General features: G+C 36.9%; 4 protein-coding genes across 6 annotated transcripts; 2 read left to right on the forward strand and 2 right to left on the reverse strand.

The window, feature by feature from the left end:
- Positions 1-227: 227 nt before the first annotated feature.
- LOC102809332 (uncharacterized) lies at positions 228-17741 on the reverse strand. Its single transcript, XM_085491634.1, has 5 exons — positions 17500-17741; positions 6685-6791; positions 6024-6199; positions 2214-2355; positions 228-1431 (listed from the first exon to the last, which is right to left on the reverse strand). Exons 1-5 carry the CDS (start codon positions 17559-17561, stop codon positions 872-874), a joined length of 1047 nt encoding a protein of 348 aa, XP_085347760.1. The 5' UTR covers positions 17562-17741; the 3' UTR covers positions 228-871.
- Positions 17742-31119: 13378 nt separating this feature from the next.
- On the forward strand, positions 31120-66872 carry LOC100367460 (uncharacterized). 2 transcript variants are annotated; one of them, XM_085491339.1, is made up of 9 exons: positions 31120-31423; positions 33182-33211; positions 35048-35132; positions 57015-57153; positions 60421-60610; positions 61545-61685; positions 61936-62098; positions 63043-63135; positions 63490-66872. In XM_085491339.1, exons 1-9 carry the CDS (start codon positions 31272-31274, stop codon positions 63610-63612), a joined length of 1116 nt encoding a protein of 371 aa, XP_085347465.1. In that variant the 5' UTR covers positions 31120-31271; the 3' UTR covers positions 63613-66872. The 2 variants fall into 2 exon arrangements, with proteins under 2 accessions (XP_085347465.1, XP_002733778.2); XM_002733732.3 differs by lacking the exon at positions 33182-33211.
- Positions 66873-68151: 1279 nt separating this feature from the next.
- Positions 68152-79036, forward strand: LOC100379053 (major vault protein-like). Of its 2 annotated transcripts, none has more exons than XM_085491340.1 (14): positions 68152-68237; positions 69219-69392; positions 70819-71138; positions 72278-72504; positions 73458-73694; positions 74142-74261; positions 74566-74715; positions 75057-75295; positions 75713-75910; positions 76183-76327; positions 76618-76829; positions 77403-77646; positions 78192-78380; positions 78751-79036. In XM_085491340.1, the coding sequence occupies exons 2-14, from the start codon at positions 69247-69249 to the stop codon at positions 78907-78909; spliced, it is 2586 nt and encodes an 861-aa protein (XP_085347466.1). In that variant the 5' UTR covers positions 68152-68237; positions 69219-69246; the 3' UTR covers positions 78910-79036. The 2 variants fall into 2 exon arrangements, with proteins under 2 accessions (XP_085347466.1, XP_077864491.1); XM_078008365.2 differs by lacking the exon at positions 68152-68237 and adding an exon at positions 68832-69100.
- An 11038-nt stretch (positions 79037-90074) lies between these two features.
- Positions 90075-93202, reverse strand: LOC146733824 (von Willebrand factor-like; the record flags this gene model as incomplete). Its single annotated transcript, XM_085490983.1, has 6 exons — positions 90075-90343; positions 90901-91193; positions 91418-91662; positions 92127-92432; positions 92958-93018; positions 93140-93202. Coding segments are annotated over 6 exons (984 nt in total), but the record flags the coding sequence as incomplete, so codon positions are not given.
- Between the last annotated feature and the right edge of the window lie 16722 nt (positions 93203-109924).

Here is a 109924-nt window from a genome sequence, read left to right on the forward strand (position 1 = left end):
ACAATTTGAAATGAACTTGAAATTGACTTATGACTGTAAACAGTATAAGTGAAATTGTCTTGGTAAAATGTCTAATCATTTACACGTATACAATTTACAATTTTATATCCTTTAAATTCAGTTTAATGAAACCTGTTTGCATCGACTTCGCTTCTATTCGTTTTCTCCCCAATGTGTATTCTCGACATAGCGATGTTCTCCACACAATCACATCAGTTCCCAATTAATTATTTGAAAAATATAGTTTTTATTGCAATTAAATGCTGTTAAAGATGCCGTAACCATTAATACTCCGTATAGTCAAAGATCCAACTAAAGATAGCGTGCACACAGCAACACTGAGGTGTCGTGAGCCCAATATGTTTGAAAAGATGACGTAACAGCGTCAATTATTTGTTTCTGTCTATTAGCAGAAATAAAACCAAGACACACGACCCTGAAATAGTCGCACATAGTGCGAACGCGATCGTGTGGTGTATATTGCCTTTAAACTAAATTATAGATTACAGAAAATGAATTGATATGAATAAATCAAATGTGGTTCAGCCATTTCCTGCCACGTAATTTCATTCATTATATCATAAGTTATTTTTACATTTCTGAATTTCAGACTTGTCTGCGCACGAACCAAAACAAAAAGCTATTTAAATTAACAACATATATACAAGTAAAAGAGTCCAGTTTCACAAGATATGAGGTCATAACATCCACCAGTCGTTCAGTCAGATTTACCGATTCGTTGAGTTTTGAACCTAGGTAAGGTAATGTAAACAACGTAAATGCTCTGGTTGTACATGGGCAGTGGCTGTCACGTGATTGCACAATCATTTGCATAACAACATATTACCTCAGTTATCTGCCATATTACTAATTAACTGAACGCCGTGGTGAGAGGTGTTTGGTCGCTGATCGTGTTGGTCAAATTGTCCGTCTCGTGATCTTGGCGGTACATATTAGCGAACGCCAAAGCCTGTGCCGCTCCGTAAATAACCTCCGGTAATGTGGGCGACACAGGAGAACATGAGAGAATTGAGTCATCCGAAACCGAAGAATCGCTCCAGTCACATTCTCTTTTAATGCTTTGACCCCCGGTTGTTATATTTATTGGGGATTTGGGAGGCACTGAGTCAAAAGAAGCTGCTGTGTTCAAGTCACACTCGGCACTTTCCCATTGTGACGCTATTGTACAACTGGAAGGCACTTCGTTAGATGATTTTAAAGGGTAATTGTGCGATGACATGCGCAGAAACTCTTTCTCTTTTTCAATGTTATGGTTCCATTCCATGTACGGGCGCGTCCAGAGCTGCCTTTGATACATTTTCATGGCTGGAGTCTGCTTAAGCTTCATCTTCAGAGTTGTCACACTGCGTCCTTGTTCTTTGCACATCGACTGGTGGGTATCAAGTTTGGGACGGCGACCAAGTTTGATACCTGCAAAAAAACAAGACATTTTATATACAAAACAATTTATTTATTTTAAGAAAACCAATGAAACAAAAGTATTCCGCTACTCACTTCAAACAGTCGTCATTGTATACGTACACGAGGGCAGTATGAATGAAGTGGGCCTGGAAATCGTATAACATGTTTTATCAACAGATGATAATCGAACAAATTGTAAATTGGGACAACCATGATGATGAATTAATACATAAAAGTACAGAATATAATCATCAGCACTGTGTTTTCACTTCATCGCATCTTAAGACTTATACGGTAAGTATTTGTATGCTAATAATGTCTCATATCAACTACTAACAATGATGTGCATGTTAATTTAAACAAATTAAATTAATTTTGCAATGCGATTGTTGTTTTTCAATCGGGTCACATGATCTCAAATAAAAGAAAAAAAATACAATATGGACAATAACAGTTGATGAACAATAGGAATAAAATAATTATTAGTTGGGTAAAAACTGAGCTACATTCTCGTGAGCCGTCGATCCGAACAACAATAACTGCTCTTTTAACAGTCGCTTCAAGGGGCGTGATAAACGAAGATGACTGAGCTCTGAAACGAAGGTCCTCTTTTAACTGAATGCGCATGCGCATTCGTATACGTTGGTACATCAAATCATTTTTTTACGCACATCGTAAACTCTTGATCAAATTCATCAACACACAACAGCGATGTTGTCATCAACTTTAGCAACGTGGAACTTGAATGCAATCTAGGCCTGGTATGCAAATTAGAAGAATTTTACTCTTACCTTCTGGGGACATTCCTAAGGCCAAGCATCGATAAAAACGGCAATAGCGACATGAATTCCGCGTGTCAGGCGTCATGTTACAATTATTCGTCTTTGAACACATGTAATGAGCTCCCTCTCGGATACTTCTTCTGTAAAAACACTAAAAATAAGAAAAAACATAACCAAATTTTAGGGAAATGAGAGAATTTGAAAGTCAAATACAACTGAGAACAGAATTGCGTGACTGTATCAAACTTGGTCACGAAGACCATTCTTATTTAGTAACAAAAAAAAAAGATTTCATAACGTGAATGCATCATATTCGGTTTGTTGTTAAAAACGGCATGACCGCTGAAACGATCTTTGGGCAAAAATTGTATATTACTGATTCACTCATTCTTGTATTTCTACATTGTTTCCAAGCACTGCCCAGTCTGATAACTTGACATCACGCGGTAACACGATTGACCTATGCGAATAGCCGTTGCAGCGCATAGTATTTTAAAGAAATGTAGCCGGCTTAGAAGTTAACCATTGACTGAGCTGTGTCCGTGGCTTTTAAGATCGCAGTGGAATCAACAAGTCAGAAATCGTAGCAAATTTTATATTTTGTTTTTATATTTATCGAGTTGGCAGCATGTAATGTGTTTGTATTGCGCATCAAAATTCATATTTGAATGCGAAACTTTTGATTTTATATATATATTTGTCAATTATACAACACGATAACGTTTATTTACGTGCGTCTGATATCTTAAATGGCTGGCATGTCGTGAAAGCATTTTGCCAAGATTCTGGGTTGTACTCTTGACGCAACAAAGGCATTATTTCATATTTATAAATGTCAATGGCAGTTGAATCAAACAAACCAATCACCGAGCACAGTGCATAAATACACCATTTGAAATGTTATTCCGATGTTATTCAATCGGCCAATAAAAACCTCTCGTTTCAGTTTGCATTGTGAAATTTATAATTATTTATGAAGATGAGAGAAATGGCTATGTTACTCCGAGATTATCATATTGTTGCTATAGATTCTTTCACACTTTAATTTACTTCGCACCCATGTTATTGCAAGTAACGAGTGGGTGGTGCTCGAACGAGTAAAGCATGAGACATTTTTTTTTCGAATAAGTTTTTTCGCGCAACACGAATCTATTCAATCTGATTGGTCAGCTACCCTGGTTCAAGTGAGGGTGACTTCCGGTATAGGTGCTGCATTGTTTGTCGGATGTGTCAATTACTCTATTGTTGACGTCTAGTGGTCTCTGTAGTTCAGGTAAAGGGCGTGAAATTACTAAGCGTCGCCATAGATATACGATATGGTGGTAAATAGCAGACTCTCGTGATAACTTGTTTAAAACACGAGACTTCAGACACGCGATGTACATACAAGTACACGCTATTCTGTCCTCGGCTGTACTCGAAGATCGCGGATAACGATGTCACGCACAGTTCCTTGTTTAAACTTCGAAATGTTTAATTATGGAAATGTTTTATAAAAGAATGTCAAATTAAGTCAATTTCATTCACCTGAGTATTTTTCGCTAAACTCCAAACATAGGGGTTTTACGACGGTCAAATATATCCGCTTTGTCCAAAAGTAGGCTGAAATGTGTAGGAAAAAGTGCGTCGACATTTATAATATTTGCATATTATAAGTGTTCTGTGCATCTGTTTTCAACAGTTATGCATCACTTCATTCTTGGTTTGTGTCTATTGTTTCTAGTTGTCTCCTTTCTATTTCATATAGCATATATTGATATTGATATTATATTAATAATTAAGTAATGGTAGCGATTATTACGTCACATAAAAGGTTACAGTAATCACGTCTTGATCATGTTTGACAACACGGGATTGTTGATGGTTGGAGAGAACTGATAGTATTAGAATTTTTGGGTGTAATATTGACCATCAACAAAGAAACACAATCTTCCGAGTGTGAATTCCACGGCACCGAGGAAGCATCACCTGTTAAAGTCTGGTAGATTTTAATGCCTGGCGTACTTAAGTGAGTGAGCGAGCGAGCGAGCGGGCGAGTGACAAAAATACCAGTAAGCTTGGAGTTACTGGGGACATGCCAGCAAAATACCAGTACGTGTTACTGGGGACGCAAAGACGAATGACAAATACGTGATTTCTATGTTTCTGCGTTTTGTCATTCGAACAGTAAAGTCTTTTTTTGGATCGTAGTCGTACAAATAAAAGCATTGATCTGAAATAGGTAATTGCCATTGACTATATAGGCTCTGTCGCAAACATGTTGACCTACATTCTAAAGAAGAGGTCGACGATTGTACTGGAGGCACAAGTGTGGCCACTTGTATTTAAGAGGTCATATAAACTAAGCCACCGAACAAACAGTTCTGATGCATTCTGGTCACCAAGAACTACCAATAGTATTCCAATATTATCTGATGAGCACTGTATACATATGTCCACCGTGACTCTCTGTAACAAATATATAACTTATCACTTCGATAACTGTTAGCCACAGTGTTACTGTGAAAATCCATGTGTCTCGCCTGATGCATTTAATTGCAACATAATTTGTTTTCGATTTAATAACTTTTCGATTTAATAATTTCTAAAAATAATCTGGCCTACTAAACTAACTAGGCCACCATATTTATTTAAAGTCTGGAAATGTATTACACAGTGACCGGGTACTAAATATTATTTTAATAGGCCACTACTTGAATCGTAAATCAGAGATTGCATACCTGTATACAACGTGGTTGAGGAGGATACGAGTGTGTGGATGTATAAAAGTCTGATGGCAAAATTTAAGACGACTGTTACCTATATGGCATAGTTTCATTATAATGTAGGTCAATATGGAATATTCGCCATCTGTCGAGACTGCTAGCCAAACCAAAGATATCAGACCGTGATAGCTAAAAATGTTACCGTGTGCTAAACAACAGACAGGTGATTACTATCAACCGTGGGCAGTCGTTAGCGTTACCGACTGGTACGACAGGCCACGGGAAGTAAATCAATAAGTCGTGTTCTCACATAATGTTACGATATGACAATGCACCACACCAACAATGAACTGCGCTAAGATTCTAGTAGTGTATGAGTTGTTTGTTTAAACATTTAAACGGCTCCATTTTCCTGGCCAAAAATATTGCACACTTTTCTGTACTTCCATAATTTCTTCGTTAATTATGAAAGATATGTCCATAATTGTTCATGTTTACCTGTATTTTAATAATATGTAAGTCTATTTTGTCACAAAGCAGCAAAAGTTCGCCGTTCAAACATTGACCTAGGTGAGGCGTACGACCCAGTTAACGAGTACATTATATCGGTCGATATTAAATGTAGTCCATGTAGTGGGTTATTTATCTTTTAACAGTGATACAAAACAATGTACCGGTGGTCGAGCGAGGCAGGCAGATATGGTATGATTAAATGGGACAATCAAAGTATAGAGAAAAATAACACTAAGATACGTATTTGCGTCATCGTGAGTTTTCAGTTTATATGTATTGAGGTAACAAGTTGGCACACACACATACTACAGCACTGTATTATTTACATTCCACTTAAACACGCTGTCCACGACTGAACACAATTGACATATGTAAACTCTGGTGTAGTCTCCATTTGATAACTCTAAGTTTAGTTATTTACTCGAACTGTACGTTTTATTGTATTTGGACCGATACACGAAGATTAGCTCCTGAACTAAAACTTGCCAATTCAAGAACATTTCTCGAAAAAAATATGGTGATCCGTCACTCATGGTTGACGATTTTAAATTGTACATTATACTTATCAGTGGTCTATATTGTGTCAGTGGTTGTTGCCTACCTTACAGCCTTCGCATGTATATACACCAAAGTGAAGTCCTGATGATATGTCTCCACATACTTGGCATGCTATCTTGCTTGTCGGAGAAGTAGGGGTAGAGGACTGTGGTGCTGATGAAGTAATTAAGGACGAGCTGGACAGATCATCAACCTCTTGTTTCACGGACAATCCACAGTCTGCTTTGAAAATGCGTTTCAGCTTATTAATAAACGTTATCGGAAAATTCACTGGTTTCTCAAAATATGTAATCAATTTAAATCATATTATGACTAGTAAGATACTTCAAAAACATGTTATAACATTATCTATGCACCGTTTTAGCACATTATTGCTAAAAATATCATTTATAAACTTCAGTTCATTTTCTAAAATTGACACTGATATTTATGACTAACACACTTTTGAACATGAATGATTCTTCGGGATTATTTATTTTAAAGCCAGGGTTTCTCAATTTCACAAATTGCATCATGGCATATTATTGTTCTTGCTGTTTAAACAAATAATCTGCATATCCAGTAGGGGAAAATGGATCCAATAAGCATACCCCGATCTTTAATTAGTTCATTCGATGTTTATACCAATGTTCCCGAAAATCACCACATTAAATAATGTCTATTCACCGTTTACGCCGAAGGATTAACACAAACAATATACCTACCTTGAACACCAAGATCAGTGTAATTCTGGACTCCATACTTGCGGTGTTTAGTGGCACAGTATCGACTCGATGCAGGCTGACTGTCATCACCCATGTATGTCAACAGTCTGAAACAAACAAAAATATATCTTATGATTATCAAGTAGTACATCACCCAGCACTTAGCAGTTATTGTTTGCGCTTCATATAAAATTTAATCAGAAAAAAACAAATGCGTACCTCTCATCTACGAGTAGCAATACATTTGTCGAGTAATTAACACCTCCGCATAAAACGCCAGATCCGATGTAATAGCTAGCATTCACTCATAAGAATAATAATAAACCGGCACATATGTGAAGTGATTACAAGTTAACGTTACATGCGTTTATCCGTAACGTCACACACATATATATATATATATACACGGCGTGCACAAAACGCAACAACAGGGAGATCTGTTATTGACATCGCTCATGTACGAACAAAGTATTAAAATATGTACATACGAATCAATTGTCAACGGTAACCATGACGACAATCATTCGAACCTCCCCCTATCACGGAGAGGCACTTGATAACGAATTATTTGCTTTTGTTGTTGAATGACGTAGATATGTAAGCCGGTCAGAGTTTACATTAGTTACGATGTTGGGGCACATTATTGGTGGAGATAGGTCTAGGGCAGGGTCGTCTTGGGTGGTTAAAATTCAACATACATGTAATCACTGAATTTATCCGACGTTACTTATCTTATCATTAGTGTCAGAAAATATTTGAGTTTTCATAGCATCATTATTCACACTCACTCCAATTTGTATCTGCATTAATAATCATCGAAATTATTATTATGTATGCCGCACCGTTCTGACATATTTTTGCGATTAAAATAACCCCTAATTTAAACAATAGGTCGTTCAATTCACACTGTACGCCACCGCTCATTCACAATTTCAAGTAGAACAAATTAACGACCTGTCCGTATAAAATGGAATCAACGCCGGTAACTATGACGTGTGCATATGGATCTGCTAAACATTACTCGGGCACATGTACATTCAATGTGCGTCTTTCATCATGACAGCGTTTATTATATCGAGACCATGCAAGATGGTATAAAGGCTCAACATTGATACGTATCGTTTTGAAGCAATAAGTAATCAATTAATAAATGCAAACAACTACCGTTAGCCCACTGAGAATCGAATACTATTTTTACTGGAGAAAGTAATCACGACTGAACAGAATCGTTAATATACGATAATAACAGTTTTTCAATAGATTGTTCGTAAGTCTTGTGCTCTTGTGTATACATGCATTACAGTCTGTACAAAGATACTACATTGCGGCGTTTTTTACGTAATTGCCTAGATTCATGGAACAGATGGATAGGACTCTCAGCTCTCTACCTTCCTGTCATTTTGTACTAGCTTTTAATACAACCCACTTTACTTTCACAAAACGCCTTTCATTTCGCTGTTTCAAGCCAATCAAGAATAGAAAAAAAGAGGTATTGACTCTTCCCTGTATTGCAATGTAAACACGTAATATATTGGTACAAGCAATCGAGAACACATTGCGTTTTCAGGTATAAATGGCGTTCGATATAAATATTGTGTTGGGAATGTTTTATGTCATATCTAGATATGCAATTATTAAGTTTAAATCGTTTTCAAAACCGGGTATCCGTAAACATGAATTGAATGTCTATTTCAAACGAAACGCATACCGTTCTGCATAATTATAACTGAAACAAGCACATGCGTTAGGATTTGAGCTATGTATAGTTTATCCCCATGTATACTTTAGTAGGGAGCTCGCCGGTATAGATGAGAAAGATTGGGAAAACAACCTGAAACCAGCTGCTGCGACGTCACGCATTACTTTTCTACTTTTGAAAAGTAGAATTTTATGAGGGCACAGAAGAAACATTTTACTCTTCTATCCTGTCACTGTCTATTTCATTTCCTTAAATATGTATTGACGTGTATATACAAGAAATGAATGAAGTGAAATTAATCCAACTTAGTTCAGAATGTGAGTATATCAAGAGCTGGTGCATAGCAAATCAATACTACACGGGGAACCAAGAATGTTATATAAAAGTAAAATAGAAAAATAAACTTTGTATTAAATATACATATGTCGTATCCTGGTAAATCTAATAGTTGGAAGCTGATAGTTACATTCGTATGAATCCATACTAACCATAAACAAGTGTACCGTGTAATTCCAATATGAAATATAGATGCAAGCAGCGGTTAATATGAAATGACGTGTATAGTCTCAACAATATTATATCCAGGCATTTCATGTCAGACTTTACATGATACATGTATATCTTAAATTATCAAATGCATAACTTTCGTATCACCACAGTGTCGGAAACGATATTTTCTTTTAGGCAATATAATGGGATTATATATAATTATTTATTGTATAGGATTTTATCTATGTAATATTTGTTGTAATATTTGTATTTTATCCCGTATATGGCGTCGTCGTCGTCACCTCAAAAACATGAGTTGTCAGACAAGATTGAGCAGGTACAAATATATTTGTCTCAAATTACATTCACATTCACATTGCAGCACATCCAATATCCAACTGTAGAATACTGAACATTCCAATGTTATTAACACCAAACGTTTTAAATCAAATCTGTTTTTATGCCTCAAAAAACATTTGTAAAAATAGGTTTCTGTTAAAATCAGTAAATTGCAGAAAATTTTAGACGCATGTCTGTTTCGTGTAATTGTGGTTGAGATATTTTCTTTATACAGTTTTAAACCTGCGTCACTCAGCAATTTTAATGGTATCACCCAATAATTTAAATTTATTTGTGCATGTAAATTGTCATGTAAATTTGTTTTCCATTTTTCATATCTCTAAGAGAGTTTGCTCGTAAATGAATAATAATATAAATTACAAAACTTATTGAATCAACTCAAATTGACAATCGTGTGATATGTGCTCATAATTATTGTGGGAAATGGTCGAATGCGAATGCTGAATAATCCAAAAAAGTTACATACATCCCACTGGCTTCTTTTACGGAATACCAAAGAACTGGGACGAGATGAGGACTCTGTCTACTATAAATTCAAATAATATAGATAATACATGGGTCGTGTGTAAAACAAACTTGGTGCAACTGTCACAACTAATCGAGACAATGTATCGAGTTGTTATTATTTATTTCATGTTTATTCATTACTAATTTGGTAGCTGTACAGTCAGGCTGGACATTGACTGGTTGCCTATAACAACATCAAGCACGGTGTCAAGGTATAAAATGTTGTACTTAAAAGATTGCAGACGTAAGTTCACGTGAGGTGATATCCCATCCCACACTCCCCATAAGTACCAATTTTCTACATTGTCATTGGAGTTGACTTGTTTATGTAGTGGTCAGTACACCAGTCTAGCATAAGCATAAGCAGGTCGTGGAGTTGTAATTTTAACTTATTGGATGCATATATATATATATATTCATATTATTTTTCAAGTATACGAGAAAATCTTAAAGGTTTTGTAGAATAACAGCTATAAAACAGCCATTGTCATACTATATTTATAATAGTATTTGATCTGTGTGTACAAATGAGGTAATTGTGGAAAATACAATCAGTGTGTCACTTAAAAATTAATATTACACTATTTTCAGCACCTATGACGGCAGAACAAATCAATAAGGACGCTTCGTACAGCATTATAAAACCAATTTCAACAAACCAATTTGCAGGTCTTATTCCTTTCTCAAGATGCAGGTATTTGCACAATGAATATAAAAATCAAAATTAAAATACTGCTATAGACTAATCTAATTAATTAATTCACAATAACGTGTACGAATCTACATTTAAATTGTACTACGAATGTATTTGATGGTAACAACGCGAAATAATAAATCAATAATAAACTTCTTATTATGTAGTACCAGCAAACGTACCTATGTACGATTTGCATTTACATAGTATGTCAAGCAAATCGTTTGCTAGCTATCGGCGATGCTGGCCTTCAATGTCAGCTAATGGCTTTCTTGATTCAATGTATACTTTCTGGGTATAAGCCATAGACTATTTTATGGGCAAATCTATGCAGAATCGAAATACATTCTATGGCTGTTTACAAGACACCGGGTGAATCAATGCCGCCATGCCAAGCTGGCAAACAACGTACCCAATACCCGTCACACTTTGATTCAAAGATATCGACAATACGTCATATTATGTTATTTGGTTTATAACAATACCGACATACAATCCATATTAAGACTTATATGGTGGTATGTCTGGATAGTTGGATGGAAGATTACACGGAAGATCTAGACTCACAAGGAGATTTCTTAATTTAAATATTAAGCGGGAAAAATTCTTTGAAACCGTTTTATTTGATAGATTTACAAGTATTTCATTATTTGACTAGCGGATTATAAATATATTCGAATAAAAGGTGTTCTAATCCACATCATATTATATATTATCCAATACGTTCGTTTATTAATTTAGTAATTTAATTTTCTCTCAAATTGATATTTTATTAAAATTGTTTAAATCAGTAAGACAGGACACGAAGTTTTTATCTGTAATTTTTATTTTTTGTACGGTTCTTGTATATTGTGTTTTTGCAATAGATGATATAGTATATATATATAACGTGGTGTGTGCATACTTTAAACTGTCAGAAACGATCATGAAATATATTGTAACAAACTCTAAAAAGCTCAAGGTTTGTCAAATTAACGAGCCCGAAATCTTTGGTCATCTGATACTGTGCCTATATTTGAGACCACTACAGGTAGCCCTTGTACGAAAACGTGAAATCAGACTTCACTAATAAACCCCAAAAGAATTGATTCATTCCATCATGTAATAAATGTCAAATTTGTTGAAGCAAAAGAACCGACTTGGATTCTGCCCACTTTAGAGTTAATTTGTCAGATGGGAAGGGATAGATTTGTTTTTGCTTTATGGGAACCGATCCAATGATTATTATGAGTTATATAATGGTTAGATACTGTAAACACATTAATTAGTCACTGGGTTTAAATTTCGCTATTTTCGCTGAGAAGTAAAATCCTCTAAATCAAATGTACATGAACATGTACAATAACAATACAATTCATTGCTTGTAATCTCTTGAAATTAAAATACAGTGAACATGCTCAAAACACAAAAATAGTGAAATTAAATGCAGTGATAATAAATTGTTTTACAGTAAATCAATGACACCGTAGTTCTGACATTACACTGAATAAAATAGTAGTCACATTGTTGTTAATGAGGATATAGCATTATCTAATCCACTTATACAATAATAGAGTATAACCTTGGCGAAGAGTGCTACAAATTAATAACCTGGTCGATTGGGCGTATACTGAGTCAAACTTAAAACTGCCCAACTCCTCTGGGAGCCTATATAAACCCAACGTGCATCGGGAAAGTGAAAAACACTTTAATTTTGGTTGACTTTTCCGTGAGCCGAAAACAATGGTAACGTTTTCTTTTGCTGTGCGTAATTGCAGAATCAACTATAAAACTAACACTAATAATGCGTCCTCACAATATAAGGGCCGTAAACTCAATCACAAATATACGTTCAATTGATGCTTCTGGCACTGGAAGTTCAGTTCACAATTTACTGGCAAATACAGTGGTTGTTTTCGTCGATCATCGTTGTTTTCATTAAGAAAAAACATAACAGGGTCAATACGAATACACGGCCTACCTGACCCATGCTTTATCTAGTGTACTTGTGTAATAAAAACACGACAAGTAACATTGATTTATACTCGATGTACAATACAATCAGTGCAACACCCGTGTTTTCGGTGTTCTTTTGTATTGACCGCTACCGGGGAACAACAACGCTATTCGTGGTATTTATATGAGGTTAGCGGTCAAATCATGTGGATGACACATGATACACATAATAATATAAATACGCCATCGCTTATTTTTTATAAGCTTCTGTGTATTAAACGTGAATGTTACATCTCTGATGTACCTGATATAGAAATATTGTATATAGGAAGTATTTCATTCCATTCCAATTGTAGAATGGATGGACTGGAATATTCTGTGGGAAAACAGTGTGTGGACATTATAAAGACAACAATTGTGTAATTTAAATTACCTTGTGAAAATGTTAATAAATAAATTGTCGCCTGACATATATGAATATAATATTTGCAAAACAAACATACAATCGAATTCCTCCAGACAGGTTTTCAAATGGATACATCCTAATGGATCCCAATCTATTCTACCACGTTGTTATGCAAATATGTTTTGATATTCACTTAAAATAACAAATATATATATATATATATATAGAGAGAGAGAGAGAGAGAGAGAGAGAGAGAATACAGTCTTCGATAATAAAACAACAACACCGCCTTTTTATACCATGGCTGCCATATAGCGTATATTTAGTCAAGCGAAAACGCGAAAACGCCAATAATTTCTTTCGCCTCTTCCAAAAGTCAACAAAAACCAGCAAGTAATTTATTTTATTTATCCCATTCTCCGCATTATTCTCTTGGGGTATTCAGATCTGAATCCCCTATCATCACGGCGGAATACTTGTCATCTCGACGGAATAGACGGATGTGCGGCGCTTACAGCTTTCTCACGCAGTGTGATTCGCTGTATTAACTGCGGATAAACCTATCACTTCACGGCGGGTTGCGTGTTAAAAGACTTGTCTTGTGTGCTATAAAGTAAATAATTACACTGTCATAACAATGACCCCACACAATGACCTGCAACAGAGAGGTCATTCAACTATTGTTTTTCCGTCACAGGGGAGTGTGGCAGAAGAATGTCTTGGACTTTCAAAGTGTCGCCAATATTGTTCAGTGTTTGGTAACGCGCAGTGTGCTCCTGTCGTATCGCAATTGTAATGATATTTGATATTCACACCTATGTCACAATTACGATTCATTAAAGTTAACAAAACACTCAGTCATGTAGCATGCGTACATAGTATATGGATACTTGAGATGTGACACAACATATAGATTTAAAAAAAAACACTCATATTAGTCTAGTATGATATATGCCTACAAATATCTGACATTACTAATAAGGTATTTAGACTTGTATAAAACTATCTCTAGTATCAAAACCACTCATATTAGTCTAGTATGATATATGCCTACAAATATCTGACATTACTAATAAGGTATTTAGACTTGTATAAAACTATCTCTAGTATCAAAACCACTCATATTAGTCTAGTATGATATATGCCTACTAATATCTGACATTACTAATAAGGTATTTAGACTTGTATAAAACTATCTCTAGTTTCAAAACCACTCATATTAGTCTAGTATGATATATGCCTACTAATATCTGACATTACTAATAAGGTATTTAGACTTGTATAAAACTATCTCTAGTATCAAAACCACTCATATTAGTCTAGTATGATATATGCCTACTAATATCTGACATTACTAATAAGGTATTTAGACTTGTATAAAACTATCTCTAGTATCAAAACCACTCATTTTAGTCTAGTATGATATATGCCTACAAATATCTAACATTACTAATAAGGTATTTAGACTTGTATAAAACTATCTCTAGTATCAAAACCACTCATTTTAGTCTAGTGTGATATATGCCTACTAATATCTGACATTACTAATAAGATATTTAGACTTGTATAAAACTATCTCTAGTATCAAAACCACTCATGTTAGTCTAGTATGATATATGCCTACTAATATCTGACATTACTAATAAGGTATTTAGACTTGTATAAAACTATCTCTAGTTTCAAAACCACTCATGTTAGTCTAGTATGATATATGCCTACTAATATCTAACATTACTAATAAGGTATTTAGACTTGTATAAAACTATCTCTAGTATCAAAACCACTCATATTAGTCTAGTATGATATATGCCTACTAATATCTAACATTACTAATAAGGTATTTAGACTTGTATAAAACTATCTCTAGTATCAAAACCACTCATATTAGTCTAGTATGATATATGCCTACTAATATCTAACATTACTAATAAGGTATTTAGACTTGTATAAAACTATCTCTAGTATCAAAACCACTCATGTTAGTCTAGTATGATATATGCCTACTAATATCTAACATTACTAATAAGGTATTTAGACTTGTATAAAACTATCTCTAGTATCAAAACCACTCATATTAGTCTAGTATGATATATGCCTACTAATATCTAACATTACTAATAAGGTATTTAGACTTGTATAAAACTATCTCTAGTATCAAAACCACTCATGTTAGTCTAGTATGATATATGCCTACTAATATCTAACATTACTAATAAGGTATTTAGACTTGTATAAAACTATCTCTAGTATCAAAACCACTCATATTAGTCTAGTATGATATATGCCTACTAATATCTGACATTACTAATAAGGTATTTAGACTTGTATAAAACTATCTCTAGTATCAAAACCACTCATATTAGTCTAGTATGATATATGCCTACTAATATCTAACATTACTAATAAGGTATTTAGACTTGTATAAAACTATCTCTAGTATCAAAACCACTCATGTTAGTCTAGTATGATATATGCCTACTAATATCTAACATTACTAATAAGGTATTTAGACGTGTATAAAACTATCTCTAGTATCAAAACCACTCATATTAGTCTAGTATGATATATGCTTACTAATATCTGACATTACTAATAAGGTATTTAGACTTGTATAAAACTATCTCTAGTATCAAAACCACTCATGTTAGTCTAGTATGATATATGCCTACTAATATCTCACATTACTAATAAGGTATTTAAACTGGTATAAAACTATCTCTAGTATCAAAACCACTCATATTAGTCTAGTATGATATATGCTTACTAATATCTAACATTACTAATAAGGTATTTAAACTGGTATAAAACTATTTCTAGTATCAAAACCATTCATATTAGTCTAGTATGATATATGCCTACTAATATCTAACATTACTAATAAGGTATTTAGACTTGTATAAAACTATCTCTAGTATCAAAACCACTCATATTAGTCTAGTATGATATATGCCTACTAATATCTAACATTACTAATAAGGTATTTAAACTGGTATAAAACTATCTCTAGTATCAAAACCACTCATATTAGTCTAGTATGATATATGCCTACTAATATCTAACATTACTAATAAGGTATTTAAACTTGTATAAAACTATCTCTCGTATAAAAAATACAGATACGTATTCAATACTTATTCCTGTTTGGTATTTATGTCATAGAACACGTGTATAATTTTACCTAAAAGAACTTTTCTTTGAAAACTCACCCAAAACATGATATGAACACTGTGTTCTACTGAATTTAAAAACATCTTTTTTCCAACTTGAATGCAAATGTGAGCAAGTTGTGATTGCTTTGTTTAAGACATCAAAACAAGGTGCTATTCTCATTTCCATTAATCAAAAAAGGTTCCAAATAAACATGCTGCCCAATTCGACATCACTGAGACTGTACTTCGGAGACATTTTTCAACGACGGAAGTAGTATCACATTTAAGACGGAACTCTTGCAAATAATAAAGCGTACTTTCGGTTTGGTATCGGTGTTTAAGTAGCCCGGTTCCTAAATTGATATTTAAACCAAAATGCTTGATCGTAATTGTCACGTGGTCTCTTATTTGCATGACTCAACCGGGTAAGTGGATAACTACAGGTACTCCCTTATAAACCCAAGCTGCGATATTGATTACCGTAATTGCGTATGGCCATATTACAAGCTTTACCACGACTTTAGACGAATCGCAGGTTTTGGTATCACATGGTATTGTTGTTTGAGTACGTTTTACAATCTGTTGCCTTCCTACCCAATTGTATGGTCACTGAAATCATTCTATAAATATGTATGTAACTAACCACTGCATGGCACATAAGTACTTGATAAGGAACACCGTGAAATCTCAAAAATGTGCATTTATTCGGACCATTTGCGCCAACCTGTTCAATATGGTGACGTAATCGGGCGGAATATCACGACCATCCGATACCTTAAATGGTCTACAATCGAATTTAACAAACTCTGTCATAGAACTCGCTTCTACAAATGACCACATATCTCCTGTGTAATGCTAATTAATTTAGCTTAAAATATAATAACTATATCTTCATATATATTTTTTCTGTAGCATGGATGCTTCCTTATATTGAAGCACAGATAACACGCACTTTTATATTATACCATCAACTAAGCATTGTGTACGATTTATTATAAACTGAAGTGTCTCCTCGTCACAATCCCATGACTGTGACTTAGTACAATGATGTGCTTTCAGCGACGTAGTCGTGCGCTTCGAAGCAGCTCGGAACGGTAACTAAACTCTAAGTAAAACCAAGGGGTTCTTTGTCACTGGTAGGAATTAAAAAAATAAACATTCCCAAAACTTTATTGAGAATTGGCTATATTTTCACTGATACCAATAATGGATCGATAATAATTGTAAAAGGACATTCCAGAGACTAGTTGTCAATGTTTCAGTGTTTTAAGCTTGGTGACGTCAAGATGTAAAATCAAAAATTGACGTTGTATCTAATCATGTGTTATGTTTTACGTGATAACATAATAAGCATGCAAATTAATATAAAAGGAAAAAGGCGTACGCTGTACTCTGAAATATAACATAGGTCTGCTCATTTAATGGAAACATGTAGTTCTACGTACTAATATTGTCTTAAGCCTAGACTACTAGCAAAACGTGGAAGGTACTTCACACTGTCAGTTTTGTTATAAATATAGCCACACACATACCTCTGCCCCCAATAGCGCACAGAACATAGTCTAATCTTACCTACCTGGCAGTGCCTGTGTCTGTGCCACCGACTGAATTCCAATGGGGTTCCATTAAACACAGCATATGTACGAATGTGGTGAGGATGACGGGGACGTTTTGGTCAGGTATACCGTGTTGGTTGACTGTGGACAAATAAAGAAACCTGTGCGTTAGCGCCCGGCGTGTTCAAAACTGCCACCACATCGTGTGTTCTGCCGTCAGCTGCAGTGCGAGCTCTGCGTGAATTAACGACAAAGCCTTCGATGAGACAATAATCTGCCTAGTATATAACTGTCAGAATATCCATAAAACCGGCAACAGATTTATTGTGGCTATTGGCGAGGCAGGCATTGCGGAGACATACCGTGTTTGATCGACAACTGATCAAAGTGCCTCTCATTCATACGGGGGCAAGGTTGACGGCTGCACAGAAGACAAAATCAAAAGATTTGTTTAGTATAAATCCCATTCAAAGGTAATGCATTGATATATGTATAGGTAAGGGTATTGTTGCTATATGGCAACTGGGACCCTTTTCTGCTTACTTTGCTCTGGTCACTCTCGGGTTGTACACGATTGACATTCCTATTACTCCTAGGATTGTTATTGGGCCAACAATCGAAGCAGTGTAAAGAGATGGTCACGCAAACATTCTATACATACTTATTTTAAAACAGTTTCGACTTCGCGAAAATATTCAAACACATCACCGGAGAGTCCAGGAAGATTGCCGCGTGTTTCTATATATGTATATACGTAAATATCTTCTCTTATCTCCCTGTTAACAAGAATTGAAAGAAACGCTTAGAGCCGAAATACAAAGTTTTAACTTGACCAAAGACTGTCGGGTAAGAATTGCCCGAAACCAAGAGTCACTGATACACTCTACTCAATTACAATAATGTTCGTGAATACAGATCAATTTATTAAGTTCAAATGCAAACTGAAACGGTCTCGGCATGAGCGAGAGAGCAAGCCACATACTCACAAATGTAGGGCTACTGCCTGGTACAAATGCACGCAATCGCCATAATCATTTATAACTTTTGTTAATCGACAAAGAAGTGTTTATACATATGATGTGACGTTAGCACTGAGCCTATTCTATGTAAGAAAAGGCAAGTGTAATTTACTACTTATATCTTACGATAGACCTTCACATTCTGTCAATTTGTTAAGTTTAACACAATGATTTTCTGTAGATTTTGGTAAACGCTTTTGAACACGACGATAATTTTACCCATTTTCTGTATTCGGAAAAAAAAATCACGATTATGAAGGCGGATGTTAACCGAAAGAAATGAATTACAACAATATGTCTATACATTTATTATGTTTATAGCGTATGTATGTGACCCCGCCATGCGTACGTACATCACCAACCAGATATGGGGATACCATAAACCACCGATATGATGATGACCACGTAAACGTACAAATTTTCTCTGAGAATATATTCTACTATTTTTCCGCATCACTTCATATTTATGAGCAACTACAACTTTAGGTTATATGTACAAAGACCGTGACGTCAACACAACTATACACTTTCTGAACAGAAGCTGTTCATTTTTAACCGAACAACATGAAAGTTGTTTTCAGTACATTCAATTTATTATAATAATGTAGCTTTAATTACATTCAAACAACTGACTACATCCTTTTTGTTAAGGACTAACGATTTGTTATCACTTAAATCCAATTTATTACAACGCCAGTCAGGTATCAACGAGGTGTCACGTGTGAGTGACGTCTTCAACATTTACTATTTCATTATTTCTATGGTCGCGGTGTATTGACTGTACCCAGAACACAGGTTCAATTGCATCTCTGATTGTTGTCCTTAACAACCGCTGGTTACTCCGCGAAGTATCGGGCACTGGAATAAAATAAACATTATACATTTCGTCTATAATAGGAATTATAGCGAGATCCGATTACTTTTGCTATTAGTTGCCAAATTGCAATAGGGTATTAACATTAGCGATAGCGTCACAGTCTGTGCTCCGCGCGCTTTGTTGTCTTTTCAAACACCTAAATCGCGTAATTTTTATTTCGAAATCACTTATTTTTTATTTCCAAATTTGGCCACTATCTGTTATCAAACGGAACAAGTAGATTTGGACTACTTTGCGAACTATTGTGACACTTGACAATGGTGGTGAAATGGATAAATCATTCCGCGTCCGTTATGAGACAATGTTTTACCCAAATGGCGTATGCTAAATAATGACACACAAACCAATGGTACGTCAAAGACTATAAAATGCAATTAAAACCCTCCTTTCAGTTCTTTCTTCCATATCTTTCTTTTCTTTCTTTCCCTCAACCGACTTATACAAATAATGATAACGATAAAGGGAATCCCATATTTTTGATTGCCTTGGAAACAGAACTGATGAAAAACGAAGGTTCACACGAAATAAAAACAACCGTCAATGGCGCTAAACCTTTTGACTACCATTCAGAAAGATGATCAGATTTCTATAAAGTTCATTACATTATATGTCGAAATCAATAATTATAAGACGTTTTTAAAATACGCCCACTAACACAACATGACATGGAAACCCAGCCAATCAGCTACTATAGTGAACATCTCAAAATATTGTTCGTTCAAGGTGCGTGGACGTCTCCCATGGTTGAGTGGCATTGATGTAGAGCTCAGGCATAGTCACTTGTAACACAAAATGACACTGTTATAAAAGTCGGACATATACCATAATATTACGCACATACAGAATAAATAAATAAATAAATAAATAAATAAATAAATAAATAAATAAATAAATAAATAAATAAATAAATAAATAAATAAATAAATAAATAAATAAATAAATAAATAAATAAATAAATAAATAAATAAATAAATAAATAAATAAATAAATAAATAAATAAATAAATAAATAAATAAATAAATAAATAAATAAATAAATAAATAAATAAATAAATAAACATGATATCTAGCTGTCACTGATAAGCAATCTGAGGCAATGACGAAGCTACGTATCAGTAATGTATCTTGCTCAGTATCGTCAAAGTGACGTTTTGGATTTGGTTTCTTGTACGGATAAATATTACTACGAGTTTAGAACATTTTCTTACGATTAATATCTTTTGGAAATGAGTATCACGTTGCTTTTTGCTGAGTTCTAAGTTTTGCCGCTTCTTACGAAATTTGACTATTCCTTAGTGATACATTCCGGTAAAGAATCATAGATATTATCATCCTCAGAGACGCCCAATCACTTGTAGCTCTAACGTCGTCTCTAACGCAGATACATACTTTCACAGCAACGCTAATCAGCCGAAAGGTGTTCATTTGGAGATGATAGCTAGGTGTTAGTTAGGTGACAGCCAACGAATTCATCGGGCCTGTCAGTTACGCACTGGGCGACTCGAAGGTTGAAAACTAAAAAAATATTTTTAGTGATCAGAAAACCCGAAATTAGTCCAATAAAAACGTTATTTCAAAATATTGTTGTCAAGTGGAAATCACATAAAGAGGGTATTAACAAATTTCCCGCGCATACGACCCCGGACAACCTATGGTTCCGTATATACTAGTACTATCGGTTTTAAACACGTTTTATGTTCGAACGTTTCACCACTAGGGGGCGTTTTGAGAAGAGAGTTTCTCGGGGGCGGAGCTACGTCACAGACGTTCTACGTTGCTAAGACGCGCTGTACCACGTATTTCTATGGCGTTGTGTCGTCACCGGAAGCGCTGTCCCAGCACAACCCTCATCCTGCGTAACAAGGGTCACGCGCCATCCTCCGTGGGGCCGATGGTAGAGAATGCACAAACCTGTGTCATATGACGCCTTACTAGCCGATTTTGGCTAAAATTCCGCTCCGCCGCCTCTTTACAACAGTGTTTTTACGCGGGACTTGATATTGCTTTTTACAATTTGGGTTGCCTTTGGAATCACATATTTTAGTGAAATATTGTTTACAGAGTGAAATATCATTGTCATACATAATTTAATCTTTAAAACAACAGAAACTAACACATAATAACGATAATCAAATTTTTGTTTGAAGTTCGAACGTAGTTGCGTTATTTCCGGTTTCAACTAGTTCGAAAATAGAACGTCCTTGAGCGCAATAAAATCACGCGTAGAACTCCATCCGAACCAGACTCTAGCAGCGTAAACTTATTGCAATTTGCGCAATTTGGGCCCAGTTTGTTCTTACAAGTTTTCTAAGTTTCATTTATCATTATTTAGTAAACAGATCTCTGAAACGATTTAATATATCCGTAAAATACATGGCAATCGACGATTGACTTCGAAACGTTCGAAATTTCGAACAAACTCCCAGCACACCTAGCGCGATATGCGTCAGATCGGTGTAGAAGACGCCGAACTGCAGCGTCAATGATTTCTATGGGCTTTGTGCGCGCTGCTGTGGAACGCCGGTGGAGCCGGTGAAAATTCGAGAAACACAAACTCAACTTTGAAGTAATCCTGAACAACCAAATTCATATATGTTACACACGTAGGGCTAATCTTGTTACACTGTCCAGGGGACTCTCAACAACCTTCGCAAAGTACCGTTTTCTGCGAGTTTTTGGTCTTTGTTTTCACCGCAAGGGTTGCCAAGCGGTAGAAAATGCCCGGATGTCCGCCCCCGAGGATAATCGCTCTCTAGAACGTACCACAACCACCATTTAATAAAATAGTCATTTTAATATTTCATTGCTGCTATATAATGTCAGAATTGAGGTGAAAGTGTATTAATCTACATTATATAACAGGCAACGTACTATTTTATCATCGGACTGATTTTAAAACATGTGTGTATTCAGTTTATGCAATCCTCACTGGTAAAAGACACTGAAAAACTAAGAGTTTTTAAACTACGTGTAACACGACCCTGTAACTCGAATAAATGAATACAAGGACGTGTTTTTATTAATCGATAATTAAAAATACAGCTCTAAAGTGCCGGATATTGAATTTAGTCACAGGGGAGGTCGTTACAGTGCAACAGGTGTACCTACTCATGCCAGTAACACTGCTCTGTTATTGAGAACTGGGGTAGAACTAAACATGTACATCAGATCAGACTCCGTGACATTGCTATTAAGCTGTGAGTCGGCTTTTATTATCGTGTTACGTTTTACTCGATACTGAAAACTTCATTCCGTCTTTAGAACTGTTATTGATTCGGAAGTATTGTAAATTAATTAGTAAATTAATTACGCCTATTAATTCCCCTCTCTGCAACTTGTATGGATGTAATCGTCAGAATGTTCGCCTTGGGAAATGTTATATACACTGTATAATATTTTCAAAATAGTTAGGGTGGAACTAATGGATTGGGAGCTACTGTATTGTATTGTAATTGTTTAAATAACAAGGACACGTGCGAATAAAGAATAAATAAAGAAGAGACACCCTGGTGTGTTGACAGACGTCAAAGAAAGACGGTCACCGACTTAGGTAATATTCTATGCTTATCTTAATAACACACAGTTAGTATAAATAGTTAGTGTAAACTTCAAGCTGTCAAGGTGTTGTTTACATAATGTTCAAAGCCAGATATCTAGATGATGTTTCGAATACCAGACTTAAAATCCTGCTTTTGACTTTTATAGAGTCATATAATGAAACCAGTAAATGAAGGATTCTAACATATTTCTAATGGACTTGAGAAATTGTCAGATATTCATAGGAGAAAGACGGTATTGATTTTTGTTTTGTTGCATACAGTGTATTGTGTGAGACGTTTGGGGATTCGAAATACATTTGATTTCGTTTGATAATATAGCAAAGCTTTCTTTGTTTTATTTTATGAGAAATCTGTTTCTGGTGTTTTATTAACATCTTGAATGGTACTTATTAAACACTGCATCCGAAGTAATACGAATTAGTCCCAAACAACCTAAAAGGCGCAGAAACACTTATACTTTGTCGTGTGTATGATCTCTTCGTCGCACATTAAAAATAAACAACAAAACGTCATTTGCAAATATCGACATACTAGTATACTTAACATAAATTCCATTCCTGCGAATGGTATAGATATGACCTTTTCTCCAATGAAATTTCTACAATTTTTGATCATTTCTTGTACAAAACATCCGGGCCGTAACATCCTCGCAGAAACATCATGGCCGAAACGTCCTACATTCGATGTTTGCATGTGTATATCCCTAGCTGCGTATATAGGTGTTGTTTACTTGTACTTAACTTTGTATATCCCATAATAGTATCCAATGTCTCAGCACAAATGTAAATTTAACATAAATAAATGCGAAAGTATTCTTCAACTTGTTTGTGAATGTTTTTACGGCGTATGGAATCGGGTGTTGTTTATAAAGACGAAATGGTGGTTAGGTAAGGCGAACAGTGGCGACGGCAGAGAAAAAAATGTTGGGTCGTCGCCCCTTCAAAATCAAGCTGAAAACCTCAAAATGCAGATTATAGCGTTTCAGAGAGTCTAGATTCCAAATGCTCCGGACCTCCTAGTAAGGTCGCGCCTTCGGGTCAAGGTTGGTGAGCAGATCTCCCCCCCCCCCCCCCCCCTCATGCAAAATTCCGTACCAACGCCTCTGGCGAATAACAGTGTATGGGTATTCAGCACCTGACTGTGGCAGTTAACACACCCTGACATATCGTACTGATATGATTAAAACTGTTTTTACAACATGTCTATTCTGGTCTCTGTTATCATTAACAAATCATTTTGTACACCATTAGATCACTATGACTCACACTTCCCCCGACATATAACATTGCTTGTTATACTAGTATGTTGATGGAGGGTATCAGTGCAATAAAGATATACATTCTATATGGTGGAATTGTCTTGTAGTAATGACTGATGCTTGGGAGGTGTTTTCGGATAATGGAGCTGACCAATCCCGGTATTCGATATTGAAAACTGTTATTATTATTTGATCACGTACTATGGTATGGCCTTTGGTAGGGATCCGTTATAAATTATAAATACATTACTGGCGGTGCAAAAAATACACAGAAATAAATAAATACATTTGGAGGTTCAGAACCTTTACAAAATACATATCAGTGTGTCTAGTTCTACACATACGTACACTGAAACCCAAGAATAAATAGCGCCCCAGGCATAACAACGTGTTCGTGTCGATAGTTTACAATAGTATAATCAGGGACGTATTAGTAAGTTCATGGTATAATTAATTTGTTTTGAATGGCAGAAAGATAACAATATGCATAGATAAATTTAACTCGCAAACTGAATTATTTAATATGCATTTATCCACTGACACGCTAACAATATTTAGCTATTTAAAAACGACTATAAAACCTAGCTCATTTATGTAATATTAAAAAATAGAAGAAAATACAGCGGTACCAACTGTCAAGATGATACTGCAAAAATAATTCATTTGAGATTAAAGGGGTGGGGTTAACTGGTGATATCTAGGTTATATGGAAAATATAGGCCAACAATTCGTACTAGATAATTCATAAGATTTTTATACATGAGTGAAGATAGTTGGCGAACAAACTGCGATATGTAAATCATGTTAAAAGCTAACCAGAAATTAATCAGAAAGTGTATATTTTGCATTATACTGTATTCCTGTCTAAATGTAAAAATGTTGACATTAAAAAGGTTTATTCAAGTTTGGGATGATCATCCAAATTTCGATAAAAATGATGGTTATATTATATTGAAAAGTGACCATATTGGAACAGTTTTACCATTGTTCATATGCAGATTGAATAACATACATGACGGAAAACAATATACCCCTTACATTGTTTACATGGTATAATATCGTACTTCGATACAAATAAAGTCAGGGAAAGCAATCATAATATTCTAACATTGAAGAGCAAATTACTACAATCGGGAATTCGATAAAATAAAACAGTTTAGTAGTGTTGGTGTCGTACAGATGTTTTTACGCCATGCGTTTTGACAAAAGAAACAAAAAAGTCTTCGTACTTCCAACAGAACTGACATGGTATATACACCACCACCACCAGACCAATTAAACTGAAAAAAGTCCTTTAAAAGGCTTACCTTATATTCATTCACAATAATTTAAACGTAATATAGCCAACATTCTCCATTCAACTGCTTTTCTATGTAGGCAATGATAATAGTATGGGAGTTGAAATAAATATTATCTTGTTTGTTTGTTTTTAAATCGGAAGCACCGTCCACCCTGGCACCATAATTCATATGATATCATTATTGACGAGATAAGTAAGGTATATATAACCAATATAAAATAGGTCACGTGAATATATCGACAAACCAATTAACATGATCCATTCTGTCTGTAAGTATTTAGATGAACTTATCCCCATTTACCAATTTTGTGATTTTTTTTTTAAACAAACTCAGGGATGACGAGAAAAATAATCTATGACAACAGCATAATGTAAAATAATTAAAGACGTATTATGGAGAGAAAAATATTTAATACTCTTATACCATAGACCAAATCGCATTATGATTTATGTTAAGTTTACAGGGCATACCACAGTATTCATCCGATGAAAAATCAAAACATTACTACACATGTGAAGTGAGTGTTATTATACGAACGAATGCATATGCGTATGTCGTTTCCTAGTCGAACGATACTCAGATGTGAGCGATACGAACAACCTTTCAGTTCATGATATATCATAGTCAAATGTATTTATCAGTATGCAGTGTACTAAAATTACATTTTCTCGTCCATGTTGCATATTTTTAGAAGAGTGTGAATATAAATAATCTCAGACACATGCGAAGAAAGTGGGAGAATTTTCGACATTATTATGGTTCATGGATCAGGTTACCGAAAATGATACAAAGTGACATAGCCAAGGTCTAAATTTATTTGGCCAAGCCTATCGTGTAGAGGCCTATAGGTCGAAGACACGGGACCGTGCGATTCGGACGATGACAAAGTGGGGGAAATTATTTTTCATATTCTTCGTGTTGCTAGGTAACATGGGATGATAAAGTCATATATTATTATCGGTATGAAAGTGTTAAAATATTTAATTTAGTGAGTTTCTAAAATGATACGAGTTTTTCATTATATGCAATCGTAAGTTCTTTCCTATAATGGACTGCACATATTTGCAGTAACATGCCCAGTAGTGAAATGCGAGTCGTGCATGGTTGCGGTGCCAAGCTTGCGTGTTTACCTCTCACCAATGGAGAGGTTCAATTAGTATTTGACTATTCAATTAGCAGTATAAATTAATACTCCATCTGCAATATGAATTAGTTGACCTTACATAGAGCATTCTGTGTCCCTGTCCCGATTAAACACCCCTTAACATACTCTAAAAATAATAGTATTGGTGATAAAAAACAATTGTTTTTCACTACGGGTTTTTTTCCTAGGGGTTCTTTTCCTAGGGTTTTTTTTCCTAAGGGTTTTTTTCCGGACCCCCCCCCCCCGTGTGAATGGTCACGGGTGGTAATCGTACAATACGTGTTCTGACGTACACGATCAATCATAAACCTTGTCCGTGTAATCATACCAGGTAACTCAATGCCACCAAGCCGAATAGCAGGATATCAAATGAAACGTCGCGATCTTTCAACCAATGACTATTTCCCAATGATAATTCACGTGATATCTGACGAGATGAGGTGATTCCATGTCTTCATGTTTCTGGTGATATTGTCACTACTATACAATTTCACTGACTCGCACAATTCTCGAAGAGTTATCTTTCTCATAATATAAGTTGAATATACTGTAAAAGAATTAATTATTCACTGGGTTTAAATTTTGTTTATTTCGCTGACTGGAAATGCGCTTAATTAAAACCCAGTGAATATGTAAAATTTAGCATAGAACACATTATCTAAATGATAGAACCGTGAATTTAAAACTCACTTAATATGCCTGAATTGGTAAATCAGTGAAATTTAAACCCAGTGAAATTTAGTCATTTTACAGTAATACTCATGACTGACATACTGTAAAACATGTTGAAAAAGCGACATACAGTGACTATTTTAGCGAATTGTGGTAAAATGACGTAATAGCGAAATGTTGATTTAGCGAATCTCTCTTGTCTTTGTTGATTTCCTGTTTCACAATACTTGTTTGTCACCTACCAAAACAAATGCACAGTTGACACCTCCATAGAAACAGAGAACAACTGTCAAGTGTTATAAGGAAGCGCTCCAGATTATTACGCTTTCTGTGTTGTTTACGAAGTGTGTGTGTGGAGAAAAAGACGTTGTTTGGCTGCCATTTTAAATTTATAATGAAGTCATTAGCGACATCTTAAATTAGCGAATTGGTTCCCTCGCTAAATTCGCTAAAAAGACATGCTCGCGAAAAGACATGTTTTACAGTATATAAACGTATATCACAGTCACTTGGGGGCTTAAAATCAATAAATACTAATTTACAAAAAAAATCATCCGCTATACGTATATTTATATTTTGTCAATTGAAGTCAGGTGAATGCCAGTGATAGTATATTTATCCATAGCACTAGATTGAAGATAATTTATGCTAAAACACCTTGCCATAGAGTAGTGGACAGATTTACGATCGCATACTGTGTAAACTGAGAAACTTTTAATTTGAAATAATGCATCTACATCTGTACCTTGTTCACCAAACAATATCAATGTTTCTTTTCATAATATGCGATGTTTCTTGACTTAGAAAACCAATGTTACTCCATGCTATATACTTGTCAATTTTATGGTAAAGTAATGGAATATATGAATTTTCCGAAATTGAACATTTGTCTGATCCAACTCTTGGTGGCGACATTTTTGATAAAGTAACATGAGGTACTATCAGCTCGGACGTTTGCTACATTCGAAAAAACTATCCAAGTCTGTCCTATCACTTATACAAACCACGTGCAAGACTTGTGTGATCACAGCCAATAATATGCATAGGGATTGGCGATTGCCAATATTTTTTAGTTATTTTTTGTTCGCAGTTAGTAATGCAGTGACTTATTTTATTTAGTATTATCATCCTTTTTAACATTGACATTGAATATTGAATGATATGCAGACATGTCGAGAATCAGCCGTCTCACAAAACTCCCATGATGCATGTCGAGAATCAGCCGTCTCACAAAACTCCCATGATGCATGAGTAACAATTTAAAGAATCGAGGCCTTCTAAGTAAATTCGGAGTCTATGCAAGGCTTCTTACAAGATTGTGCCTGATTGGCTATCCAATCCTAAGACCTAAGAGTTGGACCAATCAGAAAGCAGCTTGTTTTATGACAGGTTTTTCGACATATCAAATTCGGCCGTGTGTATGTCCTTCGACTGTTGTCTCAGGTATTTAGAAATTACTTAATTGTGAAAGGATTAATTATTCACTGGGTTTTAATTTTGCTTATTTCGCTGACTGGAAAATGCGCTAAATTAAAACCCAGTGAATATGTAAAAATTAGCATAGAACACATTATCTAAATGATAAAACCGTGAATTTAAAACCTAATGAATATGCTTGAAATGCTAAATCAGCGAAATTTAAACAAAGTCAAAATTAAACGTTTTGCAGTAATTGTAATATACTTTAGTGTATAAGCATGGAAGGTACTAACGGGGTAGTATCTTCCATGGTATAAGTAAGCAAACCAGATAATATACTCATGTATACGGTATTGGAAGAACTGAGTTTAACGTAAAATAATCATGCTACTCGTATTATATTACATTTGGCTTTCGAGAGCTGTAAACTAGGTATCAGGCGTTCAGTCCGAAAGTTAATGATATGGAAAATAATAAAACATAAATCACAATAAATGAATTAGTAGAAATCGGATGCACTTACCTATCTCTACTGTTCCTACAGTTAGACAGCTTGCCACCAGAAACAGTAAAAAATCTAAGCAAATCTTCAAAACAATATTCCCAGTAAAATTAATGGAAAATCTAACAATATAACCATCAATAAATAAAAAACTAACCCGTTGCTTGAAAACAGGAGAAGTAAAAAGATGATTTTAACATAGGGCTCCATGGAAAAGATGTGAGTCCCCTACCCCAAACGCCCTCTACAGTTTAATTTTCTATCCCACGATCCTTTGCAAAATCCAATATGGAGTTAACACATTTCTTCCCTATAGAGGGGCTGTGATTCTAGACTATGGACAATGTAAAGGAATTGATTACAAGGGTCATTTGATCTTATTGAATCCTCAAATTAGAATGTGTGTTCGTATTCCTTGGTGATTCCTTTAAGAAAAAAGGCGTGCCAAAGAGACTCAAATCGTCATAATGAAATGTTTAGGCAGTTAGATTTTATACATGGAATTTCTCTTCGAAGAACATTTTTTGTAAAATAAGGGCAGGATGGTAGCTGAAGCCAGCTGCTTCATAGGCAAAGTCGGAAAGCGTGGCCAATTTGCAATTTGTTTGTTTATCGATTGTATTCAAAAGACTTATACCAGCTTTTGCTTTAGGTGATTAATGAAACAGGGGAAATTTCACCTTGTGCATTCCCTAGAACCTGGCGGAAACAATCCCACAGGTGTAGTACGTGGCATCATACCCTATATATTTCATTGACACGTATTCACATATGCAGCCCCCTCATACTGCCGTGCAGTTCACGGTTACTATGATAACCATGAAATAGGGCAATCCTATTCGTTGTACACATAGTAGCACCCGTTGTAACTTTAAAGAAATCATGCATAGATGAGAGCATATTATTTAATGGCTGGCCTAAAGAAGTAACCGGTCATGGCCCATATAAATTACTGGCCGATTTCCTGTCACCCGAGTTTTTCATTGGTAAGTGTCCGACTTTAATACGGTGGCCGACTTCTCTTGCGTTCCATGCGAGAATACAGTGCGCCATCATACGAGAGAATGTGCAACTTTCTATGCGGTAATTTTTCCAGCTCGGAGTAATACTAAAGTAATGAATGGGATTCAAGACGAATCCTAGGGTTGGTCAAATCCGATTAAAATTGGAGAAAAGCGGAAGGAACCTAAACAGACAGGAATATTTCTATAAATATTGTTTTATCAATGTCACGGTCTTTTATAAAATTTGTTTTCAAAAATAGTTTACATAATATTTGGCCTAATTCTATGTAGTTTCGTAGCACACAAAAGACAACGCTATGCACTGTTGACCAATAATGATATATTGTAAACTACTTTATTTTAGCTGAAATTAATTTTCGCTTTTTGGTCGTTTTGTATGGAATTTATTTTCACTGATTTTTGACGAGCCGAAAATAAAATATAGGAAAAAAAAAGTATATTCGCTGGATTTTATTTTCACTGAATCATCCATTCAACGAAAATAACGAAAATTAATTCCAAGCGAAAATAAAGTATTTTACAGTACTTCAAATACTACGAAGCCAATTCATGTTTGCAATTATGTGCACGACCAACTCTACCAGTTAAATCGAAAAAAAATCACTACTGTTTATAACCATTTGCCATTCACGAACTGGTGAAGAACCGTTGCCCGAAAGTCCGGTTGTTTTAAATAATTACCAAAGCCTATAATTTCCAACTAACACATAACTTTTATAATTTAGCTTCCAGTTATGCTACGATTTTCATATGTCAATCAAGTTATTCCGTTCAACGCCATAATGCGCGACCTTAGTGACCCCGTGACCCCAAAATAAACGATATGCGCACGCGCAGATAAAATATTTTCACTGGAAACGTGAACCGGTTGTCTCTTGGTTGTACGTCGTTGTTTTCAAACAACCACCGATAGTTAATACATGGGTAGTCAGTACCTGGGTTTCTTTGTGTGCATATTTTGTATATGAAGACTCTTGTACACCAGTCATCGTGTTTTAAATAGAGAATCGTGTGAAATGTTCGCATTACAAAGAGCAAGCGTCAGTTCTCTGACTGGCTCGTTCAGTTCGGACTTGACGAAGTCAGCTCGAGGATCTAACGCTGGCGATGCCTTCTTCCGTAAACTCGAACCGTCTGTGGATGGCAACTTGAAAATTGCCCATATAATGTAAGTATGTACAATAACAGAGCAAATGGTATAGTTATGTGCATAGTATACGCGGAAGTTTATCAGTGTGACCGTATGTGAGTACCAGCAGTAGCTACCGCGCTGTTCATTGATTGTTGGCGGGTCGTCTGCCAGTGCCACCGTCCGCTCCGCTGATCAACCGGAACAGTTTATGGTTACATTCAATGACGGCAACAACTAAACCGTCATTTAATATCGCAATTTGTGCGGATTTTCTATTTATTATCATTGGAATGTGCCACTTAGGAGTCAGTATATGCTGTATTAAATAACTTACTTTTCATATTTTGACGACCCTTTTGTGGTAACGATGGTAACAACATGTACGCTCTGACTAAGTTCAAAAATGTGTTTTTTCATTGAACATTGGCAGTAAGTAGTTTGGGAATGAAAGATGTGTTTTTGCTATGAACTCATCCATGAAAAGTCATTAGTTATTTTTTAAAAATACAATGGTTTGTTCCATGCTATGTAATGAAAATTACTGGAGTGTCCAGTTCAATAATTCAGTGTTTTTATTCCAACATTCCTTCCAAATAACGTACGTGATTAGTATTTACTGCAAAAAACACCAGTTTGTAAACTGTTGATCTACTGTTAATAGTTTAATTTTCACTGCTAGTAATTTTTGCAATTTGACGATTTTAAAGCGCTACAATCATCATGCTAGTGTATTATACGTTAAAAAATTCTAAATAAACAAATTACTTTACGTTTATTTATTCATTGTATGGAACTCACACCAAACACAGCTTGGACTGACTATGGAATGGAATGGAATTTGCAAGGTCAGAATGACTAATGACATTTTAGCTGTTACAGAATTTCGTGATATTCCCGACTTGTGGAAATCTCACAAAAGAAGTTTTAAAGCTATTTGATTAAAGGGCGGTGGTCGTTGGAAGGTATTGAAGAAGTCACCGGTGGTAATTAGTGCAAGTCGCGGCAAGGTCGAAACCCAAACTTGTGATTTCCATTGGAAGAGTGTATTATTAGATTGTGGGAAAATCAATGTTTATAAACACAAAAGTCGCACATGTGGCGTGACGACCACGGCCATTTAATAGTTGCTTATTTATACTATGTCTTTAAAATTTCATTATTCATATAAAAATTGTATTTATGATGAAATTGTCACAATTTAAATAAAATAGATCTACCGTATCTAGAGGCATTTGTAATCTATATGGATTGAGATGTCAGTAAAAGCCACCCATAGTAACCAGGTGATTTCATCGGTTAATAGCTTCTAAAAACGGAAACTAATGAGTGTATGTCACATGTCACATTTTTAAAATACATATTGCACAAGTCTGGAGATCAGAAGTAATTTATCATTATTTTCAAGAGGATTTGAATTTGGGGGATGAAAAATCAGAAATGTTCTGTACCCCACTAAGCTAAATAGATACTTATGTTGAACATGTAAACTATCGTAGTGCGTTTCATTTGATCTAATTTTTTAATATTTTATTTTCGCTGCAAACAGCATTTTGGTACATTTATAAAATAATTCTTTAGTGCTTGTTATACATATTTAATACATCAGTAGTAATCCATCCAGTTAAATGGTCTGAAAACATTATGAAAATAGATGTTCTCCTTTATCTATTGAATGCCACTGAGCTATTATTATATTATAATACACACATTCCTCTCTAGTGCCTAACTTGGTTGCTATAACGGCAAGGATAATAATGTTTCATGTTTTATTTTTTAAATCTAACTCTTCAACAGTAAATGCCACCCTGCTAAACAGGATCCCAGGTACAATACGATGCATACTACAGTGTATATGCATCCTGATGTAATATCATATTTTATAATGTTATTATAAGAGTGGAATTTAACTACATCTTATAGTACAGTGGTGAATATGTGCACAAAAGAATGCCTGGATCAGAGAATTGTTTAAAATTATTATCACATGATCATATTCAGCATGAAGTTTTTTTTAAATGCATGCCACACTGGTTTGAAGATTAAGTGAACAGGTTTCTCCTCCTAATCCTGTACCAAACCTTTAACATGTATGGTGATGTAATGGCATAATTTGACTTATTTTGTTATCTGTTAATGTTGTATGTTCCCATAAGTTAGCCACCTGTTGGGATTAACAAAATAAACATGAACCAAATGAAAACAGGTCTCAAAGTTATATAGTTGGCAACATTTTGTTTGTACTATTTGTCATGTCAAGTAATTTGCATAATATAAATGTAAGAGTTTATGTTATTCACAAAATATTTGTTGGTCAATAGCTGAAAATTATTAAACATTTTTATAGATTTTTTTGGGATTGACTTTTCAGCATCCTAGGGTGTCACCAAGTCAATAACTCAGATGGACCATAATACAAAATAAATATATATATACAAATATACTTCCTAGGTTAGTTGTGATTAGCATGTACCCAAAACAAAATTTGAGCAGCAATGTATAACAGGATGAACACAATAATAACTTAAGCTGATAGACAGCGAAATATGACAGGTTTTGATTATTATAACTCACAAACACCTTATGATAACTTTCAAATTTGATATTTGGCCCAATTAAATTTTGCCAACAATACAACTTTAGAATGTATACCTCAGATGTGTGGTTTTTGTTCCTTCCATTTCCAAACTTGTGATTTATTCCAGGGTTTACTGTGTTGTTTATTGCTGTGAGTGATGTGTGCATTTTGTATGATTTAGTGGTTGCTATAAAATATATATAATATACATATGATTGATTATAACATATTTCAAGGTCTGAGACCTCTATTATAGACCTAGTAATGATAACCAATGAAAACAATTTGATTGGTTCATTGAATATACGGTATGTATCAATTATGTAACATTGGTTCATGCAAGGAGAATTAGGGGTCTTGGGAGCTGTCTTATACCAGCAATGTAAACATTTGCTGTGTCTTCACTAGACACAGATAAGTAGCTTGATTCAAATCAAATTGCACATGCTGCTAACATCTAATTTTGGTATCTAAATATAACAATGTTTACTTCACTATCAACTTTATCATGTGGAGGTTTCTGGATAAGAGATATGCTATATGGAATATATGGAATGCCCATAATGGTAGATTGAATTGAAAACTGCCAAGTATATTTTAGTTAAATTGCCAAATGAAAATGAGAATTTTCCTGAAATCAGACATACCATCTGGCCTTGCAGGCCCAAATGTAAAAACAATGCAACAGATTAGGTTAACCTAAAATAGTGCAGGACAGAAACTATTATGAATTGCATTAAATTGGACTGAATTAGTCAACTGAGATATGATTGATTTTTCCCAAAACACAGTCGTTGTCAATTAACTGAAGAGCTAGTGATTATTGGTAATTCTCAGAAAAGCAGACCTAAGATCTTAGGTCTTGTAGTCATATCATGTTGTAGTCATATCGCAAACCTCTGAAAACATATAGATTCTACACTTTGCTTAAACATTGTGTATTATAATATATAATTTATATAAATATCTGTGTAAACCAAACAATGCTGGTGATCTGTTTAGACATACAGATATCTCATTAAATAATAACATTTATGTACATGTCTTTCTAAACAATTGATTTGTTGTTATATTTGTAACTACAGAGAAACTAGTGGTGATGTAATGTGTTGTAGATACAGTGAAGATAGTTCCTTACTTGCAGTAGGACTAGCAAATGGTGCTATTAAGGTAAATACAAATAAACAACAATATTCTAGTTAGCCCGTGATAAGGGTCTGGACCAGATCTTAAAAATGGGTCACCTTTATATTCTATGTCACCTTCTATGTTTAATAACCTATTGCATTACACTATATATTATTAATTATATTATACCAGAGTATCACTGCCATCAATGCATCATTGTGATTGGTTGGGAGACTTTTTTAATTTATGCAAGCCATGGTTAAATAGAGCATAATGCACAGTTATGGTGTTCCAAATAAGGCCCCAGAGTATGAATACAAGTTCAATTCGTAAACAAATAATGAGAAGGGCATTTAAATATTAGGGAAATTTTGGGGTAATATTGATAGCATGAAGATATTATATATATATTTTAATTTGGCAGTGGTTAAATAAAAAAATTGCACAACCTACAATTTTTGCATGCTATTCTTTGCGACATGTCTGCGTTGTCTGCAACATAGACATGGCCGAGTATCAGGTTTGGGAGCTGTCAGAGTAAGATTATCTTGCAGAAACCGGAGAATTCGTCCAGACAGAGAGAAAGAAACGCTTTGCCAATTTTAATGAAATTTACCTTGACGATTTCGAAACACAGGCTAAAATGTATGCAGCATTTCAAAATGAATTTGTCCAAATTGCGAAATGCGTTGTTTCAGGGACCCCGTGTAAAGGTAACACCTACTGACATAGTCTGGTATTCGTGAAAATAAATTGGGATCTATGATGAAAGAGATTTCGATAGCAGCAAATTTGTTGACAATTCATACACATCGATGTTAGGGAAACTGTGTGCACTGTGTTAGATTCGGCAGGAGTTGAAACCAGACACATTATGTATTTCACGGCACATAAAAACGAAGCTAGTGTTCGGTCTTACACCAACAAACTCACAAATAATCATAGTCAAGGAATGTCCAGTATGCTGTCTCGCAGTTTTTGGTATAAAAACAAATCTTCAGATAGAGAAGTGACCGTAACAATCGAGGCAGGTGTTTCCGACAACGTCATTCGTACCAAAGAAAACACCGGCATAGTAGCGTGTGGATCAACTCTCGCAGAATCTGGCACCGCTTCTATTTCTAATACCCATAACTGCACCTTTAGTGGACCAATTAATGTCAGCATAACAAACAGAAATTAGAAAATTCAACAACGATAATAAGCCCACAGCACATATTTTCAAAAATGGCGCACAGTGCGCTCTGCTGGTAATTTCTGCTGATGATAATTTATTCACAGCTATTCATATGTAAATTTAGCATTGAGCTTGTACAGTTTATTCAATTTCTAATTATTTGCTAGTTTCTTGCGTTGTAGAAATAAACTTCCTTTGATTGTGATGATATCTAAACTTGCTGTTCTGTGCGTTTTTGTGTACGGAGCGCGAGTGTGCGATAAAAGATTAAATACTGGTTCCAGAACCCATTTCATATGATCACCGTGTCGACCAGCCGATGCTCATCACACGTCGTTCGAAAACTACTCTTTCTTATTTTGTAAAAAGGCCGAGAGTGTCGAAAATGCTACAGAAATGAAGTTGGTATAATATAATAGCATTATAAACCACCACCAGAGTCGGGTATACCACTCAATATTGCACAATTCACTCCATATATGCACTCACGGCATGTCATGAATTGTGCAATATCTCGTGGTATACCCGCCTCCGGCGGTGGGTTATTGCTCAAGTGCACGATTTGTGGTGATTTGAAAATGTCTGCATTTAAAAACAAAACAAATTAACTCAAAACTTAGTCGACTTAGTCGAGGGGAGCTTATCATATGAGTGATTGTCCATCGGCTTTTTACTTTTTCGACTTCTTCTTGAAAACTACAAGCCTGAATGCTTTGATACTTGGTGTATATGTTGGGCTGACCTCTCTTAGATTTGTTCATTTCATGATGATATCTTGTCATTTCTGGTGAAAAGGTGAACAGGCCTTAATTTTGACCTCTTCATATTACACATGCCTCATTCTATATATATATCATAACATGAAGCTTTCTTATTGACCTGAACATTTGCATAAAATTTGATTTAAGTAAAGGGTAGATCATGGTAACTTTACTGAACTCCCTTTCTCTCCTTATCATTAAATGTATTTTTGCCTTTATGTGAAAGTGGATCCTTGGTGGATCTTACTCAAAAAGACATTAAGAGTTAAGTTAAGAATAAAAAGTGTAGTTTATGGCTAACTCTGCTTGGGTTTTTTTCTCAACCCCCACTTGTGTTGCATGTAGGTGGAGAGATGTTTTAAATAAGATGCCCTGAATTATCACTTGCCAGTAAACTGTTGTAAAATTGTTTAGCTAGTTTATATAATGTAACATGTATTGAATAGTAACATGTATCTTGATTGCATATCAGATTTCACCTATTTTATTAACTTTCGACTTTGGACAGCACATTTTTTTTTGCAATATTTTTCCTATTTTTTTTCTGTAATTTTGGGGGATAATTTTGGTTCAAGTTATTTTTTGTGAAAGATGAAAAAGGTTGACGTTGAAAGAGTTCAAAAGTGTGGTTTAAAAGATGTAGCTTATGCCTAACCTTTATACTACATGTCTGAATCATACCATAACAAGATTTATAATATGAATAAACCTGAAAAATCTTTTATTGGGAGTGTCCTTACAATGTAGGTTAGTTTTGAATTAAACAGTTTATTAACTCACACGAGGATATTCCATTTATTTACGGGTGCTATAAAAATGTATCTGAATGCACCGAAATAAAAAAAACAATATTAAGTTGTATGTTGCTTATTATTAACTGTCAAGTTAAAATCAATTTCTGCTGACAATGTTTAATTAAGGGAACTGATCATTACCACCAAGCCGGTTTCCTGTGAGTCTCCTGCGGCATGCGTTTCTTTACCGTACCGGCCGTTGCTTTACCGTACCGGCCGTTGCTTTACCGTACCGGCCGCTGCTTTACCGTACCGGCCGCTGCTTTACCGTACCCGAAGGTCATTAGCCGTACCGGCAAGGCCGTTACCGTACTGGCAGGAGGCAATTCACACTTCTGACAAGTTAATTTATGCATTGATTTTCCGGTTTACCGGTAAAATGCCGACCTGTTTAAATTTCAGTTTTATGCACAGGATCGCCTGAGAAAGCAAAACTGTAGAATTAATTTGAGTAGAATTTGTTTAGTTTGTAGTTATAGTCTGTTTATAAATCATTTTGTTCATGTTTGCTATGCAGTAGCTTTCGAGGTCAAATACACCACCAGGTCAATTTGTTGCGTCTTTTTATTTGTCAGAGATTAAACTTTACCATTATTATTGCATAATATTTACATTCAAGTTGCGCGTGATAATGCTACACATGATTTTTTTGAGACCATGGAGCTCCCAGTACGTCCATGTGAACTGTTGGATACGACTACAGACGGAACTGCGTCTTTATTTTATACGATATTTTTATTTTTTTTAAATTGGGATCAGTGCTCCCAAATCAACTGAGCCGACAAAGTGGGTTACAGAAATAACAGTTCCATGAAAGTGGCTATATTTGTGTATGATGAATCCTGAGTCGGTAGTTTTGGCATGTAACCTAATGGTTTTGGTTATTGTTAAAAATGCACAGTGCAGACGTAATTTTGTTTTCATTTTTTCACTTTATCTGGCGCCAGTGCACGTGTGCTTGGATGTTTTTTTATTCAGTGATTGGGCTAAATATTTGACGACGTTGCCAACGAATTCAACATACGAAAATAGCATGTGTGTGTGCGTTTGCGTGAATGATAGATGCAGACGAGATTTCTCGTCGCAACGCGTTTTATTAGTTTATTTCCAACGCGAGTGGTCGGCGCCTTTGATTGCGTTTAGTTTGTTCTTTCATTCGCAAATTAAATCTATCGCTGGCACCGTTTATTTTGTTATGTCTCGCAACTGAATGTCCAAGCTGACTTTGTATTGGCTGTAATTATATTTTTTTTGTAAAACAAAAAAAAGTCCCGACCTTTCCAGTCTAAATCGTATTCTGCCCCAAACCAAACAGCCCTTTTCAGGGCCAATCACATGTTCCAAAAAGAGATATACCGGCACACTTGCACACTCTGTTTTGTTATAATAAAGTTACATTGGGGATTGTTGGAGGAGGTGTGTAAATATCGGGTAAATATGTTTGGACAATTCCATAAGCAAACTCACAAAATGAGGTCGAAAAGCAATAGAAAAATGTTGACCTAGAGCAAGGTCAAATTCCGTTTTACGCACTTGAATTTTATCTGGACTACGTGCACGCGTTGCGCGTGTTATTGTCAACAAAGTATCAAAACAGATTTTCGAACGCCCAAGCCCGAATTTAAATACATGTGAGCTCGGCCAAGCGAGTCACGCTGACACATTATGCAAGTATCATCGAATTCATGCGACAGGTTGAGACGTTTTATTCAACGTCGTGGGTAAGCTACGATGTAGGACTGTCGTTTTATAGCGTTACAGGCGATCATGAATATGTGAATAACACACATATATTGAAAAAAAAACATGAAATTTCAGAAAGACTTTTTTATTTAATTTATTTATTTGTATTTCGACGGTTGTCCGACTTTCTTTCCACTGTGTGAGCTACTGACAAATATAAACAAATAATTAACCCATCGAGTCCTCTAGTCGACTGGGACGTAACACTCTGTTGTACAAGTTATGTCCTTTTCAAATTATTCACTTTCAATGGGTGGGTGAAAAAAAAATTCTTATTGTTTGCAAAATGCCCAATTAATTCATGCATGACTCACGGTTACCGGCAGGGCGCCGATCAGTTACCGGGGCTTTGTTTACCATGCATTCATTAATCGAAGGTGATAAATAGTCGGTATTGGTCCTATCAGTACGGTAATTGTCCGGCCGGTACGGTAACGCAACGGTCGGTACGGTAAAGCAACGGTCGGTACGGTAAAGCAACGACCGGTACGGTAAAGCAACGACCGGTACGGTAAAGCAACGACCGGTACGGTAAACCGAGTCAAACTCACAGGAAACCGGCTGGGTGGTAATGATCAGTTCCCTAAGCAATGATCCCTAATCACAGATTGTGTCTGAAAGTTGTAAATGTTACATTCATATGAAGCTGGTAGGCTTTTTGTTTTGAGTTATTACCAAATATAATGTACGAGATATTTAGAATCGAAAAAACAGTTGGTTTTGTGAAATTTGTTTTTCCTTTCTTCAAATAGTACTGCTGGACTATTATTATTAAACTTTCAACACAATGATAATTTGTTCATGGGTCAATGAAACCAGAATCAATTGGGTATTAGTATGTTATTTTTTATTGGGTTTTGTATAATAGTTGGCGTAGCATTATCATATATGTATAAACAGGAAGTCCATGGTGTGGGTCAAGATGTGGCCTGGTTGGGGTAAGAAAGCAACATAGATGCCGTTAAAGTGGGGGAGTCGTCACCTGCACATGCGTCAGATGGCCATAGCGTCACTGCGTGACCATGAGCCTTTGCGTTTTTTAGCGTGTGTTGTTATCATCGTTTAGGACTCTATTCCTGTGTGTGCGAAGGTGATGACCCTCCCGCTTTAATGTTGTGATCATTTTGAGTTTTGACAACAAATGCTAAAATATTGTGTCAAGGTGGATTATTATTAGGTGTTGTGTTTTTACAAAACATAACACTTGTTTCTTGTCTTGCGTACAATTACAAGAATTTTCAGTCGAAAGAGCGGCGTTGAGTATTGTTGGAGAAGGTAAGGTGTGAAGCATAATGTGTGAAGCAATGTTCTTTACAGTGGGTGCAAAATATTAACATACACCCATGGAAATAAAATAAAAAATCAATGAAATTTACAATTAATTTTGCTTGTTAATAATATTCATTCTCAGTTTTACGTTCATGCTAGGTTTCTTTCGAACGTTACAACAATGTTTTTATACCTACAAAGGCAATGGAATAGTCCAAATACGCAGTCACCGTGACTATACATCAAATGCATACTGTGTCTGGTGTATTTATAATCTGTTAATCAAGTTCTTGGGGAAAGTGTCTGGATTTGTTGCGAAGCCCCTGAGTACCCGTCTACCAGGGGGTTGGGTGTATGCAACTTTCTTTGCGTTTGCTATAAAAATCAGCTATGCCTGCAGCTCAATTTTCATTTTCCAACTTCGCTGTTCATTTTATCCTTTTATCAAATTCGGCTCCAAATTTCTAGATTTCTATCCTCAGCATTGAATGAATGTACATACATGTACTAATATATGACGTTCAAACTATAATAAGTATACTGAATGACAAATTGAATATTGGCTATGACAACTTTGAACCTGGACCTAGTTTCTCGCTTAATTTGTTCTATCGACATCTCCAATAAATTCCCACTGGAAACCAGTTTTACTGCTAGGGTAATGGATTTTTTTTATAGTAATAACACAAAAGAGTCAATATTACACACAGACTTGTCTTGCATGGCATCTGTGTGCTCTCAGAATGTGCACGCAGATCAACACACACACATCAGTGTTATGGCTTCTACGTGCCCTTACAACTAACCCGCAGACACGTTTTTTGAGGTAACCTTTCATATCTCAATATTCAGTTCATATATGGTTTTTCTGTAATGGTTGTATTTTGTACGCAGTTCAAAATTGTTAATTATTCATTTGCATACTTTTCATTTGCATAACTTTGTTTGTTTGTTTAATTTCTCCACTGCGCATGATTCTTGTAGCCAATTCGCTTCGTTCTGTTTACATGCACTGTTTACATCGCACGCTGTTCGTGCCCAGTCATTTCTGTTCGGGTTATTTTCAATTTACTTTCTCGCTATGCCAAGAAGTAAGCGGCGCTCAAGATGCTCTGGCTGCAAGCTCGATGTGGAAGCTCACACCTGGGGCAAGCACGGAAAATTCTGCACCGGTCCACCGCCGGAGGAAGAGAATTGCCATTCACCGAACAGCTCAACTGCCGTCCCTAAGTCGTCTCCTTCCACCTCGAAGCACCGACGTCACTCGCCCACAGTCTCACACATGGAACCACATGGATATTTTGACGAGTTTTCAGACGGGGATGAAGACGACCAAGCCGAGTTAGCTATTTTGCAGCGCCGGAAACAATCCTTGTTGGCGAGAATCGCAAAGCAAAAATTACAGGCGGAAATCTCCCAGCTAGAAATGGAATTCAAAAGTTGTTCCTTGAACGCACATCCACCAACCATAGGCCTATCATCCACGCGCCAACAGGGCACATCGTCTTCTGATCACCAAATCTCTGACATTTCACTAGCGGAACTTCGCAAAATGACGAATCTCCGATCGCAGGTTGATCACGATTCGTCACCATACTTCGACGCCATTGTAGTGAACAAAGGACACGAGGCTGAGAACAAAGGATCAGCCCGTCAGTACATTATTCGCGACAGTCTCGTTAATCCCCCCGGGCGTCACGCCGGGAAAAAGTTGCCTGGTTTGAAATCTCCAGAACAGTTTGTTCCATCATTCTTTTCTTCACATGAACTGAAATACAACGACTTATCACTTGAACAATTTCTACAGGGCTACACGCTCTTACTGCAGGACCCATCCATGCCCAAAGCAGAACAAAAGGGCCGGTTACGTCTCCTGCACGATTTGTTTGTTAAACTACCATTGTACAAATGGCCCATTGTCCGGAGCTATCACGCGGCAGTGGCTCGTTTAATCGATGATAACAGACGTACATGGGACAGCGATTACTCAGACGTGAAAGATCTGTTTTTCGATTTCTCAGCCGACAAGTTGAAATCAGTCACCCAGAAACGGACGACAAACAACGGCAACAGAAATACCTCCAACCCGGACGATTCGCCCGTATTAGTGTGCACAGCTTTCAACGAGAAAGGTTCTTGCTCATTTGATCCATGCAAATTTAAACACATTTGCAATCATTGCTATGTCACCCGCAATCGTTTTAATAATCACAGCGAAAAGGACTGCAAACAGAAGTCAGGCACGTCCATGTCACCTCTGCACCGCGACAAACCAATCTCCTCGTGACTCCATGCGCAGCCCTCAAACATCACGTCAACGACCTGTGACCTCCCCGTTAGATCAACGTCTATACACGTATCTCTGGACGATAGTGTTACCTCGCTCGATTCGGTTAGCAACAACATCACCGGGTCTGACCCAACACTTTCAGTCATCACAAGTGTGTCAGGGGGCTCCACACCTACGCCACCAGCAGCTACATCACCATTGTCACTTACGCACATGGCATTACCCAAGCTCAGCACCAGTCTTCATCGATAATAACAAGTTCAAATCCCTCGGTCTCGCCGGTCAGTCAACAACCACACTGACATCAAGCATGATCAAAGCGCCAACATCGCAGGCGGTCCTCAGCGACATCAACTTCGACCCCACACCTCATCACAACACAAGCAGGTCGAGGGCTACACACTCATCATTGACATCATCATCAACTACAACAACAACAACAACTTCTCCATCATCAGCTGATCATTCGTCACCGTCGCCCAGAAACTCTGTGCCGCCAGATCACATTATTTCTAACATTGATGGCAGTATTGCACAACATTACATTGATTTACATCGCAGAATCTCTGCTTCAGGCCTTTATAACTTTCAACGTTGTCTCATCCCGGTCTCTTCCGGTCTGAACATTCAGTCTTGGCGCCATCTTCTACGCAATTACAACGATGACATCTGCGACTTCTTAAAATTTGGTTGGCCCATCAACTACTCGCGCGACTTTCTTCCTACTTCGCACGCAACGAATCACACCTCGGCTTTACATTTTGCTGAGCACGCGGACAGTTTTCTGGAATCAGAGCTATCATCTGTTGGACCGTTCGACACTCCGCCATTGTCACACCCGCTCATTACCTCACCATTAACGACCGTGGCTAAGAAGGGCTCATCTTCCCGTTGCGTGGTCGTGGACTTAAGTTTTCCAGAAGGCTACTCGGTCAACAACGGCATCCCAGGGGACTGTTGCATCGGGGATGATTACAAGCTCAGATATCCTACAGTTGACTCCATGTTAGATCGCATCCGTACACTTGGTTCCGGTTGCATCCTTTACAAACGAGACCTCAGCAGGGCATACCGTCAACTTCGCGTGGATCCGAGAGACTACCACCTTCTCGGCTATTCTTGGAAAGGGAAATACTACTTTGACGTTTCACCACCTTTCGGGTTACGCACAGCTACCTTAATGTGTGAACGGTCAACCAACGCAGTGCGTCACATCCTACGCAACCAAGGGCACGAGGTGATCAATTATATCGACGATTTCGGCGGAGCCCGCTCACTCCACTCAGCTTTTGCTTCTGGTTCATCGCGCAACATTACAACTCAATGGCGTGCATTTTTCCTCTTCTGCCGTTACTTTTGCATCCAGCCAGTTCCGGCCACAACACGAATGATTATTCGCTACACACAGTTCTTCGCCCACTCGTTTTCAAGCACGGCATCTATCCGCAACTACCTCAACAGTGTTCGGCTGCTGCATCTTTTCGTCACCGAGACCCCACCTTCACTCGACTCATTCGAACTGCGCCTTGTCCTCCGGGGAATACAGCGTATAACAGCGCACCAGCCTCGCCGCAAGTTGTCTATCACACCGGATATCCTTCTTCGAATTCATCGTCTCTTGGACTTTACACGCCCGCTGCACGCTACGCTGTGGTCCGCTTTCCTCATCACATTTTTTTTCGTTCCTGCGTAAGTCCAACCTGGTGCCCCCTTCAGATACAGCTTATGACGCCCGCATTCATCTCTCGCGGGGCAGCGTCGGATACAACACCACAGGTTTGATCATTCGTATCACATGGTCCAAAACCATACAGTTCGGCGAACGGGTTCTGCACATTCCCATCCTGGCTATCCCTGGCTCCGCCCTCTGCCCAGTATCAGCCTACAAGCAGATGGTGGACATGTTGCCAGCACCTTCAGAAGCTTCCCTGTTCCTCGCGCCGTCATCTACCAGCAGACTGCATCCTTTGACCTACCAGTCTCTTGTTCGACATCTGCGATCATTGCTCAGCTCCACAGGGCTGGACCCAAACAGCTACTCCGGTCACAGCTTTCGTCGCGGCGGTGCCTCCTTCGCATTTCAGTCGGGTGCCAACCCTGAAGCAATTAAAGCGCAAGGCGACTGGCGCTCACAAGCTTACCTGCTCTACATGGAATCTTCATTCGGTCGTCGCCTCAGGACGGCATCATGCATTCGCGCTGCTATCAAGTCTGGCCAAGTCGATCTGACACTTTGAACATTTGCTTTTGGCGGCTTTCATTTTTGGCCTTTTAATGCTGTATTTCACTGTATGCCAGAAATGTAATTTTAGATTCAACAGAATTAAACTAACTTTTTATTTTCTTTTGCCGCCAATTCGCTTGAGTCGGGTTCGTTCTTTGCCAGTGAATAATTGTTGTGTTTTGTACGCAGTTCAAAATTGTTAATTATTCATTTGCATACTTTTCATTTGCATAACTTCGTTTGTTTGTTTAATTTCTCCATTGCGCATGATTCTTGTAGCCAATTCGCTTCGTTCTGTTTACATGCACTGTTTACATCGCACGCTGTTCGTGCCCAGTCATTTCTGTTCGAGTTATTTTCACCCACCCACCCACCCATTTTTTTTTTCTATCATTTTGTATTAGTATCACGCTTTGTTTTGTTTCGTTCTTGTTTTTGAGTGCTTTTTATCGTTTTGTCACAGTTCTGTTTTTGCCTTTTAATGCTGTATTTCACTGTATGCCAGAAATGTAATTTTAGATTCAACAGAATTAAACTAACTTTTTATTTTCTTTTGCCGCCAATTTGCTTGAGTCGGGTTTGTTCTTTGCCAGTGAATAATTCTTATGACGCCCGCATTCATCTCTCGCGGGGCAGCGTCGGATGCAACACCACAGGTTTGATCATTCGTATTGATGATCATTCATCCGAACAGAAATGACTGGGCACGAACAGCGTGCGATGTAAACAGTGCATGTAAACAGAACGAAGCGAATTGGCTACAAGAATCATGCGCAGTGGAGAAATTAAACAAACAAACGAAGTTATGCAAATGAAAAGTATGCAAATGAATAATTAACAATTTTGAACTGCGTACAAAATACAACAATTATTCACTGGCAAAGAACGAACCCGACTCAAGCGAATTGGCGGCAAAATAAAATAAAAAGTTAGTTCAATTCTGTTCAGTTGAATCTAAAATTACATTTCTGGCATACAGTGAAATACAGCATTAAAAGGCCAAAAATGAAAGCCGCCAAAAGCAAATGTTCAAAGTGTCAGATCGAATGCATACGAATTCATACCATCAAGTATTTCACATAATAGTCCAAAGGCAACTTTAAGCTCCTACCCCAAAAATAAAGGATTCAACTGACAGTATTTTGTGTTGTTGATTTTGTTCTTGTAAATCATAGACTTGATCAATAGGCCTTCTTCCTTCTCCCCACTGAAGCATGATGGTGAGTGGCTTGTTTAAAGGTGGTTCGATTATCATGATCATGATCATGTTTGTGTCAATCATTTCAAGTCGTTGCGAAAATATATAAATTATGGTACTTGTCATTGTCACAGGAATGTGATACATCTGGTAACATAGGACATTGTTTACATAACACTTGTGTTAATCAAACATTGTACAGGGGAAACAAGAATAATTCTCTGTTGTTTAGCTCTCCTAGTCAGTGAATCAATCTGCCTTATGCATCACTACATGAATCATTTTCAAGAGACAAAATTACGCTTGCGCATGGCGTCCCTTATGACTGTAAAAATATTATGTTAGAATTACCCAGAATGCTTTCTGATCTGTACAAGATCTAGTGACAAATTACTTGCTTTCACACTGGCATTTTGGACTTTTTGTAAATAAGTAAATCTGTAAACTGCAAAAGTCTAGAAATTGACCATCTAATTGTTTAGCAGATTTTATTTATTTCAACCAATCACGAAATTTGTATGGTTTTCACCTCATATTTTTCTTCTTGGACCAATGGTTTGACTGATTTACCTGTAGGCCTTAATTAATGAAAACAAAAACATTGAACTGATGGTACTTGTGTTAGAGACACTGAGGGAATCAAAACCTCACTACCATGACATGCCAACGAAAACAATCTTTCCACAATTGAATGTTAGAATACAGTTGCTAGTACTAGTCCGACATTGTGCAGTGGTCTTCACACAGTTTGCTATCAATTGCACACATTGAACATACATAATAACATAATTGGTAAACCATCACTTATTAATCTCAATAACTTATAAACATATATTTTAAATCCTACATAGCTTGTAAAACTTCATTGTTATTACAGAGATTGTAAATTACCAATTTCATTGTGGGAGGAGATAGACTTGGCCAAAGGTTGAATTCAAGCCCACGACTTCAACCAAAGTAGATAGAGCCTCTAACATCTGACTTATGCAAATTGCATTTAATCAAGTTGCATGTATTCCTTTAATATTACCTCATAGGTATTGAAATACCAGATTCTGCCGTAAATTTCGCCCATCCGATTTCATGGCTGGTGGGCGCTTATTTGGGGTTCAAAATTTCATAAAATGATCATCATTTTTTGGGGACTTCTATTTTCATTAGAAAATCCAACTACGCAGAATTTCAACGCCTTCACTTGGGCCACCCAAGACGAAAGATAGTATTGCAGAAACTAATCTAAAATTTGATACATTTTTTGTCTTGAAGAATTAAAAAGTAGACCGCCTGAAATTTCATTACAATGTCACCCACCCAGTGTCATTTTTCAAATACATTTTTTTTTAATTTTATTGGTAACAAAAGTACATTCTATACGAAGTTTCAAATAAAAATGAACACAACTGCATTGCGTAGTAGCAAATGATCACAGTTGCGCAATTCGGTCATGCTACAATTGTTGATCATTACTCAGTAGTGATTATAAAACGCACAAAAAATAAATTCGTTGAATTGTTATAAAAAGCAAATAAAATGCAACTTAATAAAACAATAAATAATGCAATAAAACTTAATGGACTATTTTAGGCGTCAAGAACGATTGAAATGTCCGGAAAATTACGCCAAAATATTAAAAAAACAACTTTAAAAACTGCCGAAAAATTACCCTGGGCGATTTCTGGGTCCCATTTTATTTTTTTAAAAACCCGAACTGCCGCTTAATGGCCCAGGACGAATTTACGGCAGAATTCGGTATTCATGGAACCTTTTTGTGTTTCTGTAATGAGAGTGTCGTAGTAAGACCAGCTGTTTAGCACATATATTCCCTGGTTCTATATGGATTGTATGCTTTCTGTGCCTTGTTATAGTTTAAAGGATTACCCAGTATATCTAGAAAATAGGAGTACACTCCAAAGTGTGCAATTACCTATACATATAGTTTGAATACATCTATGTCATGAAATTCCAGGTAGATCAAAGATCATAGCAAGTGCTTAGTATCCGATATCAGTGGCACAGTTAACAGTGTTACTTCCTAGTAACACTAAACTTAGGCTACTATTTCTTAATGTTGAAACAACTAAGCAATCCTGACCTTTAACCTTTGTATCTAGAAGTCTAGAATCTGTTGTGGATGACTGAAATAAAGCCCTCCATTTTGATCAATAGGTATTAAAATTTGAATAATTTAGTAATGAAAAGTAGAGCTTGTTAATAGCAACTTTTTTGGTAGTCCAGACACATTATACTTCACATCATATTTTAGATATATTGAATCAAATGTATTTAAAGTTTGATTTATTGTTACTATTGTATTTGTAACAATGACGTTCTTGTGACTTTTTGTCCTAAACATACCTTATTGATATTTTTACTTCTACAAATATATGTTGCATTGTTATACATATGAAAATTGGTGCTTACAAGTCTTAGTAGGGGATTTGGATTATAACACGATCTAAATCCAACGTTAAGCCTATAAACGTTCCATTGTTTTTAGTGCCAAGCCCCTTTGTTAAGTACAACAACAAATATTTCATTGGTGTTTGTGAGCTCTTGTGTGATTGGTCAATGCATGGACAGCTCTTCCACTTCCGTGTTTTACTCCCTATCAATTTGGGCCCTGTTTAACCATAGACAGTATAGTAGTATAGTAACACCAATGTCAAACGCCGTATGCCCAACGTAAGCTGGGCTGGAATATTATGATGAGCAAGTAAACAATGACGTCATATTAACTTCAATGCGATGTCACTACTTTCGTATCGAACTACAAGTATCTTTCCGCAATACGCATCTTCCGAACACACAATAGTTATCAGATATTCTCGTGAACGTGGTTCACTAGTAAAAAATATGACTTTTAAAATATATGTTCCTGTTTAATTGAATAAAATTAAAAGTTAGTTTCAGACGGCAGTAATGTTTCCGTACATGTTATATTCAGTCTGTACCCCGTTTTCGACAAAATATTTGAATATTTTTGTTTTCATGGTGCATGAATCTTATTATGTTATTATTCACCGACTATGCTCGTTTTTTATTTTTCTCTGCCACGCATTTTTTTTTCAAACAGACTTTGAATCCGTATGTTCTCTCGTCTGTCACCATCTTGACTATAGCTCACACTCTTTCAACCGGAATTCATGTCTAAGGTTGTACCCCGTTTTCGACAAAATACTCGAATATTTTAGTTTTCATGATGCATGAATCTTCTTATTATGTTATTTTCCACCGACTGTGCTCGTTTTTTGTTGTTCTCTATCTTGCACTTATTTTGAAATTAACTTTCAATCCGTCCGTTTTCATGTCTGTCGTCATCTTGACTACTTATTCACACTCTTTCAAACGGAATGCATGTCTAAGTTTGTACCCTGTATTCGACAAAATACATGAATATTATTGTTTTCATGATGCATGAATCGTCAAATTTTGTTATTTTCACTGACTACACTTGTTTTTTGTTATTGTCTGTCTCGCATTTTTTTAATAGACTTTCATTCCGTTTTCACGTCTGTCGCACGTCCACCTACGTTATACCCTGTTTTTATTAATAATTTCAACAAAATAACTCGAATACTTGTGAATAAATGAGGCACGATTGTCTTTATTATTTTATTTTCACTATTTTCGGTTTTTTTGCTAGCGTTTCAAAGGGTTTCTTTTACGTGTCGATCAAGAAAACGCAAATCTTCGCTATTTTCGATTTTGATGTCCGTGCTCTGAATCACACACACAGAGTTGTTAACATGAATTGCTGTGTCTACTGTGTTTGGATCTTCTTCACTATCATTTCCACCGTCATCAAAATCCGAAAAAAAAAACATCGAGCAAATCATCTACACACGGGAACTCGTGATCAGCAACGGCCATTTAGAATACCCATGGAATACCGTAGGCGACTCTCATCAACGAAATTACGCATTTCGCGAGAGTTCACCACTCTCGTCGCCTAAAAAACAGACAGTTTTCAAGACGGCACTTTCTTCATAGTAAACAGATGTACCCGTAAACCAATTTTGACAGGAAACAGAAGCATGGTTTAGGAGCTAATTTTTCTTAAATCACTTTGCACCAAAAATACACATTTTTGTGCTTATTTCAAACTACAGTGTCCATAAAAAAAAAATACTTAAAAAAATTTAAAATTCATACAATAAGCTTTCCAAAAATACAGCCAAAACAAGGTCAGCTTGGACGTTCAGTTGCGAGACATAACACAAAAAAAAAACGCAGGCAGTGATACATTTCGAAAATAAAAATACAAAATAAACGCAATCAGAGGCGCCGACCACGCGCGTTGGAAATAAATAGAACGCGTTGTGACACAGTCTTACCGGCGTCTTTCACTCACGCAATATAATTATGATGTTTCCCAACGCACTTATATTTAATACATTGACGAAAAACACCACAAGAAAAATGTAAATCAGGCTTGTAATTACTAGTAACTCAACTCGAACGCAATATTCATCACTGTAAAAGTGGTTAAATTCGAACCAGCCAGCTCATGACCGGAGACTTCCGGTCGTCTTCGTTGATAACTCGCCAATTCAACACAATCGTGGTGGTAAACTGTTTAGCTGATTTTTTCAAAAGATGGATATTCAATTCTTATTCATCCCAACTTATTCTAAAATTTGAGACATTGTTAAAATAGAATAGAATCGCTGGAGTTGCTTGTCTTTCCTACTATATTGTCTATGGTTTAACTCCGGGGTTACATCCAAACGCCATCCTCTTGACTGGAGATCTGTGTTGAAAAATAAACCTTTGTTGTTGCGGTGTACGCAAGAAGATGAACTACTTATGTTTTTAACATCACTTCACCTATTAACAATTCACCCCTAGACGTGATAATTTCATTTCAATAGTAAAAATCCGTTCTCAAAAATCCAAATAATCACAACCTCACCGAAATTCATTTTCTATTCTTACCCACAAGCCACACCCAGACCATTCATCAAAACGAGTGGTCTGGGGTATACTAGTACTCTGACCCATGCCGAGGACTTCCTGTTTGTAATGCTATATGATAAATCAGATTAACTATCACGTGAAACCAAAGACAATTGTCTTTGGTGAAACCAAATGAAAATCATTCTAAAATAACATACTTATAGCCAATTGATTCTGGAAAGAAATGACATTTGCAATAATAATCGACGAGCAGGTCCGGGTAGTAACATTCGGTTGACGAAATAGACGATACAACAGTACTGATTGGACCTACATGAATGCTACTCTATTTCACATAACCAAATGTTGTTTTTTGCTGTCGTACATTATCTTCGGTAATAACTCCGAAAGTGAAGTCTTATATCTTCAGCAGAACGTAGCCGTTAAAACTTGCAAAACGAGTCTGTTTCGATCGATCATCGCTTAAGCAGCATACAATTTATTTATTTGTTGACTCATTTAAAAAATACGAACGGTGTCAATATTTTGAACTGTCATTTTGTCTGTCTCTGCTACAGAATGACATAGATCTTAGCCGATCGTATTTTTACAAAGGACCTGAATGTACAGCACTAATTTCACCCAACCTCCTGCTCGTTTCTGCTTTTCGATCATTATTTTTACTCGCTTTTGCAACCTTATGTTGAATAATTTCCGCTTAATTTTTCGAGCGCGCGAACCCAGAAATATCGCCCGTCTGCACGCTCGCATTTTAAATACATGGCTGTGGAATCAATATGTTCCTGGTGTCTCTGCTCTCTGCCCCAAGGAGTTAGCATTGCCTGTATCACGTAATTGTCTCGATAATCATGTTGTTGAAACGATATAGCAGCCCTGGATTCAAACGGAACACAGTCCCGCTGTACGTTCGCGAACGAAACAAAGTATGATGGTTTGGAAGTGTCGTTCGAAATTCAATAATGGTTAATACTCATTGAATCTTCAAACTTTAGCACTAAAACAACCATTTCGACAACTCATGTCCCAGTGTTCAGTGTCTGAACAAGCGGTCAGTGTTTTTAATAAGCTAGTGGGGAAAAAAAGGGATAAAAACATGGTCGTTTTTCCGGTCGGAAATTAAGTGATATGTTATAAAATGTTATAAAAGCGAAATATTGGGCGAAATGAGTATTGATGCCCATTTATAGCTTGACATGCGTCACCAAATGGGGACATGGTTAGAGTTGGTAGTACCATGGAACTATAAACCCCAGGAAGAACAACCATTTCGTTTCCTTTGAACTATGATAGTTGCCGCGATGTTGAATGTTTATTTTGACTGTTTATTTCGTCGCATTAAAAAATAAGCCGATTTACGCAAATGAACGTTTATCTCCGACTATCGGTCATTTTCGGAGTCAATCGGACGACTCCGGGAGATCACGTAACCGAGTTGTTTCTGTTATAGAATAAAAAAACAATGGCGCCAAGACAAAACACTGATAAATGAGCGACATTCAACGGGAAAAAAAACACATTGCCACTTCTGGCGATCGAAGGGAAACACGGAATAAGTCGGGATATCTCGACAACAAACAGCATACCAAACCCCATGTTTCGCAAACTTTCGCAACCTTATTTTTTCGAGGGTTGAAAAAAACGAGAAGTAATCTAAAAACGACATTAAAAATTATGAAAACTCGCTAAAACTCGACCCGTTGCATGATTTCCGGTACAATGAAGGTCACCCTGCAGACCGACTTGTTTGCGCATGCGTAGTGAACGAAATATTTTACTACGCAGATATGAAATTTTTTTTTCAAGTTTTCCGTTTCCAGCAAAGCGGTTGATACGGGCGTATCGGCGGCAACTAACATGGAGTATGACTAATGTTGTGGAAACAAAAGCGAAAGCACTGTAAGATAAACTAAGACAAAGGTTTTTTTAATCCTCTTAGTTTCGTTGTTCTTCCTGGGGTTTATAGTTCCATGGTAGTACCATGGAAGGTACTAATCCATGGTAGTACCAGTACTAGTATACGCGGGGAGGGAGTCCAGAGAGGGAACAGCCAGCATCCCTTTTACGGGAAAACGTGAAATCTCGACGGATTTGTTTCGTTCTCACATGTAATATTAGGTTTTGCGGGCTTCTGAGTTCAAAAATGATGACTAAATCAGCTAAAAAGCAAGCGTTTAGAAACATACCTATGCAGAAGTTGGTTTGCCAGTACTTAATCCATTTTTAACACTTAGGCTACTCTATTGACATTGGTTGTTTATTTCATGGATTTGGCACTTGAGGTAGCTGATAAGCCGTGTCGAAAACGTGCACAAAACGACCATTCTGTGCACGTTTTCGACACGGATTAAAATCCAGTTGTAAGCACAAATTTTCATATGTATGTTTTTTTATTTTGCCAGTCAAATAACAAAAACATCTCTGATTGAGTGTAAAGCATCACAAACAAACATCCCAAATTACCTCATATCAAATATTAGTACCTCAAAGGGTATGATTTTTGCACTCAGATGTCACAGTAGAATCAAGGGTAACAAAAGTACACATACCCCGGTACAAGTCTCCTTAAAAACCAACAATAAAAAAAGTGTCGCTCGGCGTTTGTTGAATCCAGATGAATAAATACATAAATTTGTATATAACAATTGCATTATAAAATAACAAGTTATGATGTTTATCTCCGAATTATTGTTTTAAAATGTGGAATACTGACAATTATTAAGGTCAGGTAAATATTACCATGGCAACAGGTGGGTGGGGTGACCTATGATCCTAAACTCAATTTTATTGATGGTTTCTCTGACATGTATTGGCATCATTTGTTTGTACTTAAGATTTGACTTAAAGTAGTTACATGCATAGATGCATATCAAAGCTGATTGTCATTTTGTTTTGTATTCCAATTTTAGATGACCGACTTGTTAAAATTCCTTTTACAGATACCTATTATTTTTTTTGCTGTTCATAAGATTGAATTAACATGAACAACCTTGTTTTTATTTTAAAGTATAAACTTATGAACTAATTAGTTTGTTTAGAAATAAATATGTGCCTTATTCACAGCTAATTAAATTTTTACAAAATGTCCAAAGTGAATTATATGCATCATTACAGTGGTTTGCTGAAATGCATATTAATTAGCATACTAATTTTATTATGTTGTCTTTGTATTTCAACATCAGTTTGTTCCAATCGATTGAAAATTGGTACATGTACATGCACACTTGCTTCTACCGGTAATTTGTAATAAATTTGCAAATATAAATACCTAATCTGCATACTTTTTGTGAATTGCTTGAATGAATTTGTTGAGCCCAATGTCTAATAGTAATTTCATTATGTGCATATACATGCACTTGGACATGTGTAGCTAATTTATTTATTCATACAGCTAATTTATGGATTTTATTATAATCTCATCAATGATTTGTCAAACTAGTTATGCCAGTCATTTGGGAATCAACAGTAAACAAATCCAAATGTGTTGAACTCTCATTCCTTATTCGTTGAATTAAGTTTTCTTGGTTTGATATTATGCACTGGGTTTTATGAATTTTGTGAAAATAAAATTATGTTTAGTTCATTATGGTTGAATGATTTTGCAGAAATTACACAGGAGCACTTTCATGAATCTTTATTTCTATGCGAGGATATTACCAAGCGTTTGAATGTCTTCCAATATTTTTTGTGAAGTTTGAATTACCCAGACATTATAATTATAACCTTTGTATTGAAACAAATAATCAATACAGTAACAATCTAAGTTTTAGTTCTGTTTAATATTTGTATCTGTTGCTAGGAGACTTTAATCTCTGTGCGCCATGATTTTTCTGGCCAAAACTGTTTTATGTATTTTTCTGTAATGTGAAAAAATTTGAAAATCTTTACATCTATGTGGGTTTTATTCTGTGAATGGGGATAACAGTTGACTTTGACTCTCAAAGGTTTCAAGTGTATGAATAACAAAGCCTACCAACTTTAAGAATTGGTACTCCTGTGGCAATATTGGGTATGTTGCAGTCTATCATGTTTACTAAGATAAGAACTAAAAGTCATACCAGAAAGTGTTAATATGTCACATTGTGACTTATTGGACATCCATAACTTTGAACGCATACTGATTAAAGCGAGGGAAATTGTCACCTGTGCATGCGTCAGATGACCATAGCGTTTACAAACAAGCATCTATCCATGAGCCTTTGCGTTTTTAGGATGTGTTGTTTATCGTTGCTTGGGACTCAGTTCCCTCATGTTTGCAAGTGACGCCCCCCCCACTTTAATGTAAAAACAAAGTGTCTTTTTTTTAAAAATTTTTAGTAGTTCATTCATACTAAATTTGAATAATGGTAGCCCGAGGACTAGAATTTGTAGTCTTTGTGTGCCTTGAGCTCTGATTGACTATTGACCAAACAAAATGTTTTATGTAAGAAGACGAGTGATGTTCCCACACCTAAAGTCAACTGGCCGCCAGGCAGGTACAAAGTGCATATGACCATGCAGATCAATTGTTGAAAACGCAGAATAAATAACAATAAATTTCCTCAATGTTGTAATACAATACTTAGCAGTACTCATGAGTGGTACACAATGCAAACTTTATGTCTGACATTAAAAAACAACTACCTGTAGAGCAACTCCCCACGGAGTATGTACAGACACTTGAGTTTATTGATCCAATGACATCTCCATGGTGTAGTTACAGCATTCATTTTATTTATTTTGTGTTTTTTTCTGACCTAGCCATAAAATGGGTTCACTGTAAGTTACTTTCCCTTTTCAATTCTAGCTCTGCATTCCAATCATTTTATGCACAAGTGTGAATTTGATTATAAGATATTTTAATTAAAATATATTGATCTGTGGACTGTCGCAGTGTTGTATAGTGATTGTAAAGTTCGTTGACTATCGAGTTCACAGGGTTGCTGTATTAGATCCCACTTTGTAACTGAAGTGGTTGGTAACATTTGAATGTCGATCCATGTCATTGAAATAAACCTGTAATAAACCTGCATGTGTAATTTATGCATATTTTGATGGTAGTAGTACCAAACACAAACACTTGTGTGACCTGGAAACATGACATGTGCATGTTCTAGTTGGGGGCAATGATTTAATACACCTTTCAAATAAGATTAAAAAGAATTAATTTTTGTCGTAGTGGTGTCAAAACATCACTTGGGATTTGAAAGATTTTTGGTTATTTCCTCACTTAATAATATGTTTTTACACATTTGATGATGGTCAATTTTGGTAAAGTAAGGGTGTCTTAATGCCATATTTCCCACTGAAAGATTGGCATTTGGACATTGCATTATTTAAAATAACCTTAAGTTCAAAATTAAATCATTTGATTTTTTTTTGCAGATGTTTGGTTCATGACTTTCACTCAGTCAATACGCATGGTTTTTCAGTGATTGAAAAATCACCTATTCTGAGTACATACTCTGGGGATTACCCGGTACCTTGTAACCATAGCAGCAAAACGTAAGACTAGAAAACACATGGAATGAAACTAATCAAGTTTGACAATATAATGTTCTTTATTTTGTTCTAGGTGTATTCCACAGACAACAGTGCTATGTTGTATAATCTAACAGACCAGGAAATACTGGATTCCAGTCTACCTTGCACAAGTATACACTTTCGTCCACATCAGAATGAGGACAAAAGCAAGAATCTCCTTATGGCGACTTGTAAGTTATATTGTATACAAATAGCAATAGATTAGTGAATTAATATTGCAGATTTTTCCTTGGAATTTTATTAAGGTTTAATCGTAAAATAAAATCAAATAAAAATACTTTTTTTTCCTCTTCTTCTAATGTTTTGCATTCACACATTTGTAATTTATAACTATTAGTGACAATAAATACATGCATGTTAACTTAAATTGTGTTTTTCAGTTGAAAAATAATTATAGAATTATAGCTGAAGTACACAAAATATGGGAAGCCTTTAAAAATAAGCCTTTAAAAATAGTGTTTCGATTTGGTAGTTAGATGCATGAATGTAGCATTATTCGACAGCCAAACATTGAGACAAATCAGGTTGCACTCTTTATAATTTTAACCAAAATGTGATCACATTGTAACATTTCGTTTAATTAGCGTCTTTACTACAAACTACATGGACAAGAAAGCCTGACCGTGCCCGCCGTCCGTGTCAGTGTTTCAGATTCCGATGTAATATTGGTTATGGCAAACTATAATTGTCACAACAGACCCTACCAGAAGGGAACGTCCCTCAGCGATGATTTATCTCAAATAATCATAAAGGAAATCGTGGAGAGTGGTGGTAGTATGAATACCAGCTAGGTACCAAGAGCAGTGTTCCCTGCAGTAGGGCGTAAGTTTTCAATAACCGCGGCCGGGGTCCGAAAGTATGGCTGAGATACGTAGGAACAAGTTCGACAAAACCATCAGTCTTGAATAGGGGGAGACCCACCAAATTACCACATGGAGATTTTAAATTTCTTGAACCTCTTAAAGCAGATAGGCCGTCAAGCACTTATCGTGAGATGCAGGAGAGACTTCAAGTAGTATCGGCAACAAATGTGTGTGTGTTTACGCTTTTCAACGCCGTTCGCCACAGATTTACAGGTAGAGACTGGACATGGAAGAGATTAAATACTCCAGCCACAGAAAGATTCACCGAACGAAATATGATTTACACTCGAGAATTTATTGCTGAAATGCATGTTGTAGATTCGCATCGTTTAAAATACATGGATGAAAGTGGCTTCGATGTTTCGGTTGCTAATCCTAAATACGGACATTTGTTAATTGGGACTCCGTGTATTGAAATCTTGGAACATTACGAATCAGTCGATGTGTATTATTAGGCTGTGTAGTTGTGTGAGTAATATTCGCTGTGTGCTGTTCAGTGCTAGGAATACAAGTGAATTTGGCGGAAAGTGTTGATTGTACCAAGGTACTGTCACAATGTAGCAATATGTATGAGTGCTGTAATATGTTGCAATAAATAAGGCAGTTATGGTGTAATGTAGCAATAGCCTATACTTCATTCTGTATACTGCCTCATACTTAATCGAAACACTATTTTTAAAACCCCTGTAATTTGTGAATGATTTCTTAGTTTGCACGAATACCTGTATTTAAAAGCTACAGTTTTGTTGGTGCTACTGCTTAATAATGTACATGTGTTTCAATCAGTGCAGGTGAGCTGACAGGCAAAATCATTGGAATCCTTATAATTCTAATAATATTAGTTCAATTTGGTAAATTTCAAATAATTGTTTCCCAGCTTCATGCCTTAACAAATTATGCATGACAACATATTGTATCTGACAGCGTATTTTGTTGTTGTCATAACTTATTAAAACTACCAGGGTGTAAAAAATAGGCTGTAATTGAAAAAAGGTGCTTTTTAGATCAACAACATGTTTTGACTGATTGACTGCACCAGCACAATGCGAAATGGCAACAATTTTTTTGTTATCAAAAAGCGATACCTGAATGGTAGCAGCTACAATGTAGTCTCCAGGTGTGTATGTATTCAACTTGAACTTGGCATGGAGACCAAGGACGGTGTGTTGAATATCACAGTGTAACTGAATCTTTGTGTTCCTGTTTGAACTTATTACCTCGTAGCCATTTTGTTGTACTGGTGTTTTTCTCAGATACATGTATGATTTGGCAGGATTTATTCAACTCTTAGTTAATACATAATATTATTCTGACTATTGATCAATGATGATGTCACCACACAAGACAATATGCCATTACCAGTGCCAATTACCATTCTGGTTAAAAATGACTGACTGGTTCCCAATTTGTGTCATATTTGCTGCACCATATTCATGTTCAGAATGGGTTACATGTGATGTATGCAACACATGCGAGAAATATATCATGTAAAGATACACTGAGCAATGACTGACACTTCAACATCATGCCATTGCTACATACACAGGGATTCAGCCAATTATGATACTGTTATTTGTGAAATTATTATTATTATGTCTATCATGTCACTTGGGATTGACCCACAGGTCCTATTGAATATGACATGGTTCCTGGTTAATCATTGTCCTGGTACTTATTTGCAATGCTTTATGCTGTTTTTGAACCATACATTGGTCGTTTTATTTTATTGAAAGTTGGCAGAAGGCTATATATTGAAGTTCATCAATGTTTAATACCTTTTGATAGTGGCATTAAAAACAGGGTTTCAATTTATAGCATTCCAGTTATTGTACTAACTCCCTGTAAATGTTCATTCATGTATTATTGCACTGTTAAAATTATCTGAGTTAGAATGCAATATCAGCTGTGTTAGTTCTTCTACTGTGTTGGTTTGATACTCGCCCATCCAATACTTCACACATTGTCAATGTTTCCACAGATGGGACTATTTTTTGGTTGCAAAAAATGTGGTCAATTTATGAGTCACAGAAAATATGTAGTTCAATTCCAAAAATGAAATTCTGCCATTTCTTTTTCAAACCATAATATGGGGAGGGGTCTGATATTAAAAACTTCAGAATGCTCAAAAATATGTAAATCAGGTGTTACTTCCCTTATGAATGAGATACTAATGTATTCACGCAACAACAAAGTGCTATTACAATCACATAAACAAACATACCTACAAAAAATAAAATCTTGAAATGCCATGACTTTTTAAAATATCTTTGGACATCACAGTTGTATAATAAATTAAATTCAGAATAAAACTTGTCTGTTTTTTTTAATGCACCTAAAAATTAGAGACTATCAAAACAAATATTTGCCAGCAAGTTTAGTCGCATGTTTTCAAAATGGCAACTTTGCTCAGAAGGAACGAGTCATGGGTTAATGTTCAGTTGTTTGGTATATTTCTTTTTCAAGTTTCAAATACTTTCAATCACAACAGATTGCATTATATAGCTACTTGTAACTCAGCGTCTATAGCATGTCTTTTAGGTTGAACATTTCATTCTTTTTTGTTTTGTTCAATAGATGCATCTGGTATGGTGAAATTATGGCATACAGCTACAAGTACATGTTTACATACAACTCATGAACCAAGACAGTCATTGAATTTAGCATTTAATAACCAAGTCAGTACCTATATCACAAGTGGGTCTGATGAGAAAATCTACATTTATGACGAGCCAACACGGAAACTAATAATGACATGTGAACCAAGGTATATAGCAAATATATTAACTGCAGGGGTTGAATTCAAAGTTTCTTGTCCATTTTACTGGTCGGAGAATAAACATGCTTATACCAATTAATGATCTTCCTATTCCTGGCAAAATAAATTATAACATATTTTAAGATAAAATGTTCATTCATGGCGAAAAAAGTCTAAAATCTTAAGCAATTTTCTTTACACATTAGTAAGTTTGAACTATTCTATTTGATCAGTTAGTAAAAAAAACTTTATATCTTTATTCACCTGTCAATGGGGACAGGCAATTTGTACATTTATATGTCCAGGTGGACAGTCTTTAATTTTGACTCCTGAATTTTAAAATAAACTTTCAAGTTCAAATTGAATTCAAGAGTATCTGTCATTTTCCTAATTTTTTCAGTACTGTATTAAAGCCTCAGGATACTGAAAATAAACTGAAATTTTTTTTTCATATCCTGCAATTTTGCTTAAAACATGAAGTAAAAAAGTTGTGTTTTGTGAAATCGTAATATTGCTACAAATTTTTATTTGATCTGGTGAGAGTAGAACATAAAATTCAGAGCTTGATGTACAATAATATGTTTTATTTACTGGTTGTTAAAATTCAAAAGGTGCTTCTTATGAAAAATTATTACTCTAAAAAACATAGAACAGTTGCTGCTGTTTGAAGAAAATCCTCTTGCTTGGCTGTTTGATTGATGTGTTGTCCTGTTCAATACTAGTCTTTCTTCTTGGGAGTAGTGCTTGTCAGGTTGTGTTATCAATCACTATGCAAAAACTCATCAGCAATTGTCACTGCTAAGTTACACAAATAATGTCTTAATCAGTAAACCTAAGCTAAGCAGTCTCTTGGTCCTCGCTGTCAATGCAACACAATTGGGTAGTTCTTGATTCTTATCATGAATGATCAGAAATTCAGTTCAACATACTTATTCTTTTTCAGTCCTTCAAAGAATGTAATGGATGGCCACAGGGCCCGTGTGTTTGCTATACAGTTCCATGCCCAAGACAGGCATGAGTTTGTATCTGGTGGCTGGGATGACACTGTACAATTTTGGGACACAAGAGTACAACATTCTGTGAGGTAAGAATGGATGGCCACAGAGCTATCTGAGACTGTAACTAAACATGTTTAAAAATTACATGTATTGTTAGTTAATATTAGGCCATTTTGGACTAAAACCCGAAATATTTTGGTATATCATCAATATTGTTTTTAATTGCAGTTCATAATACACAAATTAGCCAGGGTCCAATAACAGTTGTACATGCGTACATACATGCATGACATTCTCTGAATGAGTTCTGTGCTTTTATCTATTCTCTTTTAATAGGAAACTTTATGGTCCTCACATTTGTGGTGATGCTTTAGACATAGATTTTCAGCATAATCACATTATCACAGGATCGTGGCGAAAAGAGTTTAATTTGCAAATTTGGGATTATGCTTCTGGGAATCTGATTAAGAATGTTCCTGCAGATTTCACAAGTTCACTGGTATGTACATGTTAATATAATGTGTCAGTTGTTTATATATTTTTTTTTTATAAAATCCTTTTTGTGCAAGGAGACATCAATACTGTGGCAGGATGCATTTAATCATTTCACCTAATCTATATTAAAGCAGCAACCTTAGTTAACCGTGGAAACAAAAGTGTATGGTGTTTCTGACATAGAGGGTGCTATAACCAATGATTTGATTGTTGCTATTGTCAAATTGATATGTCAGTATTCTTGCGGAAAATTTGTATCATCAGTGTTTTTAGTAACAAACTACTGTTGTTGAAATTTTATTTTCAGTTCAGTTTGTTAGTCTTGCTATCTATACATGTTGTAATAACCATAGACCTTATATACATGTAATTTTATGTCTATTTTATAATGTGCAGTATACAACTCATGATGGCGCTATGCTCCAATATTCACATTGGTTGTATAAAAATTTATTTCAGTTACCAAAAAACAATAAATCATGAATAGTTTTAATTGTAATTTTTTTTTATGAATGCCAGGTAGTGTAGCAACAATTAATTAATTATTGCTTTTATACCAAAAATACATTAACTGATAATATCACCTTTGTATTGGTGGGAAGTATGCTTGAGATAGTACAATTTATAGTATACTTTACAGTATACATCTTTCACCTACTTATAGTAATAATTTAATGAGTGATAACAGCCCACAATGTTTTGTGCTGTGCGAATGTTTGCGTTTAATGACAGGATCTATTTCCTTTGTGCATTATAGTGTTTCTGCGAGACATAAACACAATGTTCAAAATAAGGAAGGCATTCAAATGTGTCCATAACACATTTGTCTGGCGTTTTATGGACAGATAAATTCTATTGTTTCTGGTGTCAGATGTATAATAATGAGTTATATTGTAATTTGCTGATGTTTCAAATCTCCATCCATGCTGTATGTTTATATATTTTCAGTTGTACTGCTCTCAGTGGTTAGGTAAGGATCACATCGCTGTTGGAGGAAGTGACAATAACATGGCAAGAGTCATTGATCGGGGAACACTGCAGGTATGGATTAGTTAACACCTTTAGAAAGCCATCTTATGCTATTATCAACAAGAATTACGTTAGCTGTCTCCAATAATACTTTGCAAAATCACAAAATTTGGTATTAACTTATTGAATGCACAATTGTCCCCACTTTATTTTTGCCAACAATTATGCATTCCATGTCGAAATTAAAGTTTTGAAAAAATATAAAATTAAAGTACATAGCAGTATTTTGTTTTTGTAATTGACCATAATGCCTGATTTAGGGGGGATGATATTTTAAAACAATACAAACACAACTTCTTTTCTGATTTGGTTAGTGCCTTTTCTTTGCCTAATCTAATTGTCATAAATTTTCTACCCAATTTGTAGACAACTGGTAGAATTTTGGATCTACCTGGAGGAGTCTACACTATTGACAACGATCGCCGTGGTGCTCATCCTAAACTGGCTGTTGGTTCAGCTAGAAATATCTACATTCTAGAGAAGAAATAACCAAGCAACAGGATAATGAAACCTACATATTGTATATATATATCTGTTACACCCTTTCCTGTATGCACTGCACCATATTTTAACCATACTGAGCTTTAGACCATACATAGATTTCATTATATTCTCCATGACATGTCATTACATTTACATATATAAACAATTTACCACATATGTAATGGGTAATTGGACTTTCAACCCTGATAATAAGGTCATAAGATTTATTTATGTCGTGAAGTTTGTATGTTGGCCAACTTGAGGTATTATCGTACTGGAGCAGCATGCTTTGACAGAATATATATTTCACCTGATAATGCTAAGAAAGGAGTCATATTGTGAACTCTTGTTTGCTCGTAAGACATCAAAACCTTGTTAAATTTCCAAGACTATGATGAGCCTGAAAAATTAAAATTGGTTTCTTTTCTGATGAAATACCTCAATTATGATATTGAATAGCAACAGAATGACAGACATCTATTATCTCCTGAATTAGGCATACAGATGTACAAATTACACAAATATTTCAAGTTGAAAAATATGGTTTCTGACTTGCGTACCGGTAGGTGTGTATTTGTAGTGATTTGTATACACCCAGTCATCTATAGTAATAGTTGTTGTAATGTATGAAACTGAATATTCCTTAAAATTCCTGATTGTATATACATATCATATATCTATATTATAAATATGATTTAATGCTGCATGTTATTGGTTTATCATTAGCATATTAACTAATTCAAGATGTACTGTCACATATCAATGTGTTGTTGTCTTTAAACACTTTCAAAGGATTGCCTTCCCCTCAAGTCAAACTTTAGTGCAAATGTTTGCTTGCTTTTTGTAATTTTCAAAAATTTTTAATCTGAGAAAGACTGCTTTGACAGAGGTAGTAAAAGGGTTAAAGGTATAACACTTATAATTACTGGTCATAATACCACCTACCTGAATTAATGTTACAATCTTGCTGAGATTCCATTGCTCAGATATTTTGTGTAGCAAAATTTAAGTAGCGTGAATGAAAGTGTTCATTTGGAAAGCGCGATGTCGCACTTTTGTTCACATTACACTATGCACTATGTGAAATTTCCAACGTACTTCATACCACAACTTTTGGCAATTGTCATTGGTATAATAGTGCTCTAACCTGCTTACTGAATGATATATGGTACAATAGGGGATTTTCCGTACAATTGCAAGATCTCGCGAGATGCATGAAAGACGCGCGTTGAACGTCTGTCGCAAAAATAGAACGATTTGATTTTGAACTCGAATTTCCTTATTTCGTAGCTCACACCGACCGGCCGATCTTCGACAGAGGAATATTGCTTCCGAATACCCTTACTTAATCGAAATTGCCTATCATCAAATGTGGACAGCACACTATTAAGCATGGAAATGTCCCCAAAATACTTTCACGTTTGTCGAATCCCACGCGATGTTTGACGCCACTACGACGCTATGACCTTTGTTTGTCCTGTTTTTACATTCGATTTCATGCATAACGCGTGATTCTCGCAGTGTACGGAAAATGGTCTATTGGTGGAACACCTGCAATTCATGAGAAATGTGGTACAAATTATCAGATGGTTTCTTCACATAACCAGAGCACATTGTACCGGTACATGGTTAGTTTCATAACCATTCTGTGACCATGGTTTATCTAATCCCTCTGTAAATCAAGTTTAATATTGGTTAAAATAGTTGTTTTGGAGTTAACCCCGGTACTCTGCATTCTTGAAATTTGCATTGATTTATGACAGTACAACTAAGCCAATTTATTTATAAATTAATTCAAAAAAAATATTGTTTTTGTATACTGATAAGTTATATTTTAAATGTAAAATACCATGAATCTGAAGTATATTATATAATAATATTGTAAAATATGTTGTAAAATATGTCTTCAGATGTATATCGAATTTGGCAAAATGTCTATTTTTGCAAACATCAAATAAAAAAAAACATTCTCCTTATTCTTGCATTAAGCAATATTTGCTTAAAGAGAGCATGTCGTATTTTACACTGATAAACAATAATATACTTTTAGCTAAAATTGGTTGAAGTTTATTTTGCTGTGAATAAATGGCAGATGACAACAATTATGCACTGAAGTGTAACGATTGTAGTCCCTGCAGCGTTTTAAACTGCAGACTTGTATCTCCTGCCAGTAATATGTACTATTATAATAGTATTTTTTTAGTTATATTCATTTTTTTGCTGTTGCGTTTTTGAAGCCATATTCTATGTTTATGTAACTCTCACTTTTAATCCCCATAATCTTCTTCTTTTTAACAAATAGTGTCTAAATTTAGTTTTGTATTCTATCACAGACCTTCTAAAGTCTATGATTCTATAGAATCTCACATTTAGACATAGCAGTTGATCCAACTTATTGATAACATCAAATAAAGATATCCCAAAACGTTTGGAAGCTTTGTTTTCATGGATGTTATTGTCATGGTAACAAGTCTAATGTGGTTAGAGAATCACTGACCCCAATTACATAACCATCAGAATTATTGTTTGAGGTTGTTATATGACATACTGTCCATCACAATTTTATGTAACTGTTTTTGTTATAAATGCTATCGGGAAGATGTTAATGCCGTCCAACAATTACGTCACACTCTGAGATGATACTTTCTAGATTTATTGTTTTTGTACTATTATTTGACATACTGTAAACTGCATTTATAATAAGAGATTTTCATGAAGTTTGCGAGTCAGTGAAATTGGCAACATTTTATAGCAGTGAACTTTTCACTGAAGTCCTAAAGATAGTCACAGTAACTTTCACAAAGTTGTCTTCCCAAACACTATTAAATTTCAAAGTCACAGTAATTTCAGTTTACAGTATTTGATGGTGTGAATATGTGTGAATTGCACAAAAAATTGAGTTTAGACCTTAGTAAATTATCTCATGGCATCCTTTAACGTTGTCCATTAACTATCTGTTTAAAGTTGTTAAACTGTGATTCTGAAACTCGCTTGGATTTAACGATCTGGTTCTCAAGAAATTAAGGCTGTGTGACGTGTTTTGATCACTGTTTTAATTAACATTGTTGAAATACATGACATCATTTCTTCTGTTAGTAATTCCGTCCATCATCCAGCAATATATACTTCATGAATATCATCAGTCTTCTCACCCGGTGTCTAAATAATATGCAACACTCTTAAATTACCAACAATTCAATGAGAACCATTGTAATTATTACTGTACTTTGTTGTGTTGTAATAAAACTACACCTTAATATCAACAATTGTTTATTCTATGTTTAATGATTATTTTTGAATATTATTAGCTGACACAGATGGTTGTATTCATTCATATACCCACACTGCAACCATGCATCATCAGGTTATTTTGGATGATTACCAAATCTATTATAGATCAGAAAACTTTCTCAACAAATGAAACAATTTTGCAGCTAATTCAATGCAAAAGACAATGATAAAGTATCATTTCATAACAAATGTTAATCAGCCATGAAATGCACAACTTATAACTAATAAATCAATAGTACAAATAATTACATGTAATACAGGATTCAAACAATAAATTTGTTGAGGAGTTAAAAAACAAAAACAAATTAGACTGTTGTTTATGAGGCATTGAGTACTATGGAAAATCAATCCTCATGGGCCAAGACAATGCAAGAAATTACTGGTAGGTAACTTTTGGAATGGGAATGAAAATAACATTCAAGAAATTTGTTAACATGTAGAAACTGACTACGAGTCAAATGGAAAAAAAGGATAAATACAGATTGGACCATATAGCTGGACAGAATAAACTTAGAACATAAATTATTCAAAATGGAATTTTAATTGGAGGAGTATATAAATAATATTACATGTAAAGATGGTGGAATAAGAAAACGAATATGCAAACTAGGTTACCATCCCTTAATGATTGAGAAAGGTAGGTATATAAGGCCAAAGCTTAAAGTTGAACACAGTATCTGTACAAGATGCAACACAAACTCAATTGAGGATGAATTCCATTATGTTATGAATTACTTGTACACTGATCTTTATTAATTAATTTATTAATAATAACTTTATTGCACAACTAAATCATCAGAGGATTTAGTAAGGTAAAGAGAATAACAAGACATAAATAAACAAATGTAATAAAAACAAACAATAAAACTGAACAAATAAAGACTAAAGAAATATAAAAACAATAACTTCAATATTCTCGCAACTATAATCAGGGGATTTATAAATAGTATCTTTAAGGTATAGTGAAAGGGCTTTTGCATTTTTCATTACTTCAAGAAAAATATCTTCTGGTACCCGGTAAATTAGACTTGATTTCACAATCTTCAAAATGTCGTTTTATTGATATGTGTATCCATGTATTAGGATATTGATGTTAGTACAATAAAGTTGCAACACACAATAAGAAATCGGCTCAATATTAGTTTATAATTGCAAAGCATCAATTATAGAAGCAGATTTGTTTGCACACCAATGGCACTTTCGTGGCTGACCTCTCTAGCATGATGACGGACACTCTAAAAATAGAAACGTGACGTGAGACGCTGTGATTGGTCCACGAATATAAAACTGCGTACTTGACAGAATCTTTCAGGAGAGCTTTAATATCGTGCTTTGCGAAGGTAAGCAAAATTTGTGTCATGTTTATTGTTATAATTTGTGACCCCAAGGCTATACACACCTGAAGATCATATTATAAAATATTGTTAGGTAATGCTATATTAAGCAGTTTCGTGGTACCGCAGTGAAAAGTCTAAGGTGTCACGGGAAAAACTGTCTATGTGCTTTCGTGGTTACACATGTAATGGATTTGGTCCCCATATACAATACAATGTTGCCAACAAGTACAGTTATTGCATATGACTCCACGTATGATCAGTAGTTGAATTCGAGTTTGGATTGAGTAAACGCTCTTTGCTATACAAGATGGCCGTCGCCCTTAATACACGGAAATTGTTAGGTTTATATTCTTCCTGGTCCCTACTTTTTATGACAATTCAAAACATTTGAGCAGGGAAGAGAACTCGCAGTGTCCTGAATCAAATGTATTATCGACAGAGTCGATTACCGAACGAATCCCCGATGTTAAAAAAAAAGTGGGCGTGTCGATCAAGTTGTGTTTGTGTAATTGTATTTGTTGCTAAGCACTAAACGGAGCATTGGAATATGATGACATTATGTGAAACGTTGGCAAAAATTACATTGCTGACCATGACAGCGAGAGTGCAGTATCAGCGGTTTCTACAAGGCTTGCACAATATTTCATGATGTGAGCATGAGTCATCAGGTGACTGGCCCTATATAACAGCTGTAGTTCAAAGAGAAAAATACACTTGTCTTGGCTGGTCCTGCGTTTTAAATGACTGTTCTACTGTGATGATGGTATCGTAGTCATTATTTTATCAGCATTTAAGAAGCCTGTGCTACTATACTTACTTTCCAGTTATCAGCGTCTTTCTTCAGCACGTATATTTAATTTGTCACTGTAAGTTGGCCGACTATTGTCTCTGTCAAGCATCTAAAAGTTTGTGGTCAAATTATTAATTGATTTTGTTTTTCGCTTGTAAAGATTGAGACGCTAATATATTATTTCTTTTTCACAGATTATATTGAAAGCAATAATCTGCCATTATGGATCGTCGACAAGTACGACCAAGCTCTGATGAGAATATTATCAGGATTCCTCCATTTTACTACATTCATGTATTGGATCAAAATTCAAATGTCACAAGAGTGGAAGTGGGTCCTAAGACCTACATACGCCAAGATAATGAAAGGTAATTTCTAACTTTAAATATAGAAGTAGATGTTCTGAAGCTGATTATATTTACATTTCCATGTTTTAAGGTTCTAAAATAGTGAATCAAGCTGTAGAAATTCTATTCCAAAAGATGCTGTGTCATAGTACCACCTGTTAGTGAATCAAGGTAGTGTTTATGCAAGCATGTTAAAATACAGAATTATACACCAGGACTCAATGACAGGGTTATCAATACTATTTGTTTTGAGGTTATTTCCTCATATTTTGTATGAACATCTATGGTGCATCTTTTTAATTTAATAAGGAAATTCAGATTGAGATCTTAGGATTTTTAATTTATTTTGAAAACAAATTTTACATTAAGTCAAATCACAGGGAGTCCATGAACTATAATAAAATGTACACCAAGTCTTGTTTTTTTAATTTATTCTATTAATATTGGTAAAGGAGAGGTATTGGCAAAATTTGAGAAAGCAACTAATATTCTTCAAACTGGTATTTTTTATAAATTAGATTTGGCTTTTCGTTCATCTGTTTTTTTCAGTTTAAAAAATGTGGGATTCCTGGAACCTTCATCCCTTAACTATTTTTATACACTAGCTCCAGCCAATACACCCCATACAGACTACAGTTTATTATAGTTCCTGGGCTCCCCTTTAGACAACTCCCCTTATCAATCATGCATAAAAAACAAAATCTCAATTTACAGTATGCTAGCTGACTATTGGTAAAGTGAAAGTAGGTATGTGGACGCTTGTTGAGACACATGACCTATATCAACAATCGATTTGCATATGAATATACAAATGTACAATGGCTGGCTAAAAAGAATGGAAGTGTTTTGATGAATGGAGAAAACATTTGCAATAAAAAAAAAGAAATGTTGGCTATTAGTCTTTTGAGTATCTTCATAGTTTTATTTTTACAAATTTGTTTTAACCCCCCCCTTCAAATACTGGGAGAAAAATAACACATGATTCTATAACATCTCTTGATTTTTAATTCAAACGCAGGATTTTTTACACATCCAGTGATCTATTCATGGATCTAGTTCTGATATAAATGCATGGTTATATATATCTTTGATAATCCCAAGGTCTGTAATAAATCATATGTATGCATAGCTAAGGGAAACATATTTTGCTTGAAACCATTTTGAGGAGAGGAATTTACAGTAGAAATAGAAAGCATATATATTTAAAAAATGTTTGCGTATTTACTCTTTTACAAATTCATCTCCCTTATGTAAATTAAAATAAAATTAGAGTTATTTTTTTCAGCTTGTCTCAAATTAATATATAGTGTTTCCTTCCATATAAATGGTTCTATTTAGACAAATTTACTGAAATGTTCGTTTTGTAAAAATGACAGCTTGATTTTTTAAGTGTCTTAGAACAATCTGTGATGTTCATAATCAATGTATTGTCTTGATTTTCATGTAGAATCATTTATGGTCCTGAGAAAATGGTCACAGTGCCACCACGTCATTACTGTATTATAGAAAACCCAGCAGTTAGAGGAGACGATGGTACAGTCAAGTTTGATGTTAGTGGTCAGGTCAAACTCAACCATGCTGATCAGGATATCAGACTAGCTCAAGAACCATTCCCTCTGTTTCCTGGAGAAGTTTTAAAGCAGGTCGTGAGCCCTTTGAAAGTTGTTACAGCAAACACTGCTCTTAGACTGAGATCCATTCTGGATTTTGAAGATGACATTGGTTCGAAGAGAGTTGCTGGGGATGAGTGGTTATTTGAAGGACCAGGTCAGTTATTTTATTCATCATGTAAGAGGGAATTCTTCTCAAATATGTACTGCTAGACTAGTGTTTTCGCTGTCTTCTTATGGATTCACCTCTGTGCATCAATCCATCTATGCATACATCTCCTCTATTACCTTAACATTCAAATTCAACACATACGTACATTATACATTTCGGGGTACATATGCTCGTCCATTTGTTTAATAATTTGACTCAAGATTGTTAAATGGCTGCCATGTTCATGCTAACAATTCATCAAAATCAAGTATTTCTTTTTTTTTTTTTGAAGTGAATCAAATTTGTGTATGTGTGATTTCTTTTAAACTTAGTTCATACATACAATATTGGGAGTTATGCATGTGTTTTGTTTCAAAAATCTGATTTAAAGAGGCTGATTGGTGGCAATTTTGTTTTAATGAATGCTGTCTCGAAACCATATTTCAGACAAGCTTTGATTGATCATTGAAAACTATGTATGCACATGTATTTCACATTCTGTTTCAGAATATGGTGGCTATTTTAATGGAAAAATTCATCAAAATTGAGCATTTTTGATCATATTTCATAAAGGATAGGATATTTTATTTGGAATGCAACAATACAGGTTGTGTAAAGTTCAGTAAAATGGAATACAAACAAATAAACTAAAACAATGTTAAAATGTTAACAAGCTGTGCTAAATAGTTAGGAATAAAATGATCATACGTTGAACACATAAAAGAATGAAACCTTCATCATGCATTTTGTTTTTCCAAATCAAATTTTAAAATGCCAACTGACAAACATTTTGTATTAATGAATGCTGTTCCAGAACCAAATCTCTGACAATCCTTGATTGTTTGCAGGCAAAAATTTACAATGGCATTATATATCATGTCACATATTGATATGGCTGACTTATTTCAGTTTTCTTTACTATTGAACATCGGGGCACTCTCATTACATGACATGGCATGTTTAATTAAACTTCTGCATGATGTTCAATCTTATATAGATTTACTATGCAAATTTTTTACCCTTAGATTTCTATGTCTAGTATGTCTAACCATCAACATATTTAGGATTTGAATGAAGTCTGAATTTCTAGCACTTTAAATGAGTTTTGTTGTATTCATGATCTGTTGCTGTTTTTGATAATTTAGGAACATATATCCCTAAAAAGGAAGTTGTGGTGGAGGAGACCATCAGAGCTACAGTAATAAAACCAAATCAAGCGATAAAACTACGTGCCAGAAAAGAGACGCTTGACAGGGATGGTAACCCACGCGTGACTGGTGAAGAATGGCTGGTCAGAAAGATAGGTGCCTATTTACCTGGTGCCTATGAGGAAGTGGTGGATATTGTTGATGCATACGTGCTTACTGATAAGGTACATATACCTATGGTATATTGTTTCAGGGTTGAACAAATACAGGTTAAGTCCTTGAATGCAAAAGTTATATTTTGTTTTATTTCACAAATTTTTCATAATATTTCCAGATATTTTTAAAAATATTTTATTTAGCCCTTTATCGAATGAGAAATTATCTCCAATTGGTCCATTATTATTGACAAATTTAGAAATATGGGAAATCAAAATTTGATCGGTAAAATAACCATACTCTGGGTAAAGGAAGAAGGGAGTGGAAAATTGGGCATGGTTTATTTGTGTATTTTTTTCTGCAATTTTATGAAATTATTATACAAACTATGAATTGATATTATCCTGTTTATGGAAAGGTTGCCTGAATAGTAAATTGATTTCTTTGATACTTTGGGATTTTGGATAATGTCAACATGAACACAACAAACCTGTATGTAATTTCTTCATTTACCATTCCAATTCTGTAAATGAAAGTTTAAAAAAAAAGATGCTAAAATACTCACTTTCAACCTTCTGCCCTGTAAACGAAGAATTCAAGTTCACTGTGCGCATGCTTTCACTTTCCATGCCCATTACATTTGTCACTGTACTGGCTTGTGGCAACCAGCCTAAACAATTTGATGGCCCAAATTAATATTTTAATAGTCAGCCCTTAGAATTGACTGTGAATCAAATATGGCAATCAAGTTCAAGATTTATTATTATGACACACCATCACTATGTGATATTGCCAATTTAGCTTGTTTTACATTTTCTGTTATCAATTTGACTTCAAAATAGTATGCAGATTCAAGGTCAATGACATGCAATGAAGCTAATATTAATATTGTCTGATAGTGCATAACAAAAACTTAATCTAACACTCAAATATGGATATATATATATATATTTATATATGTTAAAATCAATGATACATGCACGATACAATATGGCAATAACAAATTCTTCATAATTTTCAGAAAGCACTTCACATGAGGGCAACACGAACCTTCAAAGATGACAGTGGAAAGCTTCGTAGAAATGGTGAAGAATGGTTAGTGAAAGTGGAGGATGCAGAGACGTACATTGCCAATGTATATGAGGAGGTTGTTGGTGTTGTACCCATCACTACGCTAACTAACAGACAATACTGCGTGATATTGGACCCCTCAGGTCCCGACGGCAAGCCACAACTCGGACAGAAAAAACTTGTCAAGGTGAGTATTATAATTTCAAATAAAATTTAAGCTGAGACTGATCAAAAATGATAAGTTGAAGCATTGAAGGCAGATCACACAACCCAGCAAGTTTGATTGACATTTTATTGGCATATTGAAACATAATAATTCAATTTTATCTGTTCACCATTTATTGGATCTCGTATACGATTATTCATCAGCTATTTATAGAGTTTGTTGTTTATTGTGGTAATTGTTTTCCCTGATGAATCTAGTGTACGGTATTACTGTAAAATACTGTATTTTAGCTGGGATTAATTTTCGCTGAAAAGATTATTTTGGGTGTTTTGTATGGAATTTATTTTCACTGATATCTGACAAATATATTCACTGGATTTTATCATTCCTTCAGTGAAAAAAGCAAAAATTAATTCCAAGCGAAAATAAAGTATTTTACAGTACCATAGCAATGCTTTTCATTTCTAGGGAGAAAAATCGTTTTTCTTACAACCTGGTGAAAAATTAGAAAAAGGTACTCAGAATGTGTACGTACTTGGAGAAGATGAAGGTCTTATTCTTAGAGCCACTGAAGCCTTCAAAGATGAGGTAAATATAATGCTGTCTGTTTACACTTTGCAGTAGCAATTTAGATGTAAAGTTTGGAGTGACAACAGTAACATTCAATGTTTATACACCTAGCACAGACAAATAAAAAAAACATGTATTATCTGTAAACATTATTAGGGAGGTATAAATATCATGATTAATTGACTCTACATAAGTGATCTATTTTATCATGTTTTTCATATATTAACATTGTTGTAGCTTCCTAGTGTAAGTCACAATACATATCATGATAAAACCTGTACTTTATCTCTGCTAACTGGGGTGAATACCTTGTGCTTTACAGGGCACTGATAGAAGACCTGGTGATCGTTGGATGATCCGTGGCCCAACTGAGTATGTTCCACCTGTCCAGGTTGATGTGGTGACAAAAAGAAAAGCTATTCCCCTAGATGAAAATGAAGGTATCTATGTGAGAGATACAAAGTCTGGTAAGGTGAGTTAGCAAAGATGTGTACTGAAAAAAAATTGACAAATATTCAGAAGAAGAATTAGAAGTATAGTATATAGTATGGACCAATCTTATAATTGCACAATGTTTAATAAATATGCATTAAAATAATATCCAAAAGAAATTCTTGTGGCCTAGAATAACTGTGAAAAATATTGCTGTGTCATAAATCAATGGAGCAATACAATTTATGCTGAAAAAGAAAACAGTTTTAATTTAAATGATTTTATTCTCCCTGAATTTAAGTCTTATGAAAGCTTTGATTCTGACAATTAGCAACATTAAGGCCAAGTAGATACATTAAAAAATCTATTTTCTAATTTTAGGTGAGAGCTGTGACTGGGGAAACTTACATGCTGACGCAAGATGAGGAACTGTGGGCCAAGGAGTTACCTCCTATTATTGAAAACCTGCTCCAGAGCAATAAGGACCCTTTAGCTGACCGTAGTGATCGTGGCAGTGCATCTGGAGCACAGAAAAGCAGAGAGAAAACGAAAGTAGTTTCATTCCGTGTGCCTCATAATGCAGCCGTACAGATTTATGATTATAAAGACAAGAAAGCTAGGTGAGAACGTCATATGTTTATAGTTCAAGGTGCCTAAAGACGGTGGATTTTATGCGTTTAATATCTGTATTATACATTTTTTCAGCCAAAACTCATTTCATGCCACAATTTTCATTAAATTTGTTGTAGTTGCTCAGTCAACATATGTAAACAACTTTTTGGAATGGACCACATTTGTTACATACTAATGTTGTAAAATGATTCTTGAACAACTGGATTCATCCTTGGAGATAAAAAGTTAGCTCCAATCAGTATAAACACTACTGTAATGTTACAAAAATGAAGGAGGCTGTAATGATAATATACTTGAGACAAGGTGTTTGTTGGATGCAATAAGTTAAGCAAACACAAGTAAATATACTGTCATTAACTTCACTTTTAATAAAGCTAATAATTCTATTTGGTGTTTTTTTCCAGAGTAATATATGGACCAGAGTTGGTCATGCTTGGACCGGATGAGCAGTTTACTCAACTTTCCTTGTCTGGTGGTAAACCTAAAAGACCAAATGTTATCAAATCATTAGTTTTGCTACTTGGACCAGATTTTTGCACTGATATTATCACCATAGAAACAGCTGATCATGCTAGATTACAGTTACAATTGTCTTACAACTGGTAAGTAAATAAAGCTCAACATGATAGTTTTTCTAACTGAAATAAAATGTGTGCAATGCTTTGTTTTTCAGATAAATTTGCATTTTATCTTCATTTTCACTGGGATATTAATATTCAAATCTAGATTTGGTGATTATTTAGTTCATAGTATAAAAGATAGCTGTGTTTCTGAACAACACACTGTAGCAGAAATGGTTTATTGTGTCATACTGCCCTCAGTGTCACATTTTTTATATAACTTTGTTTTTATACCCTGTGATATATTTTAATAGGCATTTCAATATTGATGACAAGAATGATGCTAAGGAAGCTGCCAAATTATTCACCGTACCAGACTTTGTGGGAGATGCTTGTAAAGCCATTGCATCTCGTGTGAGAGGTGCCGTTGCTAGCGTTCAATTTGATGATTTCCATAAGGTGCTTATTACATTATTTACTGTTATATTTGTTGCATAGACCCTTCTCCTCATCCAATGTGGTGATGTTGTAGATGCATTATTGTTTAAATAGGCAGAGCATTCCAACGGATACAATGATTTGCACTAGATTTTTTATATATAGCACAAAACAAGTCGAAAATCACCAGAGCCTAAAGCTGTATGTGATAAAAAATTCTTGTAATTCATTAAAAGACACTATTAGTATCTATCCTGAACTTAATTGCTAATCCTTTGTAACATATTTTTTATCATGCTTCTCACTTTCAGAATTCAGCTAAAATCATCCGTGCTTCAGTCTTTGGGCTGGATGAGAAACAGAAAGTGCGTGACCGTTTTGTATTCCCCCAGAACAACTTGGTAATTACCAGTATTGATATTCAGTCAGTTGAACCAGTTGATCAACGTACCAGAGATGCCTTACAGAAATCTGTTCAGTTGGCAATTGAAATTACCACTAATTCACAGGAAGCCACAGCAAGGTAGGAATGGTCAATCACTTTGTATAAATTTTCCTGTTATGAGGTTGTGATGTTGATTCTATATCTTTTTGAATTGCGTCTACAATTAAAATAGATACACAAAAGAATTTCTTGACCAAATGTTTCATTAAATTTGTGGATAGAAGTTGAATTTGTATGACTAATGCATCAAAAATAAATGCATGTAATTTTTAACTATATTAAATTATGATTCTTCATGACTTGAAAACCTTTTTTTTCGAGCTCACAGTATTTGTTTGATGAAACACTGAAATCCTTTAATATGCATATACTTTGTCTTGGTATGCACATGTGTGTTAATGTGTCCTGCAAATGCAACATTTTTAGTTTATGATAACTATCTATCAAACAGTACTAATATACAATATATATTAATGCCCATATTGCATCTTTAAACAATCTGAGTTATGAATTGGCAGTAGATGGAGAAATGTTGATTAATGATATTTTGACCCAAACTATCATTTAAAAAGACCAAATATTACACAAGATGTTTATAGTTAGAAATGAATTGAAAGTGAGTAATAATAATGATAATGTATATTACTCTAGACATGAAGCAGAGCGTCTTGAGCAAGAGGCAAAAGGTAGACTAGAACGCCAGAAGATTCTAGATGAAGCAGAGGCTGAGAAATCTCGAAGAGAGCTGTTAGAATTGCAAGCTAATAGTGCTGCTGTTGAGAGTACTGGTCAAGCTAAGGCAGAAGCACAGTCTCGTGCTGAGGCTGCCAGAATTGAAGGCGAAGCTGCTGTTCAACAAGCTAAATTGAAAGCAGAAGCAGCAAGAATTGAAGCAGTAAGTTATATTGATTTATGTACAAAGAAACCACAGATTTTCTTTGACAATAATAGTAAAGATATCTATGTTAATGAAATGATATTAAAAGAATAGTGGCATGGAGGTGGTTGTCTATTGCCAACACACTTTAATGAATTTTACCAATGAGACACTCCCAGGTCAAACCATGCAGAAAATCATCATAGTGGAAATTTATCAAGTGTGTGTATAGTCGAATACATTCAACAAAAATAATGAATAAAGTTATTGACTTCTGCTGTTTTCTCCACAGACTTTAATGATTTTTACACCTTAAATTTTGATGGTTTGTAAATAAATAACATTGTAATAAAATGTGGACATTTTTTTAATCCTTTCTGTTTCATCATTGTGATAGTTTTTTGGCAATCAATGATGCAACTTTACCCTATAATCTGGTGCATGGTGACCACAAATTGTGTTTTGAATAATTTTGGGGGGTGCGACTAAGCTGAGTACCTGGACACCAAGTCGGGCGAGTATGATTTATTATGTAATAATATGGTGTTACATTATTTTTACAGGAATCCGAGTTGGAGAGATTAACAAGAGCGCGTGAGGCGGAAACTAAATATCTGAAGGAAAACAACACATTGGAGATTGCTAAATCAAGAGAAGTTTCTGAAATTGAAGTTGAAAAATTCAAAAACATGGTTGGTGCTATTGGAGCTGACACTATCCGTGCTATTGCTGTCTCGGGTCCTGAAATGCAGGTAGGTTGATTTGTTCAGACAGAATACAAAAGGAACTGAGTTGCCCTCTAATGGAACTGAATCTGTACAAATCTCAAGTTAAAATTGAAAATCAATTATCTTGTGTCTTTTTGTTTACTCCTGAAGTAAAATTGGTTGTGAATGTGTAGGCGACTACTGAGACACAAATTTAAATGTTGTATCCTCTGATTTCCTTTATTTTGTTCATAAAATGTGAATTTTGTTTTACCAACAATGAATCTTTATTATTAAATTTATTTGACAGATTTATTTGTACTACCATATATTATTTTGATAATTAATCCATTCACTAAAATCCTCAACATGATTTACGGTAACTGAATTTCTATTAATTTTTTTTTCATATTAGGTAAAACTGTTGCAGTCACTTGGGCTGAAAACAACATTGATCACTGATGGAAACTCCCCAATTAACCTATTCAACACTGCACATGGTCTACTTGGTGCTACTTCAGCACTTCCAAGCTCCGAAAAATTACGTAGTGATTGTATTGACTCTGATGATTAAACATAACAACTCTGCTTAAACAAATCTTGTTATGCAGAAAGACTCAATTCCCTGGCCAGAAGAACTGTTTTTACTTTGATGTCAATATACTCTAGAATTGCCTGCTTGATTGCGGAAACAGAGAAAATATTTTTAGAAAACAAAAAAAGTAGAACAACCTAAATTGTGTGACAGTATTTGTTCATCCAAAATAAACATTAAAAAACACTGAACCTTAAAAAACATTGTGAAACAATAAAGAAAATTATGTTAGGCATGTTAACATGAAATGAAATTAAACTATTAAATGCACTGTAGTATTGCATTCATGTGAAAAACTTCACTTTTTAAAGTTTAACATAGAAATTTTCTGATGGTTTTCTGTAACATTGCAACAGACTAATGGCTGATAAATGTAATATATTTTGTAAAACTAATAATAGAAAAAAAAAATATTAATGCGATATATATGTGTAATTTGTCAAACTAATACCAGGTAATGGAAAAAAAAAAATGAGTGTGCTTTCATATTGATGTTATCACGTGAACCCCTTGGGCATCATAATTTGTTTCTGCCAACATTTTGGTACAACATTCTGTTATGTAAATTTTTTGATAATTATGGAACAATTCTTGATCAACATTTTGGAAAATACGAAAAAAATTATAAGGGTTTTATTTCATGAAAAGTGACAGAAGTCAAATTTGGCATCCAAGGGGTTAATATAGTAAATAGAGTAAGCTACTTAAAATATTTGATTAATCAATGGACAATTTTTGTATGTTTTTGTTTCACTATTCAGATGACCAGACTAACTTGATTCTTTGGTTTTCTCACATGTCAAATATAGTGTTCATGTTTAGTGGTTTTCTACATAAATGGTCTGTGTCCCGTGGACATACCAGACCCTCATCTCCATCATTTACATAGTTTGCGAGGCGCATACAGTCCAAACACAAACTGTACGTTTCCAAATTCTTTTTTTGTTTAGGAATTTCAAGTGCCCTTTTTTCAGTGTTATTTCTGTGTAACTTTAATTGTGGTAACAAGGGCATTTATATTAGTATTTATATACTCAGACTTAGAAATATATTACCATTTTGTATAATTAAGGTGATGAATAAAAATGAGAAGAAAAATATGTGTGCATATTTTATATTAAAATATAGATAATAATAATAGCTGAACGACTCTCAAATCAGGCCTTATTTATTTTTAGTCCCCAATCGAACATAATCCCAAAATAGAGACTGTTTTATGCACTGTGTGTACCTACCTTAGGTGCATGAATGCGTCCATGTGTGCATCTCCACCTCTATCTCGTACATGCATGTTCATTTACTTTGTGATCTGTTTCAAGATGGACAATGGTAGAAATGTTAATGTTACAAATTCATTGAAATCAAGCATGTTTTGCTTCAATCTGATTAAAATCCGATGTAGGTATGAGGCTACAATTTTTTTTTTAATTATTTTTTTTTTAATAAAACATTTTATATTATATTTATCTGTATTTTAGTTTGAATATGTCGGTTTTTTGGTTTTTCTTGCTGTTAATCAGTTCTTAGAAAATAGTGTCCCAGTCGTTTTCCCCTTTGTGTGTAGTATTTTTCACAACAAAGATTTAAAACCCTGTGCCACTACGTTGTTGGTTTTGTGGCGGCACCTTTCACAACTGTATTTCGTTTTTTCCCTCATGCATGTCGTCTTTTATTTACAATGTATTTAGCAATGTATAGATGTAATGACAGCACCAGGGCTCGCTGCCGTTTTCTTTTTGGTCTCCTCGTGTTTCGAGTCGACTGTGCAGTGGTTATATTCAGAATTTACCAGCATAGAACTCGCATCCGAGATACTTTGTTGTAGCTGCGTGCTGGGTTTGGGGCTTTTGCATGAAGGTGTGTGTTTTTCACTGGAGTTCTGAGGCCTGAGATTTTTCTTTCAGAGTCATCAAAATCGCTGAGACTGACCGCGTCACAGCAAGGTAGCGCGTTCAGTAAACAAATTGGTTAAAGTGTTTGGCATGAGTAGAAAGTCCTCACGCTCGGCTACCGGTGCTTCGTGTACCGGGACGTCGAGTAGGAGGCCCGATGGTGGAGGTACCGATATTTTCTTGGTCTCCCCCCGCTGATCGGAGGGCATCTTCACAGTCTGTTAGGCGGTGGTCTACCCGATTTTACCGGCTGCAGTGAGGCTGTGCCCCTGAAGGCTTTCCTTCTATGGGGCCTGTTGCAGGTCTCTTTGTGGACCCTTCCTTTGGTCGAAAGACTGTCGGGGCAATTGCGTCCTGGTAGGCCGGGTGGATCAGACCCGTCGGAGCGAGCTGTCTCCACTGCGGCCCCTCGGTGGGCAAGCAGGAAGAAACACGAAAGCATGTTTGCATTCAAACACGTCTCTTCTAGGGAACCCCTGTTCCCAGCCGCGGCTCTCCCACTAATTTTGGGTGAGGCCGAGACTCAGGCTAATTGCACCAGACCTCCTCTGGAGCCTCGGGCACTGAATGCCAACGGGGTGCTGGCTGCCAAGCCTCCGATCTCGGGGAAGGGCTTTCAGGGCAGGGCACACGTTGACCCCCCCATTTACAGCCATCTAGGGTTCGTCACGCGGTAATGGTACAACGGTAACGAATTTATCCTTGTGTCCGACTCTGCTGTGAGTTTTGACTCCCTTCTTACCGACCCACGGGCGTCCACAGAGGGAAGCGACCTTGTCATGAGACGCACAGTCGAACACGCTCCCTCTCACATATTTCAAGTGAAAGGAGACGAAGTTCGCTCGTGTCGGATACAGCCGGTTCTCCGGGCGGCCCCTTAGAGTCTTCCATCCATAATGACTCGTTGAGCCATGCTTTTGGCGTGATGCAGAGTATCATCGATCCCAGTGATACGATGTAAATACCCCCAACCTTGATTCTAAGACGATTACCTAAGGTTGCTTCAATGCTTATGGAATCAAGCGCATCGGGATCCAAAGCAACCCCGTTGGCACGTCTCTTCTCCCTGTCCGTCCGAGTGCGGAGTAGGGCGCAGAGCACGCCAACAATGTTGATGGGCGGGCGTTGCTCAGTCGCGGAGGACGTAACGCTTAAGGCCCCCCGGTGGGGAAAACATTAGGCAACACTTCCCGCTGGACCAAACGCTACCCGGTCGGTGTGGTTACAGGATCAGACCCCATAGCGTGGGATGAGACCAAAACGCCCCCAACTGGATCCCAAGGCTCTTTCCCCAGACCCCAGTACAACGAACGGGGGACAGCCGTGTCCCATGGACGTTCTTGCCAATCGGGACGGCCCATCCAGCCCTGAGGGCAGAGTTGCTTGAGCACATTATTGTGTGTGCCCAGGACTCTGGAGACCTCGGAGGCAGAACACACCAGCCTCCTAGACCAGGCAACACTTTTACTGGTGGGCCACCGCACATCTACGTGCGACACCCCCTAGTGTCACCTGGCTCTCTTGGCCGGGGCCACTACTGTGCTACGAGATGCGGCCTTAGACACACGTGTTTTCGCAAAACAAGCTGAGTCAGTGGAGGAAAGAGCCAGGTGGTGGCTCCTCACCCTCCCTGGGCGGATGTCTAACCCGGCATGTGTTCGGCGAGTGGCCAGGTCACAACTTAGTGACTACTTCAGGCCTTGGGGAACTTACCTCATGGGAGAAGAGAGCCCCCCCTTGCAACTGCCGAACCCATACCCACATATCCCTGTCGTACACAGATTGCGCTGGTGTAGTCCAGTTTCGAAACAGCGGGTGACCGATCCCTGAACCTTTCCAGGTGGTAACATCCTGTTATGGGATACCGCTGAAATCTCCATTTCCCCCGTCAGTGTCTCCCCTGTTGGGCACTGCCAGGGGACTCCTGCAAGCCGGAAGCAATCAGACAGGAAGTAGCAGTTTGCTGGGAAAAGGAGCCATACACAGGGTACATCAGCCGGAACTAAGTCCAGGCTTCTACCAAAATGTGTTCGTAGTACCAAATCTACAAGTGGCGGGCGTTCAGTTCTGGACCTAGGCAGACTGAATCAGTACATGCTCCTCGATCGGTTCCACATGGAGACACCATTCAGGGTTCTTCTCTCCATCCATCATTTCGACTGGCAAGCCCCACTAGACTTAAGCGGGCCTACCTGCACATACCGTTGAACCCAGCGAGTTGCCATCTCCTTCAAATTGCCCAGCTGGGCCAAGTATTCGAATTTCGGGTTAGGCACAGCGCCCTAAGTGTTCACCGGAGTGATGAAACAGGTAGTGCTGCTGCTTCACCAGATGTCGGTACACCTCAATCTGTACCCAGACTACTGGTTACTGGTTACCAACAACCCGGGCAAGGTGTTAATAGCCAAACGCGTCAGGCTAACACAGAAATTACTTCACCAGTTGGGCTCGTTAGTAAATCGACAAGTCCCACCCCGACCCAACGTGCAGTTGGTGTCCCTGGGCATGGAGTTTTGACACAGAGGTAAGCTTGGCTTAGCTATTTCAAGCGTGTTGCTTAGCGCTAAGCAGCCTAGCCGAATGCCTAGTCAGTGTTCCCTTAGTTTCCCTCCAAGAACTAATGTGGATCATCGGAATGATGACCTCGGTTCGAAGGGTCGTTCCCCAGGCCGCACTAAGCAGCCGCCTGGTATAACGCTTGTTATAACGCCGAGCTCTCCTATGGGAACTAGATAGGTGGGTTTCGATCTCGGACCAAGTGAAGGAAGCCCTGCCCTGGTGGTCATCACTGGCCAACCTCGGACAGGGGAGCCCCTTGGACCTGCTTGCCGCATGTATGACTCTGGTAACAGATGCCTTCCCCCCGGGTTGGGAAGCGCATCTATTGGACGAACAAGGCAAAGGATATGGCTCCCGAATTAGTTTTGGGACTACCATATCAATCGACTCGAACAGAGAGCAGTGTACTTAGCACTACAATGCTTTCTACCCATAGTTCGAGACCACAGAGTCCTGCTCTGCACAGGCAATGCAGCGGTGGTCTCCTTCAAAGGGGAGGGGGGACGCATTCCCTGTCGTTGTCAGTCCGAGCGGAGCAAATGCTCCTTTGGTGCCTGGAATACAATGTGGAGCTAACCGCACACCACCTTCCAGGGGTGAGGAACAGTGTGGCAACGCCCATTCAGTGCGGCCTCGTCTCCAGATACCCCAGTGGGTAGCCTCCAGGCTTTTTCAGCTGTGGGACGGTCCAACGTTAGACCGGTTGGCCGCACCCCGGAACACCAATCTTCCGATGTACGTAACACTCCTGCTGACTCCAGGAGCCTGGGCCAGGGTTGCTTTGCTAACCCCGCAGACCCACTTAGTTCAGGGTTAGGAAGAAAACTTCGACAGGTGCACACCTGCATATTATCATTGGTCACACCCAATTGGCCAAGCAAGGCCTAGTTTCCACTTCTGTCGGAAATGCTAGTCGAAACACCAGCAGTGCTTCAGGACTTACCAGACCTGCCGTCCCAACCAGACGGCGCACTACCAATGAGCCCAGCAGGTATCACTTACACACATAGAGGCTCTCATTAGACCCACACATATGAAAGCCTTATCTGAGTGGGCTGCCAACAGGGATTCCACCAATGCTGTCTACATTTCTAGGCTGCGAGCATACACTGATTGGTGTAACGGAAGGGAGATTGATCCATACCATCCCTTTATTGGCCAGGTAGCAGACTCCTTCGTCCACCTGTTTGACGAAGTGGGTTCGTCCTCCGCAGCGATCGTTGGCTACAGGTTGGCCTTGTACCCCACCATTCAAAATGTACGGGAACAAGACTAGCCGATTGTCCTATTATTAGGAGACTATTTACTGCTTTCCAGACGCTGAGACCCCATACAAGGGAACCGCCCAACTGGGACTTGTCGACTGTGTTGTCTGCTCTAAACAGACCACTCTTTGAGCCTCTCCGATCAGCACCACTCAAATTTTTGATCTTCCTACTGGCCCTCGCTTCAGGTAGGCGTCAGCCAGAGCTGGGAGCATTGTCCTTCTCGGATGATGTACTGCCGTTAAGGACAATCAAGTTGTGCTAAAGACACAAATCGAGTTTCTCCCAGAACACGATCCTCACCCGGTCGTCATCCCCCGGCTGTCAAATTTTGTCTGCCCAGAAGGTCTGGAGGAATTGCTTCTCTGCCCGGTTCAAGCATGGAGTTGCCACCAAACCGTACTAAGGATTTGGGACAGGGTGCCAAGCACATATATTTGTGTTATGGCCCATGCAGGCAGGCAGGATAAGCCGGCCTCCCCAACTTCCATAACCAGGTGGTTTACTGCGACTGTATTTGAGGTCTATAATACTTTAACTTCCTCGACACAGAGCTTGCAGACACACCAAGTATGAGCGCATGAGGTCTGTGTGATTGCTAACTCGCTAGTGCTAGCATCAGGCTATCATTTTGACTGACCGGAGTCTATGGTGGGTAATTGAACATAGTGAATTTAGGTGAGGGTTCTTCGAACCCGCCTATTCACATAGGTCATACCCACCATAGACTCCGGGTCCCCCCAAACCACCCCATTCATTCCGTATCGTGGTCTAAGTCCTCGATGGGGAGAGAAAGGAACCAGAGTGATTGTACAGCCATCTATGGCGCTGCCATATGGCCTCGGCCACGTGGTTCGTGGCGTAAGGGAAAGTCAATCTTGGGCTCATGGCGCTTCCCCTGACCTAGATTCTATCTCTCTGTCACCGACAGAAACACTGATTAATGCCTACAGTTCAATATAGTCATTTTGACTGGAGTCTATGGTGGGTATGAGAGAACCCTCGCCTAATTCAGTCATATTGTACCTGATCTGATACGATTACTTGTCCATATGCTCTGGTACAGCATTAATTAAAAAAAATGGTCACTGATTGGCCATTTTGAATACATCTATACATAAATACATAAATGTATGTCAATCTATACATCATGTATAACTTGATGTATAATGAGTATATAAAATGTTAACATGTCTCTAGAACCGTATTCTTTAAAACAAAATGGCTACCAGTCATCCATTTTGAATCTGATCTGATAAATGGTCACTGATTGGCCATTTTGAATACATCTGTATATCTTTACATATATACACAAATATATGTCAATCTATACATCATGTATAACTTGATGTATAACGAGTATATAACATTTTAACATGTCTCTAGAACCACATTCTTTAAAACAAAATGGCTACCAGTCAATCATTTTGAATCTGATCTGAGAAATGGTCACTGATTGATCTGAAAAACAAAATGACATGCTTAATTTTTGATTTTTCAGCAAAAATGGCTGCCATTTGGCCATTTTGAATCAGATAGTCAAACCAATACATCTGTATATCTATGACATGATGTATAAAATTTGAATATAATCAGTCAATTGCATGACGGAGATAAGGCCCTACAGCCGCATTCGTTAAAACAAAATGGCCACCAGTCGGCAAATAGACGTGTATGAAGGCTCCATAATGTCCAATGTATGTATCAAGTTTGAACAAAATCCATCCATAAATGACCAAGTTCCACAATGCCAGAAAGGCTTGATTTTTATGATTTTTCAACACAAAAATGGCCGCCATTCGTACATTCTTGAATCAGATCGTGCATATGTATAATATTATGTATGTGAGAAGTTGTGTGTGATCGGATCAGTCCAGGCATGTCTGAGATATAGGTCCAGACCACTTATAACTTAACGATTTGAAATGAAATAAACATTGATGAAAAAGGCACCCAAGCCAACATTTTCTTGTTTGTTCTCTAGGCGGCTTACGTCACTTCTGTTGACCTCCAGTTGACCCAGTTAGACCTCTATTTGACAGTTGGCCAGGCAGCCCATATGACCTTGGTTGACCTCTGGTTGATCCATTGGCGACCTCTTTGTACTTTAGGGGGCCCTTGTTACCTCAGTTGACATCTAGGTGACACCGTTTGACCTCTATTTGACGTCTAGATTCCCCCTTTATTCTCTGGGCGGCCCACTTAACCTCTGGTTGACTCCGCTTGGCATCTGTTTGTCATCTAGATGGTCACTTTGTTCTTTAGGCAAGCTGCAGGCACTCCTTCGACCACTAGTTGGTCTCATTTAACCCCTGGTTGGCCCCTTTGTACTTTAGGTTGTCCATGTGACATCAGTTGACCCTAGGTGACCCCGTTTGATCTCTAAGTGTTCTATTTGACCTTAGCTAGCGAGTCTAATTCTTTCTACTGCGAATGACCCCACTGCTCATATACCTGTTTCACATGTACCTTTAGTTGACCCTGTTTGACCTTTAGGCGACCTGCGGGACTTCGTTGACCCCTATTTTTATACACACTCAAAGTCTAAATTTGGATGGTCAGTGACATAAACGACCCATAGTAAATCGAGACGTATTTTCAGATGTAGCTAGGGGTTCCGTGGACTGGCAAAGTCGGGAATTCTTTTTGTTTGGCCTGGGGGGGGGGGGCAGATTCCATTTTGTCAGCTGTAAATCTCAGTTGACCCCCCTATTAAATAAAAAAAAGTGGATGAAGCACCCAATCTTTATATTTTAAAACATGCTGACCCCCCTAAAAATGATTACAGAATGGATATATATCTTTTAGACCAGAAATGCTTTACACCCGAAGCACAGTCTGCGCTTATGAAAACAAAGGAAACATTGATTTTTGCTTAAATTGTTGTTGGATTTTGGCATCTTACAGAGCAAAATATGCATATTTAAAAGTTAAAAAAAATATTTATTTATATTTCATCATTTATTTTAATTTAACTTTTTTAATTTGCTGAACAAAAACTGTCACAGCTCTTTGTACTAATTTTCGATTGTGATTGTTTGCATCACTCTGCCTTTGGCCGAGGGCTTGTCGAGCTATACGTACTTCTTCCACACTTGACCATGTCACGTGGTACCTGGAAATTACAGTAACAAAACAATGAGGAGCAGTTTTACCGTAACCTTACATTTGCTAATGTCCGTGCACAGGCTCGTATAGGATAATAAACGATCGTTTAACCTGTTTCTTTTGAGTATAGTGTAAATACTAAAATTTCACAACAAAAGCTAAAGGTCTCAAAACCCATTTTTTTATTTTATTTCAGAATTTAATGGAACATTTAATATTCTTTTGATTTTTCACATTTTTTGTACCTCATGTATGTCATCAACCAAGCTCAACAACATGCGTTTTTAAAACTGCAGATGTCACATATAACTATGAAATGTGAGTTTGCCTTTTTTCACATGGGTTTTTGCCTATCAGCTTTAAAAGATTCTTAATGGAATTTGTTATGACTTTCCACTCAACCGTTGAACATTGCACATCAAAAATCCCACTATTTGACAGGGATGTGCAAATTTGAAATAAAATTGTACGAATAATTATCAAAAATTATAATTGTCCAAGTTAACACTATAAGCTTGAAATAATCTTCATTTTCATATTAATATATACAGTAAAACACTCGAAATCTGATTGAAAACTGTTTTCACAGAAAAACATAGGCCGCAAATTCAACACGATTCAGAACGACCAGGGCCAGCCAACAGTTTAATTTGAAAATTTACGACAAAATTTCCTGATATTCAGTTATATGCATAGTGATATATGTGGGTTACGTGAGTAAATAAATGTTTACTGTTTTTCACCACGTAGCAGCCCTGATGAGAAAGGTAGTGTACAGGGGCTATTAGGTTTAAAAATGGAAAAGTCAAAACAAACGCCGCTAGGAGGTTTCAAAGGATATTACCATTCCAAGAGAATATAAAAGGGAAATGCGATTTTTATAATCATTTTGTTTCACCGCCTGCATCAAAATCATAAATTTCTGTCATCCTGGAAACGGATCCGGATGCAGGGACATATTATTTCAAACTTGGTACATATACGAACCATTATCATCTTAAGAAGCTGAGATGCCTGAAATGATAGATCTATTTTGAAAATTCACACATCCTTTTACCTGCCATCACTCATGCTGGGTTAGTAATGTACGTCAATTTGTTTTGTAATGTGAAATAGCCGACATAATAAATGTGGTGAATGTTGTCTTCAGTTAATTTTAGATTACAATGAAATGTAGGCAACTGTGCTCAACAAATATAAAATCACATCATGTCATGAATTCATTTAAACTTAGTATGAACTTAATATGATGCACGTAAGTTTGTTCTGTGATTTGATTCAAAATAGTCGACTGGTGGCGATTTTGCTCACTAAAACACAAACAAATCAACACTTAAACATGTCACCAACAGTTTTCAAAGCAAGTTTGAGCTTCTTCCAATCTAACTTGACATTTACATAATCATGGTAGATTTTAGATGCACGTCAGTTTGTTTTGTGGCCATTTTTGTCTTCAAAAACACTAAAAAACTAAATTGAAAACGTCATCAATACCTTTTTGCTGGATGTCTGAACTGTTTTCAAGCCATCACTTATAATGGGTTATATTTTTTGTGTGATTTCATTCAATATGGCCGACGAGCATTATAAGACAATATAATGCCACACATTGAAACGCGGATTTTTTGTTTCAATGACTACCGACCGATTGGTTAGACACACATAAACTATTTTCGGGCAAAATGTGTACTCCTGCCGTCATGTGCAGATTGACACAACTTGATTGCTGGTATCACATTATTTAAAAATGGTTTATTTCTATATGATTTATAGGTAATCGGTCGACATTGCTGCCACTCGTAACTGAATTGGACAAGATATTTTTTGTTTGAGGTAAGAATTTCGGCAGCTAAAAAATGTGCGATTGACCAGAAACAAATATTAGTGATTTTTTGGAGTTCGGAGCGTGGATGATTACATTTAATGATATATGCGTGCATTATATTACCAACTATTTCAATTCCATCCTTTTTGTACAATTATTTTGAACAAGAATACGTATCTATATCGGGACATCACGTAACAATGCGGACTCACAGAGGTGCATGTTTCTCCATTTTTTGACTAAAAGTCACGTACATTATGTATGATGTTAAATTTAAATGAATCGTGTAAGGCATGTCCGTGATGCAGTACTGTTGATGATTTGTTGATATGTTTCGCGTTTTGCTATTCTTGGTCAAAAGTGATAGTTAAATTCCATCGAATTAAAAGGAAACGTATCGTGGTTTTGTAACAATGGAGCAAAATCCATTCAAACATTAAACGCCTCCGTTTGACCGGTCTTCATTGCGATAATAAACTTAACAAGACAAACATATTTTTGTTGTGCAAATTTTATTTGAACTATGCAACAGCTTTTTAGTCACCACTCAAAAATCATAATTCTTAAATTGGAACCATTGAAAAACCCCAGTACATACATGGATAACTTCCGATAAAATCTATCTTGGTTTAGTTTTCTCATTCGGGTCAGATTCATTATCGTAGTCTGACTGTATTCTGAATTAAGCCACCACATTTATTACACCAAAAGCGTGTCCGTGAAACTTGTTCGATCCTTGACTTTTCAGTTATAAAGTTGGGCAACTGAAAATGAAAAAGAACGAATTATTCATTGATACAATACATGATCATTTCTTAAAATATTTTTGTTTTCGGCGATTTCGGTAAAGAAATCTTTCCTCACGTATATACCGATAATTTATTACAAAACAATTTTATAGTCCTTTAACTATTGTTTTACTGTATGTATTAACTTTCATGTTCATTCGTTGTATCATAAATATTATTTATTACACTTTCAATAACACTAAAAAACTACCACATGTCATATACGTGATTTATCAAATACAAAAAACTGTGTGTTAGTTTTGCAATTCGTACATTCAAGTTGAAGGTATTCATCTAACAGAAATGGGCATCCTACATACATAATCCAACAATCATATCTAAAAATGTATTGAGTATTTTTTCCATTGTTCTATTTGCTGTCCAGCCACATGGAAGTACACAATGTCTCTCGTGTTATGTCTTTATGGTAGTGTTTTCTTTGGTATAAATTAGCCTACACATTCACTGAGTATGTGGTCTAATTCAATAGCAAATGACGGACCTGCAAAGAGAACCCCAAGTTAATGGCTTACCTTCCTGGAATCAACCAACTGTTTCCAAAGTCAGTGGAATCCGATGTTCGTTTGCCATCTGGCATTATAAAGTCGTTGTGAGGATTGCCATCAGCATTTCCGAGTAGTCCACAAACCTTTCCAAACATTTCACTGTCTTCAAACCCAATCGCTATAGCGTGCGAATGTCTGTCCCAATTCACAGATACAGCTGGATTGACCAGGTCGATCGATATTTTTGGACCATTATGTTTCACAGTTCCTCCACTCTTTTGAATAGCAGTATAGTTTCCAATCAGTGTCTTGCCATTTATCTATAATATAATATAATATAATATAATATAATATAATATAATATAATATAATATAATATAATATAATATAATATAATATAATATAATATAATATAATATAATATAATATAATATAATATAATATAATATAATATAGTATGCGTGTTGTTTTACAATGAGAGTAACCGTCCAGCAGTGTTCATTGACAGACAGACACACAGACACTTAGTCAGTATATAACTCACCTGTATAGAATTATCTGCATTAACACGGACTACAGATTTACCATCATTATATATGTCAAGTGCGACCATTCTGGTTGGAGGTTCGTAAGGATTTTCACCATCTCTACCTCGGAAATCAGCGTTGATTTGAAATGAAGGTACAGATTTACCACACTCTTTTGTCAGTACATATGAACAAAATCCATTAAAGTTGAATCTATATCCGTCAAACGTCGCCAAGTGGGGGTCACCTTTAACAAGGCCACCTGCAATAATAAGATCGATGACAAACGATCATTATTTTACCGTGACACGCGAAATCTGTGTATTTGTCGAGATTGTAATTCATTTGTAAAATCTATTGGACATTGCTTACATAGTAAAGAATCTCGCTAATTAATTTTCTTGTAAACAGCTTCATAAAGAAAAGATTACGTCAAAAGTGCCTCAAACAAATTGAACAAATACAAATAAAGTATGTAGCTAATTAAGCTTCCTGCAAATAGCCAACAAATACATATTTCTAATTGAAGCATAATACTTGTTTTTGTCGAAGCATCAATTATTTAGTGAAAGACAACTACATTCAATTATTCCTCGTATCTATACAAGCTTGTTAGGAAGTTATATTCAATATGCAAACTAAAGAAAAGTTTTTATCATAAAATGCCCCAAAATGTGCCTCAGGAATTCAACATTTTTATTGTAAACAAATGTATAATTTACTCACAATGTCCGAACGTGTCGTTTACCCATTGATCAGAGACTGGGTCGTGGAATCTCATTACAAAATTGGTGAAAGTGTCCCCATCTAATTCCAAATCTGGTGTAGTTGCTTGCGTATCGTTTCCTGCAGGTATGACAACAGTGCCGGATGTCAGGATGTGATCCGGATTTAGTTCAGCGTAAATGTAATACGGGAAGTCGAACTCTTGATGGGAAAGTACGACACCTTCAAAGTCAATTATTATTATTACTCTCACTCTGATCCTTAGATAACATTCAAGCCATTTAGTTAGACAATTAACTCTCCAACCTGAAAATAAAATACAAAAGTGCCAATGGTGAAACCAGTGTGAAGCTTTGGAGCATACACTCGACTGCAAACCAACTGAAAAGATGATTTACAATCAAGTCATGATGGAATCGTTGTATAAAACATTGCAGAACACTCACAACTAGTTTCCATTTACCGTCGAGAGGGCAGTAATTACAAGAGTGTTGTAGAGGCGGTGATTTTCGAAATTCATACACTAAAAAAGTCGGATATGAAAAGCCCTCGCATCGCCCTGTCAAGTATAAATAAAGCAATTGTACAAGAGGTTTTATAATATGACGTTTTTACAGTATTCACAAGACATTTCTAGGCAGTATTTATGCAACAGTAATATACTCGTAAAGCGTTAAAAAGACAGGTTGGATACTCAACGAAGAGTCTAAATTATCGCACCACGTACGAAAAATTGTCACAAATACTTTGCCCATAAAATGACAAAATTAACCGATATAATAAGGAACAATGTGTATAGATTTGCACTTAAAGTTATTTCCATTAACTAACCTGTGAAGCGTTTTCCAACTGCAGTCGACTTTGATTCGTTGAGTTCAGTTGTTGGCGAAGCCTATAGAACGAGAAATGATGAAGTGTAAAATACGACAATAATCTGACATGAATCTTATTTAACAAATTACAAGCAGCAACACATTTACAACTGAAATATCCATACAATCTAAAATACTTACCACAGCAACAGTAACAAATACTGCCGCGAGTAGTAGAACCAAACTCCAGTTGTCATGTAGTTGTCATGCAGCCATCCCAACACACAAGCATGTCAACGACTCAAATCAAATTAAAATGCCCAACGCATAGTATAGCTACTATTACTATATAGTTTCAATAAAATTAAAACAAATTAAATTGTTTCTTATTTTCATTTTCTCGCCACCGCGTACCCTCTATTCCGACATAATGAACATAATGTAACTATTCATTCAGTGTATAGTTTTATAGCTTAGTGTTTACATTTCACTGTTTCCACACGTTGAATATGGATAGCATATCACGACGTTATGTCAACTAATGATTAATTGTGTGTCACTGGAGATTCCCATAACAAAATTAACGGATGAATTATAATGTATTAGGAATACACTCCTGTCAATCACGGTTACGTAAAGAAAATGCCACTTTTTATCTGTTTATTATTAAGGTCTCTGTATTTTTGTATACATATTGTTCGTACACTAGCGGATGGTAGTTGGCACTCACAATTTGAATAACCACACCATCATAGACAAGCTTCTCCGTCAACAGCGTCTGGCTATACTATAATAATGCGAAGCTTTTCAATAGATATGCGTCACACAATGCTGTACAGTACTGCATGTGAATAAAACTCAGATTTAAATGAAGATAAGTTTATAAAATCCTCTAAAACGTATCTATTTTGTTGCATAGTTGCAAATTACGTGACAAGGGCGCCATGACCGGTGCATGCCACACAAATATTTTGTGTTATCAATACTCTTCAGTCAGATGTTATTTTTTACAATTGACATTTTAAACAGATTGGTGTTCGTCTAGCTAATTTTATGGGTATCCAACGAGTATAATTCTACAGTAGTTAAATCTCGATATCAAAAATGCGTGGACTAAATTCAAATCATGGACTTTATCAAACAAGGTGCAAATATTACCAATGCGCGACATAAGCTGAATAACAAAAAAACCCATTTCAGTCTTGTTGCCGGGGTTATAACACACAACGTGATTATTTGAAGGAGATGGATTATCATATATGGCACACAGCTAAAAATCCTCGAAATGAGACATATAATATACATCATCACAAGTAGAAATATCTGCAGCTGTGTGTAAACAGAAATATGATCGGGGCCAGGATAAAGCCCAATGGCACATCGGATAAAATTGAGATGGAAGTGATGATACTGGCAGGGTGCAATATATACTACAATGCAAGAATTCCACTGACAGGGCTGCAATTAATACCACAATGCATGAATTCCACTGACAGGGTGCAATATATACTACAATGCATGAATTCCAATGACAGGGCTTCAATAGATACTATAATGTATGAATTCCACTGGCAGGGCTGCAATAGATACTACAATGCATGAATTTCACTGACAGGGCTTCAATATATACTACAATGCATGAATTCCACTGAAAGGGCTGCAATAGATACCACATTGCATGAATTTCACTGACAAGTCTGAAATATATACTACAATCGACGAATTCCATTGGCAGGGCTGCAATAGATACTTCAATGCATGAATTCCACTGACACGGCTGCAATATATAATACAATCCATGAATTCCACTGGCAGGGCTGCAATATATACTCCAATGCATGAATTCCACTGGCAGGGCTGCAATAGATACTACAATGCATGAATTCCACTGGCAGGGCTGCAATAGATATCACAATGCATGAATTCCACTGAAAGGGCTGCAATAGATACTACAATGCATGAATTCCACTGACAGGCAGAAATATATACTACAATCCATGAATTCAACTGGCAGGGTTGCAATAGGTACTACAAAGCATGATTTCCACTGACAGGGTGCAATATATACTACAATGTATGAATTCCACTGACAGGGCTGCAATATATACTACAATGCGGGAATTCCATTGGCAGCGCTGCAATAGATACTACATTGCATGAATTCTACTGACACGGCTGCAATACATAATACAATCCATGAATTCCACTGGCAGGGCTGCAATAGATACTACAATGCATGAATTCCACTGGCAGGCCTGCAATAGATTCTACAATGCATGAATTCCACTGGCAGGACTGCAATAGATACTACAATGCATGAATTCCACTGAAAGGGCTACAATAGATACTACAATGCATGAATTCCACTGAAAGGGCTTCAATATACACTACAATGCATGAATTCCACTGGCAGGGCTGCAATAGATACTACAATGTATGAATTCAACTGACAGGGCTGCAATATATACTACAGTGCGGCAATTCCATTGGCAGCGCTGCAATAGATACTACATTGCATGAATTCCACTGACACGTCTGCAATATATAACACAATCCATGAATTCCACTGGCAGGGCTGCAATAGATACTACAATGCATGAATTCCTCTGGCATGGCTGCAATAGATACTACAATGCATGAATTCCACTGAAAGGTCTGCAATAGATACTACAATGCATGAATTCCACTGAAAGGGCTTCAATATACACTACAATGCATGAATTCCACTGGCAGGGCTGCAATATATACTACAATGCACGAATTACACTGACAGGGTGCAATAGATACTACAATGCATGAATTCCACTGACAGGCTGCAATATATACTACAATGCATGAATTCCACTAGCAGGGCTGCAATAGATACTACAATGTATGAATTCCACTGGCAGGGCTGCAATATATACTACAATGCATGAATGCCACTGACAGGGTTCAATGGACACTACACTGCATTAATTCCACTGGCTGGGCTGCAATATGTACTACAAAGCATGAATTCCACTGACAGGGTGCAATAGATACTACAATGCATGAATTCCACTGACAGGGTGCAATATAAACTACAATGCATGAATTCCACTGACAGGGCTGCAACAGATACTACACTGCATTAATTCCACTGGCTGGGCTGTAATATGTACTACAAAGCATGATTTCCACTGACAGGGTGCAATATATACTACAATGTATGAATTCCACTGACAGGGTGCAATATATACTACAATGCATGAATTCCACTGAAAGGGCTTCAATATACACTACAATGCATGAATTCCACTGGCAGGGCTGCAATATATACTACAATGCATGAATTACACTGACAGGGTGCAATAGATACTACAATGCATGAATTCCACTGACAGGCTGCAATATATACTACAATGCATGAATTCCACTAGCAGGGCTGCAATAGATTCTACAATGCATGAATTCCACTGGCAGGGCTGCAATATATACTACAATGCATGAATGCCACTGACAGGGCTTCAATGGACACTACACTGCATGAATTCCACCGGCTGGGCTGCAATATGTTCTACAAAGCATGAATTCCACTGACAGGGTGCAATATATACTACAATGCATGAATTCCACTGACAGGGTGCAATAGATACTACAATGCATGAATTCCACTGACAGGGTGCAATAGATACTACAATGCATGAATTCCACTGACAGGGTGCAATAGATACTACAATGCATGAATTCCACTGACAGGGTGCAATATATACTACAATGCATGAATTCCACTGACAGGGCTGCAAGAGATACTACACTGCATGAATTCCACTGACAGGGTGCAATATATACTACAATGCATGAATTCCACTGACAGGGCTGCAATTAATACCACAATGCATGAATTCCACTGAGAGGGCTGCAATAGATACTACAATGCATGAATTACACTGACAGGGCTGCAATATATACTACAATACATGAATTCCATTGGCAGTGCTGCAATTAATACCACAATGCATGAATTCCACTGACAGGGTGCAATATATACTACAATGCATGAATTCCACTGACAGGGCTGCATTTAATACCACAATGCATGAATTCCACTGACAGGGCTGCAACAGATACTACACTGCATGAATTCCACTGGCTGGGCTGCAATAGGTACTACAAAGCATGATTTCCACTGACAGGGTGCAATATATACTACAATGTATGAATTCCACTGACAGGGCTGCAATATATACTACAATGCGGGAATTCCATTGGCAGCGCTGCAATAGATACTACATTGCATGAATTCTACTGACACGGCTGCAATACATAATACAATCCATGAATTCCACTGGCAGGGCTGCAATAGATACTACAATGCATGAATTCCACTGGCAGGCCTGCAATAGATTCTACAATGCATGAATTCCACTGGCAGGACTGCAATAGATACTACAATGCATGAATTCCACTGAAAGGGCTACAATAGATACTACAATGCATGAATTCCACTGAAAGGGCTTCAATATACACTACAATGCATGAATTCCACTGGCAGGGCTGCAATAGATACTACAATGTATGAATTCAACTGACAGGGCTGCAATATATACTACAGTGCGGCAATTCCATTGGCAGCGCTGCAATAGATACTACATTGCATGAATTCCACTGACACGTCTGCAATATATAACACAATCCATGAATTCCACTGGCAGGGCTGCAATAGATACTACAATGCATGAATTCCTCTGGCATGGCTGCAATAGATACTACAATGCATGAATTCCACTGAAAGGTCTGCAATAGATACTACAATGCATGAATTCCACTGAAAGGGCTTCAATATACACTACAATGCATGAATTCCACTGGCAGGGCTGCAATATATACTACAATGCACGAATTACACTGACAGGGTGCAATAGATACTACAATGCATGAATTCCACTGACAGGCTGCAATATATACTACAATGCATGAATTCCACTAGCAGGGCTGCAATAGATACTACAATGTATGAATTCCACTGGCAGGGCTGCAATATATACTACAATGCATGAATTACACTGACAGGGTGCAATAGATACTACAATGCATGAATTCCACTGACAGGCTGCAATATATACTACAATGCATGAATTCCACTAGCAGGGCTGCAATAGATTCTACAATGCATGAATTCCACTGGCAGGGCTGCAATATATACTACAATGCATGAATGCCACTGACAGGGCTTCAATGGACACTACACTGCATGAATTCCACCGGCTGGGCTGCAATATGTTCTACAAAGCATGAATTCCACTGACAGGGTGCAATATATACTACAATGCATGAATTCCACTGACAGGGTGCAATAGATACTACAATGCATGAATTCCACTGACAGGGTGCAATAGATACTACAATGCATGAATTCCACTGACAGGGTGCAATAGATACTACAATGCATGAATTCCACTGACAGGGTGCAATATATACTACAATGCATGAATTCCACTGACAGGGCTGCAAGAGATACTACACTGCATGAATTCCACTGACAGGGTGCAATATATACTACAATGCATGAATTCCACTGACAGGGCTGCAATTAATACCACAATGCATGAATTCCACTGAGAGGGCTGCAATAGATACTACAATGCATGAATTACACTGACAGGGCTGCAATATATACTACAATACATGAATTCCATTGGCAGTGCTGCAATTAATACCACAATGCATGAATTCCACTGACAGGGTGCAATATATACTACAATGCATGAATTCCACTGACAGGGCTGCATTTAATACCACAATGCATGAATTCCACTGACAGGGCTGCAACAGATACTACACTGCATGAATTCCACTGGCTGGGCTGCAATAGGTACTACAAAGCATGATTTCCACTGACAGGGTGCAATATATACTACAATGTATGAATTCCACTGACAGGGCTGCAATATATACTACAATGCGGGAATTCCATTGGCAGCGCTGCAATAGATACTACATTGCATGAATTCTACTGACACGGCTGCAATACATAATACAATCCATGAATTCCACTGGCAGGGCTGCAATAGATACTACAATGCATGAATTCCACTGGCAGGCCTGCAATAGATTCTACAATGCATGAATTCCACTGGCAGGACTGCAATAGATACTACAATGCATGAATTCCACTGAAAGGGCTACAATAGATACTACAATGCATGAATTCCACTGAAAGGGCTTCAATATACACTACAATGCATGAATTCCACTGGCAGGGCTGCAATAGATACTACAATGTATGAATTCAACTGACAGGGCTGCAATATATACTACAGTGCGGCAATTCCATTGGCAGCGCTGCAATAGATACTACATTGCATGAATTCCACTGACACGTCAGCAATATATAACACAATCCATGAATTCCACTGGCAGGGCTGCAATAGATACTACAATGCATGAATTCCTCTGGCATGGCTGCAATAGATACTACAATGCATGAATTCCACTGAAAGGTCTGCAATAGATACTACAATGCATGAATTCCACTGAAAGGGCTTCAATATACACTACAATGCATGAATTCCACTGGCAGGGCTGCAATATATACTACAATGCACGAATTACACTGACAGGGTGCAATAGATACTACAATGCATGAATTCCACTGACAGGCTGCAATATATACTACAATGCATGAATTCCACTAGCAGGGCTGCAATAGATACTACAATGTATGAATTCCACTGGCAGGGCTGCAATATATACTACAATGCATGAATGCCACTGACAGGGTTCAATGGACACTACACTGCATTAATTCCACTGGCTGGGCTGCAATATGTACTACAAAGCATGAATTCCACTGACAGGGTGCAATAGATACTACAATGCATGAATTCCACTGACAGGGTGCAATATAAACTACAATGCATGAATTCCACTGACAGGGCTGCAACAGATACTACACTGCATTAATTCCACTGGCTGGGCTGTAATATGAACTACAAAGCATGATTTCCACTGACAGGGTGCAATATATACTACAATGTATGAATTCCACTGACAGGGTGCAATATATACTACAATGCATGAATTCCACTGAAAGGGCTTCAATATACACTACAATGCATGAATTCCACTGGCAGGGCTGCAATATATACTACAATGCATGAATTACACTGACAGGGTGCAATAGATACTACAATGCATGAATTCCACTGACAGGCTGCAATATATACTACAATGCATGAATTCCACTAGCAGGGCTGCAATAGATTCTACAATGCATGAATTCCACTGGCAGGGCTGCAATATATACTACAATGCATGAATGCCACTGACAGGGCTTCAATGGACACTACACTGCATGAATTCCACCGGCTGGGCTGCAATATGTTCTACAAAGCATGAATTCCACTGACAGGGTGCAATATATACTACAATGCATGAATTCCACTGACAGGGTGCAATAGATACTACAATGCATGAATTCCACTGACAGGGTGCAATAGATACTACAATGCATGAATTCCACTGACAGGGTGCAATAGATACTACAATGCATGAATTCCACTGACAGGGTGCAATATATACTACAATGCATGAATTCCACTGACAGGGAGCAATTAATACCACAATGCATGAATTCTACTGAAATGGCTGGCAACAGATACTACACTTCATGAATTCCACTGGCAGGGCTGCAATAGATACTACAATGCAAGAATTACACTGACAGGGTGTAATATATACTACAATGCATGAATTCCACTGACAGGGCTGCAATTAATACCACAATGCATGAATTCCACTGACAGGGCGGCAAGAGATACTACACTGCATGAATTCCACTGGCAGGGCTGCAATAGACACTACAATGCATGAAATCCAATGACAGGGCTGCAATAAATACCACAATGCATGAATACCATTGGCAGTGATGCAATAGATACTGCAAAGCATGAATTCCACTGACAGGGCTGCAATAGATACTACAATGCATGAATTACACTGACAGGGCTGCAATATATACTACAATACATGAATTGCATTGGCAGGGCTGCAATAGATACTACAATGCATGAATTACACTGACAGGGCTGCAATATATACTACAATGCATGAATTACACTGGCAGGGCTGCAATATATACTACAATACATGAATTCCATTGGCAGTGCTGCAATAGATACTACAAAGCATGAATTCCACTGACAGGGTGCAATATATACCACAATGCAAGAATTCCACTGACAGGGCTGCAATTAATACCACAATGCATGAATTCCACTGACAGGGTGCAATATATACTACAATACATGAATTCCACTGACAGGGCTGCATTTAATACCACAATGCATGAATTCCACTGACAGGGCTGCAACAGATACTACACTGCATGAATTCCACTGGCTGGGCTGCAATAGGTACTACAAAGCATGATTTCCACTGACAGGGTGCAATATATACTACAATGTATGAATTCCACTGACAGGGCTGCAATATATACTACAATGCGGGAATTCCATTGGCAGCGCTGCAATAGATACTACATTGCATGAATTCTACTGACACGTCTGCAATACATAATACAATCCATGAATTCCACTGGCAGGGCTGCAATAGATACTACAATGCATGAATTCCACTGGCAGGCCTGCAATAAATACTACAATGCATGAATTACACTTGCAGGACTGCAATAGGTACTACAATGCATGAATTCCACTGAAAGGGCTGCAATAGATACTACAATGCATGAATTCCACTGAAAGGGCTTCAATATACACTACAATGCATGAATTCCACTGGCAGGGCTGCAATAGATACTACAATGTATGAATTCAACTGAAAGGGCTGCAATATATACTACAGTGCGGCAATTCCATTGGCAGCGCTGCAATAGATACTACATTGCATGAATTCCACTGACACGGCTGCAATATATAACACAATCCATGAATTCCACTGGCAGGGCTGCAATAGATACTACAATGCATGAATTCCACTGGCACGGCTGCAATAGATACTACAATGCATGAATTCCACTGAAAGGTCTGCAATAGATACTACAATGCATGAATTCCACTGAAAGGGCTTCAATATACACTACAATGCATGAATTCCACTGGCAGGGCTGCAATATATACTACAATGCATGAATTACACTGACAGGGTGCAATAGATACTACAATGCATGAATTCCACTGACAGGCTGCAATATATACTACAATGCATGAATTCCACTAGCAGGGCTGCAATATATACTACAATGCATGAATTCCACTGGCAGGGCTGCAATATATACTACAATGCATGAATGCCACTGACAGGGTTCAATGGACACTACACTGCATTAATTCCACTGACTGGGCTGCAATATGTACTACAAAGCATGAATTCCACTGACAGGGTGCAATAGATACTACAATGCATGAATTCCACTGACAGGGCTGCAACAGATACTACACTGCATGAATTCCACTGGCTGGGCTGCAATAGGTACTACAAAGCATGATTTCCACTGACAGGGTGCAATATATACTACAATGTATGAATTCCACTGACAGGGTGCAATATATACTACAATGCATGAACTCCACTGAAAGGGCTTCAATATACACTACAATGCATGAATTCCACTGGCAGGGCTGCAATATATACTACAATGCATGAATTACACTGACAGGGTGCAATAGATACTACAATGCATGAATTCCACTGACAGGCTGCAATATATTCTACAATGCATGAATTCCACTAGCAGGGCTGCAATAGATACTACAATGCATGAATTCCACTGGCAGGGCTGCAATATATACTACAATGCATGAATGCCACTGACAGGGCTTCAATGGACACTACACTGCATGAATTCTACTGGCTGGGCTGCAATATGTTCTACAAAGCATGAATTCCACTGACAGGGTGCAATAGATACTACAATGCATGAATTCCACTGACAGGGTGCAATATATACTACAATGCATGAATTCCACTGACAGGGCTGCAACAGATAGTACACTGCATGAATTCCACTGGCTGGGCTGCAATAGGTACTACAAAACAGGATTTCCACTGACAGGGTGCAATATATACTACAATGTATGAATTCCACTGACAGGGTGCAATATATACTACACTGCATGAATTCCACTGACAGGGCTGCAACAGATACTACACTGCATGAATTCCACTGGCAGGGCTGCAATTGATACTACAATGCATGAATTACACTGACAGGGTGCAATATATACTACAATGCATGAATTCCACTGACAGGGCAGCAATTAATACCACAATGCATGAATTCCACTGACAGGGCTGCAATAGATACTACAATGCATGAATTCCACTGGCAGGCCTGCAATATATACTACAATGCAAGAATTACACTGACAGGGTGCAATATATACTACAATGTATGAATTCCACTGACAGGGTGAAATATATACTACAATGCATGAATTCCACTGACAGGGCTGCATTTAATACCACAATGCATGAATTCCACTGACAGGGCTGCAACAGATACTACACTGCATGAATTCCACTGACTGAGCTGCAATAGGTACTTCAAAGCATGAATTCCACTGACAGGGTGCAATAGATACTACAATGCATGAATTCCACTGACAGGGAGCAATAGATACTACAATGCATGAATTCCATTGACAGGGTGCAATATATACTACAATGCATGAATTCCACTGACAGGGAGCAATTAATTCCACAATGCATGAATTCTACTGAAATGGCTGCAACAGATACTACACTTCATGAATTCCACTGGCAGGGCTGCAATAGATACTACAATGCAAGAATTACACTGACAGGGTGCAATATATACTACAATGCATGAATTCCACTGACAGGGCTGCAATTAATACCACAATGCATGAATTCCACTGACAGGGCTGCAAGAGATACTACACTGCATGAATTCAACTGGCAGGGCTGCAATAGACACTACAATGCATGAATTCCAATGACAGGGCTGCAATAAATACCACAATGCATGAATACCATTGGCAGTGATGCAATATATACTACAAAGCATGAATTCCACTGAGAGGGCTGCAATAAATACTACAATGCATGAATTACACTGACAGGGCTGCAATATATACTACAATACATGAATTCCATTGGCAGTGCTGCAATTAATACCACAATGCATAAATTCCACTGACAGGGTGCAATATATACTACAATGCATGAATTCCACTGACGGGGCTGCATTTAACACCACAATGCATGAATTCCACTGACAGGGCTGCAACAGATACTACACTGCATGAATTCCACTGGCTGGGCTGCAATAGGTACTACAAAGCATGATTTCCACTGACAGGGTGCAATATATACTACAATGTATGAATTCCACTGACAGGGCTGCAATATATACTACAATGCGGGAATTCCATTGGCAGCGCTGCAATAGATACTACATTGCATGAATTCTACTGACACGGCTGCAATACATAATACAATCCATGAATTCCACTGGCAGGGCTGCAATAGATACTACAATGCATGAATTCCACTGGCAGGCCTGCAATAGATTCTACAATGCATGAATTCCACTGGCAGGACTGCAATAGATACTACAATGCATGAATTCCACTGAAAGGGCTACAATAGATACTACAATGCATGAATTCCACTGAAAGGGCTTCAATATACACTACAATGCATGAATTCCACTGGCAGGGCTGCAATAGATACTACAATGTATGAATTCAACTGACAGGGCTGCAATATATACTACAGTGCGGCAATTCCATTGGCAGCGCTGCAATAGATACTACATTGCATGAATTCCACTGACACGTCTGCAATATATAACACAATCCATGAATTCCACTGGCAGGGCTGCAATAGATACTACAATGCATGAATTCCACTGGCACAGCTGCAATAGATACTACAATGCATGAATTCCACTGAAAGGTCTGCAATAGATACTACAATGCATGAATTCCACTGAAAGGGCTTCAATATACACTACAATGCATGAATTTCACTGGCAGGGCTGCAATATATACTACAATGCACGAATTACACTGACAGGGTGCAATAGATACTACAATGCATGAATTCCACTGACAGGCTGCAATATATACTACAATGCATGAATTCCACTAGCAGGGCTGCAATAGATACTACAATGTATGAATTCCACTGGCAGGGCTGCAATATATACTACAATGCATGAATGCCACTGACAGGGTTCAATGGACACTACACTGCATTAATTCCACTGGCTGGGCTGCAATATGTACTACAAAGCATGAATTCCACTGACAGGGTGCAATAGATACTACAATGCATGAATTCCACTGACAGGGTGCAATATAAACTACAATGCATGAATTCCACTGACAGGGCTGCAACAGATACTACACTGAATGAATTCCACTGGCTGGGCTGCAATATGTACTACAAAGCATGATTTCCACTGACAGGGTGCAATATATACTACAATGTATGAATTCCACTGACAGGGTGCAATATATACTACAATGCATGAATTCCACTGAAAGGGCTTCAATATACACTACAATGCATGAATTCCACTGGCAGGGCTGCAATATATACTACAATGCATGAATTACACTGACAGGGTGCAATAGATACTACAATGCATGAATGCCACTGACAGGGCTTCAATGGACACTACACTGCATGAATTCCACCGGCTGGGCTGCAATATGTTCTACAAAGCATGAATTCCTCTGACAGGGTGCAATAGATACTACAATGCATGAATTCCACTGACAGGGTGCAATATATACTACAATGCATGAATTCCACTGACAGGGTGCAATAGATACTACAATGCATGAATTCCACTGACAGGGTGCAATAGATACTACAATGCATGAATTCCACTGACAGGGTGCAATATATACTACAATGCATGAATTCCACTGACAGGGAGCAATTAATACCACAATGCATGAATTCTACTGAAATGGCTGCAACAGATACTACACTTCATGAATTCCACTGGCAGGGCTGCAATAGATACTACAATGCATGAATTCCACTGACAGGGCTGCATTTAATACCACAATGCATGAATTCCACTGACAGGGCTGCAACAGATACTACACTGCATGAATTCCACTGGCTGGGCTGCAATAGGTACTACAAAGCATGATTTCCACTGACAGGGTGCAATATATACTACAATGTATGAATTCCACTGACAGGGCTGCAATATATACTACAATGCGGGAATTCCATTGGCAGCGCTGCAATAGATACTACATTGCATGAATTCTACTGACACGTCTGCAATACATAATACAATCCATGAATTCCACTGGCAGGGCTGCAATAGATACTACAATGCATGAATTCCACTGGCAGGCCTGCAATAGATACTACAATGCATGAATTCCACTGGCAGGACTGCAATAGATACTACAATGCATGAATTCCACTGAAAGGGCTGCAATAGATACTACAATGCATGAATTCCACTGAAAGGGCTTCAATATAAACTACAATGCATGAATTCCACTGGCAGGGCTGCAATAGATACTACAATGTATGAATTCAACTGACAGGGCTGCAATATATACTACAGTGCGGCAATTCCATTGGCAGCGCTGCAATAGATACTACATTGCATGAATTCCACTGACACGGCTGCAATATATAACACAATCCATGAATTCCACTGGCAGGGCTGCAATAGATACTACAATGCATGAATTCCACTGGCACGGCTGCAATAGATACTACAATGCATGAATTCCACTGAAAGGTCTGCAATAGATACTACAATGCATGAATTCCACTGAAAGGGCTTCAATATACACTACAATGCATGAATTCCACTGGCAGGGCTGCAATATATACTACAATGCATGAATTACACTAACAGGGTGCAATAGATACTACAATGCATGAATTCCACTGACAGGCTGCAATATATACTACAATGCATGAATTCCACTAGCAGGGCTGCAATAGATACTACAATGCATGAATTCCACTGGCAGGGCTGCAATATATACTGCAATGCATGAATGCCACTGACAGGGTTCAATGGACACTACACTGCATTAATTCCACTGGCTGGGCTGCAATATGTACTACAAAGCATGAATTCCACTGACAGGGTGCAATAGATACTACAATGCATGAATTCCACTGACAGGGTGCAATATAAACTACAATGCATGAATTCCACTGACAGGGCTGCAACAGATACTACACTGCATGAATTCCACTGGCTGGGCTGCAATAGGTACTACAAAGCATGATTTCCACTGACAGGGTGCAATATATACTACAATGTATGAATTCCACTGACAGGGTGCAATATATACTACAATGCATGAATTCCACTGAAAGGGCTTCAATATACACTACAATGCATGAATTCCACTGGCAGGGCTGCAATATATACTACAATGCATGAATTACACTGACAGGGTGCAATAGATACTACATTGCATGAATTCTACTGACACGGCTGCAATACATAATACAATCCATGAATTCCACTGGCAGGGCTGCAATAGATACTACAATGCATGAATTCCACTGGCAGGCCTGCAATAGATTCTACAATGCATGAATTCCACTGGCAGGACTGCAATAGATACTACAATGCATGAATTCCACTGAAAGGGCTACAATAGATACTACAATGCATGAATTCCACTGAAAGGGCTTCAATATACACTACAATGCATGAATTCCACTGGCAGGGCTGCAATAGATACTACAATGTATGAATTCAACTGACAGGGCTGCAATATATACTACAGTGCGGCAATTCCATTGGCAGCGCTGCAATAGATACTACATTGCATGAATTCCACTGACACGTCTGCAATATATAACACAATCCATGAATTCCACTGGCAGGGCTGCAATAGATACTACAATGCATGAATTCCACTGGCACAGCTGCAATAGATACTACAATGCATGAATTCCACTGAAAGGTCTGCAATAGATACTACAAAGCATGATTTCCACTGACAGGGTGCAATATATACTACAATGTATGAATTCCACTGACAGGGTGCAATATATACTACAATGCATGAATTCCACTGAAAGGGCTTCAATATACACTACAATGCATGAATTCCACTGGCAGGGCTGCAATATATACTACAATGCATGAATTACACTGACAGGGTGCAATAGATACTACAATGCATGAATGCCACTGACAGGGCTTCAATGGACACTACACTGCATGAATTCCACCGGCTGGGCTGCAATATGTTCTACAAAGCATGAATTCCTCTGACAGGGTGCAATAGATACTACAATGCATGAATTCCACTGACAGGGTGCAATATATACTACAATGCATGAATTCCACTGACAGGGTGCAATAGATACTACAATGCATGAATTCCACTGACAGGGTGCAATAGATACTACAATGCATGAATTCCACTGACAGGGTGCAATATATACTACAATGCATGAATTCCACTGACAGGGAGCAATTAATACCACAATGCATGAATTCTACTGAAATGGCTGCAACAGATACTACACTTCATGAATTCCACTGGCAGGGCTGCAATAGATACTACAATGCATGAATTCCACTGACAGGGCTGCATTTAATACCACAATGCATGAATTCCACTGACAGGGCTGCAACAGATACTACACTGCATGAATTCCACTGGCTGGGCTGCAATAGGTACTACAAAGCATGATTTCCACTGACAGGGTGCAATATATACTACAATGTATGAATTCCACTGACAGGGCTGCAATATATACTACAATGCGGGAATTCCATTGGCAGCGCTGCAATAGATACTACATTGCATGAATTCTACTGACACGTCTGCAATACATAATACAATCCATGAATTCCACTGGCAGGGCTGCAATAGATACTACAATGCATGAATTCCACTGGCAGGCCTGCAATAGATACTACAATGCATGAATTCCACTGGCAGGACTGCAATAGATACTACAATGCATGAATTCCACTGAAAGGGCTGCAATAGATACTACAATGCATGAATTCCACTGAAAGGGCTTCAATATAAACTACAATGCATGAATTCCACTGGCAGGGCTGCAATAGATACTACAATGTATGAATTCAACTGACAGGGCTGCAATATATACTACAGTGCGGCAATTCCATTGGCAGCGCTGCAATAGATACTACATTGCATGAATTCCACTGACACGGCTGCAATATATAACACAATCCATGAATTCCACTGGCAGGGCTGCAATAGATACTACAATGCATGAATTCCACTGGCACGGCTGCAATAGATACTACAATGCATGAATTCCACTGAAAGGTCTGCAATAGATACTACAATGCATGAATTCCACTGAAAGGGCTTCAATATACACTACAATGCATGAATTCCACTGGCAGGGCTGCAATATATACTACAATGCATGAATTACACTAACAGGGTGCAATAGATACTACAATGCATGAATTACACTGACAGGCTGCAATATATACTACAATGCATGAATTCCACTAGCAGGGCTGCAATAGATACTACAATGCATGAATTCCACTGGCAGGGCTGCAATATATACTGCAATGCATGAATGCCACTGACAGGGTTCAATGGACACTACACTGCATTAATTCCACTGGCTGGGCTGCAATATGTACTACAAAGCATGAATTCCACTGACAGGGTGCAATAGATACTACAATGCATGAATTCCACTGACAGGGTGCAATATAAACTACAATGCATGAATTCCACTGACAGGGCTGCAACAGATACTACACTGCATGAATTCCACTGGCTGGGCTGCAATAGGTACTACAAAGCATGATTTCCACTGACAGGGTGCAATATATACTACAATGTATGAATTCCACTGACAGGGTGCAATATATACTACAATGCATGAATTCCACTGAAAGGGCTTCAATATACACTACAATGCATGAATTCCACTGGCAGGGCTGCAATATATACTACAATGCATGAATTACACTGACAGGGTGCAATAGATACTACAATGCATGAATTCCACTGACAGGCT

Source organism: Saccoglossus kowalevskii, chromosome 16, assembly GCF_978046115.1.
Source record: "Saccoglossus kowalevskii chromosome 16, keSacKowa6.1, whole genome shotgun sequence".
In the NCBI taxonomy this organism is placed as follows: domain Eukaryota; kingdom Metazoa; phylum Hemichordata; class Enteropneusta; family Harrimaniidae; genus Saccoglossus; species Saccoglossus kowalevskii.

What these genes read in the sequence shown, in the direction of transcription:
- LOC102809332 (XM_085491634.1), bottom strand. Translation starts at nt 17,561, where the DNA reads ATGCTGTGTTTAATGGAACCCCATTGGAATTCAGTCGGTGGCACAGAC. An exon ending in CACTGATCTTGGTGTTCAAG is followed by an intron (nt 6,200 to 6,684) that starts GTAGGTATATTG and finishes TTTTCAAAGCAG; the next exon opens with ACTGTGGATTGTCCGTGAAA. An exon ending in CTTAGGAATGTCCCCAGAAG is followed by an intron (nt 1,432 to 2,213) that starts GTAAGAGTAAAA and finishes GTTTTTTTGCAG; the next exon opens with GTATCAAACTTGGTCGCCGT.
- LOC100367460 (XM_085491339.1), top strand. Translation starts at nt 31,272, where the DNA reads ATGTTCGCATTACAAAGAGCAAGCGTCAGTTCTCTGACTGGCTCGTTC. An exon ending in CCTGCTAAACAGGATCCCAG is followed by an intron (nt 33,212 to 35,047) that starts GTACAATACGAT and finishes TTGTAACTACAG; the next exon opens with AGAAACTAGTGGTGATGTAA. An exon ending in AGAGTACAACATTCTGTGAG is followed by an intron (nt 61,686 to 61,935) that starts GTAAGAATGGAT and finishes CTCTTTTAATAG; the next exon opens with GAAACTTTATGGTCCTCACA.
- LOC100379053 (XM_085491340.1), top strand. Translation starts at nt 69,247, where the DNA reads ATGGATCGTCGACAAGTACGACCAAGCTCTGATGAGAATATTATCAGG. An exon ending in GACAGAAAAAACTTGTCAAG is followed by an intron (nt 73,695 to 74,141) that starts GTGAGTATTATA and finishes TTTCATTTCTAG; the next exon opens with GGAGAAAAATCGTTTTTCTT. An exon ending in TTACAATTGTCTTACAACTG is followed by an intron (nt 75,911 to 76,182) that starts GTAAGTAAATAA and finishes ATATTTTAATAG; the next exon opens with GCATTTCAATATTGATGACA.